Source organism: Gobio gobio, assembly GCF_949357685.1.
Source record: "Gobio gobio genome assembly, chromosome: 6".
In the NCBI taxonomy this organism is placed as follows: Eukaryota; Metazoa; Chordata; class Actinopteri; order Cypriniformes; family Gobionidae; genus Gobio; species Gobio gobio.
Window position 1 is genome coordinate 36,065,486 of NC_137102.1, and position 144,179 is coordinate 36,209,664.

Sequence of the window (144,179 nt, forward strand, 5' to 3'; positions counted from 1 at the left end):
GCTGCCAGAATGATGTTGCCACTCGGGATCGATCACCTGTGTGTCGCCTGGTTGCCAGTTTCTCCGTAGCTTGCTATACGCGCCATTTGAGTGATGTGAACACAAATTAAAAGAAGTTAAAATAAATATCTGGTCATCCTTCATAACGCAGTTGCTATTTAAATCACGTATCTGTAAACTCTTGTGTTACCAAGACAACAACTGACTCGTTTGTATTACATTGCAAAGAGCTCCGTTATTGCAGCACCACAGTAGAAAATGAAACCATATCCATACCAGCCGGCTCGGATCAGCACGGAATGAAACGGTTAATAAACAAAGAGAACAGTTTGGCCCGATGGAAATGCGGCTCCACCAGTCTTGTATGTTCTGTATCGCCTTAGGAAACTTGAAGGCTCATACGTTTTCGAACTGAAAACGAGCGCTGTTCTCTTAAGCCCAAATACAGCTCAAAGCAACATTGGGAGTCAGTGAGTATCTGAGATCTGTTAAACTGCTCGCAGTAATCTGCTCGTGCCAGATTTCTGTTAGATATGTGCACTTCATTGCTGTTCATAGTGGTTAAATGTTACAGGACACTAATAAAAGAAATGGGGTATGATGACGTATGACATGTAGTGGTGTAGAAGTGGTGTCCCAGGGGAATATTTTCACCCCTATGTCTTGCGACTGGGCAAAGGGGAAGGGGTAGGCATAGGTCTAGTGGTAGGCGAAGGGGTATAAAATAGAATTGGAATTGGGCCATAGTCTCCCTCATTGAATATTCCATGGTGGACTTCACAAAAGTTGTGTAATACACAACATGCTGAAATTATTTGGCTGACCAGAGAAATGTGTGCGTCATGTTGCCTAAGGAGCCATCTCCATCAACCTTTGAGGCGCCCAAAGGCTCTCTCAACTGTCCTCCTTGCCTGACTCAGGCGGTGGTTGAAGTTGATCTCAGTCCAATATGGCAACAGTCTGCAACTCTGGCCCCGATCAAAAAGAGATGAAAGGGAAACACAAGCATCATGGACTCTTCCTGGCTGTCCAATATTTATGTCACAAAACTTAATTTTGTTGTCTAACACAGCCTGAAGGATGAATGAATATTGCCCCCTCCGATTAAAGTAGTCCGCTGGTGTGTTGAGTGGAGCCTTCATAGGTATATGGAAGCCATCAATGACTCTAGCAACTTGGGGGAATCCCCACTTATCCCTAAAATCAGCATCAGAGGGTGTTTTGATGTACAGTGGTTTCAGGATTGTATTTATGGCTGTGACTACTTCTTGGATGATGAGGCAGCCAGTGGACCTACCAACACCAAAGAAGTGGGACATTGACCTGCATTCTAGGTTAGTTGCTAGCCTCCACAGAAATTGCTAAACAAATCTCTACAGAGAGTGGTCTTCTGTATCTGGTGTGTTGGCGGGTCGAACAGGGCCGGAGAATACCAAAGAGATGAATGAATGTGCCTATTATCAATCTGCAATTCAGCAACCACTCTCTGTCAGTCCAGTTATTATTGATAAATTGCCAACAATCCTGAGGGCGTGGATTGACCAAGATTCTCCTTTAGGGAAGAAAGAAAAAAAGTAATGTAGAAGAAATTTGAAATAGATTGAGTTAACTGGCTTGTAGGCTAGAGACAGTTTCAGATAGAGGGGAACATGCTCAAACAACAACAAGCCTATCTATTAACCATAGGTAGTCTGGATCTTCAATTCTCAAGAGTGTAGATTGTGTCTTTAATTACATTGATAACTTAGCCTGACGTAGTCATACTCAATTCTAGTCAGAATATGAGTCTGATACTGCTCTGTTGGGCTGTGATTATGGGGCGTGTTTCAACCGAACCAGGAATGACCTCAATTGGATAGACCTACAACCAATCAGAGCAACGGAGCGACGCATAACGTTAGTTGTCAAATGTCAACAGAACTCAACTGCACTGTGTTGCCAAGTCCGCGGGTTGTTTTCCATGTCCGCGGGTTTGAAGCGACCCCAATTATGTGATAAACAGATCCAGGAATGCGAATTGTAGCAGGCAGCCCTGCCAAAATAACACATATTTTACCCCCCAAATGCCTTTTTTTTTTTTTTCAGAGAACGAGCACACGTGTGGTTTGGTTTACAAATTTTTGTTTACTTGCAAAAAGGACAGTGTGTAAGCAAACCGCAAAAAACGCCATTGCATTTGGTCCAGACCAAAGCAAGTGAACTAGCGGACTTTCCAGGAGTAAATACACCCTAAGATGCTGTATGCGCTCCTGCACGCACTATAGCCCAAATAAACAAAGCACCTTTGTTTGCTGACCAAAAGTTAGTGATCCTACAAATGTTAATTGAGCGACTTATTCATTGTAGTAAATATTTTTATGTGCATAAAAAGCCTGCTCGTAAAATAAAAATACAAAAAAACAGCAGACAAGAAAATCCAGCACAAATTAGTGCATAAAAAGTCATATACCTCATTATTAAATACACAATTTTTCGTTGAAAAATTTCCACTTTTTGAAAAAAATAAAAAAATTAAATGCTGGCTACGGGCCTGCTGTAGTGATTCAGGAACAAAAACACAGTTTGGAAGATGGGTTCATGATATACTTACTCATTACATTTTGAACAAAAAAGTTACTAGGCTACTTTAAGCAAAAATAACTTTTTATTTTATTTTTTTACAAAAATAAACTTATAGTACAGCCCTATTATCTCTGCAGACACATAATATTTTTTGTTAGTTCAATCAATGTTTCTTTTTTTATTTATACATTTAGCATCAAAAACAAGATCATTATTTTTCCCAGTAGGCGGCAGCAGGCACTTGGTAATGCGAACCGCAACACTAAAGAAGAAATAGGACAACAACAACAGCACGCTTCAAATTGGTTTACAGCGTATCACATGAACGTACTTAAAAGTTGCGCTAGCTCGGTATAGGCACTTTTAATACTTTACTACGTTCATTGGGTATAATAATGTGGTGAAGATGCGTTTAAAAACAGTGACTCCATGAAGCAACGCAGATCTGTGTAGCACATACTGTAACTTAACGTGTGCAATTCAGACATACTGTTATAACGATGGAGTTTATTAAAGAGGAAAGTGAAGACATGAGTTATCCAGAACCATGCAGAGTGAAAGAAGAAGATACTGAGGAACAAAGAGGTTGGTGTCATTCTTGATTCATTCATTCATGAATAACTGCTGGGAAACAAAGTTGGCTGTACACATACAGTACAATAGTACACTTTTTAAGTTATCGTATGGTTTACGGTTCCACTTTATATTAACATTTAAATGGATGATTTGATACAATGCACTTATTCTGTTCATGTTTTTTTTTTTTTTTTTTGCATTTCATTGCATTTGTATAAAAAATACCTGCATGTAATTACAGCTGGAAATAATTTCTGTAATTAAATACACTGTTGTCCCTCCCCTTATCCTTAATGCTGCCTTCACATGATTTCGGAACTTTCCTCCCTTACGGAAATTAACCACCCAGATAGCAAATAGTCATTGAAACTATGTTAAATCAACATTATGTTGTCAACATTAAGTCATTGAATCAACATCGAAATCTGATGTTGATTCAACATCATTTTGCACCCTTTTTTAATATTGAAACAATGTTGAAATCCTGTCCATAGATCAACGGAATTTCAATGGTATTTCAATTATCAGGAATATTGAAACAATGTTGAAATTTCAACTGAACTAAGGATCAACGTGATTTCAATGAAATTTCAATCATTATTAAGCCATATAAAATGATTGCTAGGCATACGAAAATGTAATGCCATAAATTAAATAGCCTATAATGAATATCCTGATTTATCTACAGCCAGGATGTTGAAAAGTGATGGCACATTTGAAAGCGTGTATGCCTAAGCCTAGCCTAAAACACTGACCACACCACACTATTTAAGGTAAAAACAAATTAATTTATTATTTCATTATTTGTCCTCTATAGCCTATTTACAGTTCATGGTCCTCTGACGTCTGAATGATTTGTCGTCCAGTCCCTCCTGCCGGTCTGGCGCATAGCGCAGCCACTTTTGCAAAGCCTGGGCAAAAGTAAATTGCGTGACGGCAACTGTCCTCATCTGCTGTGTAAGAGCATCTAAAACAGAAAATACAAGCACAATGCAAAAAATTAGCCTTTAAGTTAAATAGAACATATTTGCACACTTGGAAACAAATACAGTAGTCTAGGCCTAGGATTTTTCAATGATCTGATAAGGCAATTTGTCCAGTGTTGTAGGCTAGCCTATCATGTTCTCCCATACATTCAAAGCACTACATTTCAAATTGCCAAAAATAGCCCTAAATAAAAATATAAATATCTTTTGGAAAACTACTACTTTGTTGAAGTATTAACACAGACATACCTCAAAAATGTTGATGAACTTGGAGGGCTGCTCTTTAAAGGGTTAGTTCACCAAAAAATGAAAATTGTCATTTACTCACCCTCATGTCATTCCAAAACCATAAGAGTTTTGTTAATCTTTGGAACACAAATTAAGATATTTTTAAAATTCTCAATTTTTGTCCATCCATTGTAAGTCTGAACAGGGCTGCATTTCCCGAAACCTTCTTAACACTACGTCGTTCTTAAGTTATACCTTAAGGTGTACCTTAACGTTAATACGTGTTTCCCGAAACTATCTTAGTTAAGAATACCTTCTGTAAGTATTACTTTCGTAAGGTTGGTCTGGACCACTCTTAGCTATACCTTATCACTATTGACAGTTCATTCCACTAGTGGCCACCACTGTGCAAAAAGCGTCTTTACATGTCCGTCTATACGAATATAATTCTGAAGTTGTAATATACACCCAATGTTCAATCAGGCTAATTTTTTTTAATGCAAGGATTACAATTGTCATTACACTAATGGTTGTTAGCTTTTTAAATTAAATTATCCAAAGGTACATCAGCTGGCAACCCATTAGACAGGAAAAGCTTAGGAGCCTATTTAAAGGGGATGATTGTGGAGGGGAGTTTGGTCAAACTATGGCAGCGAGACAGAGAATAGTTGTGCTAAATCAAAGACGGCGCCGTCCGCGGAGCCATTTAGTGTATGTGCACTATTTCATTCGTGAAAACTTTAGTCCCCTGGCTACCATGTCAGAAGCCGCTATTCAAAAGAAATTTCGCCTGCCACGACAGCAAATTGAGCAGCTTTTAGACCTTGTTGGTCCAACTTTGTCGAGACAAACTGGACGGAGCTACCCTCTCAGCCCTGAAATCCAGCTGCTGGCGGCTCTCCGTTTTTATGCCGTGGGGAGTTTTCTGGAGGTGGTTGGGGATGGATATGGGCTGAGTAACACCTCGGTGTGGCGGTGCGTTCATTCAGTAACGAACATCCTGCTTCGTCATGCCACAGTATATAGTATATCCGCATGCCTTCCGCCAGGCACGAAGTGATGGAGGTGCACCAAGGCTTCCATGCCATTGCTGGTATCCCGCAAATAATAGGCCTTGTCGACGGGACACTTATACCCATCACCAACCCTTCTGCACTAGACCAGGCCTTCATTTGCCGTAAGGGCTTTGCGGCCATCAATGTCCAGGTGGTGGTGGACCACAGGGGGAGGTTCGTGGACGTGGTGGCAAAGTGGCCTGGGAGCACACACGATAGCTTTGTGTGGGCCAATTCAGCGGTGGGTGAAGATGCAGCAATAGGGGTTTTCGGCCAGAGCATTTTTTTAGGAGACAGTGGCTACCCTCTCAGAACCTATCTTTTAAATCCAGTCACCAACCCCACCACACAAGCCGAGCACAATTACAACATCGCACACATCCGTACCCGCAACTTGGTGGAGCGCTCAATCGGGCGCTGGAAGATGCGCTTTCGGTGCCTGCCTAAATCAGCTGGAGGGTTGCGTCTGAAGCCAGAAAGATGCTGTGCAGTAGCAGTAGTTACAGCCATGCTACACAACATTGCAGTCAGTGGAGGTGCAGCCTTGCCAGAAGAGGAGGAAGAAGAGGAGGAGGAGGAGGAGGAGGAAGAAGTCCACAACCCACCTCAACTAAGAGATGCCCTACACGCTGCTGGTGTACAAACAAGGCAGCAAATCATTCACACAGTTTTTGGTTAATGTATTTTTCACCCTATATTTCTTTTTATGCAACCACACAACATTCATTGTTTTTTGTGGACATACACACTTTCTCCCTGCCATTTTTTGTTCGCAATTGTGCACAACCGAGTTTATTCACTATTATGTGCCATTGATCATTGAGCAATGAATTCATTACAATAAAAATGCTCACTGACCCAACATTGATGACATGAAGTGTTTATTTAACAAGTGTTTAATGAAACAAAAAGAAAGAAAATCCACACTATTGATCATATATGCATGGAAAGCGTGCTTGCGTCTGCAGTCACTGGGTTGTTGATTGTTCATCTGTAATGTAATGAAATAGTTTTAATAAAATATATAATACACAACACTGAACTGTACTGAGCATCGTAAATCACGCTTACCTTGACCTGAGATTATGATTGGAACAGAAATGGAAGGTCTTTGAAATTTTGCTTCAGACAAAGCATACTGCTTCTCTAGAATCTGAAGCTTCGCCTTTTTCACCTCCAGGGTAGCCCGGGCAAGGTTATTGGCCTCTTGTAACCCCTGCTCGATCCCCCGCAACACTTCCAGCTTCTCCTTTTCGAGCTGCACCAGCTCTTCACTGCAGTCACATCGGATTAAACGCCTTCTGGAGCCACTCCCGGATTGCTGGCGCTGGGCGACCTCAGTGGAGACCGATGAAGGTGCAGACTGCAGGCGTGATGGTGACGCTGGTGCCGGTGAAGCCCTCCCACTGCTGGCGGAGGAAGAGGGCATGACTGTGCGAGGGGGCAAGGATGGACTGTTCTGAGAGCCTGGAGTGGTATCTACACCTGCTCTCAGATCTATACCCCCCGAGATACCCTGTGAGGCAGCTTCTCCAATGATTGCCAGGGCCTTTTCCTCGTCGAGACTGAGTGCAGGCACTGAGCTGGGCCCACCACCTGTTCTTGCCCGGTCTCTCCGGACTGCAGCACCTCTTGCTTTGGCTGCACTGGCAAAATCGTGCCACTTTTTGCGTATAACTTCCCACTCTCTCTGAGGGCTAGAACTGGATGCTGCCATTTTAATTGCAATGTTTTCCCAGATATCCTTTTTTGTTTTATTGGACACTGTTGTCCGAAAACTTGAAAAAAGTATATCTTTGTTCTGTGTAACCTCATCTAAAAGGATGGCCATTTCGGTTTGAGTAAAGCAGGGGGCTCTCTTCTTTCGTTCCTTTTTCTCCGCCATAGTAGCAGCTGATTATATGTTTCGCGTGTTGCGTTTTTATTGAGAACGCCATCCAATAACAGAAATTAGTTATTTACACAATAATGTGATGCAGCTGCTGGGCAATCATCCCTGGTTGTGGAGTAAATGAACACACTATGGGAAATATATTGTAATAATATAAATGACTCTTTCAAATGCCAGTGAAGGCATACTGCCAGTTAGTGTAGCGGGTTGACGCATGATGCGGTTGAGCATGAGATTGCTGGTTCGCGTACTCATGTCAGAATTATATAAAATTTAGTTTGCAAGTTCAACTATTTCTGAAGTGCTTCTTTTATAAATAATTTTTTTTCCCCGCATAAAGCAGTGACTGTTTCACTGCTTTATGCCCTGCGTAGAGTAAATAATCGATTCTTGAGCCATCGATATAAGCCACTTCAGCACCGCCGCCACGGACAGCACCTGCTAACGTCGCACTTAAGAAGGTTTACCTTAAGTAACCTCCTAAGGTATAGTTCGAGGAACACACCTAGAAATGGTATACCTTTAGTTAAGTTATACCTTTAGAGTCTTCGTAGCACGCTAAGAGACAACGTTATCGGGAAATGCAGCCCTGATCATTTTAAATTGACATAATGACATTTAGGATATCATTCATATATAAATATTGGTATGGATTACTTCTACAATCACTTTGTATTTTTTAAGCTTGAAAATGTTGATTATCTGTTATCTTGTTCCGAACATGGACAAATCTTTGGGTTTGGAAAGACATGAGGGTGAGTAAATATCAACAATTTTATTTGTGTGAACTACCCCTTTAAGAAAGGAAGACCAAGAAAGATGACCACTTCTCCATAGTTGGTTTGAGTTCTGCAATGATTTAAATAAAATGTGAACAAGAAGTCATACTGTTGTTGCATAAAAATTTGAAGTAAACAGGGATGAGACAACAGAAACATTTATTTTCTAAAAACTAAACTCCAAAACTCAAAAGAATGAAGCACTCAAAGGTCTCTGACTTGGTAACGTTACATCTACAAAAAAGCAAACATGGTTTCAAAACAACTGATAACGACGTGACATTTTTAAACTTTAGGCTACTTACCATAAACCTTATCTCCCTCTGATCGCGTGCGCGAGTGCGCGCCTCCTCGCACATCAGAACTCTCAGCGCAGGCAAAATGAACACACGAAGCTCATCAAGTCTGAAATATGACATACAAAACATTCATTTTAACAATTATCGCTTCAACAGCACCAACATAATGCAACCTTTATTACATATTGCCGTTTCATTTCCTTAAGTGAAAGTATTCTTTACATTCAGGTTGATCGCGAAGATAAATAATTAATTAAAATGTGAATCTGTTGATAGCCCTCTGTTAACAGACTTCAAAAAACGTATACATAAGACATAAAAACCCACTAGGCCTATATTAAAAGTGTCTCTTCAGTTAAATAAAAGAGGCCGGACTTGAGGCGAAAACTGCCAATCCATTTAAAGCTCTTTTCTGACTTTTTCCGACTTCAAATTATTCTCAAAATACTCTTATACAAAAACAATAGTTAATGACATAATTTTTTGGTCTTTACTCTTACCTTTAACCGTCTTTCACTCGTTTCCATCCGAGGACGCTGAGAAAATGCCGGCATCTCGCACTGGTGTCGTCCGTGTTCTCAACCCAACACCGATGCATTTTCAATTGAGAATGAGGAGATACGTCATGGTCGTGGGCGGAGTCTGGCCCGTACACCATTCCGGGATCCGACGCTATCGGTTGCCAGGGGTAACATTGTAAGAGCGAAACAGAGATCAGAGCAGGAAAGACGGCTCGAGGAATTATCATCGCGGCGTTTAAGCGGAGAAATTACGAGAAAACTTGAAATGGAGAAGAAGAGGTCTCCTACAGGGAGAAACTTACTACCAGCGCCAAGCTGAGGTATTTAGAGAAGCTGATATCAAAAACGTTGACCCATACGAGCTGCCACGGCAGAACTCTTTACCACCTTGCACTGAAATGTTTCTATAAATATATTTCCTGTGCATTCTGAATAATAAATATATCTCCCCACTATCCTGCAGCAGTCCAGTGCTCGTCATCCTTAGCAGTGTTTTTCTCTTACTGATCATATTTTGTACCTGTTGAGTTTATATTTTTAAATTAATTTGACTAAAAATTTAAATGATCGTTTGTGTGCGCTGGTGCTTTTATTCCAGCCTTCTTGAGTAGAATGAATGCTCGGTACGTGCTTTAAATGGATGTAATGTTAACCATGTTAAATATTGAATTAATCTTAAACAGTGATGCACAGTAGAGGAAAATGACAGTCAACTAGGCCTACCTTGAATATTAATTAAGCGTTTTGGGCATAAACATGTTTATAGCATACAGTAAAATGACCGACAATGAAAAATGACAGAATAGTGATCAACATGTTTAATACAAATAAATAAAGGTTCGTATTGATCAAGTGTCTCACACTTCAGCATCGCGCTTACTAGTTAAGACCATGACTGACACCCTGTGGTGAAATAATGGCGTACGTTTACCAGCCGCTGCTTTCTCAGATCGGCTTGGGTGGATTAAAACTTAATGTTCAGTTGAGTTTGGAAAACTATGTACATAGTAATCATCAGAATATCTCTACCTGGCGGGCAGACCCCCAAAATGGCGGAAGGGGGGCGGGGCGCTGTGTCGTGACGACATCTCCTCATTCTCAATAGGGGTGTAACGATTCGTTTTAACAATGATACGATTCATATCACGATTTGAGGTTGTCGATACGATTCAAGGACGATATTGGTTCATTTAGAACGATACGATCCGAAACGATTCAGTGACTTGAAATCGATTCAGTAACTTTTTAGCCAAAAATTGTGTGACTGAAATAAATATCTGGATAGCCTACTGGTCAGTGCAGGTGAAGTTTCCTAGATTCCTGTTGTTTCTTGTAAGGGAATCCGGTATATCAATTAATTATGGATATAAACAAACAAGTAAACAACAATTAATGGCAAATGCATTCAAATTTTATTTGAATAAAGTGCAACCAACAGTTTAGGTTGAATTAACAGGAAGTAAACCTTTTCTGCTCTCATTTTCAATATTCAATACATTTTCAATAAAAGCACAGTAAGTGCAACCAACATTTCAACAGTAGGTTAACCTGCTACTTCTGCTTTTGTTATCCAACATAATAATATTACAATATTAATATCAAAAAATAAAGTGCAACTAACTTCTCTTCAGGTTTAATTAATAGTAGGTTTACCTGCTACTTTTGCTGTTGTTTTTCAACATTAAAATAATACAAATACAATATTAATATCAAAAATAAAGTGCAACTAACTTCTCTTCAGATTTAATTAATAGTAGGTTTACCTGCTACTTTTGCTGTTGTTTTTCAACATTAAAATTATACAAATACAATATTAATATCAAAAATAAAGTGCAACCAACATTTCTTCAGGTTGAATAAACTGGCTGAACTTGCTACTACTCTCAGTTTAATAAACAAACAATATTTAACAAAAGATAAAATGTACCAACTACTCTTCAATGACTCTACAGATTTCTTTTTCAACAATATCAACATGATCTGACCGCAGAACACTTCTCTGTGCGTTCACTATGTCGCCAGCAGTACTAAAAGTTCACTCGGAAGATGGCGCCGTACTAGTGGCAGCCTGCTGTAGCAGCTCTGTGCCTTGTTGTGTCTGTGCAGTGCTTTAAGTGTTTTAAGTCAATTTTTAGTCTATCTTTTAACTTTTTATATAACCTGGATAACATCACAACCAGTATGATGGACGTCCAAGGCAGGGGTCGCGAGTGGATTGTTTACACACGTGAGCAGCTGATAGCGCTAGCTTGTCCAACTGTATTCACCGGGGAGAGACCATCGATACCGGATGAGTTGAAGAAAAGGAGTCGCGGCTGTAGAGCCGGTACATTACGGAGGGCAAAGAGACGAAGATTTAAGCCATATCTTCCATCGGTAATAATGGGGAATTTGAGGTCACTTGCAAATAAGACTGATGAATTGGCAGTGCTTGTGAGGAGTCAGAGGGAATACCGGGAATGCAGTATCATGTGTTTTACTGAGACGTGGCTACATGAACATATTCCAGACGCTAATGTGACAATCAGTGGCTTTCACATAGTGAGAGCTGACAGAGACACTTCCGCGAGCGGTAAGAGTAAAGGAGGTGGACTCGCGGTTCTAATCAACAACAGATGGTGTAATCCGGGGCATGTTCATGTTAAGGAACGTTTCTGTAGTCCGGACATTGAGCTGATGGCCATCGGTATTCGTCCCTTTTATCTTCCGCGAGAGTTTACTAGCACGATCTGTGTTGCTGTTTACATTCCACCGACTGCTAATGCGGAGGCTGCGTGTGACGTCATACACGCTGTTACGGCCAAACTTCAAACACATCAGCCTAATGCCCTCATAATAATTTCTGGCGATTTTAATCATGTTTCTCTCTCATTAATACTGCCAACCTACCATCAATTTGTGAATTGTTCAACACGAGGAAATAGAACACTAGATCTATTATATTCAAATGTTAAAGATGCTTATATTTCCACTGCCCTCCCCCCACTTGGCAGATCTGACCACAGCCTTGTCCTGCTTACACCACATTACAGACCTATTGTTCAACGTCAGCCTGTGACCACAAGGATAGTGAGGAGATGGACTCATGAAGGGGTGGAGGATCTGCGCGGTGCACTGGATATCACAGACTGGGATGTACTGTGTGAGCCACATGGGGATGACATTGACAGTATGGTAGTTTGTGTCACTGATTACATCAATTTCTGTGTTGATAACATCATTCCCACTAGCAAAGTACGCTGTTTCCCAAACAACAAACCCTGGATCACCAGTGGCCTAAAGGCTCTACTAAATGAAAAGAAGAGGGCCTTTAGGAAGGGCGACAAGGATGAGGTAAAACGTGTTCAAAAGGAGCTCAAACGGAGGCTGAGAGAAGGCAAGGATGCCTACAGGAAGAAACTGGAGGATAAACTCCAACAGAATAGGGTGAGAGATGTTTGGAGCGGTATGAGAGAAATTACTGGCTTTAAACAGCCAGGGACTGCAATGGAGGGGAACCTAGAGATGGCTAACGAGTTGAATCAGTTCTTCAACCGGTTTGATATAGGGCCCCATGCTGCTCTCCAATGCCCATCCCCCCATAGTTACTCCATTGTACCGATAGAGAACACCGACGACAATCATTCTCACCTTCAACTCCCTCAGGAGCTTCCCTCTCAGACACTCTTCACTGCTGACAGCTGTCAGGCCACATTGACCATCACAGAGGACCAGGTTAGGAAGGAGCTTGGGAGACTTCACCCGGGTAAGGCAGCAGGACCTGATGGCATTTATCCAAGAGTCCTAAGAGCCTGTGCCGATCAGCTGAGTGGAGTGCTCCAGCGTCTGTTCAACTTAAGCCTTAGCCTGGTAAGAGTTCCGGTGCTTTGGAAAACCTCTTGCCTTGTCCCAGTACCAAAGAAGGGGCGCCCCACCATTCTAAATGACTATAGGCCAGTAGCACTGACTTCCCATATTATGAAGACCATGGAGAGGTTGGTCCTGGCTCAAATGAGACCTCTAGTTGATTCAGTGCGAGACCCCTTACAATTTGCCTACCAACCACGGGTGGGTGTGGACGATGCTATCATCTACATGCTGCAGAGGGTCTATTCACATCTGGACAGGGCTGGTAGCACTGTGAGAATAATGTTTTTTGACTTCTCCAGTGCCTTCAACACCATCCAACCAGCATTACTGGGAAGGAAAATGGATATTATGCAGGTGGACTCCTCCATAATCTCATGGGTCATGGACTACCTCACAGGCAGACCACAGTTTGTGAGACTGCAGAACTGTGTGTCTGAGCGGGTGGTGAGCAACATGGGTGCTCCTCAGGGAACGGTCCTGTCTCCATTTCTATTTACTCTATATACCTCAGACTTCAATTACAACTCAAAGTTATGTCACCTCCAGAAATTTTCAGATGACTCCGCTGTGGTTGGTTGCATTGAGGGTGGGCAAGAGACGGAATATAGAGCACTGATCAACAACTTTGTGAAGTGGTGTGGAGTGAACCATCTACAAATAAATGTAACTAAAACAAAAGAACTGGTAATCGATTTCAGAAGGAAGAAAGATCATCCCTCACCTATTTCCATTCACGGCAGCGACGTAGAGATAGTGGACTCCTATCGGTATTTAGGGATCCATATAGATGACAGACTTGACTGGACAAAAAACACAGAAGCGATCTACAAGAAGGGCCAGAGCAGACTCTATTTCTTGAGAAGACTCAGGTCCTTCAATGTGTGTAGCAAGATGCTTCACATGTTCTATCAGTCTGTCATTGCTGGTGCCCTGTTTTACGCTGTAGTGTGCTGGGGCACGGGGATTAAAGCTGGAGATGCCAAAAGGCTGAATAAGCTTATTAAGAAGGCAGGCTGTGTCATTGAATTAGATCTGGAATTGTTTGGGGTTGTTACAGAGAGGAGAATAATGGCCAAGCTGTTGACCATTACAAACAATACCTCACACCCCCTCCACGACATGCTTGCTGGAATGAGAAGTACATTCAGCAACCGACTGATCCAGCCACGGTGCAACAGAGAACGCTACAGGAGGTCATTTATGCCTACTGCTGTGAGACTTTACAATTCATCCCTGTGCAGAAGTACCATTAACTCTTTATTTTAGAAATTAGGTTACTATATCTGTCTATTTATTATATGTGTATAGTAAGTTTTTATGTGTATTGTGAGTACTTTTTACTGTCTTCATGTATTGCTGCTAACGCACTTTAATTTCCCAACTGGGATCAATAAAGTACTACTACTACTACTACTACTACTACTACTACTAAAAGCTCGCTCTGCTGGCACACTGGTGTCAGGAATGCACTATGCACAGGTAACAAGCAAGGGTTGAAAGTACAGGTAGCTCTTTCTCTTGGTGGCTTGATAATTTCTCGCTCGTTGGCTTCTCCTCTGCCATGCGCCATGCTATGTTTTGTTTTCTCAAGCCCCGTTCACACCGCCAGCGACACGCAGCGACAAAGCGACACAATCCCATTCATTTCAATGAGCGCTGCTGCTGGTGCGTTGCGATGATGTCACAGATAGGCAGACTGAATCGAGTAACGTTTAACGCCTTTATCATTAAAAGTGCTAATAAAAAACATCCATATAAAGTCTGACGTGCTTAAATCCAATGCGTTATTTTCTATGATCGATACAATCGATTGATTACCTTTTAAAACGATGTTAGATCGATATATGTTGTCCGGAAGGCCAACTTGCCGAGCACAGATCGATGTAGTTAGATCATAAGAAAATAAATCGATACATCGATGTAGTAGATGAATCGTTACACCCCTAATTTTCAATAATATTTCCCGGTCAACTATATGTCGATGATTTTTCAACAACAGGTCGTTGCCCAGTCAACTATAAATCAATGACTTTTCAACACATTGGCAATCGCCCGGTAAACCAAATATCAATGCTTAATCAATCATAAAGATAACTATAGATCAATGTTGTTCCAATGTTGTTGCCATCAACATTAATAACGTCAGGTTTCATCGATATGGCAATGGTGATTCAACATTTATTTTGCATTGAAATTTCGATATCAACCATAATGATGATTCAGATGGAAAATCAATATTTATTCAATGTTGGCTTGCTGTCTGGGCATGGTTTTATTATTGTAAAAGTGTAGTAACCATGTTTTTTTGTCTAATTGATTACCATTTATATAACCACAGTTTCACCACAAATACCATGGTTAAACTATGGTTAGAGTAGCAAAGCCATGGTTAATTTGTGGTTACCATGGTTTAACTATAATAACCATGTTTTTTTGGTTTTACTTGTAGTAAAACTATGGTTCATTTTCGTAAGGGCTACTTCCCACTTCTGAAGTTGTGAAGTCGAGTTTGACGCATTAAAGTGCTTTATTGTCAGAAAGAACAGGAATCATAGAGGACACAAGGTTTATTCTTGCCTAATTATTGAGAAAATCTTATTGTATCCATTTAGTATACAGTTCATTGACAAACACATTCACCATGCTATCTATATAGTCAGCTTGACAATTCTGGTGTTTGTCTAATACAGGCTATTTTGGCTGTGTATAAAACATATAATACACTTCAAATTAGTATTTATGCCTGTAAATAAGCACTACTTTAACAACAAAACAGGGTGATGTTGCTGTTGTGGAAAATAAAAAATACCAAACATAGCAGTAATCGTTTTCCACTCTGCCCTCAGGAACTTGGGTATCAAAATTATTTTAGTTTCCCAGTAGTAAATACGACTTGTTCATGTCCTATTTAACTAGGAAACTCTGATAGCATGCCAGGGTTTTTCCTGGGTCAAAAATGGTCTTCGGTGGTGGCTGACAGACATGGTCATCCACACACACACATGCACAGTAAAAAGTACCCTACCCACGTGATCTGCAAGCGCAAGACTGACAATAAATTTAAAATAAATTCAACTAAACAGTTTGTAATTTTTGTTTATCTTATTTTGATACCTTCATGTTTGTTTTTGTGCCTCATTTTTTTTTTACACTATTTACAGATAATTGTTTTGGTATATAATCATGTCAATATTAGAAAGCAGTATTTAAAAAAATTAACAAAAGGCCAAATTTTCTGCCATATACAATTTCATAAAATTATCAGCTAGCTAACAACAACAACAACTTTGTTCTGGTTTCACCTCACTCCAGTCTAAACTAAATGATTTTAGGCTATTTATGTTGTCAACAGAAATAAGCTGAAAGACTGTGGATAATTAAAACAAATTCTTACTATCCACTCTTGCTAAATTGGGTAAGCACACTTGTGTTCTCATTTCAGATGTGTTCTGAGTAAATTATTTAACTGAGTTCAGTGTTGGACAGATCAGTTGTTCTTACCAGTCGTTAATATGATTCGGTTCAAAGGAGTCATAAGGTCGCGATTCAAACATTAGCAGACGCGTTATGTGCGAATCCCGTCTGTTAGAACATCGCGAAAGATTTGTCAACACACCGAAAACACTTCATAACTGGATAGGATTTGTTTCCCATTTATTGAAAGTATGGTTTATGTCAGCTGGTCAGATAAGAGTCAACGTTTTTTGAGTGCAATTCACACCTAGCGGTAATTCAAGGAAAAAAATGTCCGAATGCGCCACGTGCAACATGGATTCGGTCTTCTGACCTTTTGATTTTGATTAACGTAATATGTGAAATTAGTAATGGGCGATATAAACGATACAAAATTGGTCTACGATAGAGATTTTAAGTCTATTGCACTATCGCGATAATGCACGTTGATGACAGAATCTACCCGTGAAATTTAGAGCCACGAGCTGCAACTGGCTGCAATGCATCATCGTATTGGTCATCTTGAATATCCACATCGCTGAAAGCGAAACGGAGGAGCTGGTAAAAAAGACCGGTGCAACATCCATTGTTTGGACTTGGTTCGGATTTAAGCCGTCCGACGCACAGATGAGCGGGCGCGTGCGCACACACACACACACACACACACGCTCACTGTCTTTGTAGTCTCTGCAGTGTTTCCCAACCGGAACCATTTTTTTTTTTTCTTTAAAATTTTTCAAATAATTATCTCTTTGTAAACTTTGTTCAATACATGCGAGTGCTGCCGTATGTTCGAATATGACCAGTCATTTTCACCGTCATCACCCGGGTGTAGTGCCAGAAGACGCGAATGAGAAGTCGCGCTCGCTGTGAGAAAATTTGTCTCTGTGCACTCATCCGAAAGCGCGCACACGTCTCACAGCGCGCAAATATTGAGTTCTCTTTCAAGTCTTGCTCTTGAACGGACAAACTCACACAAAAAGTATGTCAACATGTCCATCTTGATGAGTATTTTAGCAGACATAGTCTGTATATGCCTTAAGTAAACTTTATACAGTCGAGAAAGACGTCGCATATCCGTGCATTAGGTTTTAAAGGGGCAGTAGCCTTTACTGCTGTCTGTTTAATGTCAAACAACAAAAGACAAGGACATCACTCACTGCTCTTGATTGAAATGCTTTTGTAAGTTTAATAGGATTAATCTTTAATTTATACAGTCAAATATGCAATGTTATTTTACATTTGATCATTTTCTGTACCTGAAAACTAATGTTAAACGTAGGCTACCTGAAAAACCTGAAAAGCATAGTTTATTTTATTAGTATCTTTTCTCAGAAGTATTTATTTGTGCTGCTGCTTGTATTTAAATTATTTGTTCTTATTATTTTCTTTATTTTTATTTGACAGTCCTTTTTTCCCTGAACATAGCAAATACTGAACCGTACCGAAACTGTGAACCTAAAACCGTGATACAAACCGAACCGTGAGCAATCTGTACCGTTACACCCCTAGGGTAACGTATGCGAGGGGGTGCCACAAAATGGAGAACATTTTCAAAGGGTGCCATGACTGAAAAAAGGTTGCGAAACACTGCTATAGAGGACACGAATGCTTAAACCATCACTTCATGAGAATTTACCATTTCATTTGAGAAAACTGTCATATCATAAAATGAACAGACACTCAAAGGTGTTCACGGCAACCCGTCAAAATAAAAGTTTGGTTTAACGTGAGAAATTTTTCTGAATATATTAGGCTACTGTTGTAGCCTACAGTATATTTAACTTTGTCGCTATGTAATAATAATTTGTCTCAACTAATAATAATAAAAATTATGCCTAGATGGTTGCTTATTTTTCACTTGATCATTTTTATAAACAATGTTTACTTTTAAACAGCATACAGCCTTTAAATGTTTATGTATTATTTACTTATAATGATTATCATTATAAATAATAAACTTATTGAATTGCATTTAATTTTTTTAAATACTTAAATAAATAAAAATTGTGCTACCGAAATTGGTACAGATCTGGCACGCATCTCCATGTATCATTGCGTGATACTTTTGTATAATTTTTGTAAAGTTTTAGCCTGGTCGCTATTCACTGCCATTATATGGATAAGCGCATACAGGACGTTTTTAAAATGTTCTGCTTTTTTTTTATTAAAGTCTCTGCAGCTAGTGTACTTGAATTTTATTTATCTGCAACAATATGTTATAATTACAGTTTTGCACAATAAATGTTCTCAAAACTACATACAACGTTTCTTTCTTTAAAAAAATAAATAAATACATTTAGCAGTTTGGCTTTCCTTAGGGTCTAACCCGTTCTGAAATGGTTCTATTATAATTTTTATATCGCAATATATATCGTTATCGCAAGAGGCTGCAATGTATATCGCAATATGGATTTTAGGCCATATCGCCCATCCCTATGTGAAATATTAGAAAGCTAAGACAGTGCTTACTTTGAAGATAGAGAGTGCGTGCGGGGGAGGAGCTCTCTTGATCGCTCTGTCACTCTAACATGCACCCTATCACAAGCGCAGAAGTCATCTACATCCCTCATAAATCACAATAACTCATAAAATAAGTCTTTGGCGGGACAAAAAAATGTTTGGGCGGCTGGCAAAACATTTTCAATGTAGGAAAAACCCTGCATGTGAAGGCAGCATTAGTCCTCCTGGGAAGTTTGTATTTACGAGTTGGGAAGTCGTGTTTATGACATTTCTCCACTGGCGTTACTAGTCACGGGCAAAGTCAAGAAAATAAATGCTTTGTGCACATTAGTGAACACAGACTGCAGGTTTTTCCTCCTCAAGCTGAAGGAAGCACTTTTGTTTTTCTCTTTTTTTGTTAAAGTCCTTGAATTGATTTCTTGAGGGAAGTCATCTTGCAAATTCGTGTGGTATTTCTCCTGAAGACAAATAGTATAATAACATAGTTCTTTATAGACCCTTTTCACATTTCCGGGTTTCTCAGAGCGGAAGTCGTCATAGTTGGGTTAAATATTATAGCTGTGAATGAGAGAATACATTAAATATTTTTTTTGTGTGCCCATTTGCTCACATAGCAAAAGAAAAACGCCACAGTAGTGATTTCACAACTTTCAAAAAGAGGGAAAAAATTGAGTGAGATTGATAACGGCAGTGAAAAGAGATAAATATGCTAATTTTTACCATCACTCCCATAGACGCTATTACTAAACACCCTCACAGCAGCGGTAACTTTTTTTATTGTAATTTGATGCAAAAGTAATAAAATACAAAGTATTAGTGTTATAAATGTACATATATATTTTTTTAAATGAAAATACAAAAAACGTTGCAGGATTTACGATATTGATGACCGTTAAAACGTGTCATCACAGTCTGTGAAAAGGGTCTATTGTCGGCATGATGCTCAGAAATCCGAAGGTTTGCTCAAGGTCCATATATAATATGTTGCCACAAACGATCCACCACCTGCAGCATCCACACACACAATATAGTCTACTAGCCGGAATCCTATATGTATATAGACGTGACGTAATGACGCAAAGACGAATGTCCCGCGGAAAGCTACCAGTACCACTCAAATTAAAACACAATATTACAAGTTTAACATTTTGAATCGGGCTAAGGTAAGGAATAATGAGATTGTTTGAACACTGGCTGGTTATGTACTTGCTCAAATTTGGATAATTTTTACCCCCAAAAAGTTACGGACTGCAGCTTTACACAAACTTGAAACTTTTGTTTTCCTGACATGTGAACTGTGTATTGGCAAGAATCTGGCGATAAGATACATACCGCTATACAGGGGTTGCGATGCTGTAAGCAGAATGATAGGCTATATTACGATGTTTCTTTTTTTTTTTATGAATAAGATCTGATTTTAGGAAAGCTGTCATCAAGAACACACAATTTTTTTTAAAATAAAATAAATAAATAATAGTCAACCACACAAGAGAAAAACAGGCATAACAAAAATGATATGGATCCCAAAGTTCAAAAAGGGAAAAAAATTTAATCCTTTTTAATCCATTCTACTATACAAATATACTATTTTAATAAAATTACAAAAATTCTGCAAACAGTAATTCTTAAACACAAACAATATTAATCCAACAAATTCAAAAAACAAACTTGCTTAACATTTCACTCATTGAACTACTGAGCCTGGAAAAATAGTTCAACTCGAGCTGCAAAATAAATAATAAGAAATACTCCCTACACCAAAATCCTCCTCAAAAAACACACTACTTATACACTATAGCTTGACCGGTAATAGCTTGACTGGTAATAACCCGCATGTCGACAACAAAGACTAGAGAGAGAGAGCGACAAACGCAATCACACTACCTCAAATAACGTCCTACCTTGTTTCCTATATATATATATATATATATATGTATATGTATAATATGTTCAACAGTGCCACCCTCAAGTACAAAGTAGAAAAGGAAGGAGTTAATCATTTTTATATGGTCAAATTTAAATATTCAGGTTCAATATTTGAGTTTTATTAAAATTAACCATTGGTCTTTCATAGTAGCATATATTTAGATCATGATGACCAAAGTTAAAACCACGCATATATCACCTTTTGGCCAACACAGGACAAAAATGTTGTCGTCGAAGAGAGTTCCCATATCACAGCAGCACTACAACTATGAGGGGGCATATGGAGCTTCATCATCCAGATGAATACAAAGACCTAGACCCGGTAGAGGTAGGCTAGTCCTTCAGTGATTTTTAAATTTTATTTTCAACCTCTTTTCATTGGTTACAATCGCCTACGTAGGTGAAATTTGTTTGACATTTCTAATCATGTTGAAGCCTCAAGTCTGCAGTTTTAAATTGATATTATGGCAGTCGACTCTGCTTATTGTTTTTCGAGAATTTTGCACTCCTGTTTGTCAATGTGCATGAAACTTCACGCCAATAAATCATCAGATATATTACTGACTTGTAGGGCTGCACGATATCAATTAAAATAATCACGATTATTTTTGCACAATTTTAATCACGATTAATAGGCTAATCTCTTTTATTTAACTTTAGTATTTTTATTGCTTTTTTCAGCCACATTAATACTGTAAGTTACTGTATTGAAACTTCTGACAAATGTTTAAGTCGAGTATAAATTAAAGTGGGCCTCTTTTACAAGCCAATTGGAAATAAAATTTAATTAGAATAAAACTCCAATGAGAAACTAATTATTACGTTTTTTTTTTCCTATCCTACGATAGGCCTACATGTATGTATTTGAGCATACATGTTACAGATTTTTGGCTAGGAACACAAGCCTGTCAACATGATCGGACTTTAGGGAGGACCGCAAGCAAGTAACAACATGCCCCACGGCACTGAAAGCTCTCTCTGAAGGAGAACTTATGGCTGGTATGCACAAGTATTTCTTTGCCACTTTTGAAAGCCTTGGGTAGACCTTTTCATTTTTCTTCCACCATTTTAGTGGGTTCCCCTCACTATTCAGGTTGCATGACTGTGTAAGACCGCATGAATTCGCTCCAAGGATCGGTAGCGAACCGCGGTGAAGGCCGCACGCGTTCAGTGTTTCAGCTGGAAGAATGGATTTAATTATAATATTCTTTATCTGACTCCATTTATCATAGTTGTCGCATTTAGAAGAGAATGCCAACCGGTTGTTTGATCATTTATATTTGATGGTTAATCATACATTTAATCGTTCCGTTTTAACCCTTTGTTGCAATTATACCGTTCCACATTGGAGATAGTTAATAATTACAGATTAATTCAGAAAGGATCAAAAATGTAACAATTTATTAACAACCAAGTAAATGTAAAATGTCAATTACATCATAGACATACATCTCTTCTAAAAGGAAACACAAATTCTGGTTATGGTTACACTTAAAATAGTTTCAAATAAATGTAAAACATAAACCCTTAATTATGCTCTGTAGGCCTCTGCCTAGAATGTTACCTGTGAGATAGAGAGAGAGAGAGAAAGAGAAAGAGAAAGAGAGAGAGCTAAAGAACAGCTCTCTCCAGAGAAAGCAGAGAATCAAAAAAGAGCGAGCTACAGATGAAATCCTCTTTTATCCCCTTCCCTGATGTCCCCAAATTCAAATCTGACTCTTGTAAAACTGACCAATCAGACCAAACCGTGAGACATTTGAAAGTAACCAATCAGACAAAACTTCCCCCATTGTATCAAAGGTGTTAACCATTTGGCCAGCCAGCCAGCCATTCTTTTGTTCTATCTCCAAATGGCCCCTCTGATGGCGTTAAGGGGGAAGGGGTTGAGTCAATTTCAATATCTTGATCACGACGATGGCTACAAACAGCAAAGCAGATGATTTTGTTCCATTTCAAATATCTTTGATTATTTTCCACCTTACAACTGTAAGTAAGTCTGCAGCTCACAAGCTACACTCGGTTCCTGGTTGTTGGATGGCAAGGCTTGTTCAACAGTTTTAAAGTAGCTTCCTAACATCATCTTTTTCTTTGGAGCACAACCAGCTTCAGCATCCTCCTCAGAGTTTTCTTCTGGTGGTTCTGGGGGAGGACATGCATGTCACTGCCACAATCTTCATCTCGGATTTCAGTATGGCTTGTATTGATGTTTTGTTCTCTTCAGCTGTGTAACTCATCTTAAAACGTGGATCTACAGTAGATGCCATGTCCAGCAGAGCCTGGATTTGTGGGTCACTATTTTTCATTTAGGTACTCCAAGATTCTAGACTTTATTGCTCTTGACAGGTCAGTATCATCGTCCTTAACTTTCAAGACTGACGAGTTGAAAAGATGAAGAACTGGCTTTACAAATGACATTTTTACATTTAAAAAAAATAGCAGAGTGATTTTCTCTGTCTTTTGTTCTTTGATTAACATGACAGACAGCAGCAGGTTTATTAGACTGACTGTGTTTAACTGAATACCCGCCAATACAAGCATTTTGACAAGGGATCGACCGATACGGATTTTTTAGTGCCGATATTTGGAGCCGATACTGCTTTTGCTCCCTCAATTTACATCATAAAAATGACACAATGATCATGATGATAACAATGTTGCAAGTCTCAATTTAAAAAAAGGAACATTTATTGAACTAAATTATAATATATATAATATATGTATATATATATATATATATATATATATATATATATATATATATATATATATATATATATATATATATATATATATATATATATATATATATATATATTTAACAAATGGTAAAAACAGGTGAGGTAGAACAAGTAAAAAAAAAGAGTTCTGTGCTGAAAATAAAAATAAGCATAATTAAAATTCTGAAAATAAATATTTAAGCAAAAATAAAATAATCACACTATTGCACACAGTAGCAACAAGCAAACAGCATAATAAACTGCACACTGACTGTACTATATTTATTTTAAGTAACCACCTATTTACAACCTAGTCATTTAATGCTTAGGTGCACTTAACATAATCTCTTGTAGAGCAACACCAGCGGTAATTCAGGAAAAAATCTCCCAATGCTCCACTTGAAACTTCGGTCTTCCGACCTTTTAGAGGCAACAGGGGACACATAACAGTGTAAACGCTCATGAGTGCTCAGAGTGTGGTGAAGCCTTCATTAGAGCTCGAGAATTGAAAATGCACCAAAGAAGTCACAAAGAAGAACAACCCTACAAATGCTCAGGATCCCTGGAAACACATGAGCGAGAGAAACCGTACCACTGCCCTTCATGTGGGAAGAGGTTCAGCTCATCTAGAAATCTACAGACTCATGGCAAAATACTCTGCTCACTAGGCAAAGAAATGGAAACTGTGGAAATGGTATGACATTCAAAAAAACAAAGACTCGAAAATGAGGGGCAGTAATAAAGCAAGAAGATTATTGGTATGATGTTGCAAAATGCTACTTTTTCTACACTCAAAAAATATCTAGGACTAAATTTAAGATTAAGTATGTATTTGAATTGCATATAAAATGTCCATCCATTTGGATTAAACATGATTAAACATTTGGATTGGCCTGAATAAGACATTTTACATAAAAGATGTTTACATATAGTTCACAAGACAAAAAATTGCAGAATTTATTTAAAAAAATGACCCCATTCAAAAGTTTATGTACCCCTGATTCTTAAATACTGTGTGTCATTCCCTGGAGGATCCATGGCTTTCTTTTTTTATAATGGTTGTTCATGAGTCTCTTGCATGTTCTGAGCAGTTAAACTGTCCAACATTCTTCAGAAAAATCCTCCAGCTCCTGCAAATTCTTCAGTTATCTTTTTACACTGAGGACAATTGAGGGACTCAAACACAACTATAAAAAAAGGTTCAAACATTGCTTCCTCTTTGTTATAATACCACTAACAGTTGACCGTGGAATATTTAGTAGTGAATACATTTCAGGAATGGACTTATTGCACAGGTGGCAACCTATCATGGTACCACACTTGAATTCACTGAACTCCTGAGAGCGAACCATTCTTTTATTATTATTATTATTATTATTATTATTATTTTATTTTTTTGTAGAAGCAGTCTGCATGCCTTGTGCTTGATTTTAAACACCTGTGGCCATGGAAGTGATTGAACACCTGAATTCAATGATTTGCAGGGATATCTCAATATGTTTGGCAATATAGTGTATATAAATAACAGGTATGGAAGCTTGCTTCCACCATGGAATAAAACTATGTAAAAGATATTTGCGACTTTATATCTCGCAAATTCGCAATTCTGACTTTTTCCCCTTCAGAATTGCAATTGCGAGTTATGAAGTCAGAATTGTTAGATAAAAAGTCGCAATTACTTTTTTATTCTGTGGTGGAAACAAGCTTCCATAAACTGGTAAGATTTCTGAACTCAAATAACAAAAAAGGCATATAACTATTTGCATGTATTCAAATCTCTTAGAACTAGCATACGTTTGTGTATTGTGAAAACAATCAAATGTATTCAGTGAAAGCTACGAACATGCCTAAAATACGACTAGTTGAGGAACAAACAATATTCAATTAGTTAAAGGCCCGGTTTCATAGAAATGGCTTAGATTAAGCCAGGATTAGGCCTTAGATCAATTAGTGCATTTAAGTAGTTTTTATAAACGTGCCTTAGAAAAAACATGGTGCGCATCTTGAGACAAAACAATGGCACTGACATATTTTAAGATATCATTTCATTTAACAGCTTAAACATGCATTTTAGTCTGGGACTATCTTAAAGGTAGGGTAGGTAAGAATGATCTAAAACTCTTTTGTCCAAATTTGTTTAAACTTTCTTTATATGTCAATACATAATTAAAATTTAAGTACTCTGAAAAAGAGAGTATACAAATCGAGTGACTCTAGACTTTTTAATCTGCAATAAACACCGCTCATTATTTTCGTTCGGGCCGAAACAAGTGATTGGCTTGGGCGACTGTCAATCTCTCTCGCTACCATAGCTACCGCCGCTTTTGCTCCAGGATCTGCCCACATGCGCGCGCTCCAGTGTTGCCAAGTCGGGCTACTTCAAACACTGTTGCCGCGGGCTGTTTTTCATGTCCGCGGTTGAAGCGACCCCAATTATGTGATATTTTCCGCCGGGATTTGCGAATTTTAGCAGGCAGCCCTACCAAAAAGACACATATTTTACCCCCCAAACGTGATTTTTACCGGAGAAACACGATTGGGCTTGTTTTGGGCTAGTTTTGAGTAGCAATTGGGCGGATTTTGTTGTGCAACCCTGGCGCACCCGTTTGATTTGAGTTCAAGAGGCTGTATTTCTGCTGGACAGCTAATCTTTCATTTTTATTATACATTTTTTTGGTTTATGTTTTCATGAAGCATGTCTCACTAGCACACGTAGCTGCCTAATATAGCTAACATAACATTACTTAGCATAAAGTTACAATGTTATACACTTAGCGAGCCATTAGTAGAGATGATAAATACTCAATATGCTTAGCTCAAGTTGATCGCTGTTGTGTTGAATTTCTCAAAATGTAACTTTAGATAACAAAATGCATGTGTAAAAGCTAGTACACCGCATCCAGGAACTTTTTTTAGAACTAAGTTAGCTTTAGCTACTACCCTCTGTCTAAACTCTTTTACCATGTTCACCGGCAACTTTACCTGCACGTTTATTTCGGCCCTTGGTTTGTTTTTAAATACTCTACCAATGTTTATGTTGATGTTTTTATCTTGTATCTGTGTGTGTCGTAGACACTGTGTTGTGTGTGTATTTTAAACTTTACCAGTATCGTTATTCTAGCTTGATAGTGAGTACTAAAAGACATCTTATTTGTTTATATTCATAATGATAAAGTTAGATTTTTTATTACATGTGATTCTGACATGATGTCACTACATGCACTTCTTCTCCGCTCGCCTCAGGTAAATAATGTGTCTTTCAGCTGAGCTGATCGTGGTCGGCGTAGCGCGTTCATGTGTTTTGGGGGCGTGGCTTTGGAAAGAGCCCAGAAGGGAGAAGGTGGAGTGAATGGAAATAATGAGCTGTCGTGAGAGGTCTACAGACACTCAATTTTTATACTTTCTTTTTCTGAGTACTTACATTTTAATTATGTATTGATATATACCTACCTACCCTACCTTTAAGCCTTGTCTGTGAAAGCGGGGGTAAATGTTTGAGATTGATAGAATTGGATTTATTGATGGTGAATATATAAAATTGGTTACTGTGTATTTCACTGTGAAATAGTACCTGTTTCGTTTATGTATGACTGACAAATATGCATCACATTAAGTTTGTTAAAACTGTGTTGTCTAAATGGATGGACTATTTCATTTGCATATAAAAACATTCAAATTTGGCCTAAATGGGATTTTACATAAATATTTGGGAGGAGCAATAGTACCAAAATAATGATCAATGACATTGATATCTGTTTGTTGTTATTTGCAATCTATACCATTTTGTTAGTCTTAGCTGTTGACAAGGGATGTATTGAGAATTAAAGTTTTGATGTAACAAAGCCTTGTTTACTGAAATGTATCTGACTTTGGCAGACTGGGTCAGATCATCTCCAAAACTCCAGCTCTTGTGGGGTATTCCCGGTCTGCAGTGGTCAGTATCTATCAAAAGTGGTCCAAGGAAGGAACAGTGGTGAATCGGCGACAGGGTCATGGGTGGCCAAGGCTCATTGATGCACGTGGGGAGCTCAAGAAGTTAATGCTGATTCTGATAAAAAGGTCTCAGAATACACAGTGCATCGCAGTTTGTTGCGTATTGGGCTGCATAGCCCCAGACTAGTCAGGGTGCCCATGTTGACCCCTGTCCACCACCGAAAGCGCCAACAGTGGGCATGTGAGCATCAGAACTGGACCACGGAGAAATGGAAGAAGGTGGCCTGGTCTGATGAATCATGTTTTCTTTTACATCACGTGGATGACCGGGTGCTTGTGCGTCTCTTCCTTGGGGAAAAAATGGCACCAGGATACACTTTGGAAAGAAGGCAAGCCGCCGGAGGCAGTGCTACTTTGAGCATTGTTCTACTGGGAAACCTTGGGTCCTGGCATCCATGTGGATGTTACTTTGACACGTACTACCTACCTAAGTATTGTTGCAGACTATGGAAACAGTATTCCCTGGTGGCTGTGGCCTCTTTCAGCAGGATAATGCGCCCTGCCATAAAGCAAAAATGGTTCAGGAATGGTTTCAGGAGCACGAGTTTGAGGCGTTGACTTGGCCTCCAAATTCCCCAGATCTCAATCCAATCCAGCATCTGTGGGATGTGCTGAACTAACAAGTCCGATCCATGGAGGCCCCACCTCACAACTTACAGGACTTGAAGGATCTGCTGCTCACATCTTGGTGCCAGATATCCAGTCCCAACGGGTCAGGGCTGTTTTGGCAGCAAAAGGGGGAAAAACACAATATTAAGAATTGGTCATAATGTAATGCCTGATCGTTGTATACCAGTGCAAGTTGCTTTCAGATGAAAAAGCTCAAACATGCATTTTAGACTGGGACTAGTTTAAGCATTGTCTGTGAAACCGGGGATAAGGGATAACACTTTTTTTCTGTTTGCATATGAATTGACAGTTCAACTAGTCATTTGGAATTATAGAAGAACCCAGACACTAGTTTGGTGGCCACAACTAAAAAACATTTTAATTAAAGTAGTACTAACAGGGGTATGTGCCGTCACAAACTGACACTTACCAATCTTACCAATCGGGCATTTCTATGATTGTAAACTAGCATGAGAGAAAATACCACAAACCATTAAAGTGACACATACCATTTCGGAAATGAATTATGAAATGTGTGCTGGACCTTGACACTGACTCTTCACAAAGCAGATTAATGTAGGTCTGGAGATAATATTAAACTGGATCTATAATAATGTGCCTACCGCAAGTCATATACTTTATCAAAACATTCAGGCATCTTCAGAAGGAATACATGTTTGCCGTTAAAAAAATTGTTGTATTTATTCCTTGAAATGATTTGCAAAATATAAATCCATAGATGAGAACCACTAACCACATATTAAATTACATCTATATTTATTTAGATCAATGTCAAACTCTGATTACTTTTTGTTTTTGCTAGTGTCTTAACAGTATTTGTAGTGACCCCGTGATAGATGTATTCTGTTTCCTAGAATGGGCAGTTTGTGTGATAAACAACATACAGTAGCACTGGTGTTACACAATCCGTGACTTTCAGCAATATCTTATCAACAGCCCCTTTAATAATTCATTCAAATTTAAAGAATATCATCTTCCATTAAGTAACAATTTTTGTAAGTTAAATACAACAAATAGGCTATACCATATATGTTTGGTTTACTGATCATATGTAAACACGTATGGGGGAAGTTTCACTATGTTGAGGATTGTATTTATTATATTAGGATATTTAACATATTTCCACAGTCACCGTCTCATCCCAAGCTACCTGGTAAAAGGAAAGGAGTTTTTTTATTCACTATTCATCAGTCATCAGTAACTCTGACTTCACATTTACTCGCCTACTTTGTCTTTTCAATAAATACCTGTTTGGGTTTGACAATAATCCTGTCTCTGAGTCTGGTGATCCATTACAAGTTAGGCCTACTTATTTCATTTTCAGAAATCAAGGGAAAAAATCCATCCGTCGCAGTTAACAGTGATAGCCTTTCGTTTCATAGTTGAGTAAAAAAGATGAGATTAAAACAAATATTTAAAGTATAGACCATCTTTGTTTAATTTGGATAATTAATGTAAAATAAGTAGGCTAGATTGTACTTCCAATTTATAAAATATATTAACACAAGTGCATATATAGCCTAAATATAGGCTATGGTTATTAATTTAATCAATAAAAAATTTCATATTTAAAAGTACTAAAGTGTTAATTAAATGTCTAGGTTAAAATGAAAATAAAGATAAAGTGCACATACAATATAACCAAACAATGTTTTGTACTGTGATAAATGAAGCGTAATATAGGCACAAATAATATCTTTCTTTATTTTCCTCTCTTAATAAAAGTATCACGCAGACCTCTTTGTGAGTTCTCTGTCAATGTAAAACATGTGAAACAATATTATAGATTTTAAAGCATGCATTTTCTGTGAAACATGCGTATTGGGTAAACGATTTACAAGTAATAATCTATATCGGATTGATATATATATATATATATATATATATATATATATATATATATATATATATATTATAATGTTGTTTAAATACAGTAAATGATTGTGTGGCACACATATGGCACGACTTTCAAAGTGAATGTGACACAAACCAAACACGAAGGAGCTATACAGCATCATTAACCTGTAAAATATAAGATGAATGAATGAAATGCGGTAATAAGTCAACGACAGAGACATAAAATAACTATTCTACTAGCCTGTATCCTGAGATATTCGAAATAACGCGAGAGATGATTTGCATCACGTGAGATTGATCACATGACTCAGTCACTGCAAACGCGGACACTGGGAGGAGTTTACGCCAAAACAACATTAATCTAACGAAAGGCCATAAAAAGGTTTTCTTGCGGATCCTTAGTTTTTTATGTAATAAACATTCTTTTTAATTACGTTGGACCAAGTTATCACGTAAAAACTGACGCCCCAGTTACAACTATCGTAAGTAGCTGACGTGCCCGCGCGAGCTGTTACTGCTGACTTCCCATATAACCAGAGCTTTGGCATTATTTTGAATAAACGCATGATTTCGCTGATGGAAATGTCAGCAGCAAGTAAATATGGCCAGTAACAATATAGTCATATCGGCCGAGCTCCAATGGGCTCAGACTTAAATTTGATATCAATAAACTCTCAATATTAACAGATAAAGTGCACTGTAACTCTCAAACAAACCAATAAAAAGAGCAAGTCACTGAAGAAGACGCAGATATGAGTTAAAACAGTAAGTGTGGTTAACAGTATAAACAAATAAGACGTGGCTCACACAAAATGACATTGTGATGAGATGAGATGTTATGAATTTTAAATGTGAAACGTAATTTAAGAAATGTTGCATGGGAAAATGTATTTTTTGTTTCTGTACTTACATTTACTTGCATACTTTTACTTTAATATTTTTGTTTTGTATAAATATTTTGTTGTATCTGTCTTATTTCATTTTGTAAAGTATGTTATTAACTGTGAAGGCAAAAATATAAATGTAAATGCATAAAGAGTAATATTAAAATAAAAACAGCTAATGTAAATAACGATGTGCTTGCCTTGTGTAAATTCAATAACTTTTTTCTGTGTGTGTTTTCCTTAGGTCTGGCACCTTTAGTGCAATTCAGCAGTAAATGTGGAATATTTTAACCATCCTTCAAAAAATGAAGTGTGTCCAGTCAACCAGGAACAACTAGGTGTAACAACCGAGATCTTCATAGTGTAATATTGTAAAGTTGGTGTTTAATAAAGAGGAGACTGAAGATATGAGCGATCCAGAGCCATCACAAATAGAAAAAGATGACGACGATGAGGAACAAAAGGGTTTGTGTCCATGCCTTGATTCATTTGTTGCATTGGAACGCTATCGAAGCTTGTTTCTGCCACAGAATAAAACATTTTAAAAGATAATAATGACTTTCTATCTCACAACTGCGAGTTTACACATATAAGCAACTTTTTAAAAAAAAGAGTTTATATCACAATTCTGACTTTATATCATAAAAATCTGAGAAAAAAAGTCACAATTACCTTTTTAAATTGTATATTCTGTGGAGGAAACAAGCTTTACTTTCACTTCAGAGGTGTCCCTCTTTTATTGAATTTTGACTATCCATTTGTTCATTTTAGACACAGTGGAAGTAACAGAGGAAGGTCAAGAACCGGACGAAGAGGCGTGTAACCACGAATTGGACCATCAGTATCAGAAACCTCAGCATGACACAGCTGGAGAAAAATCATTCAGTTCATCACAGAACATCGACAAAGACAGGACTAAGAGAAGCGAAGCCAGGCCGTTCACATGCCTTCAGTGCGGGAAGACTTTCAAACGGGCCACTGATGTCAAAGGTCACCTGCGCTATCACTCTGGGGAAAGGCCGTTTACCTGTGATCAGTGCGGTAAGAAGTTCATTTTGGCGTCGCACTTAAAAACGCACCTGTCGATTCACTCGAACGAGAAGCCGTTCTTGTGTTCCATCTGCGGCAAGAGCTTTTCGCGCCTCTGCACTTTCAAAGATCACGAGAACATACACACCGGGGTGAGAGATCACGTGTGCTCCGAGTGCGGCAGCACCTTCATTACAGCAAACGCCCTGAAAATGCACCAGCGAGTTCATACCGGAGAGAAACCGTACAAATGCTCACACTGCGGGAGGAGATTCAGTCACTCGGGAGCCCTGAAGAGACACGAGCGAGTGCACACCGGAGAGAGGCCGTATCACTGCCCGCTCTGCGGGAGGAAATTCACACAGTCCAGCAATCTACTGACTCACGTCAAAAGACATTGTCCAAAGTCACGCTGATCAGTGCAAATAAGTCCAACTGTAAATAGAGGGAAATTCAGAAATACAAGAATCACAGACAGAAAAACTCCATCTAGGCCATTAGTCAATGTCAGTTTTTATATTTCTGATTACATGTTCTCGATTATTGCTGATTAAACTTGTGAAGGAATCATTACGAGTTTGCCTGATTAATTAAACCTCATTTTGATAAATGTTATTGATAGTCATCAGAAACATTGATGGGTCTCTCTGCATGATCAATGGCACTTTTAACAAATCAGTGTCGCACCGCAGGACACTAGTCAAGTCACCTTTATTAATATAGCGCTTTATACAATACAGATTGTTTCAAAGCCGCTTTACAGTGATAAATAGGAAAATAATGATTCGATAGCTATGTTTCCATCCATCTATTTTTATACGCATTTTGGGATATCACGTATAAAAATCTGTATTGAAACGCCAATATGCAAATCAATTGTAAAAATATGCATAAACTACAATGGAAACACATTTAATGAATAAATCCCTCATGTGCAACAAAAAACCTGTGACTTTGCCTCAATACAGGCTGTGATTGGATAACTGGACTATCCGATGGAAGCAAATCCTGGGGCCAATTTGTTACGGTTAAAATACTCATTGTTTAAATAGTACAACCACAAGACATAAATGTAACACTTTATTTTACAGTGGCATTGTTACATGTAGTTACTATAGTATTATAAATCATAAATTATGCATAATTATGCAAACTAAACCAAATCCTAACCCTATAGTAAGTCCATGTTGTTAATTAATATTACTCAGTAATTAATTGTATAATTAAACTGTAACAGTTAGTTCACTTCAAAATTAAAATGAACTGATATTTTACTTACCCCCAGGATTCCAGGATTTAGGCAGTTTAACACTATTTAATAAAAAAAAAATATATTTTAAGTGTTTTTATATAATAATAAGTATTACGTTTCTTGCTTTCAAAATCTCCATAGGTTCCATTCACTTCTATTGTAAATGCCTTATCTTAACTTTGATTTTTAACCTGTGGACCCTTTTAAATTAGGTGGCCTTAACTACTATGTACTAACATTTCAATTAATAATTTGATACAGTGCACTTATTGTGTACATACATGTTTCTACATTGTACTTACATTTTAAAAATGACCTGCATGTAATTATATCTGTAATTAATTTCTGTAGTTACATTTATAATTGCAACTTCCCTTACACCTTACCCTACCCTTAAACTTATCCATACCAGCACACCTGTCCTTAACTTCGTATCCCACCTCAATATCAGCACAAGAGCTTTGCAATACAATATGAACACAATAAGTACATTGTACTTATTTTTTGATGTATGTACAGTTAAGGACAACTAATATAAAGTGGGACCGAAGCTGGATAAAAGATCACATCAGAAACATTGCCAAAACAAAAATTACCATAAGCACATCAATGATCATACGCAATTTAAATATATCATTTTAATAGGTTTCACTTTTGTTATTTTGTCACCCTTGGTACAAATATTGATAAACTTGATAAATGTGAACAGAACATCAGTTGAGTTGTTTTACAGAACATTCAGTACCTTTTTCCATCTTACTCTTTTGGAAAGTGGGTTCTGGTGGAGCAAATGGGAACGAAATATATATATATATATATATATATTTATTAAGAATTATACAGTTAAGCATTAAACAATGAGAAATGTCAATGTATGCAGTTTTTACTTTTATCTAAATGGGTGAAAACCACCATAAATAAATAAAAAACCTGTTAGTTTATGCAAAAAAAACTACAAAACAATTAACCGGAACACATGATTCATATAAAAATAAAAGGTAATCACAAGCATCCAAGAGAGTCCAGCAGAGAAGAGCAGTTTCAGAGGCTTCGCTTTGTGTCTTTACAGCTTCACAGACAGACAGTCATTATTACCCATCCTCTCATCTGCTTCAGATCGCTGATGTACTGGCGCCTGAATGTCGAGCAGCAGGCCACGGCCTCAGGATTCACTCTTCCGGCAGGTCAAACACCCGTCTGAACTCTCGGATTCTGCACAAGTATGAGCCCTTCCCATCATCCTCCTGCTGCTCCTGGCTCTTCCCGCTGACCTGCAGCTTCCTGTCCACCTGCCAGCTCTTCTGGGGAAAAGTCTCGTGTGTCCAGTGTCAAAGCAAAGCCGCTTCCCTCGTTCTCCATTGTGCAGGTGATCTCCTTCTGCTGGACCTCCTCAAAGATCTCGTGCTGGAGTTTTCTCGCCTCCAGAAGGACATCTGTGACGTCCCGCCGCTCAATCCCTATGAATGGACTGAGGGAAGGCAGGAATCCATGCAGGCTCAACATTTTCAGTGGCTTTCGTATTTCCTCTTAGATGGCGCTGTCGTTGTGAGGCTTTTAGATTTGACTGGAGCACTGCAAGTCCCTCAGCTTTATACTGTGTGTTCATCAGCGCCAGCCAGTTCATGAACTTTCCAGGTAGTTCCAGATTCATCCACTGGTAGCCAGTGTAGAGTCAGCTGATGATGATGTCCATCCTCATTCAGGAACATGCACTGCCTCATCAGGCATTTTACATTTAGGGGCCAGTTGTTCAAAAGTAATCTGATCAGATTTCGGCTATCGGATTGGATCAAATCTTGAAAATGAGTTGTTCAAAGTAAAAAAGCGTTCTGAAATCTGATTAGATCACAAAATCCAATCTTGGTTTTGATCTGGATTAAATCAGCAGTTTGTGTTGTTCAAAACTTTTTAGAAACATTGGGATACCTTTGATTAAAACAATACAAGTCTGGTTTATTCTGATCCTAGCAGAAGGGTGGATTTCAGAAACAAAAAATGAATACAACTTTAAAACGGGTCAAAAAATATGTTTGTATCATGTAACACACACACACACACACACACACACACACACACACACACACACACACACACACACACACACACACACACACACACACACACACACACACACACACACACACACACACACACACACACACACACACACACACACACACACACACACACACACACGTTTTGCTAAGTGTCCATTCCATAGACGTAATGGTTTTTATACTGTACATTCGATCCCCCTACACTAACCCTACCCCTAAACCCATCACAGGAAACATTCTGCATTTTTACATTTTCAATAAAACATTGTTTAGTATGTTTTTAAAGCTATTTTAAATGAGGACATGTGAAATATTCCATATTTATGTCGTAATACCAGTGTAATACCCGTGTCATTATACAAATTCGTGTCCTCATAAATCACAAACACACACAGCACTTGATTAGTTTAACTGTTAAAGTAATAAATTAGAAGTAGACATTAGGCTACCTATTAAGCCTTTTGGTAGCCTTCAGTAAAGTAAAAAAAGATTTTGCCGCCATAAAATAATCCTCAAACAGCTGTAAATATCAAACAAAAATATTATATTTCATTTAAAGTGGGTTTTTTTTTTCACAATAAGAGGTGACGCAGTCAAAAGTTATTTGTGAGTGAACGTTATTTCTCAGTTTCTCTCTTACATGAACCTTTTCTGAGAGAACGCAAAAGCACTGAAATGTGTTCCCCCGTGAGAGATGAGAGATGGAGCATGAGAGATGGAGGACCGTTACTAAGGAACATGACTGGACTAAACGCTTTTCCAAACTGATTTATAGAAGCTACATCCCGGATCAGAACAGAATATTTTAAAGGGGTTATGGTGTGCATTTTTAAAAATGATTATACTTTTTGGGTTTAATTTATAATTCATAACAGTTTTTAAAACTCAGTATGGCAACCATAGAAAGCATATTTAGTCAAAATGTTCTGTTTTGTTCCAAACTTGTGTTGAACTAGTGAAACTCTACTGTTGTGACTGTTGGACTCAATGAAATGCTATTCAGTTCCATTTCCTGTGACTCCAAATCAGATTCCATGTTAACATTCCATAAATCAATTCAAATTTACAATTATGAATTAGTGAAATGTATAGAATACACAGAAAACATATATAGTCATAGTTAGAATTATTGGCACCCCTGGTAAATATATTAAAAAAAATAAATCTGCATTTATTTGTCCTTTTGATTTTTCATTCAACCCCTTTTAATCAAACCTTTCATTTAAGTAAAACCAATGATTGTGAGGGGAAAATCACATTCTGAATGAAACGTTTTCTCTAATACATGTTGGCCACAAATATTGACCCCCCATAAACTTTTAAACATCTTTGAGGTATATTCCCTTCATATGTAATTTTTTTAGCACACCAGGGTGACTAATAACATGAAATTGCCCAGCTATGTCTTCCTGTTCCACAGGAGTATAAATATGAGGAAACACAAAGGCCAAATTCCCTTAATCATTCATCACAATGAGTAAAACCAGAATATAGTTCTGATGTGCAACGAGGAGGAGTTTGAGTGGACAAAGACTCTCCAAGATCACGGGTGGAGAATTACAAAAAATAGTTGATATATAATAATTCCTAATCTAAAGTGTGACCATATATAACACTGAATTAAGGCACTTCATACACTTTATATATACCCTATTCTGAACTCTAGCTATATTGATAAACTGAAGAAGGGCACTTTTCCTATGTAGAACTATAAAGACCATAGACAGAAAGTGATTTCATAATAGGAAAAAAGAATATTTTTAATAAAACATTAGATATACAATTTTCAAAAACATACAGATGGGTGACAAATCTGGAGAAAAAAAAAAGAAGAAAATCCCAAATCTGGTGACTGTAATGCTGCGGAGGGCATTTTGCTGGCATGGTTTGGGTCACAGCAAACCAATACAAAGCTGATCAGCTTTATCCTGTGATGAAGCATTTCTATCCAGATGCAAGTTCTTCTTTATATAGCAGCCTACACTGTGAAATCCAACCCCATTTCGAGCACTAGTAATCCGGATTTGATCATCTGAATCAGGCTGATCCAAAACTATTTTGCTTTGAAAAACCGGCACATAAGTAAAATGGATGACCTAATCTAGCAAAACATGGGATCCAGATCAAACTTTTTGAGGGGCCCTGGATAATGATTTATTGTAATTTGAGTGCTTAAAGTCCCGCTGAAGTGCCTTGAAACACACAACATTATTCAATGTGTTGATGTAATTTCCACTGAAACAGGACGGGACATATCGACTAGCTCCTCCCCCTTTTTTTAAACAGCCAATGGCATTTTGTTAATATCACAGCCGTTGAGCTCAGTAAATCCACAGTTTCCTCCTAATCTCCTCCATATCACTTTAAAATACAGCATTCTGTGCAGAATTCAAATGGGTCCGATACATTTTCTGGCCAGCGCGACTCGATCACATGTTCCTCTCTGTGCTATCGTGTCTCTGGACCGGCTCGATCACATGTTCCTCTCTGTGCTATCGTGTCTCTGGACCGGCCAGATCACATGATCCTCTCTGTGCTATCGTGTCTCTGGACCGGCTCGATCACATGTTCCTCTCTGTGCTATCGTGTCTCTGGACCGGCTCGATCACATGATCCTCTCTGTGCTATCGTGTCTCTGGACCGGCTCGATCACATGATCCTCTCTGTGCTATCGTGTCTCTGGACCGGCTCGATCACATGATCCTCTCTGTGCTATCGTGTCTCTGGACCGGCTCGATCACATGATCCTCTCTGTGCTATCGTGTCTCTGGACCGGCTCGATCACATGATCCTCTCTGTGCTATCGTGTCTCTGGACCGGCTCGATCACATGTTCCTCTCTGTGCTATCGTGTCTCTGGACCGGCTCGATCACATGTTCCTCTCTGTGCTATCGTGTCTCTGGACCGGCTCGATCACATGTTCCTCTCTGTGCTATCGTGTCTCTGGACCGGCTCGATCACATGATCCTCTCTGTGCTATCGTGTCTCTGGACCGGCTCGATCACATGTTCCTCTCTGTGCTATCGTGTCTCTGGACCGGCTCGATCACATGATCCTCTCTGTGCTATCGTGTCTCTGGACCGGCTCGATCACATGTTCCTCTCTGTGCTATCGTGTCTCTGGACCGGCTCGATCACATGATCCTCTCTGTGCTATCGTGTCTCTGGACCGGCTCGATCACATGATCCTCTCTGTGCTATCGTGTCTCTGGACCGGCTCGATCACATGATCCGCTCTGTGCTATCGTGTCTCTGGACTGGAGCTGCAGCAGTTCACTGACAATAACGTGAAACCAGACTTCATTCACCCGAATGGAAAGCATATTTACACCGTCTGATCGTTCCCTATCCCCTATATAGTGCACCATGTGCCATTCACCATGTAGAAAATAGTAAATGTGTGAACAAGTGACTGATTTCAGCCACATATTCAGCGTCTGTTTATAATGTAGGGGCGGGGCTTCAGATTTTAGAGAACATTTGATTGGACAGAAAGTCTGATGAGGAGCTTAAGTGCAGAGTGATGTCATCAAAATCATTGTATGCTTATATCATCTAAATTTAAATGTTGTTATTGTATTGGAGAACACTAGCCTATAGATAACAGTAAGACTAAGAGCGGCATATTTAATATAAATGTGTATCAAATGGAATATAGAGTTGAAAATAGGGCTGGAACTAACAACCCCCCCCCCCCCCCCCCCCCAATTGATTAATCCATCGGCATCATTGGGGAACATAAACAGCGCAACGAATCAACGTATTCCACGCAAATCGACTAATTTACATTATCAACGTAAACGTTTACGTCGACGTGTCATTCTAGCCCTAGTTAAAAATAATTGTATTTACTTCATTAATTCGTTCACATCAGTTAATGTGCATCAACATGGTCTAGAGTGTGCACATATTTACGGCAAGTTTATTTTTTATAGAGCTTGATATGTGCGTGGAAAATTGTGTATGCGTATTTCAATGCCCATTTTGTACGTATGCAACATCAGGCCCCAGATCTCAGGTCGAACGGACACAGTGCTCCACCACCACCAAAACACCAAGAAAAGTGTTTCCTCTGAAGGTCTTCGGGCGAAATGTGCTGACCCAACACTATACTACTTCTATGCTGGTTTTTCCTTTCATTTGTCAACCGTCTGTATACCAGCATTTCATTTTAAACCAATCCCTAAATAGAAAAATCATTATACAATCATAACATATGATCCTTGAAAAAAACGCTGATCCAACTGATTAATGTCAGTTGCCGTAAACGGTTGGTCGGAGTCTATTATGGACTCAAATGACACGGCAGAAAGACGTGATATGATGTGTTTACAGCATTATCAAGAATTGTAATCATTATGCTGTGCCATCCAACACACAGCCAATCCAGTAAAAAAATGAATACACGGTGTAACAGTGATGGAAGCTATTCTGTTAAAAAATATTGCACAGCCTTGTAATGGTTACAACCTTTGGATGAAGGTTGGGAGGGTTGTACAGACACCCCACTGAACAATGTGATTATGAAGCATACGCTGGCATTTCAGGGGACCGCAGCAGCATCTTGAGACTTCCCCAGCAGCTTCAGGAGGACGCTGGATTTGATGCAGCCCTCCAGCGCACGGCACAGATTACCCACGGTAATGCCCAGCAGACCCTCCTTCATCTTCCATCGCTCCAGCGTCTGGTGCACCTTCTCTGCCAAGCCATCGCGGTCATAGTCGTGCTCGATGGTGTCCACGTCTATGTCTGTCAGCCCCAGTTTACGAGCTACTTGCTTCCAGTTGCTACCGACGTTCTGACGCACAAGCTCCAGGTGATCTTCAGTGACGGTGAGGTCCTCTGTTCATTACAACACAGCAAATGGAGATATTTATCAGATGTGGCACAGTAGGGCCCCTTGAAATCTCTTTTATTTGTTTCCCAAAATCTGTGTTTTCCTATTTAATTGTTCTGGATTGTGTTTTTGATGGTTTAATTCAATTGTAATAATCAGTAAGGATGTCCAGTTAATTGAATTCATGAAACTTTAATGGGTCACACTTTAGATTAAGGTCCAGTTCTCACTATTATCTAACTAATAACTATGACTTTTCCCTCAATAAACTCCTAATTACTGCTTATTAATATGTGCTTTATAAGTGCTAATATCCTAGTAATAGTTAAGCAACTAGTTCATAGTGAGAATTGGACCCTAAACTAAAGTGTTACCCTTAAATTAAATAATTTATTAAAATTGTAACAAAAGTCATATAAAGCAATAGGATTTATGAATGTAAATTAGACAAAAGTCATATAAAGCAATAGGATTTATGAATGTAAATTACACAAAAAGACAAACCTGCAAAAAAACATATATTTTAAATTAATAAAGAAATTGCACTATTGCAATAATACATTGTTGTACTGCAAATTATAAGTATTTAATAATAATAATAATATTATTATAATACAATATGTTTTAATACAAATATTATTATTTTTTTAATTATTACTGATTTTATTATTTATTACAACAATATTAATAATTAGTCATATTATTGCTTATTTTTATTCTATTTTACAGAACAACAGCAAAATTACAATACTAAAAGGGTTGTCCTAATTTCTTTGCTTTAAAACGTTAAACCATTGAGCTTTTACTTTGGTGTAAAACCGAAGGGAGACCTTAACGCTTCTCTTTGTTGACATGATGAATTTCGTAAGACTGCTGGCGCGTGTTGTGTTTCCAAAAGCGAATTAAGCTCAAACACATAGCGATTGCGGAGTAGAAGTGAATCGAAACTGAAAATGAACAGTGCTGTGCTTTACTGATTATATATATTTGTATAATTACTTAACAACTTTTGCGATTTAATGATCGCAATAAGCCATATCACATCCTCACAATCATGCATTGAAAAGATTCATTAAAAAAAAGTTACCGGGCCGATTCAAAACCAATTTTTACTCACATTCAGCGCTTTGAACCCTGGCTAACATGCTACGGGGTGTCCCTCAGTTGACGGCGCAAATAAATGCATTAGAAAATGTAACATTTTGCAAGTTTATTTAGTAATTGTTTAAGGTCTTTTCGCGATTTCAATCATCATACACAGTAGTGCTCAGATAACTGAAGCACATAATTCTGCGTCTGTGATTGTGCATGAGCATTTTTGCACAAATCTCAAAATAAGTCTTTCTTGAGAGGACTTTGATAGTTTTGTACAATAAATGGTAATAGTTATTTTGCCTGCTTATTTGTTGAATTCCAGGACTCCCTCAACACTGACTGTAGCCGCGTTTCCACCGCAGGAACTTTCCCCAGGAACTAGGGTCTTTGGGGTGGTACTCTGTGTGTTTTGACCGCAGGGACCAGGGTAAAAATTTCCCGCTCAGAAGGTCCCTGCTCACGACGTACTACTTTTTCAAAGTTCAGGAACTTTTGAGGGTGGCACTTGGGCGCTGAACAGCAGCATTTTTATTGGTTGACTCCACGTAGCATTTTATTTCAAGCACCATTTTTAAAAGTATATTGCGGTGAGTGCAGTTAGAGTTATTTGCTATTCTAATCAACAATGGAGTTTAAAAAAAAAATACACAGATGGACCGATGACAAGGTTCAGGCTTTGAAATCCAACGGGAACTGGAAAGTCGTGTGCGGTTCTGCCACCGGACTAATCTTCAGGGTACTTTAGACCGCGATGGAAACACGGACAGCTAAATTTTGCCGGGTAATTTCAGTGAAAACACGGCTTATGACAATTAGCTCTTTGCGCAAAACTAATAGTAAGACATTTGACCAAGAACCATAAAACAGAATAAACCTACTTGAGAAGCAACAATAGACAATTTTCTTAAATTGTTTATACTTATTAAACAAAAAAAATCTACCAGTTTTGGAGAAGTATTTCACAGTATTTAGATTATGTTACTCAAGTAATCTAGTGAAATATGTTACAGATTACATTGTAAAGCAAGTATTCTGCAATCTGTAGTGGAATACGTTTTAAATGTAACCCTCCCAACCCTGAACTTGACGCAGGTATGAAGCAGAGTGAGAACGTCTTACCGTACTTCGATAGAAGCTCATTATATCTTGTTCTGTTGGCAGATCCAGTGGATAATGAGCTGAAGGGGTTGCTATCAGGTATTCGCAAATTCATCGTGTTCCAACTCCCGATTTGAATTGCACTGGCATTCGAGATGTTCACAGGCCATGCTAAAGGAAAAGCAAACAAAGCAGGAGAAAAGTTAGAGTACGGTTCCAGTAAGCAAGGTAAAACAGCCTAATAAATGATTAAGTATGTTATATATAACTGGTCTGAACAAAAATGGCAGATGTGTTGAATTAAATTTGCTAATTTACTCTGACGGCAAAAGCATAAATATAGCTGTTACCCCTGTAAAAAGGTAGTACTGTGCTTATAAACACTACTTTATTAGGCATCAAATGGATGTAAGATGAAAAGAAAATGTCGAAACTTTTCCTTTTATTTAAAATTACTAAAACATTAACTAAAATTAAAGTGAAAATACAAAATAAAACCCAATTCTAAGTATAAGCAAAAACTAAATAATAGGTTAAACTTTATTTTAAGGTGTCATTTTTACAGTGTAATTATACATTTAAGTACTGAGTGATATTAATTAACTACATGTACTTACTATGGGGTAAGGGTTAGGATTAAGTTTGGTCTAAGGTTAGTTACATGTAATTATGTGATAATTTATAGTTACTACTAAAGTAACTACATGTAACGTGTAACAAGGACACTGAAAAATTAAGTGTTATCAATTAATATTACATCAATGATACTAAAATAACACTACCTTGGATTTGCACAAATCACATGAATGGCCTAATTCAATGTCAGAACAGCAAATTTTACCACAAGCTGACGAGTTTGCAGGTATGAGTTGTTAATTGTACCTGAGTCAGATGGAGGACATATGACAGGTGAGTTAAAACGCAGGCCAGGGTTTGAATCCAGCCTGAGAGACTCTGCTGCAGATCCACTATCTGGGCAGGACTTGAAACGGTCGTACAGTGGATGATGAGGATGATGAAGTCTGTCATACTCCGAATGCGGCACTGAGAGCTGACTCGCAAATTCTTGCCTGTGAAAACCGTCAACTGAATTTGAAGCAGCAGCAGGTCTCGGATAGAGATTGTCCGGTGGGATTGGGTAAGTGGTGGGTTTCACAGAAGACATCTGAGAAGAAACATCTCCGGCCCACCTGCTACTGGACGGTTGCTGTGGGAGCGGATTATAGACGCCGTATGACGCCATGTCTGGTTGATCGACTATACGACTACCATATTTGTGATAGTTGTACTCTTGTGCCAGTTTCAGCTCCAGATGGGGAGAGCTGGGAGGTGCTGCGTCAATCTCCAGGACAGACTCTTCAGACGGCCTGAAGCTGAGGTCTTCAATGCTGGCCTCCACCGGCCCGATATCTGAGCTCCTCAAGGGCGCTGGAGAGTCTCTGGAAGATGGCGAAGGGTCTGCAGACACAAGATTCATTGCATTCAGGGCTTGACATTCACTTTTTTTCTCACCAGTTACTAGCCACTCACATTTTCACTGGCCAGTGTAAGTAAAACAACAAATCAACAACATGAATGTCATTTAATGAATATATTTGCTTACCTTCAGGAGTGAGTGAGTCTGTTGTGAGAGATTTCATCTTTTCTACAAGCTCCTCAGGGCCCTCATACAATTTCTGTGCAAAAAAAGGCAATGTAATGAAATAATACTAACACAACTGTCCTATGTTTCAGGCCTCCTGTTTACCACAAAACATGAGTTTTGCAAATGCAAAAAATATAGTAACGACTAATTTATGACTGAATCATACGAAGTCTGTTCTTTTCAATATCTGCGTTTACATGGACCCTAACAATCCGATTATAATCGGACAGGTAGCACAGTCGGAATGAAAACATCACGTGTAACCTCGTCAATTGGAATGAATTTGCCAAATCCGATTAATTTAATTTGGATTGTAAGGGGTGGTTTAAACCTTTTCTAATATGATCAAGAGGACATGTAAACGCTTGATTGGATTGAGAACCAAAGCGGGAAAGTACTGCACATGTGCAATGACGTATAAAGTTATAAATGACTGTCAAGTATTGCAAACGTAGTGACTTTTCAGACCCCTTTACCGACTTTTTTCCAAATAAATTGCCTAGCAACAAATCTAGTGACTTCTTAGACAAACCTTATTATATATTGTTTCCGAGACTCGCAGGTGCTGCCGCTTGAGCAGGTCTTGGTTTTATTCTTTTTTTGCCGCATACACGTATGACGTCATCTAACAACTTCTAGCAATTTTTCGAGCAGGCTTAAGCTACGTTCCATTGAAAGAAAGTGGAGCAGGAATATCGTCCAATCATTCCTTGCTTCGGACAGACGCCTAGTTTTGGGCGCGGAAAGGGCCTTTTTTTTTGTTTGATAAATATAAGCAGCACGGCACAAAGCTTCATGTGCTTATCATTCCCTAAATTAGGACCCAAAATAGATAAATATTAAGCCTGCTCTTTAAAAAAAAGAATAGAAGCAATATAGGAGAAAGGTTAGTAGGTGCAAACAGCTGGAAACTCTGTATATTTGTGCAGTGTGCGCAATTCAAAAAATCATGTCCGATTTGAAGCTTGTGACATAAAAAAGCACATCAACCCACATCAATTAATCAACAAAATGTGTCCATGTAAACGTAGCTAATGAATCAGTTTGCGAATTAGAATGACTCGACTGGAAGGGCACTCGGTTACTCACTTACTTAACGAATGAATCTTTTGGTCATATCCAACTCTAAAAGAGCAAAGAACTGGTGACAAATTTAATCATGCTCATGTACCTCTATTGTAAGTTACTATAATGCAGAGAGAAGCAACCACATACAGAAAACAATATCATATAACAGTTTTGTCAGAGTACAAAACATTTAAGTTTAAAATTTTTTTACTTATTAACATGTCTTACATCAGAGAGTATTGTATTTGTAAAAAACAAACAAATAATGTCTAGGTTAAATAATGGCTTCTATGAAAAGACGAGTTGCTTAAAATTAGCCAAAAACTTGAAAACTGATGGATATGAATTGGATCAATGATTTCATTTGAATAAAGGCTTACATTTTGATCATCATACAAAGTGATCACAACATGTCAGAAGAAATCATGCATGTTTGGAGGGTGAGTAAATAATGACAGACTTTTCATTTGAGGGTTAACTAGTCTTTTGACACAAAGACCATATATATCTGCTTTTTTAAATTTGCTTCAGTTAAAAACTTATAATACAAGCAGCATGTAGAACTGTGACTATTATGAGATTTTAGCAGGTAATTAATTGCTTTGTTTTGTTCATGTACTGTACATGTCATGTACAGTTTAATACACATACTTAAAAAATTATATATTCAAATTGAACTTAAAATTATGCAATAAAATGTATGATTTCTAAAGAGCCTCTAAAAGGAGGTGATGAAAAAATATAACAGATGGGAGGGAAATTATATGTTAATGCTTTTGAGTTGAGTTGAGGGAGGCAGGGAGCAAACGCAAAGTTTCCCTGGGGAACACAAAAGTTTTGCGAGAAAATGCTAAAGCACTGAAATCATTTTTTTCCTTCCACCACCGTAGATTTCCAATAAATGTAATTTTATAATAGTTATATTTCAATGAGTAGGAAAAATTCTATATGAAATTGTGACAGCTTCATGTGAAATGTAAGCAAATAAGAGCAGCAATAAATAAAAATAGCCTGTAATGAGCGATGAGGTATATTAATCAATTTTTGGACATCCCAACACTGACAGATTCACCTGACACGAGCTGAGAGAAAACAAACCAACAACAACAAAAAAACCCTCACCATCAGTTGTTCCAAATCCACTTTTACATTTGGTTCCAGCTTCTGTTGGTAAAAAGGTAAAAACTTCTCATAGCTATCTGTAAAAAAGAAAAGAAAAGGAAACAAACAAACAAATTAATCAGTTAAGTAGCTTACATAGTTTCTGGATACAAAATGATTCCAATGTGATCCAGGCCCAAAATGAACAGTCAACAGGTGCCAAATGCAATTAAAAAGTGGCTTTGGCAAGCAAATAAAATAGAATTTAGGCCGTTTACACCATGACGATAATTATATTGAGAACTATATTAGCATCCATACCAATGAACGATCTGTCAACATCAGTGCAGCATAGGAGAAAGGTGCACAAGAGTTACTGTACATAATGATATGTGCTGATTGTCACTACCAAAACTGTCAATCAATTCAAAATTAATTATATGCTAAGCCAATTAATTCATTGCAATTAATCCCATGTATCAGCATTTGCTAGCCTGGAATTCAGGCTATGGGGAACGCCTCCGGTGTGTAAAAAAAGCCAATAATCATTGGCAGATGGCAGTCTATAATGTCACATGTGGAGCACCCGTAAGTATAAAAGTTACACATCATTAACTCTTATGTCTGAGGGAGACAAAAGAGGGAACCGGGTTCTCAGGGAACAGGGATGCATGTGCAACCCAAGACATTCCCTTTCGTGGTGGAACTTCAATGCTGCATCTGGTATTGATCCTATGGAGAACCAATACCCACAATGTCATGCACAGGGAATGCCTGCTGTACAAGGCTGTGAATATGCACAAACATAATGGGCATAGCATAAATTGAATCTATGGAATACATAGCCGGAGTCAGAAGCATGTCAAACCCATGGGCGCATCCCATGTGACTCATATAGTGGTATTACTACCACTTAAGTGAATATGCTAGGAAAGAACTTCTGTGCTCTACAGCATGGGAAATCTCGGCTGTTACACCTTGTGGGACAGGGTTCAGCCCTATATGGCTCCAAGAGCAGAGCTCTAAGGGGAAAATACCCAACATAGCCGTAGCTATGTCAGGTATATCTCACAAGTAATTGACAAGACTCTTAGGGAGCAGCCTTACATAGGGGAGCTTTTACTCCATTTTAACAACCCTAGAGTGAATATGGGAGAATAGCTCACATCCTGACTCCAGGACTCACTACAGTTAATGGCTAAACTATAGAACGCTACAATGATAAAGAGGGGCGCTATCGACTATCCATCTCTAATCATCAATTTGTAACACTGATCATACCTACTGTATAGAAGCACCCCACTAAATGGGAGCATATATCCCTTCTTCCAGACCCAACAACAGAGGGAGGTAAACAAAACAGAGGAACTTTCCCATCATAGTTCCATTCACCCTGCTCTACCCTAAGGTGTACTTGAGCAGCCTACCAAGGGGAGCAAGTAAGGTGCTAAAATCCTCAGTAATTACCACCTCCCTTCGGTATTGCCACTCATACAAGAGGGAGCATACATCTTTACCCTTTTGGCAGGAAAGGGAGGCAAACGGCACACATAATGCCGTTTACCCAACAACTCTAATCATCCATGCTCTAAACCCCAAGGAAACCAAAGGGGAGCCTAGCCTACATAAAGACCCCAATGTAACTTGGGGAGGGCAGCCCATACCTTTCTACCTATGATCTGCTTTAGCTAGCGCTTCATTTTTTTCTTTAGCACTAAACAATAGTAAGCAACCCTGCATCAACCTTCAGCTAGGAAGCTGCTCTTCAACTGGGACATCCTAGCATATTTTTGCTCACACAGTCTCTTCACATGCGAATAATTTGAATGCATGGGAGAGACTATACGAGCTATTTCTCCATAAATTCCTCCATTATGTTGACGCCTCAATGTGGAGATATAGAAGGAATAAAAGGCTCGCACACTTATATGCGGGACAGCAGAGGAGGCAGATCATTAATAACACCTGACTCAACTCTCTCTGCATCTAATTCTTCAGAATTAGACACGTAACATTAATCAGTCAGGTCTGAAGCAACCACAAAGCTGTTTCCTGAACTGACGTTAAACCAGCAAGGCAGGAGAAGCCCAGAAACTCCCTTCAGGCTCCTCCCTATGCTCCGCCTACAATCCCCGTGATTGATCCTGCCCTGCTGCCTTGGCGGCCATGAGAACCGAGCCATGCGGTACAGACGCTCAAATCTCATCCCTCAAGAGTAAAGCATGGGTCGAGCTTTCCACAGTGAACTCATCACAATGAATGCATTCAGTTCCCTCGAGAGCCGAGCGCCCTCACTGAAAGCGCTAGAGGCTCCTGAAGACAAAAAAGCTTATGACGTGTAACTCAGATGCCCTTTTATACTCACAGGCACTCTGCGTGTGACGTCATGGGCTGCCGTCTGCCAATGATTATTGGCTTTTACACGTGCCTCAGACACCAATCACTCTGATGGTGTTCCCCATAGCATCAATACCTGATGCAGTGTCGCAGTTCTACTTCGAAAGGGAACCTATTCTAGTAGAGCCCTGAAACAAAATCAAGACTTAGGAAAAGGGCATTATTAATCCTCTTTAAAAATAAAAGGTTCTAAAAAGGTTTTTCTTTTTCTTTTTACAATGGTGCAATAGAATAACCATTGTTGGCTCCCCAGTGAACTGTTCTCAAAAGAACCATTGTTTTAGTGTAAAGAATATTTGAATAATCTATAACTATAGAAAAACATTTACGCAATGGAAAGGTTTCATGGATGTTAAAGGTTCATGGAACCATCAATGCCAATAAAGAATCTTTATTTTAAGAGTGTAAATGGGCGTGCTAAATTGACAAATACAGCAAAACATGTCTGCTGAAAAAAAAAAGTTTGGTAAATATTCTCAATTCGCTTCACTCAGGATAATACTTCAGCGCTTCTACCTTTAAATGTGGGACGGTCATGACACTCCTTATGCCAGCATGTCTTCATGAGTTCTAGGATCTCTTGAGGTGTGTCACTTGGGATTACTGCTTCACTGGGCCGTTCCCCTCGACACACACAGTGGCAGATTTGATCCTCACTTCTGGCATCTGAAGTAACAGAAGAAAAAAAAAACACCTTCAGGTTAAATACTGGTCTTGAGTTTGTTATATTACAAATGGGGCAAATATTATCTCTTTCCCCACCAGCGTTTTTGGTCATTTTCACAAAAAATGTCATGACCCCAGAATATTTTGTTGCATGAATATCTGAACATGCAATATATCAAAAGAAAGAAAAGACCCTCTGCTTTTAAACAAACAAAGAAAATATATTCCATCTCCATGCATAATTTTTTTTATCAACACTTGATGTGGGTAAGTTAAAAAAAAGCAACATTTTGAGCAAAAAGCTGAGAAAATCACATTTGTGTGACTACATCTGGATCAGATTCAGAATGATGATCAAAACCCAGATGGAGTAGATTGAGTCCATCAACACCCCCAAAGCTTCACAGTCCTAAACACTTCCTGGGTCGACATTTCACTCTGTAACATTAGGCATTTGATTTATATGCTGTTTATTGTTGATGATGGTGATTATTTTCATATGCATTTGCTTACATATGAGATCTCTCGTTTCTGCTTTTCTTTGCATTTTGATCTGGAGATACTAGGGGTGTAACGTTACCCTCGTGGCACGATTCGATATATATCACAAAACTGAACTCACGATACAATATTATTGCGATACTCAAACACGTATGGTAAAAGGTTAACAAAAAATGTACTGTTGATTAAAATGCTAAATTTGGGATTACATTGGTAGTGGAAATGAATAGGCTTGGACGTGGTGCTGGTAAGCCAATGCACAGGACAATGGTGACACCAGAATAAAAATATTCATGATTGAAGCTGAAAATACAGAATTATTTTAGCCGAATATGCTTGTCACTGACTAGATTTTTTACTAGAAACAGAAGACATTTGGCATTATCATGACCCATGAATATTCCCCATTGCATTATTATACATTATATTCAACATTGTATATAGTAGTTATGTACTACTGATTTTTTCCTCACACAGTAATTTTCATTTTGGGTGAACTATACACAATATATATTGTCACTATCCATGATACATATTGATGCATTTTTTTATGTGACATATAGTGTTACACCCCAAGGAAATATGTGTAATAGCGCCCCCTACCTTATAACAGCGTTAACACGTAAAGCCATAAAATCTCATCAATGGCAGGCAATCATTTTCTCATAAAAGACGAGATAACTTGTCAATGCGGGGAAAGAGTTAAAGAGGATTTGCATGGATTTACATAGCCTTAAAAGCACTATGGCAAAAAAGGGCTGTTTAATTGTAGGGAATGGTCATGTTAAACTATATCATGGCTGTTTTGGTGCAAATAAAATTACGTGAGGTTAATAGAATTTTTTTTTTTAAAGATAGGACCCCTTTAATATTAAAATGTGTAATATCAGGGCCCCTTAAGCAAGTGTTTTTTCATTGAGAAAGAGGAACAGTACTGTAAGGCTCAGTGGGTAGCACTATCGCCTCACAGCGAGAAGGTCCCAGCTTTGAGTCCCGGCAGAGCCAGGAGGCCTTTCTGTGTCTGCGTGGGTTTCCACCGGGTCCTCCAGTTTCCCCCACAATCCAAAAACATATTCCTCCGGTTTCACAGAAAGAATGGGCCATTCCCATAGAATGGGCCATTGAATCACCAATCAGTCGGATACGACTGCAATGTTAATAAATTAATGAATAAAGTGTAAAAATAAAAAAACTGTATACGAAAAACATAGCGTGTGTTCCTCACAAGCACATGGGTCTTCTGGACTATTTTTATAGTAATTATACACTCACCTAAAGGATTATTAGGAACACCATACTAATACTGTGTTTGACCCACTTTTGCCTTCAGAACTGCCTTAATTCTACGTGGCATTGATTCAACAAGGTGCTGAAAGCATTCTTTAGAAATGTTGGCCCATATTGATAGGACAGCATCTTGCAGTTGATGGAGATTTGTGGGATATACATCCAGGGCACGAAGCTCCCGTTCCACCACATCCCAAAGATGCTCTATTGGGTTGAGATCTGGTGACTGTGGGGCCATTTTAGTACAGTGAACTCATTGTCATGTTCAAGAAACCAATTTGAAATGATTCGAGCTTTGTGACATGGTGTATTATCCTGCTGGAAGTAGCCATCAGAGGATGGGTACATGGTGGTCATAAAGGGATGAACATGGTCAGAAACAATGGTCAGGTAGGCCGTGGCATTTAAACGATGCCCAATTGGCACTAAGGGGCCTAAAGTGTGCCAAGAAAACATCCCCCACACCATTACACCACCAGCCTGCACAGTGGTAACAAGGCATGATGGATCCATGTTCTCATTCTGTTTACGACAAATTCTGACTCTACCGTCTGAATGTCTCAACAGAAATCGAGACTCATCAGACCAGGCAACATTTTTCCAGTCTTCAACTGTCCAATTTTGGTGAGCTTGTGCAAATTGTAGCCTCTTTTTCCTATTTGTAGTGGAGATGAGTGGTACCCGGTGGGGTCTTCTGCTGTTGTAGCCCATCCGCCTCAAGGTTGTGCGTGTTGTGGCTTCACAAATGCTTTGCTGCATACCTCGGTTGTAACGAGTGGTCATTTCTGTCAAAGTTGCTCTTCTATCAGCTTGAATCAGTCGGCCCATTCTCCTCTGACCTCTAGCATCAACAAGGCCTTTTCGCCCACAGGACTGCCGCATACTGGATGTTTTTCCCTTTTCACACCATTCTTTGTAAACCCTCGAAATGGTTGTGCGTGAAAATCCCAGTAACTGAGCAGATTGTGAAATACTCAGACCGGCCTGTCCGGCACCAACAACCATGCCACGCTCAAAATTGCTTAAATCACCTTTCTTTCACATTCTGACATTCAGTTTGGAGTTCAGGAGATTGTTTTGACCAGGACCACACCCCTAAATGCATTGAAGCAACTGCCATGTGATTGGTTGATTAGATAATTGCATTAATGAAAAAAAATTAAGTGGTTCTGAAACTCGACTCACTTTCATATGGCTCGCGGCCCGTTAGGATGACCCAAACTACAATGGCAAAACTGTAGACGTCAGATTTTTCAGTGGAACGGGTGTGGATGCTCTCGAGGTGCTCAGGGGCCATATAGCACAGCGTGCCGGCACCGCGCACACACGACTTCTTGCCCAGGTGACTTTGTCTGCGAGATTCCTCTTTCGTCAGCTTGCTCCACGTCTCAGATGTGGCCAGACCGAGATCTGCTATCTGATGCAAAACAAACAAAGTCAGTGCATGAAATTTTTTCTGTCTTTAGGCACAGGTCACGTCAAATCTATTTAGCGCTATTCACAATTCACAGTAGCTATGTTTCCATCCAAAGCTTTGTGAAGAATTGGAATATGGCATAAAATATTTGTGAATAAAAGCAGTGTTTTTATCCTATGTGTTCAAGAGAACAAATAAGTCACTTCTGTAATAAATATGGATCTTGCTGCACTCTGCCACTGTTGTTCTTTTTCCCTCCATCATAAATGAATTGCCTCAGAGCACACAGATGAAACGCAATAAACACTGTCATGTTATCTTACGTTTGGATGCTGGTGTTTGGGAACGCAATTGTGTAAGACATTCTGAGCAGTCATTATACCAATCCACTTTGATGACAGACTTTGGCTCAGTCATTTCAGAATGATTAAAGAAACATTTAAGATGCTGTGCAATGTGATTGGTCTGCTGGTTTGTCCAGTTATCCAATCTAATCTGTTGAGGCAAATTCACGCGAGTCAAGGGATTTATTCGGTTAATGTCTTCTTATTAATGTCTATAATATATATATATATATATATATATATATATACACACCTGATATGCTCAGTTCTATAGGATGCATAAAGAACTTTAGAATAAAATGATCAAATGTAATCTTTATTATTAAAGCAGGGGCGTCCAATCCTGCTCCAGGAAGGCCACTGTCCTGCAAAGTTTAGCTCCAACCCCAATTAAAGGCACCTGAACCAGTTATTCAAGGTTTTACTAGGCATACTTTGGACACCCCTAACACCCCATACTCTGGACACCCAACCGACTTTGGACACCCCTGCTTTAAAGAGTATCGTTTAAGAATTATGGCTCTTTCTGAAAGTGGTAAAGGCAAACAAATTACAAAAATTGTATTACACTTTGCATTATGCCAAGAAGTGAGGTGTTTAGATATTTTTTAGTGATTTGATTTAAATGCACAATTTCATATCAAAGATTTGCGGCCTCCCAACTGTAAAATTATATAGATAAAGAGTATTTAATGTGTGCCAATGAATGTTGGAATAATGTGAAATGAAAAACGAAATATGAAATGTTATTTGTCTCAGCACTAGCAGTGCCTTCAACAAGTCTACATAATGGTCAGTTGCAATGTAATAAACAGAAGTTCATTCTTCGAACTGTGACTAATTCCTTACAATTGCTACCGGTACTTTATTTCTTATATTTGCAATTTCTTTCTTTTTAGATATTACAATTACCAGATATTGCAGGAAGATACTACAGATTTTATCAGCTGCTTGACGAGCCACATTGGCAAAATATGAAGTTCAAAATTACAAAAAGCTAAAGTTGTAGTTCATAGTTACGAGATATACACTAGCAATTATGATTATGGTCACAATTTTGTCTCGTTTTTATGTGGTTGGTGTCTAAACTATTAATAATTATCTTTATTTAAGGCAAGACATCCCCAGGTCAATAGTTAATAGCTATCACCATACTTCCCCAGGTGATTGATTGCATTAAGAATTGCAATCAAGTTTTCTGAAATGTTATGTTTAAATGTGCAAATGGAACATTGTCTAATTAAATATGCACTAATTTGCATTCATTTCCAGAACAGAAATCCGAATATTGAATAAAGCCAGGTTCAAAATTCTTGTTTCATTTTGTTGACATAGTAGAGTCAAAGGTTTTTAGAGAACTGTCAACAGCCAGAAAAAAAGCTGCTGAAGTGAAGATTTCTGCTTGAAGAAAAACTCATTTAGAAAAAACAACCCTCAAATTGAACTGTAATAGAATATACAGATGCAAATAAAGTGCAAGAAAAATAAACACTTAAAAGTGTCTTTTGAATGTTTTTTTTCCACTAGTCTGAAACAACACAAAAATGTATCAGTACATGAAAAATATATATTTTGCCTGTAATATCTTGCCTTAATATGAAACAGGTCTAAATATTTAACTATTGTACAACTTTTACAAAGGGTCTTTCTTTGGGGAATTAAGAGATAAGTTGTATACTTTTATATGGAAATGCTTGTCCACCAAGATGTTCTCGGGTTTTAGATCTTTGTGTATAACTTGGTTCTCCATGAGATAAACCATTCCTTCCAAGATTTCCAGAATTATCCTTCCTTTCACAGATACTGGAACGGTCACCTGGAAAAAAAAAAATATGAGGACATTTTGAGAGGAGTTAGTTATATACATGCACTTTATTGTCCTAGCCCCCAGTTAACTAAAGGAATTATGCCAATCAGGTAATGAAGCAAATAATATTTGACTTGACTACAATACAGGGACAGGAAATCAAAATGGACAATAAAAAAAAAATTATGGAATATTACAGTATTTATTAAATGATTTATCTGTGCACATCATTGTTTTGTTTATCCAGGTTGTTTAAAAAAAAAAATGTAATCATGAAAATAAAATCACGAACCACAGTGGGTATTTTGTACAGCTGTTGAAGTAACATTTATGAACTATAATGAAACAATATTGAAACATTTTGAAAAAACATTTTAATCAATTTTTACATTTTAATTCAAGTAGAGCGAGATTTTTTCTCATTTGGAAGCACTCATATACAAACATCTACATCTCTACCTCTCGTTGGTTTCATATGGATTAGAGACGGCAGAAAGCGCATCCTGTTTGTTTCTTATCCTTTTATTTTACAAAAGCATAACGATTTGTTGTTATTATGAGTGTATACAAATAACAGAAGACCCTTTCGAATGATGTCTTACTCATATGTATGGCCAAAAACGGAAATCACATGGCACCCTGGATATACATCACAGTTAGAGTTGCAAAGGGGCGGAAATTTCCGGAAACTTTCCATGGGAAGTTAAGCTGGGCAATTTTGGATATATTCCAAGTAAGAAACTTGGAATTTCTGGGAATTAATTGGAAATCTGGGATCATTTATACAAACATAAAATATAAACATTTTGTTTGGTAATAACCAGACATGCATAGAAACTAACAATTTTTTTGACTGTTTTTGTGAGTAGAACTTTAACCTGAATTCTTTGAAGAACAAAAAAGAATTAATGCTGAAGATAAACATATTCTCAATGATATATAGTACCGGTCAAAAGTTTGGAAACAGGGCGTCTTACTCTTCTCTGTATGACCAAAAATGAGGGAGAATTTTAAGTTTTTTCCGCTGTTATGAGAAAAAAATCCCAGTGCGAACGCTATAGTCGAACGCTAATTCAACATGTTAGAATTAAAACTCGATTTTAGAACAATGCAGGCTATAGTGACACTCGGCCAATTTATAAGCTTCAATATTTTGTACAAAATAATCACAAAACGCAAATGCACAACGTACTGTCAATATAAAAATAGAGTATATGCCTCACATCGCTCAGTAAGCATGCAAATTCAGCTCCATCCTCCTAACACAGCGGCTCCTGTGATTCCATTCTCAGTTGTAATATTTCTAGGATTTTGTTGTGAGGGTCCTGTGAAATACGATGACATGCTTCTCTGAATCATTTTCATTTTTTCTTTATTTTTGGCTAGCTGTTGGTTTTCATGTTGAAATAGACTATTATGTGACAATTGGCCTCTGTGACATTTTGAAAAACAGTGCATGGATCAAGACCATTGGAACCAGAAACTTGAACGCGCAGTGTCATCTCTCATCACACGAGCGGGAGCGTAGACAGTGAAAGTCCATTTCTGATTTTATTGTTGTTTAAACATGCAGGTTTAAGCATTTTAATTAGTGATTTTTTTTATTTATTTTTTATTTTCATTATATTTTTGATATTTTATATGGTCTATTGATGAAGTAGCATTGATCACTGTTGGGGGGGATCAATTTTATCAGCCCCTCACTGCAGAACACGAGATCCAGGGGGCAGAGATGAGTAGGTTTAGGGATATCTAAAGTGGGAGGAGTTGGATCTGGATCCAACCTCGCCCCCTGGATCTCGTGTTCTGCAGTGGAAATCCCCCAATCCCCCTAGCACATGGCATTCTGGATATACGTCACAGCTAGGGTGAAAATTTCCGGAAACTTTCCATGGGAATTTAAGATGGGGAATTTTGGAAATATTCCAAGTTGGAAACTTAACAGGAATAAACATGTTGTTTGGTCATAATCAGGCATGCATGCAAATTATTACAAATTTAAAAAATGACATTTTTGACTTTGATTAGCTTGTAACATACATCAACTTGATGCAACCTGGACACATCATCAGTGATGTTACCTGGGGTCACGGAGTGTTTCGGGTCTTTCAAGCATCATACACTCTCACCCAGGCGACCCAGCTGGGGTTGATCAGGCCCCAGCTTGTGTCCAGGTAGCCCTACCCAACCCATGGTTCTCCTCTCCTTATCCACAGCCACCTTGAGGCAACTTCTGCTGCCTCCGTGGCCTCCTTAATGGCCCTTCGCTTACTGGCCCCTATGATGCCCAGGATGTTGTAGGCCCTGCAGAGAGACTGGCCAGCAAACCCTCTGCATCCCACCTCAATGGGCTCACACCGTGCTCGCCACCCATTGTTACGGCACTCCTCCACTAGCTCAGCGTATTTTGCCCTCTTCCTCTCATTGGCCTCTTCGATACGGTCCTCCCAGGGTACAGTGAGTTCCAGGAGAACGATCTGCTTGGAGGTCTCTGAGATGAGTAGCATGTCAGGTCGCAGTGTTGAGGTGGCGACAGCTTCTGGGAATTTCAGTTGCTTCCCCAGGTCAACTTTCAACTCCCAGTCTTGTGCTGTTGCTAGCAGGCCAGATGAGGTGGCCCTAGCAGCTAATGTTGGCTTCTCCCCAGCCCGGACGAAAGCAATGGTGTTCTTCACTGGGCGGAGGCGCTTACAGTGGCCAATTCCACAGCTGATGGTATTTGCTATGGCCTTCAGAACTTGGTCATGGCGCCAACGGTAGCGCCCCTCGCCCAGTGCTTTCGGACAGCAGCTGAGGATGTGCTCCAGGGTCCCCCTCTTTAGGCAGAGGCTGCAGGCTGGTGACTCCACCAATCCCCAGCTGAACAGGTTGGATGGGCTCGGTAGTACGTCGTAGACAGCCTGGATCAGGAACCGTATGCGGTTGACTTTGACTTTGATTAGAAGTTAATTGATTCTTTCAGTGAACAACAAAAAAGCATGAATGTTGAAGATAAATTCTCTCTGATATACTTTACCGGACAAAAGTTTGGAAGCATTAAGGTTTTTTTAATGTTTTTTTAATGTTTTTTTATTTATTTATTACAATTTAAAATAACTGTTTTCTGTTGTAATATATTGTAAAATATAAGTTATTTCTGTGCTGCAAAGCTGAATTTTCAGCATCTTTACTTCAGTCTTCAGTGTCACATTATCCTTCAGAAATCATTCTGATATGATGATTTGATGCTCAATAAACATTTCTCATTATTATAAATGTTAAACACAGTTGTGCTTCAAATTTTTGTGGAAACTGTGATTTAGTTTTTTTCAGGGTTCTTTGATGAATAGAAATATCAAAAGAACAGCATTTAGAACTTTTTTGTAATATTTATTGATTTCATACATGTATTTTCTGTCTTTTTTGATCAATTTAATGTGCCTTTGCTAAATAAAAGTATTTTTAAAATTATTATTATTATTATAATATATATTTTTAAATCTTACTTACCCCAAACTTTTGAAGTGAAGTGAAGTGAAGTGATGTGATGTGTGGCCAAGTATGGTGACCCATACTTAGAATTTGTGCTCTGCATTTAACCCATCCAAGTGCACACACACAGTAGTGAACATACACACACCGTGAACACACACCCGGAGCAGTGGGCAGCCATATTGCTGCGGCTGCCCGGGGAGCAATTGGGGGTTTGGTGCCTTGCTCAAGGGTCACCTCAGTCGTGGTATTGAGGGTGGAGGAGAGCGCTGGTATTCACTCCCCCCACCGACAATTCCTGCCGTACCTGAGACTCGAACCCGCAGTCCGACTCTCTAACCATTAGGCCACAAATGCCCCAAATGTCAGTGTATCATGATTTCCCCAACTAAATTAAGCTTAAACTTTTCAACATTTATAATAATAAGAAATTATCTTAGAATGATTTCTGAAAGATCATGTGACACTGAAGACTGGAGTAATGATAAAATATATCAAGCCAAGGCATCCGGGTTTACGAAAAATATAAAAATCCTTTATTTCATCATGGCTTAGGCATTAAAAACAAGCAGAAAAACCACAAACAGACATGTTGTGGCCAATAAGAGCCTTCACCAGGGTGTGGATAACAAACACACCCAGAATCCTTTTAAACAACACTTCATTAGTCAAATCACTGTCAACTGATTTTAGAGTAGTCACATGAGAGAAAGTTTAGATGATCTTACCATACTATATTTAAATCAACCCATCCGTTCACAAACAATATAATTACAAATACACTACCATATGTAAATGAAATAAAGTAAATAAATCAGAATAAACAAATCCACAATACTTTCTCTATTCCAAAACTTAGATTTTGGGAAGAAGTAAAAACAATTATAAAAGCAGCTTAAAAGGTAGGGTAGGTAGGATTTGGTTAAAAAACTTTTTTTCCAAATTTGTTTAAACTTTCTTTATATATCAATACATAATTAAAATGTAAGTACTCTGAAAAAGAAAGTATGAAAATTGAGTGCCTGTAGACATCTCACGACTGTTTTAAAGACAGCTCATTATTTCCATTCACTCCACATTCTCCCTTCTGGGCTCTTTCCAAAGCCACGCCCCCAAAACACATGAACGCGCCACGCCGACCGCTCAGCTCAGCTGGAGGAAGACGCATTATATTTACCTGAGACGAGCGGAGAAGAAGGAGCGGAGTGCATGTAATGACATCATGTCAGAATCACATGTAATAAAAAAATCTAACTTTATCATTATGAATATAAACAAATAAGATGTCTTTTAGTACTCACTCTCAAGCTAGAATAACGATACTGGTAAAGTTTAAAATACACACACAACACAGTGTCTGACACACACAGATACAAGATGTAAACATTGGTAGAGTATATAAAAACAAACCAAGGGCCGAAATAAACGTGCAGGTAAAGTTCCCGGTGAACATGGTAGAAGAGTTTAGACAGAGGGTAGTAGCTAAAGCTAACTTAGTTCTAAAAAAAAGTTCCTGGATGCGGTGTACTAGCTTTTACACATGCATTTTGTTATCTAAAGTTACATTTTGCGAAATTCAACACGACAGCGATCAACTTGAGCTAAGCATATTGAGTATTTATCATCTCTACTAATGGCTCGCTAAGTGTATAACATTGTAACTTAAGTTAAGTTAGTCAGTTTATTTATCCCCGTAGGGAAAGTACATATGCAGCATACTCACACAGAGATTTAGGATTTCATAATTGGCATATACAATCATAATTTAAAACCAATAAATCTACTTTAGAGTTTAAGATAAGATAGCCAGACCAGCTGACCATCAATCATCATTAGAGGATGAATTTAAAAATCTGATTGCTTGGGGAACAAAAGATAGTTTGGTCCTGTTTTTCATGCATCTGGGAACACAATACCGCCGTCCAGATGGCAGTAGTTCAAAAGCATAATATAAGGGATGCCTCTTATCCTGCACTATAATGTTGGCTTCATTTATTACTCTCTCTTTGTAAATGCTCTCTAAACTTTTTAATGAAATTCCCAGCAGTTTGCTTGTCATTGTCACAACCCTCCGTAATGATTTCTTCTGAGCCTCCGAAGCATTACCGTACCAGCAGCTCACACAAAATGTCATAATACTTTCAATGAAAGCCCCATAAAACAACAAAATCAGTCTGCTATGTACATCAAAAGACAACAATTTCTTTAAGAAATACAACCTCTGTTGTAACTTTTTACCTACATAATCAGTCCACTCATTCCATTTCAGCTTATGATCCAAAACTATACCAAGGTATTTATAATGAGTAACTACTTGTATTTGTTCACCATGTATTAATGTAGGATGGGTTATATCCTGTTCTCTCACTCTAAAATCAATAATCATCTCCTTAGTTTTGGAGGCATTTAAGATGAGACTTGATTTCTCACACCAGTTTAAAAAGAAATCTAAGATTTTAGACTTTATGCTAAGTAATGTTATGTTAGCTATATTAGGCAGCTACGTGTGCTAGTGAGACATGCTTCATGAAAACATAAACCAAAAAAATGTATAATCAAAATGAAAGATTACCTGTCCAGCAGAAATACAGCCTCTTGAACTCAAATCAAACGGGTGCGCCAGGGTTGCCAGGTTTTCACAACAAAATCCGCCCAATTGCTACTCAAAACTAGCCCAAAACAAGCCCGATCGTGTTTCTCCGCATTTGGGGGGTAAAATATGTGTCATTTTGGTAGGGCTGCCTGCTAAAATTCGCAAATCCCGGGGAAAAACATCACATAATTGGGGTCGCTTCAACCTGCGGACATGAAAAACAGCCCGCGGCAACAGTGTTTGAAGTAGCCCGACTTGGCAACACTGGAGCGCGCGCATGTGGGCAGATCCTGGAGCAAAAGCGGCGGTAGCCATGGTAGCGAGAGAGAGTGACAGTCGCCCAAGCCAATCACTTGATTCGGCCCGAACGAAAATAATGAGCGGTGTTTATTGCAGATTAAAAAGTCTAGAGTCACTCGATTTTTATACTCTCTTTTTCAGAGTACTTACATTTTAATTATGTATTGACATATAAAGACAGTTTAAACAAATTTGGACAAAAGTGTTTTAGATCAGACTTACCTACCCCACCTTTAGGCTGTTTTCAACATTGATAAAAATAAGAAATGATCTAAGAATGATTTCTGAAGGATCATGTGACACAGAAGACTGGAGTAATGATTCTGAAAATACAGCTTTGATCACAGGAACAAATTACATTTTAAAATGCATTACAACAGAAACCTATACTTCACAGAATTACAGTTTTTACTGTATTTTTGATCAAATAAAAAATGACTTGGTGAGATTAGGAGACTACTTTCAAAAGCATTAAAAAACCTTAATGTTTCCAAACTTTTATATTCCCGTAAATTCCCATGGAATGTGTCCAACTAGGGCTGAAACGGTATGGAAATTTCACATCACGATTATAGTGACCCAAATTATCATGATTATCAATATTATCACGGTTTTCTTCAAATGAGATGAAAGTGTTCAAAAAGAACAGATGCACACACTTAAAACATTTCAACAAGTTTTATATTTGAAAATCAACAAACAACAAATAAATCAGGCAGCTCTATGCACTGTTTTTAAGCTAGATTCTATTCTGTGGGATTTTCTTCCTTATAATGGCCGTCATCAATAGCAACGCATAATGCATACAATAAAATTTGGTGTAAATATAATCTCTAATATTATCTCTGTAAATATATTCTCAAGCAATATTCTCATCAGTGTTCATTCAGCTATGATGCATTTAAATCTAGCATATTTTGTGTATGAGCCCAAACAGTATCCTAGTGAAATAATGCATATCCATATTTTCATATGATTTGACAGTTTATTTTATTATCAAAAATCCAAAAGGTGTGCATCATAACTGACACCTAGATGAACACTTTACAGCTGGTTTTATGACTGCAAGTCATTCTCTTCAAATGCTATTGAAGTTAGAATCGTGTGTACCAATCTTGTATGTAACTTTAGAGACAGTCCCTAAATTCGCGGATCTCGAATGTAAAGCCAACTGTATGGCAGTCATATCAGATGCGCTGTGGTTCTGCTGTGTTTGTTTGAAACTATTTTTGCTGCTGAAATAGAACAAAAACAGTCAATCACTGTGTGATGAATGAATCTCCTGCGTACATCGCAAGTTTTGAGTGCAGATTTCAGTGAGAGCGCGCTCTGAACAAAACTCCGGCTAATCTGAACGCCTCTGATTATCGTGTGGTTGGTTATAATGCGCAACACGATTATAACAGATGATTTTTGAGAAGACTATAATAAGTTCAACCGCCAAAGTGGCTAGTGTGAGTGGTAGTAATACCAGACGTAGTTTTGGTATTTAGGTCAAAGTCCACTTGCCTTGCGTTCACAGATTTGACACGTTTCCCCCTATTATTACAGCGACTTTCTTCTGGCATGTTCTGCAGGCAGGGTGACCATTCGATCAAGTTTCCCTCAGGACTTTTGTAAAAGCCAAAGTATGGCTCCACACCTCAGATTTGGTCCTTTTAAAAGTCTGAACAATCCCCCGAGTGCTGTCACTGCCTTCTGACATTTCTTCTTATTCAAAAAACAACGTTGTGCGCTCGCTGACTGGACAGGATTTACCACAAGTTTTCAAAATTGTGATAATCACGCACAGTATAATGATAATTAATTTTTAAACGCTATTACTAACTGTCAGTACATTTTATCGTTTTTTATCGTGAAACCGGTAATCGTTCCATCCCTATGTCCAACTTTGAAAATTCACAGAATTTTGCAACCCTAGTCACAATAGGGAAGAAAAGACTAGCGCAACTTCTGTTTCATGCCAACTTAAAAGGATTAGTTCACTCTAAAATGAACACAATCTGAGTTATATTAATAAATATCCTGACGCTTCCAAGCTTTAAAATGGCAGTGACGGGGTCCATTGAGTTTGAAGCTCAAAAAAGCACATCCATCCATTATAAAAGTACTCCACATGGCTCCGGGGGGTTAATAAAGGCCTTATGAAGCGAAGCGATGGGTTTGTGTAAAAAAAAAAAATCCATATTTAAATTATATAAAGTAAAATATCTAGCGTCCACCAGACCGCCTTGCATATTTAACTTACAAAGAAAGTGTAACTGACGACACACATGACGTTGGACGCAGCGTAAGCATTTTGAACTGCACTAGGCGTTACACTTTCTGCATAAGTTGACTACGGAAGGCGGTCTGCCGGAAGCTAGATATCTTACTTTATAAAGTTTTAAATATGGATATTTTTCTTACAAAACTTTTTGGGGGCCTTTATTAACCCCTCGGAGCCGTGTGGAGTATGTTTATGATGGATGGATGGATGGATGGATGGATGGATGCACTTTTTTGAGCTTCAAACTCAATGGACCCCGTCCCTGCCATTATGAAGCTTGGAAGCGTCAGGATATTTATTAATATAACTCAGATTGTGTTCATCAAAAAGAAGGAAGTAATATACACCTAGGATGGCTTGAGGGTGAGTAAATCACAGTAATTTTCATTTTAAAGTGAACTACTCCTTTAATGTTTCCAAACTTTGAAAATTCACAGAATTTTGCAACCCTAGTCACACAATAGGGAAGAAAAGACTGGCACAACTTCTGTTTCATGCCGACTTAAAAGGATTCAACTCAGATAGTGATAATAATGTTCCTTTTGCACATTAAAGGCAACATTGTCTAATGCTGCATTTATGTTATAACAAGGTACCAATAACTTTACAGATATTGAATGTCCTTGGAAAATTACAAGCACATTCATGTGTATAAACAACTTGTACATTCAGATTGTCTTTGGACACCAGGCATGTACTGGCCATAGGGAGCACCGGGTTTTGACTCTGAATTTTGTGTTATACAGTCATGTGGTTAATCTATATGTAGCTGAAAACAACATGATGAGGTAAATTGTCAACACAGCACATTTATTATAATTGACCTTGCAGCTACGGACACTGTAGAAATATGGTGTTTTGGCAAAAATGTAGCTTTTTATTAAAAATGTTGCTGTTATTATATTAAATATTAGGGAATATAAATCTCTTTTATAGAGATTGTTTTTGTAGTTTGCTTTTACACTTTTTGTTTTATTACAAATTCTATAGTTTATTATAATGTATTTATTTTAGAAACCATATCCATGGTAACGAGGAGCATAGTTTTACCTGTGACCACCATGATCTTACTAATAGTTGACAATTTTAATCATTCTAATGAATTTTAATTGACAAAAATGTGAATTAAATTAGAGCTTGAGGACATCAGTGTATTACATCAATTAGGTGTTAACTCTTTGCCAATGTTACTGTTGGTAAAGGGATAGATGTGAAACACAAAAGAAAATATTTTGAAGGATGTTGGTAACCCAACCATTTGGGTTAACCTTGTCTTCATTCAAAGACATTTATCAAATGATCTTCTTTTATGATCCACAGAAAAAAGTCATATAGGTTTGGAATGACATTAGGGTGAGCAGTAAGTTTAGCTACTTTCAAATCAGTGCTTTACTGCCAAGTGCATGTGACAAAAATGTAATATTAATGAAATGTATTTGCAGTAAATGCAATATGGATTTGTCCAGGGCCAAACTTTACCCCTAATCCAGCCTTGACTCAATGACACGCTGGTCACATTGAGTGTTTGACCAACAGAAATGCAAAACCTTTGAGTAAAAGTGCTACAACAAAGTCTGCTCTTACCGTCTCCAGCATGGTGAGCAGGTTTCCTTTAGGAATGAGCTCCATTACTAGAGAATAGTCTCTATCTTCCAGAATCACACCCAGCAGCTTGACCACTCGCTGATGGTTCAGTCTGCTCATCAGGCTGCCTTCATCCAGAAGAGACTGCTTCTGCCGGCTGACAGTCAGGCATATTAGACAGCATTAATTAAAGTCAACACAGTATCAAGAATCAAAGGAATGCCTCTTACTGACCCATTGCGTGGCGGTCCTGTGTAGACGGTCTTGAGCACCACCTGGCCTAGTGTTTTGTGGTAACACAGGTAAACTTCCCCAAACCCTCCACAATCCAAAGGCTCTTTCTTGATCAGATCTGTCGACTTCATGAGACTCAGGCTCGATGCTGTAGCCATAGTTCCTCTATTCTTAAAGAGCACTTCCCTTAGACCAACACAAACATACAACTTTATAACTTTCTGCGCTCTGTATGGAGCATTACGGAAGTGGAGAACATCCAACAAATCGCTCAAAAGTGAGAATTTAAATGAAAAGCCACAGAAAAAAAGTAGTTCATCGAAATACACAAGATACAAAATAATACTGCGCAATTTTACATTTGGTCGCGCTGTACATTTCTCCTTTGGCAAAACTTTTCCATCGGTTAGTTAAGTTACAGATACGACGGGACTTTTGCTCTGTTCCTTTGGTGACTTCAAACATTAAACTTCCCCTACTACCGAGAAAACATGTTTAAAACTGACCAGAAACACAGTGGTAAATCAGTATAACATACCGTGTGTCATTACGCTTACTCTCGTCTCCTGTTTCCGGGATATTGGTTTACAAAGCGAAAGTAAACTTCAGGTAGACAAACATAATCAACAGCAGAAAACCAGATCAAGCGACCACACTATCTGATGTCAGTTTATTAACTGTACACGTGTAACTGATGTTTACCAATTCAACAATTATTGTTATTACATAAGTAAATAAACAGCCTGTAAACTTTTAAAATCGTAAAATCAAAGGTGTGTATGGTGATGGAGTAAATTGAAGATGATAGATAGATAGATAGATAGATAGATAGATAGATAGATAGATAGATAGATAGATAGATAGATAGATAGATAGATAGATAGATAGATAGATAGATAGATAGATAGATAGATAGATAGATAGATAGATAGATAGATAGATAGATAGATAGATAGATATCATTAAACTTTCCAGAAAACGGTTATAAATGTAAAATGTCCTCTTTATTATCTCCAAGATCAATGTATTTAAATAAATAAATAAATGGGAATTATTTTAATGGCTTACTTGTAGAGACAGTGGAGTGACAGTGACAACACTGAGTTAATGGACCCGTCAAGCTTTCCAGAAAACGGTTAATGAAAAATTGATGTACAACCTTTTTTTGACATGTACAACGACCACATTTAAAAGACAACTAGGTGTGTGTTTTAAAACTTACTATTTATTGATTTTAGCCTGAAATACATTTTTTTCTTTTCTTTTTAGTGCACAATTACCATCGCTCACCTGTAGGTAAGATGTGCGTAGTACAAAGGATTACCAAATCCAAAAATCTCAACGAATAAAGGGAAATCCCGCACACTATCAGTACTTGCAAAAAATATGAAAACTTTGTATTAGCAACAGTCTACTGACCTTGCCTGATGAAGTCAGTAGACGAAACGTTGCTAATAAAAAGTTTTCATATTTTTTGCAAGTACTGATAGTGTGCGGGATTTCCCTTTATTCGTGGAGATTATCTTTTCTTTTTAAAACAGCCCGGAATGCATACAGAGTTACATGCACAGAATTCATGTCTGTTATTTGTGTACTGTGCCTTTAAGAGAAGCTCGTCCAGGAACTCGACACATTTGAGTGTGTGCATGACAAGTTGGATGTTAGGCAGGCTTGTGAGCGCTTATAGCGATTAAAAACTGTAGATTCAAGCCTCGTTCAAGCGGACTCCTGAAATACTAGCCACTGCAAACAAACACAGTGGCATGGGAAACGGAATAAACAAGGTATATGGACATATGCTTCCCTCTTCTCCTTCTTCTTCAGGGCTTTACGTCTGTGAGTTTGAAAGGGATTATCGATGTGACAAGAATCGATGCTCCTCCAACACAACAAAACACGACGCTGCCTTTCAGGTGTTGTGTTTGTGTTTATTAGTGGTGTTGGCTGAGGAAAGCGTCACTGCTGCTCATACTTGGGCTAGTGATTTGAACAAACGACTAAGTATGAAACTTTGTGCCAGTTGTGCCCCTTGAATTATTCCTCAAACTGTGTTTTGTTGACATATGTGCGGTTACTACGACAAAACGAATGGGGGAAAACACAGATAATATCTCTTGAAGCTTTTTACTTGGGCCAGTAAGCAACAACAAATAAACCACCAACAACACGAGCAACCGCTAGGAATACCTTAGCAACTGCATAGCAACGTGCTGACAACCACCCAGAGCACCATAGCAACCACTTAGCAGCGTGCTAACAACTAGAACACATTAACAACCACATAGCAATGCTCTGACAACAGCCCACAACAACACCCAGATGGCATGCTAACAACCACTCTAAACATCTGCACAACATTGTGTGCCAACAATCGCTCACAGCTCCACAGCAATCTGATAGCAACCACACATGAACACCTTAGCAACGCACAACATTTTTAAGCCATTGATTTGCTCATTGGTCATTTATGACACATGCTATTTGAGCACTGCACAGCTTCTATGAAAAATGTGCTATTCACCAAAACAGGAGATCATTTTAAATAGCATAGTTTGTGCAATGTGATTTTCTCAAATGGAAAAGCAATCAGGGTCAGATTTATTTCTGGTCAAATTTAATCGCAAAATCAGAATAGATGTGTCCATGTTTTCTTCCCTGCTGTGGCAAAATATCTGAGTGAAATGGCTTATCATCGAGGGGAAAAAATGTAAGGCGGGATTTGATTTTATCCAATGGGATTAGAAAATGTTACTGTTTTGCTAATTGTTGTCATGGTTTCATGTGAGTGACGGGTTGGGGGGTGGGGCATGTTAATGTTTAGGATTTCGTGGTGACTTTAAAGGTGCAGTGTTTAGTATTTAATAAATGGATGCAATATAATATACATAACTATGTTTTCAGTGGTGTACAAAGACCTTACATAATGTAATGTTATGTTTTTATTACCTTAGAATGAGCCATTTCTACCGGGGGTCCCGTTACAGTGAAATCGCCATTTTGCGGCGTAATATTTTTACAGTAGCCCTAAATGGACAAACTTCTCTAGAGTGCTAGTCACTCTCTGCTCTCTCCGACGATGACACTTTTGTCTTCTGTCAGTCCCCGTAGCTTCTCTATGTGCTTCGAAAGGAAGGGGTGAGTGGTGGGTGATTGCAAATCACAACCTCACCGCTAGAGGTCGCTAAAATATACACACTGCACCTTTAAAGTCAACATGAAATGGAAGTTGAGGTCTTTTTTCCCCACTATTGTGACTTACATCCAAGTGAAGCGTCTTCTGGAACAAGGGAAAAAAATATAGGGTGGGTGGGGCTTGATTTTTGTCTGTGGGGAATTGATTGGATGGTTGCGGTTTACTATTGGTGGATCTCATGCGATTGACAGGTTGCCCCGCCCTCACCATGTCACTGATGTAACTGCAAGAGGGAGGGGAAGTTATTCTGATTCAAGAGGCACATGAGTTTAAAAAGAAAATGATGTGCATGGATAATAAATTCTGGAATATTCCAAGTCCATTTTGATTTCATGGTGACGTTAAACACATCAGTTGTCTATTTTTGGAGTGCTGTAAGATGTGTTTTTTTTGTATTGTTCTGGTTTGGCTGTGACTGATCTAACCTGTTTGTGTTGTCCCAGGTTCTGTCAGACCTGTACTTGGGTAACTTCAAAGGTAAGAATGGACAACGCTGGAATCGACAGCACTATTTTTAATAAGGTGCACGTTTAGGAAAGATGATAAATGTGTTTATTTATTTTTTTACAGATGCCAGAGACAGGGAGCAATTAGCGAGGAACAACATCACGCACATCCTCTCCATCCATGACACCGCCGCGCCCATTTTACAGGTAGTTGGACTCATTACTTCATGTCTTTAAAATATAAAGACGCTTCTCTGTTCCGATGCACTCATACGATCACAGTGTCATGTCAGCTGAATGACGATCAGCTCATTCCAGGTTTTTTGGAGTCGACTCCGACTCCCACTGTAGGAGTCGATGGAATCGACCCCTCGACTCCATTTATTTTACATCAAAACAGGGTCAGAAATAAGACAAGATGATAATTGCCCTCATTAAAACAACACACTTTTAGCATGACTATCCATATTAGTCCAATTTAGCGATGACTTGATGAAATATCAACGTTGCTATAGTTATTGCAGATACCTAATTTTACAGAGAGAAAAGTCACAAAAACAGCCATGGTCGAATATTATGTCAGAATGAGAAATGAGAAAGAAGGTATTTTTTAATGAACATATCTAATTATAATCGGGTGATGCCGCTAAAACTCACATGATCCTTGTCTTGAAAGGTGCTTGGACAGGAGAGTTAAAGATACTAAAGATGAATACAATCCATGCAAAAATGTACAATAATGTACACTTTTGATGTGTTTACTCTTGATGTTAGTTTTTTTTTTACGATTTATGGTTAGTTTAATAATTATGAACACAAGGTTAATCATGGAAAACGAAATCTAGTATATCATTAAACTAAAGCATTTCACCTGTTCTAGCTTAACTTCACTGGTTGCCGGCCGAATACCGTTACTTTTAAGGTTTTATTGTATGTGTATAATGCTGCGTTCACACCAAACGCGAATTGAGCGTCAGGCGCGAGTGATTTCAATGTTAAGTCAATGGAAAGGCGCGTTGACGCGCGTCTGGAGGTCCCGCGGCGCGGAAGGCGCGTTACGCGCGGCGCGAAGGACGCGAATCCGCTTCATTCGCGCGTCCAGTTCGCGCGAATGGCGCGAATTGGACGCGAATTGAGCGTCTTGTGCGATACGCGCGTTACACGCGAATGGTGCTTTTGTGCATTCACGCGTTTGAAGCGAATTCGCGTCTGACGCCCGAGTTGAAAAATTTGAACTTTGGCGTCAATTCGCGCCGCGTTAACCAATCAGGAGCCTGCTCGCTGCTGTCACGTGGTAAAGTGACGTGTATGCAGAGGTGGGTAGAGTAGCCAAAATCTGTACTCAAGTAAAAGTACAAGTACTTACTGAAATATTTACTCAAGTAAAAGTAAAAGTAACAATCGTGATATTTAAGAGTAAGAGTAAAAAAGTATTCGATGAGAAAACTACTCAAGTAGTTAGTTACTAGTTACTTTCGATCTGATTGATAAGCGAAAACCCTGAATTTCAGGCTACTTGGAGAGCTTTCACACACCTCTCTGTAACACTTTACAATAAGGTTGTATTAGTTAACATTAGTTAATGTATTAGTTAACATGAAGTAACCATGAACAACACCTCTGTTCAGCATTAGTTAATCTTTGTCAACGTTAGTTCATAAAAATCCAGCTGTTCATGGTTTATTCATGTTAGTTCACAGTGCATTGACTAATGTTAACAATATTTTAATAATGCATTAGTAAATGTTTAAATTAACATAAAGATAAATAAGTGCTTTATAAGTATATATATATATATATATGTGTGTGTGTGTGTGTGTGTGAGTGTGCGTGTGAGTGTGCGTGTGCGTGTGCGTGTGCGTGTGCGTGTGCGTGTGTGTGTGTGTGTGTGTGTGATTAATGGTTAAACAGTGTAAATTAATGGTGTGCTGGGCTAACTAGAGCTCTTCTTAAAACATACTTTGTTCTTATATTTGTATAAGTATATAGGCTATTCTTTAGGTAGGAATAAAATACAATACCGTTTTTATTTGTATGTATTTTCTACACTTCAGACAGGTGTCTGTCCGGATTTGTGTATAAATGCAAGACGTCACATTAGGCTATTCAATTTGTTTCGTTTTGTGAAGAAAAGGATATGTAAATGTGAAGATGAGAACGTTTGTTCGTGGACGTGTATTGTTTGGAGGATTCAAACGATTCATTGCTTGCACAAGAGCGCATATGAGGAAAACACTCGGACAGTGTGTGAAATAGTATTATAATAAGGGAAAATTTCCCATAGTTCCCAAATGACCGTTAATAGTGTTCAAATAGGCATCATTGTGACACTTGCCGCTACATGTTCTTTTCAGGGTGGAATTCTTGTATGCTGAGAGATGTCAGTTCGTTTTGGTGCACACAACATGCATCGCATTATGAAACTATTCTTTTTGACATCTTGGAGTGAAAACATAGACTGAACTTGAGGCCACGGGCAATCTGCCTCCCGTAGCTCACACACATCTTCCGACTAAACGCGCGCTAATTATAAGCGGGTGATGCGTAGCAACCTCTCGCGAAGCAGCCTCTCCAACGTTTCGCGAGACTTGCGAAAGTCATATTCACTTATTTTAATATATATAATATAATTATTACCATTTGACAGTAACGGAGGAACGCCACCGAATGTAACTAAGTAAAAGTACAGTTTTTTCACAAGAAATTTACTTGAGTAAGAGTAAAAGTACCCATCTTTAAATCTACTCTAAAAGTACAAGTTACCCAAAAATGTACTCAAGTAAATGTAACGAAGTAAATGTAATTCGTTACTACCCACCTCTGCGTGTATGAGAAACCCTGCATAAATTAAAAACAGTACTATTGTGTCACAAAATGTAGTTTTAAGACGTTTTCAGGTGGGAATGTAGTTGTTTAAAGCTCAAATCTGTGGTTTATTTATAAAGAGAGCGCCTATTTTAAAAAAATAATCTTGTGTTTTTGGAGTTGTGAGATCCAGGCGATCACCGGGCAATCACTGCTCATAACCCCGGCGAAGGCAGCCTTTCCTCGGCCAGTCCTTCTGGCGTCTGCCGCTGGCTCTGATGTCCTGTAGTGGTTCGTTTTGTGTAGATCTAACGGCCGAGCTTTGCTCTCATGAATCTATAATTTGTTGTCTGCCAAATCGTTTTGACTGAGGGCAAAGAGAAGTTTAATAACTTTATATTTTAAGGATATTTAAATATACATGTACTGAACATGATGTAGGAGTTGCCTGGACCACATTTGTGTGGCTATTAATGCTTAATATATATGTTTAATGAAAATGAAAAGAGGCAGAGTGGTGTTTTATGACATATTTCTCCTGGAGTGCCTTGAACGCGCGTCAATTTCGCTTCAAACGCTCGATTTCTACGCGCGTCCAATTCTCTGCTGACGCGCGAATGCATTCAAAATGTACGCGCGTGAAACTAGACGCGGTAGACGCGATTTTGACGCTCAATTCGCGTTTGGTGTGAACGCAGCATAAGGGGTTAAATGGCCAGGCTCCACAATACATCACAGACTTCTCCACCGGAAATGTTCTAGGCCCTTAAATGGTTACTTCAGTGATTTAGCATTAAGCTTTGTATCAGTAGAAACCCGGTAGTATATTCGAATTATGGTACTTTCCCCTCTTATGTCCCCCTGAGACGAGAGATTTTATTTCTGGAAACAATCCTCCGATGACGCAAAATGACGATATTTGCGTCATCGGAGGATTGTTTCCAGAAATAAAATCTCTCGTCTCAAGATTTTTTGGCCAGAGGCTAAAGACTACAGCCAGTAGAGGGAGCTGTTCCGCATGTTTTCAACCTGCCCACAGCGGAGGGATCTCACTCATAGAATGTAAATGCGCACGGCCGCTCAGATCAGGGATTAATAACGGAGCGGTGTGGAGCAAAGTGAGTGTTTAAACTTTTCAATGAATTCCTATGAAAGTTAAGCTTCCATAGGCATGATCTGAAAATGCGCCAGACTGGACACGCGCCGAGAATGACTGCCGCGCTAACCTCAGCTCAGCTCAGCTCTTCGCTCTCGTGATGAATTAAATCTGACTCCTGCTGCGTTTGAGACATGACTCCCGTTCGGCTCACTCACACATTATATGTTCAGTTTTTAATTGTAGTGTTTATTCTCTAACTGAACGAAATTATTGTATTACTATGAAAAACGAAACGACGGTGGGGGTGGTGTAATGGTGGGCAAGTGACAACTAGTAGTCGTGGCTTGGGAGTGGCCTCGTTGGGCAGCGAAGCAAGTGCATTCTGGGAGTTGTTGTCTTTCATCCACATGAGACAAAAATACATTTTCTGTCTTTTCTCAGTCTAGAAGGCACCAAATTCAAAAATAATTTCACATTTCTACTACATAAATGACACAGTTTAAATACACATTCATCTTCCCAGCGCTGAAGTGCCCCTTTAAGGTCTTTAAACAGGTTGATGCTGACCGTGCCATGGTCTCGTTTGAAGTTAAAAGGAGATTGTGCCTTTTCTGTTGCTGCTCCACGTCTGTGGAATGAACCACATTAGGCTGTCTTCGAATGTTGAAAGTTTCAAATCTGCACAAAAGACTCTATCTTTCGAATCAATGTAATTTTTATTATTTGTGTTTTCCTGTCAGTTTATGTATTTTATTATATTCTTTTTTTATATGAAAGATGAAGTTTATGTATTTCATTGCCCAAAATGGTAGATTATACAGCACTTTGGTCAGCAGTAGCTGTTGTAAATGTGATTTAGAAATAAAAGTGCCAAAGTTCCAAAGCTGGCAGGTATGTATAATTACAAACTAAAGTCACTATGACTATTATCTATTTCTAAAGTAAGCTACATGTAGGATAAATGTATGTGTCTAAGTTTCTACGTAATTCCTCGTTCTCTCCTTGCTTAAATAGTGCACTCAACTGCCATTAGATCGATCACTGGATTACTGATTCTTCTATAATTATACATACCCTATTTATAATTATATAATGTATAATAATGTAATTATAATAACCCTGTTTTTAGCTCTGATAAAGGCCTGTGCGCTGAAACGTGTTGGCGAAATAAAATAGCATTATTTTTTCAGTGCTATCTTTGTATGTTCTGACCCCTTGACGTTAAAAAATGTTGCTGGTATTGTCAGAAAAAAAATTACTTTGTTTTTTCTTTCCACGCACCTTATTGATCTTTTGAAGTTACACCACATCAATTGTAGGAAACAGCAACAGAGTCGACACGAGAGTCGATTGCTGTGCTGGAGTCGACCCCGACTCTGGGGCTATTCAGAGTCGAGGAATCAACTCTTTTGGCGTCGACTGCCCATCACTATACATATGTTGCAGGCTGTATATATCTGTAGATGTCTCTCCGTCTGCCATTTTTCCCTTTCTCGTATCCACTAGTAAGACATATGACCAGGGCTTGACATTAACACCTGCTTTCCCGCCAAATGTGGGTGTATTTCAGCTGTGGTGTGGTGCAGTCTCTCCTACTAGCCACTTTGGCAGGGTTGAATTTGATATAGTACATTTTTCAATTGCAGTCTTTTAAAGGTTCCATGACGTGGATTTTTAAAATAATTTTTATAATATTTCCTGAGGTGTACTTATATTGTTAGTATGATTTTTACATCATAAAATGTCATCATTTAAAAAAAAATAGATTTTAGCCCTCTGGTTTGAATGCTCTGTTTGAAGGGGCGTGTCTGCTGTGAGACTTCAGTGTAAACGCCCACTGTTATGATTGGCTGACATCTTTGCATTTGAAATGCGTATTACATGTGGAGCCCCTCTCGAATACTTTTACTGCGTTTTTTTACTATTACAGCTGTAGAGATTAAGGAATCGTGAAAGTGTTGATTATAGCAATATTTTTTAGATCTTTCCCCATCACATGAAAGGCTGCAGTGATGAGCATTGAGTAGACAGTCTGTTGATCGCGTGAATGCAGTGATCTCGTCATTGCAGCGCTATTTCTCTAACAAAATGCTTTCACCACAACTAACAGCAAACACGACATCGATATGAATACAGTAAGAGCTTCATTGTGCAGTTTGGGCAAGTGTACACATATATACTCGCAACGTGTGGTTGACAGCTTCAGCCATTATAAAGAGAGTGTTCTTTGATCGCTCTCTGTAGTTTAATCACAATTTAAATAACAGATTTGTTTCATGCTACTAAGAGAAACAATGTGAAGCTGATCGTTTAGTCACTGGCTTGATTCACTGATGCATAAACGGTTTTAAGCGATTTAGAAAGAAAGTCTGTGTTAACTTGAATAATTAGCTACACATCAGAAATCGCTGATCACAGTTCAGGCATTAATGAACACTGTTACTCACTGTTTGTGGTGGTGCTGTCGAATTCATATCCTAAAAGTCTGTTTGTAAAGCCTGTGCTGACATCGCGACTGATAAATGGAATCCATTTTCTCCAAATTCTCTGGGCGGGCAAAGCAGAGAAAGGGTAGGTAACCTTTCCCCGTATGACGACATATGGAGAAGATTCCAGATTGGCCCATCTGAGCTTTCATTTTCTCAAAGGCAGAGCAGGACACCCAGGGCTAGGTTTACACCTATCGCCATTTCTAGCCACTGGGGGACCATAGGCAGGCTAGGGAAACTCATATTAATGTTAAAAAACCTCATAAAGTGAAATTTGTTAATGTCATGGGACCTTTAAAAAAGCATCTTAAATAATAAACAATTTAGTGTTGTCAAAAATGTAGATTTTTCGCTACATTTCAAACACTTCCAATACTCATTTTCCACAGAATAGACACACGCATCTGTCCGACAGCGAGTTACACACAAACCCGCCTCCCCTCACTCACTTGTTGAATTTGCTCCGGATGAATATTGTTGGTGTTACAGGGCTTGAATTTCGCCGTGGGATTGCATGTATTGCGCATAATCTGCGGGAATGAGTAAAATGTGCGTGAATACCCAAAGTGCGTGCACATAAAGCTCCTCTCAGTGCTAAATTAGTATATTTATTTGCTTATTGCGCTTAAACAGTCCAATACACAAATGTCAAAATTGGCGAGTATTCACTTAAAAACAGTCAGTTATGTTTTAAGTGAATGTAAACAGTTGTGAAAGAAAAAGCATGTGTAACAGTATAATAAACCTGCTGCCAAATTATGAGATGATATAAAAAATATCTATTTGCCAGTTTTTCCTGATGGTTTTGGTGTCAAAATTGTGACCACTGAAAATGCTAAGTGGCTAGTAACTTTGCAAACCCACAAGCCACAGTGGCTGGTGAGCAAAAAATGTAATGTCAAGCCCTGGGGTCCGTTCTTCGTACCTCGCTAACTCAGTTAGCTGGATTTGATTGTTGACGATTTGGCATGATCTGGAATTGTTTGGTTATTCGACGCTCATCCTGGAGTTGCTGTCATAGCAACAGGTCCGTAAGCTTAAACCTGCTCGGGAGCAAGCTTATTTCATGTAAACAGGATTAGATTGCATCTTGAGGTGATACTTAAAATATGTCCCAGCCACCGCTACTTTATTACAAGAGTTCATTACTGAACCAGGGGCAATACTAATTTTAAATAATAATAATAATAATAATGATCTAAAAAAAATATTTAAAAAAAATATTATAATGTTGCGTAAAAGGTGTATAATACTATAGACAGAGCCACTTGATTTAGAGATTTTTTTGTGATGGAATAATTACTTTATAATTTTCTTGGAGTCTTGCACGCATTGTATTACACACGTTACATTTTGTGTAATTTGTCAAGTTTTTTGCCAGGTGGCTTTTTAAATTATATGATGTCATTACGTTGTCCTGACGCCAGCCAATCGCTGCTTTACTGATCGTGGTTTCGAGTCTCGATGCATCTGCCCTCTTCAGGGAACACAGGAACGCGCAATAATCTTAGATCATTTAATCCAGATATTTTAATCCAATCCGCAAATTCGTTTGAAGAACCAAATTAGCCAGAGATCAGTTATCATGATTAAAAGATCTGGGATCTGTCAAATCATCTCATCTCACAATCAGATGTATTAAGCGAGGTACAAAGAACGGACCCCTGGAAATGATGTCATGTAATACTCACCGATGCAACACATATCGCCCTGCTGAAATAAGAGTTAACTTTCCTCCACCTCGTCTATAAGCAACACTCTAAAAAAAAAAAAGGTTCTATATTGCACCAAAAATGGTTCTTGGCTCGTAATCATAGGGGAACCTTTTTTAGTGCTAAATAGCACCAATTTTGGTGCTTCAGTGGTTCTTCAGCGGTTCTTCAGAGGTTCTTCAGCGGTTCTTCAGAGGTTCTTCACCGGTTCTTTGACTAAGGTGCTATATAGCACCTCTGAAGAACCGCTGAAGAACCACTGAAGCACCAAAATTGGTGCTATATAGCACTAAAAAAGGTTCCCCTATGATTACGAGCCTTTTTTTTTAGAGTGAAGGACTAGAGTAAAGCAATAAAATATGAATTAATATTGATTCTGGAATTACTTTTTTTAACTTATTCATTATGATGTTTTTGAATGTAAAAACCACGCGAATGTCACAAGTATAGACCTCAGACAACAGTATAAAAAAATAAAAAAGCCAGTTCATGACACCCTTAAAATAATTAAACACAGCATTATCAAAGTTATTATTGTGGCTTAATATATATGGTCAGACACTTGCATGTGTCATTAGATTATTAACATTTTTCCAAAATCAAGCTCAAATGGAGTTACAAGGTTGACCAGCGAATTTCAGACATAAGTGTTTTGTCCGTCATTAGAACGGCTGCATCCGAGCAGTAAGTGCATCGCATTAAGTTTTCATCAACTTGCAGGTTATAAAGTTTATTGGTTTGTGGGCATTCGATTTTTTTCTGTCATTTGGACAAAATCTTTTGTCATAAAAGATGAAGTGCTTCGCACTGAATATTTAAGACAGTATTGGCTGTGACTCAATAACAAATGCAAATCTAAGACACTCTTCTTCGCTCCTCAAATACATAAAACATTAGCTTTTATATATAAAGTGTTTATTGAGTAATAAAACACTGAATATATTCAAAGAACCAGTTTGACCGACAGTTTGAGGAGTCAATCGAGTTAGGTTGTATTAGTTAACATTAGTTAATGCATTAGTTAACATGAACTAACCATGAACAACACCTCTGTTCAGCATTAGTTCATCTTTGTTAACTTTAGTTAATAAAAAATACAGCAGTTCATGGTTTGTTCATGTTAGTTCACAGTGCATTAACTAATGTTAACAAGATTTTAATAATACATTAGTAAATGTTGAAATTAACATTAACAAAGATAAGTAAATGCTTTAAAAGTGCAGTTCATTATTAGTTCATGTTAACTAATGTTAACTAATGAACCTTATTGTAAAGTGTTACCACAGATTGTTTCAAAGCAGCTTTACAGTGATAATATGAATTTAATGCAACAAAGATGGCAGTACAACAGATCTTGAGGAAAGTTATTGTCCAGCTTAAGTAAGTTTTTGTTGTAAAGATCACTAGTTATTAGTGGCCGTTTACGCAACACCATTTTCAACTGAAAACAGAAAACTTTTAATGCGCTCTGGTCCTTCATTTACACAACAACAACGTTTTAATGGCCTGAGAATGCAAACTCTGAAATAATTTTTTTGAAAAACGAGTTTTGAAAACAATTCTGTTATCATCTCTGTGTAAACTTCAGAACGTGAATCTGTGAAAGCGGTGACGGCATGCACATGAGTATTATGTGTTTAGTCTATGGCATGTGCGTTTGAATGCGTATGTGCTCGTAGTCTTTTTTTACAAAGTGATATTGCCAATTACTTGTCTGGCATGCATAATAATCCGTGTGATCAGGAATAATTACAGAGGAGAAAACTTTTGTCATGAAAATAACAAAACTTTTGTTGTGTCGATGAGGCCTTTACGGGGGAGAGTCTTGACATGGTCTCTGCTGACACTTCAGGGCTGTGTTGTCGTCGTGTCTAGGCGCAGGTCCACCATCTGATCTGGATATGGCCTGGATCTGGCAGTACTACTGTAAACCTCTGGATAAACAGAGAGACTAATTTTAGCGTAGATGCCATTCTTCTTATGATGTAACGAGTACATCAGGTGTTATGGGAAGTGTTCCCGGTTCCGGCTGATGAACGGTCAGATTAGTATGATTTGAACCATGCCAATAAAATTCCACTAATGCCAACATAATTTTCGAGTCTATTCAAAAGAATGTTGTCATCGGTAGTATCACATTGCAGCGCTAAGATCCAGTAATACTAATGAGAGCAGTTTCAGTACTATGATACGGTCTAAATCCTGACTGGAAATCTTCACAGATACCATTCCTTTTTTAAAAAGGGTCATAGTTGTGAGGATACTGCCTTTTCTAGTATTTCAACTTCTGTATTTTTGACAGAAAGGGTAGATTTGAGATCGTCCTGTAATTTACTAATTCTTTAGGATCAAGTTGTGTTTTTTTAAGAAGCGGTTTAATAATAGCCAGCTTAAAATGACGGTTTCATGGTTATAATTTTCTCTCTAATATTATCAATCTTGCATGTAAAGAAGTTCATAAAGTGTTACTGCTGTGCTGTTTGGAAACGTCTGGGGGGTAATACTTTTCATTGGTTAAATATTTTCAAAACACATTTAAAGACGTGGGGCCCTATTGTAACGACCTGAGCACATGGTTTGAAACGCTGTTGGTTTGAAAACACGGTGCGCCATGCAGGTGCACTTAGGGCGTGTCCGAATCCACTTTTGCTAGTTTAATGTCTAAAAAAACGGTCAGCACACATGGCACATGGTCCAAAAGGGTTGTACCTAGTCTCTTAATGAGTAATGGGTGAGTTTTGCCTGTAACAAGCAATAAACCAATCAGAGTCTAATTTTCAATTCCTTTTAAAAGCCAGTTGTGCTTGCGCCATGGCGGATTCACTATTTACATGGCTGAATTTGCGAGCGGAGACTGAACGCTTCTCCAGAGAGGAATCCTTTTATTTTAGATTTTAGTTTGTGTGCTGCTGCGCATCCCTGTGTGTGTAATAAGAAGAGTGTACACGCGCTGTGTACCTGCCTATAGGCGCATATTACTAACGCGCCCTTTAAATAACACAAAAAATACTGCAAGTCGCAGTCGTTTTCAGTTCCTTAATATAGCAACACGCCAACAACGCACCTGAACACTCCTCGTTTTCTATTTAAACAACGTGGCACTGGACGTGAAAATGATAACTGCGTCAGGCTGAAACTAGCAAAAAACACGGTAACACTTTACTTAAAGGGGTGTGCATAAGAATGACATGATACCTTCATAATTATGACATGACACACAACATGAATATGAAGGAGTTTTTATGCATGTTTATGACAACTGTCATTAAGTGTCATTCGCTCAGTTATGTCATTTTTAATGCAAAGATGACATTATTTGAGATGTCTTTGTCATGACAACTTGACATTACCTAGACAACATAACCGGTCATAAACATAGCAGATTAATTATCAAACTTAAGAAACGACTTAGCTTTATGAGTTAACATTACATTAAACTGTCATGTGGTTGGTTTTGACATTTTCTGTCATGAGGCCATTTTAATGTCATTAATTTTTTTTTCAGTGGTACAAGTTGAATTTGTCATTAAAAGGTCATTAAGTGTCAATACTCTGTCAAATTATTTTATAACAGTGTTATAAATATATTTTTCTTGATCTAAACTACATTGGTACATGTTGAATTTGACATTAAAAGGTCATTAAGTGTCAATACTCTGTCAAATAATTTTATAACAGTGTCATAAATATTCTTCTTGTCCTAAACTATGACGTCTAGAGGAAATCGTGTCATTGAAAACTCACCTCAAAATGATTGAGTGGCACCACTAGTTAGGTGTACGCCATTACGATCGTGTCTTAGCTAGACTTATCCATGATGTTAAAAAGCATTTCAAGAAAATATAAATGTGTGGGATGCCGTAATTAACTGTTTTTGCAGTGATATGGACCAAACGCTGCATGGCTTAACCCACCATTGTACTGTTTTCATTTAATTTGGGGTGAATCAGTCTCCAAATGCTATAAAATATAATTCTATCCATTTTAATTATTATTATTGGATGATTGATTTTATTTCTCGAACACCTATTCATATTTTTAAGACATTTGAAATAGTCTATTTTCTGACCTTCTGTTGGAGCTGGTGGAGGAAACTTAAAAAAAACAAAAAAACATTATGAACTGAAAAATATTCATGACGCTGTTATAAAATAATTTGACAGAGTATTAACACTTAATGGCCTTTTAATGAAAAAATCTACAAAAAAATCCATGACATTATAGTGGCCTCAGTCGACATCAAAACCAACCACATGACAGTTTAATGTTAACCCTATAAAGCTAAGTAGTTTCTTAAATTTGATAATTAATCTGCTATGTCACAGGTTATGTTGTCTTGGTTTATTTCAAGTTGTCATAACAAAGACATCTCAAATAATGTAATCTTTGCATTAAAAATGACACAATTGAGCGAATGACACTTAATGACAGTTGTCATAAACATGCATACAAACTCATGTCATGATTATGAAGGTGTCATGTCAATCTTATGCACACCCCTTCAAGTAAAGTGCTACCAAAAACACTTGCGTCCAATTGCGCCGGGTGTATGACAGGGCCCTGAAGGCTGACCAATAGTAATGATTTATGGGGGAAAAAAATGTAATGACAAAATATGGCGATAAAAGGTTTCTGCCCGATCATGATGACATGCAGCTTTTATGCATCTATGAGAGTGCTGTGTTTTGAATTTATTATTGAAAATGTACACATTGTGGGCATGTGCAACAAAAAAGGTCTGGATTTGACAGGGTTTACTCTCTGTCTTTCATACTTGCATTTTGCTCTATCACATGTGATTTTGAGACATTAAAGCACATATCTGTCTTTCCTCCGTTTCTTTAGGAGATGACTTATCTTTGTATCCCAGCAGCAGATTCGCCCACGCAAAACCTGTGAGTAGGCTTCATGCATTTCTGATGGGCATGTTTGCTAATAGCTAGCCGGCCGCCAGTGGGCAGCGTGAGTAACTGTGGCAACCTGAAGATGTAAATGTTTTTCATAAGCAAACCTTTTTATAAGTTCTGCATTTATACATGCTGTTCCCTTCATTACACTTAAGTCTGTGATGTTGGTTTTTCATGCCATATCAAACTATTTACACACTTGAGCGCGCATGCATTTACACACACAGACACACACACAGACACACACACACACACACACACAGACACACACACACACACACACACACACACACACACACACACACACACACACACACACACACACACACACACACACACACGAGCACATAGAGACCCGCACATACGCACACTTCCTCTTGTGGCCCTCTTGGTGCAGGAAGGAAGTTATGAGCTGGGTTTTCAGTGATGCCTTGGTCTCACTACGCCTTTATTTTTATCCCCCCTTTACCATCAGCCCTCTTGTCACCCTTACGAGCCTGCGAAACCCGGCCATGCGTAATGTGAAACTGACCCTCTTTAACCAAACTGGACAAACCCAGCCCTTTCTCATCCTGGTCCTGTCAAAAGGATGGATGTTCTGGAGGAAACGCTACCGTACCTTACCGTGTTGTTAATGCTTAAAAGAAACCACAGTCAGATTTCTGGATTTCTTGACAGCCGCTATCTGGACAGATTTGAGCAAAAAATATTTTGTTGCTAGTAGGATATTCAAATAGTAAGATACTGCAAAAAGATTTTAGCTCTTGGAACAATATGTTCAGTGTATGTATGTATTCTTAAACACTTGTTAGGTTTTAGAAAGAAGATATCCAACATGTCCTCCAAACCCCTCATACACTGAAAAACAATAAGTACAATTTACTTAATTTTTCTTTTGCAAGTTTTTTCACAACGATTTTTAAGTAAATTTTACTTATGGAATTAAGTAAAATCTACTTAACTAAGTAAAATTAACAAAGAAAATAAGTAACTTTAACTTGGCCCGTAAAAGGTTGAGTAATTTCTACTTAATACTTTTTACTCAAACAATATAACACTGAATTAAACCACGCTTTTAAAGTGTATGCTTTACTTAGAACATCTAAATAAATAATACAGTAGATATTGTGTAGACACCAATCTCAATACTTGGTACATAATACACAAAAATGGTAACATTCGATGGATAATTTTTGAGTATGATTGTGTCATTTTGAGTGGAAAATTAACCCCAGATGTCACAAAACAGCAAGTTACTAAACCTGACAAAAAAGCAATGATAAAACAGTGTAAATACAGCTGGAAAACTGTGAAAAATGCAACCTTATTAATTATCCAGGCCCCAGTGCATGATGGAAACACTAGTATCAGAAAGTTGAGTAGGTTTTACTTAATTTTATAATCAAATAAGTCATGAAAATACCTGTCTTGAATCAAATTTTCTAGTTTTGCTCTGCTCTGAAATTTCTATGCGAGTGCTTGTGTAGAGCAGAACTTGCCCATTAGTCTGTCCATTGGGCTAATTTAGTGCATTAAAAAGCATAAAACATTTAAATTTATCAAATCAAAAGATTGGTACCCTAAATATAAATTGAACCCATATTTTTTTTTTTTTAAAGTGTTGGAATTTCATTGGTTTCATTGGTAGTTGAAGGGTTAGTTCACCCAAAAATGGAAATTCTGTCATCAGCCTACTTGTTCTTGTAGTCCATGTGAATTGAGCAGTTTACTCCAAGTCTGAAGAGACACGATTGCTTGATATGATGAACAGATTTCATTTAGGAAAATAAGATTCCACAAAACAAGAGCAGAGAAGCATTAATGTTCAGAAAGTTGCTCCAATCATTCTAAGGCCCTTGTCCACAGCAGAACTTTTTTCATAGGTCCATCGGATATACATGTACTGTAGACGTTTTTGATGACAAACATGCTGTTTTTTGTTTGTTTGTTTGTTTTTTAAGGCTCTCACTTGTTGTTAATAATTAGAAGTGTGCATATAAGAGTCTAGAATAAAACAATATACTTTGGTTTACAGTGAGTTTAGTGGAGTACCTAAAACCCCCTTAGCTGTAAACAATGGCTTCACGGGGCTTTGTGCTTTTATAAAACAGTTAGTCCATAAATATATTTATTTTATTTGGGTGAATGACGGATAAGGATTTAAAACTTGAAGAAGAAAAAAAATTAGATGTTGTGTATGTAATACAATGACATGTACTCATTTTTAGAATGTAATTAAAGCTACACTATGTAACTTTTCCGTCCACTAGAGGTCGCCTGTTCAAAACAAAGGCGTAGTTTGATGACGCCACGTTTGAGTGCAGAATCTTGGGACGTGGTCTTCACCTCACAGCCGGTGGAAAAGAGTCAGGATAGGACTCGGGCAGAAATCATGTTCATGGATGCGATTATTAACATTACTGTAGTATATACTATAGTGATTGAAGAGCGGGACTGTTATTATGGCATAGTCGCCGGCGGGACTTTTATTATGACACGGTTACCGGCGCCAGTGCCTCTTTTCCAGTCATGAGTATGAGGTAACGCAACTCTGTTTATCGTATTAGATATATCTGAGTGTGTTGAAAAGGAAGTTATGATGTTCGCTCGGCGGCTGCTATGACACTTGTTCACACTGCAGTGAGAGTACAGCGTTTCTGCTAAATAAAACCGGAAACCGAGGGTAACGCAGATAAGACGCAATCGACAGACGACTCCCTCAAACGCATAGCTCACACGTCCGGTTCATTGGTTAAAATAGCAATTTCTCACGATTTACAAATAGTTGGAAACATTTGGGATATTCTAAGTACTCAACTGAACAAAATATATAACACTGGCCTAGTGGTTTTTGGATATTTTACTGCAAAAATCTTACATAGTTCACCTTTAACTAATTTCTTTTTCAGAATTTTGAAATTAATTACATTTGTACCATTGTTGGCATATACAAATATACAAAAAAATATAAAAAGCTCAACAAACAATTAGTGCTCGGAAAACTAAATTTTAATCACAATATAATACATTTGGGATTTCATATAGACATGGGCTAATTTTTGACTGCTGAGAACTCAAAATTCAGAACCAAATTGAGGAGAAAAAAAAGCTGTAAAAAATGTAAAAATGTTTTCCAATAAAGTAAATAAGACTTGTTTTACTCTTAACTCGACAAAAAACAGAATTGTGTAATCTAACACACAAATATGGGTTAAATTAATTGCCTGTATCATTGTCAGATGGAAGGACATTCTGCAATATTTTTCAGGATTACCATAAAAACCATCCTCATATATACACTTGTCAAAATATGTTAAATTCGTTTAATCAACTGGTCGGCTAGTCTCGCACATCCCTAATTATAACTGTGCCTAAAAGTTTACAAATATTTATTAAAAACTAGATTGTTATACATATGCAGTTCTGGATAACGGACAGCATGCTCTGGTTGTCCAGGAATAACAAAACAAATATTTTTTTACTTTATAATCAGGCACTAACTTAATCACCTGTGGAAAACTACAACTTAGCTATCATCACTTAAGGTAATCTTTTAGATCAAATAGATATTGCACAAAGTGCACCAGTGACCTAAAAAGGTAAAAATGTCATCATTTTAAGAGACGCTTACTGGCCTTTGCACATGTTTTGGTGCTCCTTCAGTGTCTTTTTTATACAATATTAGGTAACACTTTATTTTAGTGTCCTTTTTACATGTTACATGTATTTGCCATAGTATTAACAGTAAATTATGCATAATTACATGCAACTAACCCTCAACCAAATTCTAATCCTACCCTAACCCTATAGTGATTTCATGTTGTTAATTAATGTTACTCAGTACTTAAATACATAATTACACTGTAACAATTACGCCTTAAAATAAAGTGTAACCCAATATTATGTACCAAAATGCATTATGGTCCAAACTGGTCATTGATGTCTGTTATCCAGGAATGACATTAGAGAAATCACAATTTGGAGACAAAAGTCTTTCTGTCATAAACATTAAAATAAGCTTAGTATTATCACTATATTTGTAGGTGTAACCAGAATTGACACGCCCCGTCATTGACCCATTTGACACCCAGAGGTGTAAGGAGTACCTGAAAACCATACTTAAGTAAATGTACAGATACCTTACAGCAAAAATGATTTCATTACAAGTTATAAGTCTCCAATTCCAATACCACTTGAGTAGTCTTAGGTTGTCTGGTTTCACAGACAAGGCTTAGATTAAGCCAAAATTAAGCATTAGTTCAATTAGGGCATTAGCTTTTATAAGTGTGCCTTAGAAAAAAAAGAAAAAAGAAAAATAAACATTACTGGTGTACATCTTGAGACAAAACAATGGCACTGACTAGTGCTGGGCGGTATGACCAAAAATTGATACACCGGTAAACCAAAATCTTCAAAAAGGTGTCTTCAATATAATGCATATATAATGTTAAGTAAAATCAAATAGTCAAAGTCTGCTTGCACTGGACATGCTGGTTTCAGTCTCATCACCAGCTGCATGTCCTCGTCTCATACATGAAACACCTTCAGCCACTACACTGCACTCACATTCACATAAAGTAGCATTGTTGTCAAGTTTAAAGGCAAAATGCACAATATATAGTACCTTCAATGCCCTGTAGATGGCAATATCACTTTTTTTGTAGCAGAAATAAACTGATGCAGAAAAAGGTGCCACGCAAAATGTAACGAGTTACTCATCACAAATGTACTGGAGTAAAGAGTACATATACTTGTAATACTTAGGTAATGTAGTCCTGTTGAGAGTAAAATTTGCTAATATCTTTGATACTCAGTAAAACTACAAAGTAGCCAACAAGTTACCCTAGTTCAGTAACTAATTACATTTACTCATATACTTTGATATACTTTGTACGTCTGAATATTTCTTTAGTGTATGTTTGTAGAGTCATTTACAATGGCTTTGAATGCAACTCAACCAAGCAGAATCAAGGACTATCTGGAACTAAACGTAACTATCCGTTTTATAATTGCTAATTAACAAGTTTTATATGTAGTCTCATATGTTTTAACGCTGTTTCACACACAATACTGACTCAGCTTGATGTTTTGAGCATTTCAATACACACTCATTTGAGTATCAGTATCTATCAAGCCTACATAAACTTTTGACAGGAACTGTGAAGGCAGTAAATATTAAAGTTGTAAAAAAAATATGTATTGTAGACTGGCCAACCACTGTGAGCAATCTGTGTCTGGAAAACATCATGTATACAGGATGTCTCGTAATTCTGTGTTTACTGTTATGTTACGACCTTCCCGTCACTGGAGGAACAGCTCTGTCAGCGTCATAATCTGAACGCAGACCTCCACCACATGTAGAAGAATGTAACGGGATAGTTCACCCAAAAATGAGTATTCTGTCCATCATTTACACTTCCTCATGTAGTTCCAAACCTGTATGGTTTCTTCTTCTTCTGTGGAACACAAAAGAAGATATTTGGAAAAATGCATCAGTGTTTTTTTTTTCCCTTCATACAGCAAAAGTTGTTCTGGGGAAATCCTTTTGAGCCACACTTACTCTATGAATGTCAATGCATTAAATAACAAAAAATGTTGAAACAAATCTATGACATTCATACATAGGGACCCTATCATACACCCGGTGCAATCCGACGCCAGATGCGGCGAAAGTTTATTTTGCTAGTTTCATCCCGACGCAATTATCATTTTCACATCCAGCGCCACGTTGTTTAAATAGCAAATTCACTGGCACCCATCTGTTCACCCATGTCAATGCATTAAATAACAAAATGCATTAAATAACTGGTCTGAAAACGAGGTGTGTTGTTGGCGCGTTGCTATTTTGAGGCAACTGAAAATTAACTGAAAACGCAGTATTTTTTGTGTTATTTAAAGGGTTACTTCAGCGATTAGCATTAAGCTTTGGATCAGTAGAAACCCGGTAGTATATTCAAATTATCGTACTGTCCCCCCTCATATCCCCCTGAGAAGATAGAATTATGCATAGAAACCCGGTAGTATATTCAAATTATCGTACTTTCCCCCCTCATATACCCCTGAGAAGATAGAATTATGCATTTTATTTCTGGAAAAAATCCTCCGATGACGCAAATATAGTAATTTTGCGTCATCTGAGGATTTTTTGGCCAGAGGCTAGAGACTACAGCCAGTAGAAGGAGCTAGTTCCGCAAGTTTTCAACCTGCCCACAGCGGAGGGATCTCGCTCACAGAATGTAAAGGCGCACGGCCGCTCAGCTCGGGCATTCATAATGGAGCGGTGCGGAGCAAAGTGAGTGTTTCAACTTTTCAATTAATTCCTATGAAAGTTAAGCTTCCATAGGCATGATCTGAAAACGCGCCAGACTGGACACACGCCGTGAATGACTGCCGCGCTTACCTCAGCTCTGCTCAGCTCTTCGCTCTCGTGATGAATGAAATCTAACTCCTGCTGCGTATGTGCCGCGGCGTTCGTTTGGCTCACTCACACTTTATTGAAAAGACACGTTCAATTTTTAATTGTAGTGTCTATTCTCTAACTGAACTAAATTATTTTATTACTATGAAAATCAAAACAACGGTGGGGGCGGTGTCATGGTGGGCAAGTGATGACCAGTGGCCGTAGCTTGGGAGTGGCCTCGTTGAGCAGCGAAGCAAGTGCTTTCTGGGAGTTGTTGTCTTTCAGCCACATGAGACAAAAATACATTTTCTGTCTTTTCTCAGTCTAGAAGGCACCAAATTCAAAAATAATTTCACATTTCTACTTCATAAATGTCCCAGTTTAAATACACATTTATCTTCCCAGCACTGAAGTGCCCCTTTAAAGGGCGCATTAGTAATATGCCCTTATAGGCGGGTGCACAACACACATGCGTACACTCTGCTTGTTACACACACAGGGACGCGCAGCAGCACACAAGCATTTTTAAATATTAAAAATAAAAGGATTCCTCTCTGGAGAAGCGTTCAGTCTTTCCACTCGCAAATTCTGCCATGTAAATAGCGAATCCGACAATGGGAGGTGAATGGGAGTGGGAATGGGAGATGAGACTCTGGTTTATTGCATATTATGCCCAAAACACACAGACTCATTAAGAGACTAGGTACAACCCTTTTGGACCATGCGCCTGGTGCGCCAAAGGTTTTTTTTTTTTTTTCATTGTTAAACTAGCAAAAGTGGATTCGGACCCGCCCTAAGTGCACATTCAGACCGTGCGCTCAGATCATTAAAATAGGGCCCGAAGTGTGTCATACATCACTGCATTAAAATAGGCTATATTTCATTCACGTATCCTTCACTAATGTTTACTAATGTGCACATTATTGTCACTTCTGTATAGACCTACACGTGGTTGAAAAAATTGTCTCTTTTCCCTCCACAGCATACAGCATTTTAAGAAGAGCATTATGTTCATGCACGAGTCCCGACTGAAAGGCGAGGGCTGTCTAGTTCACTGGTAAGTGAGGGGTTTGTATGCGGGGCTTGATATTAACACCCGCCAACACCCACTGTGTATTTTAGCAGTTGCGTGTAACATAGTCACTCCTACTTTGGTGGCGGTGTTGGGTAAATTACTCTAAAAAAGTAATTAATTACTAGTTACTAATTATATCTTCAATAGTGTAATTGGATTACTGTACAAATTACTCTCTCCAAAAAGTATTTAATTACTTATTACTTTCTAAATCCTATATCGACATCGACTAGTTAAGTTAAGTGAGAAACATGAAACGGCTCTTTTAATTCATTCAATAAATGTAAAACTACATTCGTTATTCTTGTTAACTGACCAAAGTGTTACAAATGTGACAAAGATACATAAAAACATGCATTTTAAAGTTAGACTTTAAATTGTGATGTTAATTCCACTATTGTATTATATATATATATAATTTGTCTACAATATATAGTCAGTATTCTGTTAAATTACATACATATAACTAATTAAATTACAGAAAAAATAAGAGTAATCTCTTACTTTTTCTAGGGGAAAGTAATTAAATTACAGTAACTAATTACTTAGTAACTAGTTAACACCCAACACTGTTTGGCGGTTTTAATTGTTTATATAATATATACATTTTTCAATTGTAGTCATTTAAAAAAGCATCTGAAATAATAAACTAAATGCAATGTAGTGTTGTTAAAAGATAAAATTGTTCAATCATATCGAAACAGCTGCTCTTTCTCTCTCATCTCTCTGACAGCGAGTTACACACAAAACCGCCTCCCCTCACTCGTTTCATTTGCTCCAGGGGAATATTGTTGCTGTTACAGGGCTTGAATTTTGTTGTGGGATTGAGCATATTGAGGATAATTTGACTCATTCCTGCAGATTTTGGGCTCATACCCAAAGTATGCACACATAAAGCCGACTCTCAGTATTAAATTGATTTATTTTCCGCTGCTTATTGCGCTTAAACAGTCAACTACACACAAAATAATGTAAAAAAACAGTCAGTTATGTTTTAAGTGAATGTAAACAGTTGAGAAAGAAAATGTATGTGTAACAGTATAATGGATATATGTGTCAGGTCTTAAAGTGACAGCAGCCTAATATACCTCCTGCAAATTCTGAGATAATATTAAAAATATCTATATGGCAGTTTTTCCCCATGGTATCGATGTCAAAATTGTGGCCAGAAAAAAAAACTTTTGGAATACAACTAGCCACAGTGGCTGTTGAGCAAAAAAGTTAATGTCAAGCCCTGTTTGTATGTCCTCCAGCTATTGAAATCTACACTGTAAATGAACTGATGTTAGTAGACCCATATGGTTGCATGCACCAATATACAAGACCCTACCTTAAGAGGAAGCATAATGTGCACACAAGCAAGATACCAGCCCTAATCGAGCCCAGTGTGACAATGTGAACAGCTGATAACTAGGTGTCAAGGGGGGGTGGGCTATTTTTGAACTTCCCAAAAACAACATTAAACACAAGCCTCACGATTTGATATGAGAATATAATGCAACAAATGGGTACAGTGCTTCATTCTGGAAAACATAATGAGGTTTGTAGGATTTCTTTGAAATGTGAACAATCCTCCCTTTTGCAACAACAACAAAGTTGAAAGCTTAGTGTTTGGGGCTCGTTCTCATCCCTAACCTAAACACTAGTAATCATTATGTCCTGTAGTTATTTGAATGTCAACATTTTGTAAAAAATATTAGGGGTGTGACGAGATCTCGGTGAAGAGCTGTCTCACGCAATATTGCCATGAAGGAGTGTGAGGGTGAAGTTAGGATAGAATATGCCATAATATGAATATAAACTTGAGTGCGCATTTAAACACGATTTCAATACCCCTCCCTGATGCATGCGAATATCTCCCAATAAGAAAGTTATCTTAGGCTGGGCTGTGTAGTTGTAACCATTTCTTGGTTCTGTATCATGATTTAAAGGTCCTGTTTTTCCTGTGTTTTTGAAGCTTTGATTGTGTTTACAGTGTGCAATATAACGTGTTCATGTTTCGCGTGTAAAAAACCCCCAGTATTTTTCGCACAATTTACTTATCTGTATACCGTTGTTTTCACTGTCCTAAAAACGGCTTGATGATTTCCTTATTCTATGAAGTCCCTCCTTCAGAAATATGTAACAAGTTCTGATTGTGCCAGCGGTTCCCGTTTTGTGATCTGACAGCAGCTTAGCGCACGTTGCCCGGAAAGCTCACGCCTCTTACCATAACGGGGAGATGCATGCGCTCAAAGTACAGCGTCCCTGAAGGCCAAACAAAGGTGATTTGACTCCGGTATGAAAATAACAGCGTCTGGGACATGGCGACAAACACACTCTACAAACGCAACACTTCCTCTTCTCCACGTGAGAGAGCAACAAGACCACACCTCATTTTTTGCATATTCTTGTGGGCGGAGGTTGGTCAACAAACTGTTCTACTGACGTCATTAAAGCAGGGAGTACAGGGATGTAGCCCAAATGGGATGTAGTAGGCTTTGAAAGGGAACTTCTGTTAAATAAAAGATCTTGCTTGGCATTGAACTTTGAGCTTTATAATTTTACAGGTATTATTTATGCTCTAACAGCAACATTACACACTAACTAAAGTTTGAAAAATGGGATCACGAAGAACAGGACCTTTAAGAAAAATGCGGTCTCTATTTGCACTTTAAATTATTTTTACTTTATAGTATTTTGATTAGGGTTGCACTTATTGTTTGCACTTAATAAGACTGAGAGAAAACTGTTATTCATGTTTATTTATACTGTTTTTATTTCTATGATCAATTTGTGGAAAGGAGTTCAGTTAGGAGGTCAAAAATTGTAGAAACTCATAAATCATTTGCAGTTCTAAGGTCTGAAGATACCTTTTACAGTGCTTTTATATTGTTGTCTTTAACTGTATATGATTATTCATTCAGAAAGTAGAACTGAAATGACATTCATTACAAGATTTCCAATGCACCTGCAGACTATTTTTCTAGTCATGTGTTTCGTCACTGAGGATTTCTTAAAATGTAAAAATTCTTGTGAACCCAATCTCGTGTCTCATCTCGTCTTGTGAGCTAACTGTCTCGTCACACCCCTAGAAAATATAGAATTGAATTAGTAAAAGAAACTTATTGAATGGTTGAATTTTGATTTCATGTAATCCAGTCTTGCTGGCGTGTCGCGCAGCGTGACGCTGGTGGTGGCGTACGTTATGACCGTGACTACTCTGGGATGGCAGGAGGCTCTGGCTGCGGTGAAGGTGGCGAGACCTTGTGCTTCACCCAATGTGGGCTTCCAGACCCAGCTGCAAGAATTTGAGAGCACTCAACTACAGCAGGTGATTCCTCCCCATTCGATGACTGAAATGACATTGTCAGTGGTTAGCACCAAATCACAATTACATGATGATGACAAAGATGTCAGTTCAACTTAAGCCAACAGTGCCATTTGAACCTCATGAATTCATGTTTGAAGGTGGATGAACCTAATCAAATGGGTTTGTTGTTGTGCTTTTATTGTGGCAGTATCTTTACAAACCTGACGACTGTACCAGTTGACCTGGAATTATGTGAATGACCATGTTTACATGCACATTATAGGGCTTTTCACATTGCACTTAACACCGGGTTATTGTCGTTATAAACCCTGCTTTTACCCCAGGTAAAGGAACATTTTGGTAGCACTTTATTTTACATGCAGCACTGTGTAAATGACATTAATAGGACATAGTGGTCAACTGAATATACCGCAGCATATTTTAAAATCAAGGATTAAAGTTTGTCGCGTCTCCAGTGAAGCTGACCTCTCCTGTCCGCATTCATTTCGTCACGCACAGACACACATTAATGCAGGCTACAAATGCGCACTTCAGAAAAATTGTCCTTATATATATATATAAGGACTCAAATTTCCTTATATTTTACTCACCCTCATCTCATCCAAGATGTTGATGTCTTTCTTTCTTCAGTCGAAAAGAAATTAAGTTTTTTGAGGAAAACGTTCCAGGAATTTTCTTCACAATGGTTTTCAATTGCAACCAAAATGTTGAAGGTCCAAATCAATGCAATTTCAAAGCGCTTTGAAGGGCTTCAGGGGCTCTGCGCGATCTCAGGCGAGGAATAGGAGGTCTTATCTAGTGAAACGATCTGCCATTTTCCACATTTTAAAAAAACAAATATACTTTTTAACCTAAATTGCTCATCTTGCGCTGCTCTGCGTAAAACAGGTTAAACAACTATGTTGGACGATTTTGAAGATGGAGTGTTTTTTGGTAAAGGGCATCTGTGTTAGTCCTCGCACGTTTGGTTGGGGCGGTACTTTCGCCTACATCTAGTGTGATGTCTCAACGTAATTGCGCAATCACTGATGGCCATAGAGCAGTGCAAGATGAGCACCTACGGAAAAATATAGTTAATTTAAGGCAGTTTCTATGGCGTTATAGTAATGACAAATGTAGAGAGGGCATTATTGTAACACGAGAGCACATCAAATGTGCGAACAGGAATTTCTCCACTCTCAGGTGGAGTCCTCCACATGTGCACTCGTGGATCTAAAATTGTCTTCTCCCCAGGATTTAATGTTGCCAAAAGCGCAACATTAAAGTGTTGGCTCCCACCGGCAGAAACAATCGGCTATGTCAAGTTTGTCAACGAATGTAAAGCAATATTTACATAGCATAATAGTAGGAAATGTATCCGTTTCGCATGTGTCCCACATTGTCCCGCAAAATCACATCTACAGATCAATAGCCAGGTGGTCACCCTAGGAACAAATCGCCTACCCTGCCTTTAACCCTTGTAGTTACCTTATATTACCCAGTACATACTTAGGTAAGTATACTGTAAGTACATGTACAGACCACACTTTACAGTTTATAAGGTGTCTTTAACTACTATGTACTTACATCAAAAAATAAGTACAGTGTCCTTATTGTGAAGACGCTTTGCTGCTATTGAGGTGGGATATGGGTATGTTTAGGACGGGTTTGGTGGTATTGGGTAGGTTTAAGGGGAAAGGGAAGGGTCAACCGTGTAGATTATATATGTAATTACAGCTGTAATTACATGCAGGTATTTTTTTTTTATTTAAATAAAATGTAAAACATGCATTTACACAATAAGTGCATTGTATCAAATTATTAATTTAAGTAGTAGTTAAAGACACCTAATAAAGTGGGACAGAATGTTGACTAGATGCTTAGCAACCAACAACCAATAGCGTGCCTCATATTAATGTGCATGGGACAGTCCTGGAAACACTGAAACACCACACGCTGTATTAACAGTAGTTTCAGCGTTTGAGGGGAAAAATGTCAAATGGTGACAGAAGATGCGACAATTGGAGTGAAGAAGAGAGTTTTATGCTTGCCTTTATATTCTGAAAAGTCCATTCAGGATAAACTTGACACTACATACGGCAATATGTGACCCTGGACCACAAAACCAGTCATAAGGGTCAATTTTTTGAAACTGAGATTTATACAACATTTGAAAGCTGAATAAATAAGCTTTCCATTGATGTACTGTTGTTGTGAAAATCTGGAATCTGAGGTTGCAAAAAAGTCTAAATATTGAGAAAATCGCCTTTAAAGTTGTCCAAATGAAATCCTTAGCAATGCATATTACTACTAATAATACATTTTATATATTTACGGTAGAACATTTACAAAATATCTTCACGGAACATGATCTTTACTTAATATCCTAATGATTTTTGGCATAAAAGAAAAATCGATAATTGTTGGCTTTTGCCACAAATATACCCATGCGACTTATGACTGTTTTTGTGGTCCAGGGTCACATATATTATATGAAGATGGCAATGCTTGAGCCTTCATGTAAACATAACGCATGCGGCATCCGTCCAGTAAGATTTTTACCCAGGGTTTTTAGGAATGTACAGTGTGAAACATCTCATGGATACCCAGGCTTAATTGCTAACCCCGGGTGTGAAACAAGATAACCCAGGATTCCCTTTACCCAGGGTTTACTCTGACCCAGGGTTAACTAGTTCAAGTGTGATTAACCCTGTAAAGACATATGACATAGTAGTCAGGAAAATCTATTCTTTTTAATGGAAGTTTATCAAACTTTTAGGCCAAATAAAAAAAATCTTTAATACATCAGGCTTTTATGGCTCATATATGATATAGAATATGAAATATGAAAAAAATGCTCAATTGTGCAAATGCTGATATTTATATGGGGAAAAAGTAAGATGAAATTCTGATTGTAATGTAAATCATTGAGATCTTTATGACAGTATTGCAACTACTTACATAAAATCATATAAATCAGTCATCATCACTCTATATCTGCCAATAGTATGTCTTAGTAAGATGATATTTAAATGCTTAGTTTTATGATCAAAGAGTTTAACAAATAAACCTTTCTCAAAAACCTGATGATCCTTTTCGATTCTCACATTTGAACATGATTTTTTCTAAAATATATATATGGATAATCAAGTAAACCTAAGTTGCTTCAGTCCAGCAAGTTCATCTTTAAATATTACTAAAATGATAAAAATGATTGTTAACTTTGTAAAAACTGATGTGCGATTTGTAAAATTTTACTGAGAGGCCTTTCACTCACTAAAAAAGTCTAAACTATCAATCAGACAACAGAACTGTTGTCGATTATGTGATTGTTTTCATCATGTTGATCATTTAGAGGCCTTAGAAATTTGCATATTAAATAGGATACAGTAGCTTTATAGGGGAAATTTGCATATTAAATAGGATACAGTAGCTTTATAGGGTTAATATGTTTATTTCATGTAAATGCGTGATTCAGATTACCAAGTACTGATTTCTAGAAATCTCAATACAGCTGGCCTATGGTTGCATTAATCAGATTCAGAGTCATACTCACTAAACTTTCTTTGCGTGTCCTGAATGAAGCGCTGGATTATAATTACATTTACATTTAGTCATTTAGCAGACGCTTTTTATCCAAAGCGACTTACAAATGAGAGCAAAAGAAGCAACTAGAACAGTCAAGGGCAACAGTATGCAAGTGCTGTAACAAGTCTCTATATATATATATATATATATAATTTTTTTTTTAATAAATTAGACAGACAGAAATTATTATAATTGTTCATATATGTTCAGTTCAGAGAGTGGCTGAAGGAGGAGTACAAGGAAAACCCCTTGAATGATGAGGAGGAAATCCGCAACCTGCTCGCACAGATGACAGACGACACCTCAAATCCGGAAGAGAGCGATCTTCAGGACTTCTGATGCCATTCCTCCAATGACGATGCCATTGCCATTGATGATGCCGGATGCCATTCTCTCCGATTAGAAACATGGGTTGGCATCTTACATGCTGATGGTGTTTGTTATGGCATAGCACTGTTAACCTAAGGACTCTTTGTGTAAATATGCAAGGTTTTAATGTTTACTACTGATGCGATGTTAAAAGCACATTTTGTTGTTCAGAGTCACAGTTATTATAAAAGTTGATTTATACTCTGGTCTCTAACTGCGCGTTTGTATTTTCCTTCTACACTTGCTGGGAATGTGAGAAGCTGGATTACCAAAGCTTACCGAGGGGCTGTTTTAATGTCAAAGTCACATGAAGAAAGAGTAGAAATCTTTCGTTTGAAAAAGAATAAATGCACACGTTGTTAAATATGGGTATTTTTTAGTGGTAACGGGGTAAGGTGACCAACCCTTAATTTTTTCTCTTGACCAGATGACATTAATCTCCTCTCAGCACTTTTGATGAATGGCTATGCTATTTTAATTGTGTCATTTCATCGGAATATCAGCATTTGTGAAATTCAGTCAGTCAAAACAGTTTTGAGGTTAACTGATCTAATTTTGTGTTTCTGGAAAATGCTGATCTATGGCATTGTATTATGGTGAATATTCAAGTTTTTTGTGTCTATTTGTTGATGAGGGATTTGTGGACATGTCAATGTTTTTGGATTTGTGGAGTAAAAGTTAGTTTTTATTTATAAGGCCAATAATTGTAATAATGATTGTAATTCATCGGGTTATTATTTAATATTTCCATGAATTAGATGTACATTTCAGACATGTGCTTTTATTAAAACATATAGGTTAATTGAGTGAAATAATTAATAATACATTCTTATAAACAGATATATTTGTGAACAAAGGTCTCAGCTAATGAACCATGTAAGGGAACAGTTTTTTTTCTGAAAATGTACATTTATTCACTTTGTAACGTAATTTGTGTCAACTCTGTCAGACGCATTAAAAAGAATGCTATTTTAATTTGATCCATCCTAAGAAAAGGAGCTAAGTGAACAAAAGTACGTTCTCTACATTTTTTATGAACAATCCAATTCCTTAATTGTCTACTCTCATTTTTAATATTAAACATATGTGACCCAGTCACACTTGTATATTTGTGGCAATGGGTCAAAATTATATTATGCCAAAATCATTAGGATATTAAGTAAAGATCATGTTCCATGGAGATATTCTGTAAATTTTCTACCATAAATATGTCACAAAAAATATTAGTAGTTGTAATATGCAATGCTAAGGACTTCATTTGAACAACTTTAAAGATTTTTTTTGCACTCTCAGATTCCAGATTTTCAAATAGTTTTATCTCGTCCAAATATTGTCCTATCCTAACAAACTTACAAAAGCTTATTTATTCAGCTTTCAGATGATGGTTTGTGGTCCAGGGTCACATATAATCAGTGTTCTTAGATATATCAGACATAGCATCATGTAGTTCGGTTGATGTTTAAATATATTAACACGTACTGTTAAAAAAAGAATAAATTTTTTTTTTTCAAAATGAACAGAAACCTTCATCTGACGGTGTAATGCATTATTATGTGCCGCAACAGAAATCTTCCCAAAGTGAATCTAAAGGATCTTTAGCCGGTTTTTAAAGGTGTAGTGTGTACATTTTAGCGGCATCTTGCGGTGAGGTTGTAAATTGAATCACCCACCACTCACCCCTCCCTTTCGAAGCACATAGAGAAGCTACGGGGGCCGATACAGGACAAAAATTACGTCGTCGGAAAGAGCAGAGAGTGACTAGGGCTCTGTAGAGCAGTTTGTCTGTTTAGGGCTACTGTAGAAAAATGAGGGCGAAAAATGCAGATTTCACTGTAAAGGGACCGCGCGGTGTGTGTAGATAGAAATGGCTCATTCTAAGGTAATAAAAACATAACAGATCCTCATAAATACTACACACTGCACCTTTAAACCGCATCAATGTACTTTATTGTATTTGTGCCGACCTGCATGACTTAAGCAGTGGGAAACTGGCATGTTCGCTCTCTATGAAATCCATTACATCAGGGTTTGCTTTTGGTGTGATCTCATGTTAGTGACAGGTTGTAAAACAAAAAAAGATTGATTAGACAAATTAATTATTAGTAATAAGAACGGCAATATACCATAAAAAATTCATTATTTTTGATATCATGGTGACAGTCTAGATGTAACTTGCTAAGGCATGTAAATCAGGCCAAATATACAGTATATGTAAATAAAATCGTGAAACAGAATAATTTCCCATATGCAAAAAGAAATAATAATTTGTGAGCACTTGTTAACTCCGTCAGACATAAAGCCTGATGGAGTTGATGAAACGAAATATTTTTCCACCATAACCATGTTGTACAGTGGAGCAATTTTGTTTCTTTCCTCAGTTGTAGCTCCTTTAATAAAAATATAAAAATGCCAAGATTTATCAATTACACTATTACACCGGGATGACAGAGTTGACATTTTAAAGTTGTGACTGCAAAGGCTTCAACGTTGTTTGTATAAAATATATTAAAAATAAAAACTTTCAGGACTATGGTTACACAATGAGCAAGAAATAGGAACGGGTCCTCAGAGTTAAAGATGACCATGACACTGCCTGATTTATTCATAATTATAAAGGAGTTGACGCAAAGTGAGGACACAACTTTGATAGGCATTTTTTTTATATATATATAACATATAATTCAACACTTACGTTTTGTATTGTTTGAAATATTGAGATCTCTGCCTTAAATGTTTATATTTTTTTATTTGTTGCATTTTTAAACACTTTGTTGGCAGTTTTACATTGTGACCTCATGCTGAGGACAGGCTAAATTACATGTATTTTCCAAGCATAGAGCATGTATTTAAAATAATACTAACAAATTATTTAAAAAATAAAGCAATGAATGTCCAGATGAGTATCCAGATTTCCTTTAGATGTAACTTTTTAATTATTTTTATTTTGATGATTTTCTTAACTTAAACAGGGCTTTTGTGTGTTTTGTCCCCTATCTCAAGAATCAGTGATATATATATATATATATATATATATATATATATATATATATATATATATATATATATATATATATATATATATATATATATATATATATATATATACACTATATTGCCAAAAGTTTTGGGACGCCTGCCTTTATTTGTCCATGAACTTTAATGGCATCCAATTCTTAATCCGTAGGATTTAACATGGAGTTGCTGCCCACCCATTACAACTATAATAGCTTCAACTCTTCTGGGAAGGCTTTCCAAAGGGTTTAGGAGTGTGTTTGTGGGAATTTTTGACCAGAGGCAGTGTGATGCTTTGGGCAATGTTCTGTTGGGAAACCTTGGGCCCTGCCATCCATGTGGATGTTAATATTGACACATACCACCTAAGCACTGTTGTTGCAGACCATGTACACCCAAACAGTATTCCCTGGTGGCTGTGGCCTCTTTCAACAGGACAATGCGCCCTGCCACAAAGCAAAAAAGGTTCAGGAATGGTTTGAGAAGCACAACAGCGAGTTTGAGGTGTTGACTTAGCTTCCAAATTTCCCAGATCTCAATCCAATCGAGCATCTGTGGGATGTGCTGAACAAACAAACACGTGGTAACAGTTCTATTTAGAACCGTATTATCTTGAAGAACCCTTTAAATGCTGAAATGTTTTTTTGTGTGAGAGTTTAGGGTTCTTTGTTCCCGCCTTTTTGTTTTTCAAATCTGTAACTGTCAAAGACACCTCGTTACTGATTTTCTGAAGCTCAGCAACTAAACAGACTGTCAGCACACTCTCAACAGGTAACTGATTTCTTTCTTAAAATGTCTATACATTTTAACTTTAAAAACTTTAAAAGTTTCCTACCAATCATGTCTTTTTCTCTTTTTAGTTTAACAGAACATGTAAGTGTGAGCAGCTCTGTTCAGTTAAGGATACTCATCTTCTCTTCTCAACTTAGTAAGTAGCCTAACAGAGATATTGCATTTTTTTTATTATTACTTTATATGCCTAAACATACCCAGTAACAAAAAACATTAAAGCTATACATCACTTTTTTCCTTTAACAAGTTAAAGGGCTCACATACTGTTCATTTTGTGCAAATTCTGGCCTTCACAAACATAACTGTTTTCACAAAATCAAGTGGAAGAGACTAAACTGAATTGTGTATTTAAGATGCTGTCATGTACCATAACCTCACACTCTAAAAAATACTGGGTCAAAAACTACCCAAGTTGGGTTGAAAATGGACTAACCCAGCAATTGAGTTGTTTTAACCCAGCAAATGGGTTGTTTTAAGCAAACATTTAACCCAACCGCTGGGTTAAAACGACCCATTCACTGGGTTAGTCCATTTTCAACCCAACTTGGGTTGTTTTTAACCCAGCATTTTTTAGAGTGCATCATCTGCAGAGAGAAACTGCCACTCAGAATACACACATAGCCTAATGAAGGACGTAAAGACATCATGGAGGATTGTGAAGATATTTCACTGGAACTTGGTCTTCATCTATATCATTTTTTATGTCAATTGTTATTTATTAATGTATTCAGCTAACAGCTGTTGTTAGAGCAATGTCATTTTTTTGCTACAATTTACCATGTCAATAAAAAAATTAAAGTACCTAATTGAAACAACATGCTGTTTTTATTTTATTTTATTTTGTAAAACCCAAATAGAGGCAACAAGACCAGGCAGATAGTCTAAAAACACTAAAGATATGAATAAATAATATATAATTTTTATAAATAATAATAATAATATGAAGATGTTAAAATATGAATGAAAATAAACTATTATTAAAAAGGTTATTTATAACACCATTACGGTGCTATGTAACACCTTTTTAAAGCATGGTTCTGTATGGAACATTATAAAAAGGGTCTATTTAGCACCAAAAAGGGTTCTGCTATTGTTACAATCCAAGAACCCTAATTTAGTATTGTTTAGAACCATTTTTCTTAAGAGTTTATGCATATTGTATATATGATTATATAAAAATTCATAAACAAAAATTTATCCAGTAGGGACCTCGTTAAATATTTGACATGTTGTGCTATAACAACTAAATGAGCAAATGTTTCTATTTATTTCCTATAGTAACACATTGGCTGATGCATCATCATCCTGCAGTGCACGTGCTAAACTTATGTCTAAATATGTTACTGTTTAAAAGTAAATCCACCGAGGCTATTATTTCGCGGGCAGACAGCAGATGGCAGCATTTTCAACACTCGGAACACGTTGAAAGCAGATTGGAAATTACTTGATATGAAACGCTTGACGAGTTTCATATTTTATTATACGATTGGCTTCTATTATTTGGGGGGCTTAAACTGACCCAGAGCAGTGTACGACTCTGCGACATTTCAAAACACTTACAGAAAGACACAACTGCTTTGACACAAGCCTCTTTTGACGGGACACTCTCACTCTCAGATAAATAAGTCTTGTTCCGTGACAGCGACGGCTGTGAATTTCCTCAAAGCAAACCTACATAAACAAACATCAAACACCAGGATAACTCTGATGACGAGTGCTGGGAGATTTTCTGGCATATTTTATCGACAGATTTTTGTTCCATCGTGTGTGTATGTGTGTCTCGGAGGGATTTCCCGTATGCTGGATGTTTATTCTTGCGGTTCTGTCGTGTTTCTCTGAAGTCTTCGGCTCTTAATGCTGCTGGAGGGAGAAAGGCGCTTCCACGTAACGCTCCACCCATCTCTCCACCTAGCACACTTATATTATTTAAGAATAGAAGCACCTTCCTCTGATATGACTTGAGAAGTGTCGGCTGTGAAAGTCAAGCTGTCTGCATTCACTAAGGTAAGACATCATCCGACAACCAGCCTTAATGAGCTCAATGTGCCTTTATTTAAAAGAAAATAAACATGCAAATGCTGTGTAGCCTGTGTATTCACAATGCTTATGCTTCATAAGCTATTATTTTCACACACAGCGCATATATATATATATATATATATATATATATATATATATATATATATATATATATATATATATGCATGCATGCATGTATAATTAGCTTATTGACTTGCATGTAAACTTTCAAAGTTGAAGCTTCATTCTTTTTATACTCCTAGATGCTCTTTGTAGCCTACTAGAGTGTTGGTTATATTTTGTTTGTTATTGAGGAATCAATATGCATGCATGAACTCATTTGAAACACTCTTCTGCTCACTGCATGTGCACCTGCTCTCGCGTGCCTCCCCGACAGACATGAACTTAGATGGGGACTGCAGCATGTCAGTCAGTTGTGGGAATGGCAAACTTAGACAGTGGCTCATCGATCAGATTGACAGCGGGGAGTATCCCGGCTTGGTTTGGGAAAATGACGAGAAAACCATTTTCAGGATTCCCTGGAAGCACGCGGGGAAACAGGACTACAACCGCGACGAGGACGCGGCGCTCTTCAAGGTGATTGATTGTGAGGAGGAGGAGGAGGAGGAGGAGGGTGGACCGCGATGACATGATAGAGGATGTACTTTATTCAGTTTTACACCTTATTAAAAATTGTATAGTTGCCCCCCATCACAAAAGAATGAGAAAATGTGTAAACGTCGTATTATCAAACCAAGTGTTTTATTATTATTTTTTTTCAAGCAAGACATTTGACCGACAGAAGTTGTTTAGCTTTGAAATGACACAAAACAATAGATCTAGTGTTAAAAAAAAGAGGAGAAGTGGTTGCAAAACATTAGTTCATGTGATGGGACACCAGTGTGAACATGAAGAGAACTGACCTTATAAATCCACAAAAAAATAAAAAATAAAATTATGGGAAAAAATTATGAAGAAAAGTGCAGTTTTTTTTTTTTTTCCGAGAAAAACGCATTTGTTTGCAGCCACGTGGTTTGATATTTTGTTATCTGATGTCTAAGTGGCTTCAGTGTCCACATCCCGTTTTGGGGCGACTGTATAATGTATAGGCATTATTATAATAGTAAAAATACATTAAGGCACATTTTTGACAAGTTTCATTTTATGAAATATACTTTATTGTCCCATGAAGAGAAATTTGAGATGGACTTTATAGCCAGCATTGAACAGAATTGAATTTTAGGCTGTGAAAACGTTTGAAATCATATTGACTAACACTTTATTTTAAGTGATGTGGTTACTACATGTACATAGTAATACCAGTAAATGATGCGTAATTACAAGTAACTAAACCAAACCCTAACCGTAACTTTATAGTAAGTACATGGTTAATTAATATTACTCAGTACTTTTTTGAGTAAGTACAATGTAACTATGTATCCTTAAAATGAAGTGTATCCCCATATTCTGTAGGATGAATTATTTTCAGTCAGGGAAGATGTGCTAGGGTTGCGCTGAGCTGAAAAAGACCATTGAATGGCTGGATTGGCACTGTTTTTTCTTTCTTTCTATATATCAAATTCTGTTGTTGTAGAAAAAACAGCATTGACAGTTCAATCAATCAATAAACAGACAAAACCATTTGATTAATTACCATATTATATTATTATCATTAACGAGAATCATAATGACTCCATTCTGACATTCATTGTCTCTTATACACATTATATACAGAGTTCCTATCTGTTCATAATTGGTAGATGTGAGCATTAAAGTTCTTCTCCTTCATGCATGGCTTGTTCTCATCTCATCTTCATGGTTGTTGTAGGCATGGGCTCTGTTCAAAGGCAAATACAGGGAAGGCTTGGACAAACCAGACCCTCCAACGTGGAAGACGAGACTCCGCTGCGCCCTGAACAAAAGCAATGACTTTGATGAACTGGTGGAGCGAAGCCAGTTGGACATATCGGATCCTTACAAGGTCTACAGGATAATACCAGAAGGAGCAAAGAGAGGTAATTCCCATTCTTGGTTGCTTGGTTTTCTCTTGTTTCAAGAATAGCAATATTTAAATATATCACAGGTCTATTATTAGCAGCGTATTGGTTGCCTTCTAATGCACAAATATACTTTTTGGTAATAGGAAGTCACTTATTTTGCAGTTTTTGGTCTTGTTTGATGCATTGGAGCTTACCAGCTCTTTCTGAAAAGTAAGCACACTTTTGAGCAGAACTAATTTGCCACACAAAGGTGAAGGCATGCTATGCATTCACATTTAATATTGCTACTTGCCCTCAGTATATGTGTAGCAGGAAGCTAAGAGGAAGCCACTACATGTGCTAAAATCCCTCAAGCTTTTTATAGAGATCTTCGGTTACCAAGTGCACAGCACTAAGCAACAAAATCACCCCTCAGACCTTGCATAATACGAGCTTGTGCTTTTGAGATGTTGGGTCAGGACCGTGAAGACCTCTGGTAGTGTCCAAGTATTTTGTGCAAGAGCAAGAATTTCATAGAAGGTGGCATAAAAAATAGATTCACACCTTAATGTAGCTGCTATTTTTTTAGAGCTTGTGAACTACCTGTGAAGTGGAGGCAAGATTTTAACTGTAAGTGACCGACCAAAAATATGAATCCCTCATCTGGGACTCAAGAATGAAAATGTCAAGTAGCAAATCATGACTGTGGCGTAAACTAAAGGCTGTCCAGACAAGCTTCTGTTTAAAGGAAGAAATTCTGCACTTGTGGTAACTGGTAACTATTTTACATCTTGGCGAATTGGTGGCAAATTCACATGAATTGCACAATCTCATACCCTCCTGTATAAAAACCACAAAAATCAAATTGTTCAAATTCAAACTTTGCTGTCATACCATGGGTGCAGCAGGCGCAAGGATATTACGCAGCGCCTGAAAATAGGCTAACTTCCGTCAACATAACCAACGTGTCAACCTGCTTGCACAGGGAACGTGCTGGGGATACTATTTTCAGGCACTGCATAATATCATTGCGCCTGCTGCACCCATGGTACATGTCTTTGGTCATTTTTAAGCAAGATTCTAACGGTCTTATCAGAATCAATTATCTATTCTAAGCTATGCTAAAAGTTCTACCGCCAGATCCGGAGATCGGCTGAATGGATTCGAAAATGGTAAAACTCCACTGTTTAACTCTAGGGGAGTTGAAAAATGAGCCTTTTTTCAAAACAAGTGGAGTGTTCCTTTTAAGTGTTTTCTTCTCTATTGTGATGTATATCCGAGTGAAACGGCTTCTCGAACAAGAACAAATGTAGGGCGGGGCTTGATTTTGTCCTTGGGGAATTGATTGGATGGTTGTGGTTTGCTATTGGCTGATCTCATGTGAGTGACAGGTTGCCCCGCCCTCGTCATCAGAGAAGAGATGTTGCTGCAAGAGGAAGAGGAAGTTATTCTGATTCAAGATTGATAAATTCAAAAAAGAAAATAATGTGCAGGTTTTGCAGCTAGACATTCATAAACGTTGCTGTGCAGTTATACTCTGCGAAGGCCATGAAGAGTTGTTATTTTTTGCATTTTAGGCTCTAAGGCCAGTAGTATGGAGGACAGCACGGCACATGTGACTCCTATTAGTTATCCCATGCATTCTCCTTATCCACCTCTACAGCCTCAGGTAAGATGCCACGATGTCACAGTTTCCTCAAAATATTAATATCCATGAATGGCGTCTCATGTGAAGAGCTATTTCCTGTCATATTCAGTGTCCTATTAGCATTGATTGCATCTACATCTACTACATTTACTGCCTTTTTCCTAGCAGACGCTTTCCAAGAGAAACAGTTATTTTTAGTATCATTGATAGTTTGTATTAATATTTATAATGAGCTTTTAATTATAAATATTTTTTAATTAGAAAAAAACGAAAAAAAAAAATGTTTTGTATTTCAAGCAGTGAAAGTTTTATTTTTTTTTATTTTATGGCTTTAGTTTTGGTTCCAGTTTTGGTTTACTATAATAACTGTGAAGTGAAAGTGCGCAATCAACCCTCCAATTGAAAAGACCAGCTGGTCCAGGGCTGCGTTTTCCAAAAGCTTTTGGGAAATGCAGCCCTGACTGGTTATTGCTGGTGATGAACCAGCATAGCCATATGAAACATGACTAGTCAAGCTGTAGATCTTATTGGTTAAGCTCAGGGAAGTCAAGTGATAAGACTTTAGAAATCTCCCTATTGTCCCCTGCAGATTCCGGGATATATGCTCCCCCAGGAGAGACGTGACTGGAGAGAATATAGTGCAGACCAGCCTCATGGCCAGACGCCTCACGCCGAGTTACCGTACGGCCAGTGTCCGTATCCACCGACGCGCTCCTTACCCTGGCATGCATCGCCCTGTGACAACGGTAATGGCTCCCAGCTTCTCCAATAGTACAAAATGAGTTGACAACATGCCATTTCGTCCCCTTGGAATTATAAGGTTCTATCTGACGTTTTTGTCAAAAATGAGTTATTCACATATTCTTATTCTGTGACAACTTATTTACATTATGGGATGTTATTTTTTAAAGTTGTGTACATTTTGGGACTTTTTATTGAAAAACAAAAAGGTTCTATCTACAAAGTCGAACTCTGACTTGGCTCTATAAGGTTCTATCTGCGTGAGCCAATCAGCACTTCGAATGCACAGAAGAGGACCAATCAGGATCACCTTTATAGGTCGTGTCGCCGGCTTTTTACTCGACAGGAAAGATCGCAGGCACACAATATCTGTGAGAATTATGGCACACAATGCAAAGTTTTTAAGAAACCTCAAGATCGACAATTTTATTGACGATCTTGTCAAGGACAGCAGCCCGAATTCCAGGCATCATATAGTCAGTGAATCATTTTTCAATGATTATTAAACTTTATGAATTAATTTGCTGAAGCATGTCTGTTTTCTTGCAGTTTTAAAAGTCTTAAAAAGGTCTTAATTTTTTACAATATTAAGCCATAAAAGGTCAAATAGTCAACAGTTTAATTGATGGGGTCTTAATTACAACAATAAATGTTAGCATGTTATTTCAGCCATACTGATGTCTAGAGAGAAAGCCATTTTACCTGGCCCACTTTAGGTGGAATAAAATCCTGCTCAGATGTATTACAGTAGCTGCTTTCTGTCTAAACAAAAGAAAGATGAACAATTTCTGTTAATTAATTTTTAAAATTAATTTTTTTAATTACCCACCATATTGGTACTAAAAATTAACATCTGCACTGGACAAAATATTTAGACTTACCTTGCTTAATTTGAAATGTCCTAAATACATGGAAGTACTAAAAATATTAAATAAATGTCATAGAAAGGATAACATTTTACTTTCCAACACATGTTGAGACATTGTTACAACATTATTTTTATATTTAATGTTCAAATAATGTTTTGGCAGATAGAACCTTATAATTCTAAGCGAAAAGTGTTTTTTTAGAATTAGAAGGTTCTATCTGCATTTGACCCATTCCAAAAATCCCCATTTACAATTTTGAGAGGATTTTGATATTGTATATTTAGAATACATTTAGGGTCCCTGTTATTTTCATGTTTGAAAGAAACTTGTTCCCCATATAAATTTTCCTATATGTAATGCAAAAACTTTGAAGCTCAATATCTCAAAACTGCTCATAACGCAGATAGAACCTTATAATTCCAAGGGGACGATTTGCTCATTGGCAAAAAAAAGCAACATTTTGTGCAAAAAGCTGAGAAAATCATTATTTTGATCAGATTCAGACCAGATCAGATTCAGAATGATGATCAAAACACATATGGAGTAGATCGAGTCCATCAACACCCCCTAAACTTCACAGTCCTGTAGCCTGTCCTGGGTCAACATTTAATTCAGTAACATTAGGCAGCTTTGATTTATATGCTGTTTAATGTTGATGATCGCGTTTTACATACTCTTTACTTATGCTATCGCTTGGTTCTGCTTCTTCTTCGCCTGTGTTTTGATAAGGAGATTCTGTAATCTTTCAGAAGTTGCGTAATAGTGCCCCCTACCTCATTCCGTCATTGGTGAGGAAAGAGTTATGTAACCCAAAATAATTAACCTTTTATTTTACTATTAATGTTATGTGACTAGCAACATGTTAAATGTGTTAGCATCATGCTAGCAGCTGGCTAATTGTGTTAGAAAATTGATTAAAATATGCTAATCATGCTAGCATATTTTGACTCGAGGCAGTGTAGTTCTCCAGAAAATGTATGTAAAGGCCCAAATGGATATCTTTGCAACACACTGTAATAGAGACAAGGGGGTGGGCTCATTTTACTCGGACAACCAATCAGTCTCCCAGGATCTCCATGAAGCTCTCAAGCCATGCCCTAGCAAGCATTTAGAGCACCCTTGCAACAAATTACATAGATTTTCATTCAAAGGGATGTCTTCTTTCTAGATGCTATTCTTGGTGCTAGGTGCTCTCACTTGTTCGCTTGTTCCCTTAATGATTGAGAAGAGCGTTTATCAAAGGCGAACAACTTTAAATAGAAAGAGGAAATCCATATTTATGATACACTCTGTCTGTTAAAGGTTGTTTATTAATGTCTCTTCTCACTCTGTAAAGTGGCAAACTCAAGGTGTACCAATGAATTTGCATCACAGACCGTACTTTGTGCTTAGCTGACATTTTGCTAAAAAGCCCCTTTATCAGAAATAAGAAAATAATAAACGCTTAGAGCAGATAAATACGGACTTTTGACTCTCTGCAACTTTTTTATTGGAGTCTTGTGCTGAATCCGAAATTGCCCATTAACCCTCATTCACTATTTCCTACATTAGTCCACTAATATAGTTCACTTGAAGAAGTGAATGAAAACATGTGCATGAAGTCGGACAGCCGTTGTGTGAACATGTACACTCGTTATTGCGGTGCAATGTGGGATTGAATGAATGCACTCATAACATCCAGTATGGTTTCGGACACCACTACAAATGGCTGTCCTCAAATAATAACCTATTTGAGGTTAAGGGGGTGATTTCAGATGCAGCCTTGGTCTTGGGGACTCCTAAGATGACGCAAACAGTGCCTTAGTCAAATCTCAAAATGTAGAGTCTTTGTCCAGATTTGGATTTTTTCATTGTTAATTTCAGGGATAATTGTTTACCTCAGAATTATTGCAGAATTTACAAGAACGGCATAGTCATGAAAGTCTCTGATTTTAAAATGAAGGTAGCAGAAATAAGGGTGTTAAAATGGAAAGCCTGGTTCTTGGACTGACAAGTCTTGATCTGGGTTTCTGGTTTAGGTCTTGGTCTAGTTTTTATCTGGGTCTTAGCAGGTCCAGTCGTGGTCTGGGTCTGATCTCCACTCTGACTCTGATTGTGGAAGGCTTGCAATGAGAGAAAGTGGAAAACCAAACGTTCTCAGAACTTTAGCTAATGTTCTGGCAAGGTTCTCTCAAAGTTATGATTATCTCTATTATCTTCCAGTAGAACATTTGGTTAGAGTTATTTGATCTTTTATAATCTTCTCAAAATCTTTGCACAAAAACGTTATTTATAAATGTTTTTATCCTAAACGTTTTAGTTGGGCTGTCATCTACCGTTCTTTAAAATGTTTCAGATTGTTCAGAGAACATTCAACACTAATGTTTCCATAATGTTTGCAGAATGATGAAATAGAATGCTGACCTAATGTTTGCATAAACAAAACATTTAAAAAAAATGAACTGTTCAGAGTTCATTACTTAATGGGAACTTTAGGGAAAAAAAGTCTTATATTTATTAGCTGGGTTATTATTTTATACATTAAGAATGCTGGGTTATTTCTATCTATGTTTAGGTCAAATATGGACAAACCCAACAAATATGGACAAATTTGGGTTGGGTTTGTCCATATTTGACCCAAACATTGGTTGAAGCAACCCAGCATTTTTTAGAGTGTATAATTAACTTTTTAGGCACCTTTGTCATCACATTCTATAATTATTTTTGATGGCACTTAGAAAATGTTTGTGTCAGCTGTGGTAAAATCAGCTATTTTAATTCTTGTACACTTTCCAGGATACCAGATATCTGGCTCCTTCTACACCTACTCACCTACAGATACCCATCCAGTGGCAATGGACCCCAATATGAGATCCGCTGAAGCCATGGCCATTTCAGGTAAATGAACACGACTCACACACACAGAGCATTATATGATGTTATATGGTTATATGCAATTTATATCATAAAAGACTTTTGAGGATTTCGAAAGTCTATATTTGGTGGACTCTTTTGTATTGGGCCAATAAGCAACCGCCTTGAAACCGCCTAAATTGTGGCAGCGAGTTTTGCTTAAAAAATGTAAAACCAGTCACTATGACTAAACTCTAAACCGCTCTATGTTCTGTCCTCTGTAGACTGTCGCCTGCACGTCTCCCTGTACTATCGTGAATCACTTGTTAAGGAAGTGACCACCAACAGCCATGAAGGCTGTCGAATCTCCTCCTCTTCGTCCCCGGGATCCCCTTCATCCCCTTCTTCTCCTTGCCCAGAGGAAAGGCTCTATGGTGGAGCAGAGCCCGTACTCTTTCCCTTCCCATACCCTCAGTCCCAGCGGCGCGGGGCAGAGAAGCTGCCCAACATTCTGGAGCGTGGCGTTCTGCTGTGGTTGGCACCGGACGGGCTGTACGCCAAGCGGCTGTGCCAAGGCAGGGTGTATTGGGAAGGTCCGCTGGCACCGTATTCAGACAAGCCAAACAAGCTGGAGAAAGAGCAGACCTGCAAGCTGATGGACACGCAGCAGTTCCTCTCAGGTTAGAGGAGATTTCAGTCTTCACTGCAACATTACTAGACAAGTAATATATATATGGTATATTTCAGGCCAGTGGTGTTTTGTCTATAGTCCAAGAACCAAGTCCCTTTAATTAAGATGCAGGTGATTAGACCTTTTGAACACAATTATGGGCTGTTAGATAAATACAGTGTGATTATTTAGGTTGGCAATGTGGCGCACATGCTTCCACGCATATCTAATTTAAGAAACATGTGCAGAATGAATTTCTCAGTAGTTTGTTCGTATAACTTCTTATGTAAACTGTTAATGCAACCATTTAAGGAATAACTACTGTATGAATGGTTCACAATGTAAAAACTGAGCAGTCTTTTTGAATAGTCCATGTAGATTCACTTCTCACACTCTTTGAAGAAAAGGTTCTATATAGAATCTTAAAGAGTTGTTTCAGGCGCTTCATAGAACCTTTTAGGGGTTCCCAATAATGGGATAATTTTCTGGAATTTGTTTGAATTCATTTATTAATTTTAATTAAACTTTATGAATTAAACAGCTTGTAAAAATACTTGATCACTAGAAAAAATACTGAAATAACCCATTAAATATGTAAGTATTGTGCAATCATTGAATGATTGTTTCCTAACGGTTCTTTATTGGCATTTATGGTGCCATGAAGAACCTTTAATATCCACAGAACCTTTCCATTCCACAAGTTCCACATTCCCAAGTTTTTTTATGGTGAAAATGGTTCTTCAGATTATTAAAAAGTTGACACACTAGGGGAAAAAAATATTTTAAGAACTGTTCACTGAAAGGTTCTTTGGGGAACAGAAAATGGTTCTTCTATGGCAGGGGTCGACCATTGATGTAATAGGACGCAGAAGCACCGCCTCAAGCCCGCCCACCGACTCATTGAGCTAAACAGGTCGCTAGCGAGCAATAAACATGCCGGTTCCAGCTCATGTGTGTAAGACATTGCGTTTGTTAGCTTAATTTCTCCGCGTAATCGATTGTAAACAAGATAGAGGTTGAGACTGGATTTGCAGACATATTGAGATTAAAACACAATGCTGTGCCTTCTATATTGGATCCGACAGGAATGGTGCAACACACTTATGTGAGTAAAACATGTTTTTTTTATATGTGTTAGTATTGCATTGTTACAGATCGTTTGTTATCTATTGATTACATACCTTAGCACGCTGTCACAGGCTGGTTTCCCCAGACGCTTTCAAAACAATCCCCACATGTACTGAGGGAGCTGAAGCTCATTAAATATGCAAATCTTATCCAATCCTAGCCGTGGGTGTTTACTTCCAAGTCTTCAGTGCAGCACGCCCATCAAAACCTCAAAACCATGGCAGAAAATAGCCTATTACTTATTCATTATGATGTTTTTGAATGTAAAAACCACGCAAACGTCATAAGTTGACCTCAGACAACAGTTAAAAAAAATTAAAAAGCCAGTTCATGACACCTTTAAAAGGCCCTGTTTACACTAGTGCGTTTTCGTTTTAAAGCGCATAGCATTTGTTACGGTTACACGTGGCGCCCACACTACTCCAAAGTTTTTGACCCTCGAAATTGGAGACTTTTGGAAACGCTGCAGACCCCACTTTAGTTTTGAAAACTCCGGGGTTGTGTTTCAGTGTAGACAGACCAAAACAGAGACTTTTGAAAACGAAGGCATGGCTGCCCACATTCGCTCCCTGGTTGGGTCTTCTGGATCATTGCGTATCCTTCCCTGATAGAGAGCCGTCTCTCTCAACGGCAATAGAAGAACCATTTTTGGAAAGGTTCTACATGGAACCATCAATAAAGAACCTTTATTTTTAAGAGTGTAGACTTTAGAGAAAATGGAAAGCAGTGTAACATAAATGATCTTTATTGGCACCCCCTTCAAATATGTTTTCTTATCGGTAGATCTACTGAATAAGTGTTTTGATGTGTTTTTAGCTTGATCAAGTGGCCCTCTTTTAGCCGATATTCAGATCTTTTGTCGAATCAGGGGGAAAGCCTGTCATTTAACTTGTGGCAGTGAAACGGCGTGTACATGAAACCATGTTCATTAACCTATGTGTGGTGTGCCACATGTCATGTTTAGGTCTGTCTCTAATGTCACACATTTCACTCAGTGTTTGATGCTGTGGGATTTTCCAGCGAGTGTTCCTAACCATCAGACACATGTATTCAGACTAAAGTTGCTAAAGATCATTTACATCTTAGCTTTCTACTAGTCATCAGTTTGTGTGATCATGTTCAGAGGGGGTCTTGTGTTCACATTATTGCTCATCAGGAGTTTTTTTCTTATCTTTGATGGGAAGAGTAATGACTGTAAAGAATTAAAACTACCCATCAGTAATTTTAAACACTTTTTTTTTTTTTTTTTTTACTAATTTTGTAAGGCATATTAAATTTAATTGTTTCTTAAATTACATTTGAATCTATTTAAAATCTATTCAATCTGTCACTACTATTATCGAAATCATATTTGATACATTCCACCCCCTCACAATTGTTATTGCTGCATAAATACAATGCAAAATTATTTAAATTAAGCATTTATACATCATGGTTGTTGTACTTCCTTTTATTTATACCGATTTAAATGCAAAAATGTGCAGTGAAAAAAAATGATGACAATTTTCACTCAGAAATTGCTAGTAAATTTCACACTTAATTACAAGGATTCAGTTGTGAAATCTGAAATAGGATTTTCTTGTATAGTGTACTCCAATAATATGTTTTATATACAAATTTATACAAATATTTTTTTACAGTGTATTATAGTAATATAATATAATGAGAATTACCATCAAAAAATAATTACGATAGGTAAAACAAGCATTTCGGTAATGAGAATTTTGGGGGGAAATGTGCTTATTTGTCATGAAAAAATTGCAAAATGAGATAAATATCTTAATGATCCAAAATGGCTTCATGTTCTTCAATTTTTGTGTTATTATCTGCTTAATGATCATCTGTTGTTCTTCTCAATACAGAATTGCAGGGTTTCATTCACCACGGCCGCCCCATGCCGCGTTCTCAGGTGGTGCTGTGCTTTGGAGACGAGTTCCCGGACCCTCAGCGACAGAGCAAAATGATCACAGCTCAGGTAAAGCCACCACCTTAGTAATCCTAGCCTGTCTGCAGCTTAGATGTATTAGTGTGAACTCAGTAGATGCATATTTCTACAAACACTGTATTCAGATACGTATCACTATGTTTAGCACTGTAAACCCAAGTTGGAAAAACTCCAAAAAATGTAAGTTAATCAGGTACATTCAGAGAAATTCAAAATTGAAGTAAACAGATTGGGCATTTCACTTTTATTTTGTATTCATACATTTGTATTCAGATACGTATCACTATGTTTAGCACTGTAAACCCAAGTTGGAAAAACTCCAAAAAATGTAAGTTAATCAGGTACATTCAGAGAAATTCAAAATTGAAGTAAACAGATTGGGCATTTCACTTTTATTTTGTATTCATACATTTGAATTACTCTTAGCGTGACATATTTGACTTAGATAATTTATACATTTAACTTAAAATGATCATGTAATCTCAATTTAAATAATTTTAGTAGTAGAAACTTGGCTATCTTTAACTAGCTAATTCAATAAATTGTTTATTCTACCTCGCTGATTGGTAACACAATGCTTTGGTAGCATTAGCATAGCGATTGCTGAATGAGTGCAGTATAGAACATTTAAGATAAACCTCATATAAATCCCCTTTCTCATAGGAATCCCAGCACTGTAAAAAAAAAAAAATCATGATTTGTTATCACAACTTTTTATCTTTTGTCAAATCAACTTAAATAATCAATGTGGTTCAAACAACATCATATTTTGAGTTTCTACTTATTAAACCAATCAATTACAATGAACTCAAAATTTTAAGGGAACCAGGTAACTTACTTGTTTTAAGTTAAACCAACAATATATATTTTTTTTGCAATGAGTTTGAGTTAAATTTGTTTGTCCAAATTAAAATAAACCAAGATTTTAAAACTCAAAACAATTAAACAATTCTAATTACTTGTCCGTTTTGTGAACTCAAAAGAAAAATAAAGTTATAAATACTAATAAAAGGTAATTTGATTCGTTTTAATTTAAGTTTACCCTACTCAAAACAATTAGTTGAGGGCTAATTGGGCACAGATTGGAGGGCACAGACTGATCGGTCCTTTACATGAAATCTGCAAGCAATCACATCATTACCACATGGCACAAGCTGATTGGCCTCTGCTTATCCTGCAACCAATGAGATTGCTTGCACACCAAAAGCCATAACTATAAAGATAACTATATTAGTGTCCACAATAACAAACGATAACGCTCCGTTTATTCAAAGTGTGCTGCAGTCTTGTCGTTTTCTCCTTTAAATGCTCAAGCTCTTTAAGGCACGATGGATTCTGATTGTCTGTCAGTGTTTTTATTGTTCATCAGCTAGAAAAAAAAAAATTCTGAAAGCTCTTCCAATGATATTGTTTCTCTGTGCCGTTATGGTTAGATTGTGGTGTGGACTCTGCTATTCTTTTCATCTGGTGTAGTCCAAACCGATGTGTCCAGTGAGATCTGTTGACCATGTCTTGTCTTGTTTCACAGGTGGAGCCCATGTTTGCCAGGCAGCTCCTGTATTTTGCAGGCCAGTCCAACGGTCTCTACTTGCGCGGATACGAGCTTCAGAGTCAAGGTGCTTTACCTATAGAAGAGTATCAGAGGAGCATCCAACACTTGCAAGATTAACCGTCACTTGAAATGGATCATGTCTCCAGAGCCAGCGGAGACTAATGAAACCAAATGGAGGTTCATTAACATGGTAATGAAGACTTGAAATCGTATTGCAATTGCCTGACCAAGTGCCCACTTTCACATCCCAAAAGCTACAATGCACATCTCTTCAGACACAACGATCATACAGTAATTTTCTATGAAGTCGTTCATGGTGATCAAAGTTTCTGGTGAATTATGTCTCAATATACTGTGAGGGTCCAAAAGACTGAAAATCCCAGTTTTGGGATTTTGAAAAATGTCAAACAAAGACAGGTCATATATGGTACTAGATAATAGTACATATGTGACATAAGTGTTATACAGATGGTAAGATTGCTTATGTTCAGAAGATGTTCATCAGGTTTTGTTCATGTCCTCAGTCATGAAAGTGAAACAACCAAATGCTAAGACAAGTTTGACTTTTCACCCAAATTGTCATGCTAATAATATCATTTGTAGTGAAACATGCTGTATTAAATTAGAAAAGAAGCAGGTTTTACTTTTGGACCCCGCTGTACTTCTAAATGTTTAATATGGACATTTTCAGAAAGAAGCTAACCAAAAGTAACAACTACATACTATTTTTCTCACAAAATATAGTAATAATTTTTTTGTTAGTGGGTCAAATATTTTTTTAATAAATTGCTGTATATTTGCATATATTTTCTTTTTTCCAGTCTGTATTCCTCTGCTTTTCTAACACAATTTTTCTCATAGTTTTTTACTCGGCGACGTGAGTATTTATATTGCATGCATGTAGGTGTCTAAATGCAAAGCCAAATGTACTGTATAGGTGTATAGATATCTTGAATGTAATCAAAGTAATTATTTCTCTGAATGGCATCTGACAAGAAGTTATATAATGCTAAATACTAAGAAGCAGTTTGTGGTGTGTGTGTGTGTGTGTGTGTGTGTGTGTGTGTGTGTGTGTGTGTGTGTGTGTGTGTGTGTGTGTGTGTGTGTGTGTGTGTGTGTGTGTGTGTGTGTGTGTGTGTGTGTGTGTGTGTGTGTGTGTGTGTGTGTGTGTGTGTGTGTGTGTGTGTGTGTGTGAGATTGATATCTGCATACGAGTAAAGATCTAAGTTGCAAATGTTATCATAAAATCTGCTTCTCCCCTGTGTGTGTGTGTGTGTGTGTGTGTGTGTGTGTGTGTGTGTGTGTGTGTGTGTGTGTGTGTGTGTGTGTGTGTGTGCACGAGAGCAGGTAACTGCCCACAAAACTGTGATGTCAGATGTGTGAATGAAAGGCATGAAGAGAAAGACTTTTAAAATTTTCTTGTTTCCAGCTTTAACAGTTTTTATTGTCTTTCTGTTGTTGTTGTTATTGTTTTGTCTATTTTATTTCAAATCTGGATGTTTTTTTTTAAGGTCAAATAAAGATATTTTTCTTATTATCCCAGTTTTGTATATTGTTTGCTTCGTCTTAGCTTCAAGAATTTTGCAATGCCCCCCCCCTTCACATTCACGGTTATCTATGAGCTCGCTAATTCAGGAATATGACTAAATCAACGTTTGAATTCTGCACAGAATAATTTATTTTAAAGTGGTATCGAGGAGATTAGGAGGAGAAACGGTTAGAGATTAGGAGGAAACTACGGCTTTACACAGCTCAACGGCTCTGGAAGAGCTGTGATATAAACGAAACGCTGTTTCTGTTGGCTGTTTTAAAAAAAGGGAGCTGTTCGATACATCTAGTTTCAGGGGAAATTACGTCAACACATTGAATCATGCTGCGCGTTTCAAGGCACTTCAGTGGGCCTTTAAAGGAATTAGTTAATGAAAGTGTTAAAGAGGTCCTATTATGCTTTTCCACCTTTTCAACTTTAGTTAGTGTGAAATTTTGCTGTTGAGCATAAAAATTATACAAAGCTCAAAGTCCACTCCAAAGGGAGTTATTTTATTGAACAGAATCCACTTTCCAAGAACTACAACAAACAGCTCATTTGGACTACAACATGCTTTTTCCGGATCTTGTGAAGTCATAGTGTTTCACATTTAAATAATCCACGCCCACAGAATATGCAAAAAAGGTGCGAGGTCAAAGAGATGCTGATTTTTCCACATTTCCAGAACTCATTTGTTTGACCTTCCTAAGACTGACAAACTTAGAGAGGTTAAAACTTATTTTAAACACTGTTCCTGAACATTACTACCCAAACGTTTATCTGTGTGCTGCACATTTTATGGAGAACAGCTTGTTTACTGTAGCGTTTGTAAGCTCACACTTTTGTAAGAAGGTTCAGCTCTCCTTAGGAAAATTACCATGGTTTTGTGATCGATTACTGTTTGTATTACCTTAGTTATACCATTATATAGTTAGTTATACCAACAAATATCAAAATTAAATGGTGGATAACATCGTATCTATAATGTATAAGAAAAACTTACAACTCTGAAACGTCCTGTGAAATCTGTGCTTGCAAAGTCCTCTTGTTTGTTAACATTCTTAAAGGGGCACTTCAGAGCTGGGAAGATGAATGTGTATTTAAACTGTGTCATTTATGAAGTGGAAATGTGAAATTATTTCTTCTAGACTGAGAAAATACAGAAAATGTATTTTTGTCTCATGTTGATGAAAGACAACAACTCCCAGAACCCACTAGTGTTAGACCGATATATCGGCCGGCCGATATATCGGGCCGATATTTGCGATTTGTACATGTATCGGCATCGGCTGATACAAGGCTGCTGTGTTCGCCGATATTTTTTTCAAGAGATTAAGTTAAGTGCACCTAAGCATAAAATTACTAGGTTGTAAATAGTTTTAAGATAAAAGTTTTAAGTATAGCACAGTCAGTGTGCACTTTATTATTATGCTTGCTTGTTGATACTGTGTGCAATAGTGTAATTATTTTATTTATGCTTAAATATTTATTTTCAGAATTTAGTTTCACCACTGAAATCTTTTTTTCTTGTTCTACCTCACCTGTTTTTACTATTTGTTAAATATTGTTTTTTTTTAGTTCAATAAATGTTCCTTTTTTAATTTTTAAATTATCATCATGATTATTGTGTCATTTTTATGATGTAAATTGAGGGAGCAAAAGCAGTATCGGCTCCAAATATCGGCTCAAGAAAATCGGCAGCCCGTATCGGCCATCGGCTAAGGCTGATGAAAAAAAATCGGTATCGGCATCGGCACTAAAAAATCCATATCGGTCGATCCCTAGAACCCACTTGCTTCGCTGCCCTACGAGGCCACTCCCTACACTGCCCCCAGCGTCGTTTTGATCTTCATAATAATACAATAATTTAATTCAGTTAAAGAATAAACACTACAATTAAAAACTGAACGTGTCTTTTCAATAAAGTGTGAGTGAGCCGAACGAAAGTCAAAGGACAAACACAGCAGGAGTCAGATTTCATTCAGCACGAGAGGGAAGTAAGAGCTGAGCAGAGCTGAGGTGAGGTAAGCGCGGCTGTTATTCTCAGCGCGTGTCCAGTCTGGCACGTTTTCTGATCGCATATGGAAGCTAAACTTTCATATTGAAAAGTTGAAACACTCACTTTGCTCTGCAACGCTCCGTTATGAATGCCCAAGGCCAAGCCGAGCGCATTTACATTCTGTGTGTGAGATCCCTCCCCTGTGGGCGAGTTGAAAACATGCGGAACAGCTCCTTCTACTGGCTGTAGTTTTTAGCCTCTGGCCAAATCATCGGAGGATTTTTTTCAGAAATAAAATGCATAGTTCTCTCGTCTCAGGGGGATATGAGGGGGGAAGGTACCATAATTCAAATGTACTACGGGGTTTCTACTGATACAAAGCTTAATGCTAAATCACTGAAGTTACCCTTTAAGTCTGAATCGGGCTTGAATTGGTTTGAAATTGATGCCATCCTTAATATTTATATCTGAGTAGAGCTCACAGTTGTGGAGGGGGCGGGACATTTCCTGAACACACGGTAAGTGGTGCCAATCACAATACACTGGGCCAGCTAACCAATCACAGCACATTTCACATTTCGGAAGGAGGGGCTTCATCAAAATCGGAGTGTTCGAGCCAGAGTAGGGAGAAAGGGGCTTTAATAATGTAAAATATGTGAAAAATAATGCGTTTTTTAAACAATCAAGAATGAAAACATATTCTAGTACACTGCAAAAACAAAATCAAGACTTCATAAAAAAGGGCATAATAGGACCCATTTAAAAGCGATTTAAGGGAATAAAGAAAAATAAAGCTCTCATTGTATTTGTGAAGAAAAGTCTTATTGTATTCGTGAAGTAATCAATTTATAGTATTTGCAAATAATATTTTTATTTTAAAGTATGCACACATTCACTCTTAGGGTATGTTTACACGACAAAGATGTACTAAACACGGAAAAGTGTTTCCTTTGCGTTTTCGCGTACAGACAGTTTGTTCGGAGCATTTGACGACAGATTGTTTTGTAAATGAGGCACAGTGTAATGGATAGTTCATATGAAAGATGAAATGTATTGGATCTGACACTGCATCAAAAACCACATTGTTTTCATAATGCTTTGTCTGTAAATAACGGTTTTATACACTTACTCACATGCATTAGCAAGTGGCGTTAATACTATTTCCTATGCAATGAAGTTAGCCAATCAAAACTTTGGCTGTTTACTGACAAGCCTTAAAGGTGCAATATGTGATATGGGTAATGCTAACTTTAGCCTGCTAACATTGAAAGCATACCCACCCTCCCTGCAAATTGCCGTCCAAAGCCACGCCTCCTCCAAAACACGTTTGTGCACAGACCAGGGGCCCGTTTCAACCATAGACAGTAAAAGAAATGGACACAGCGACCCCATAGGCTTCGACGGGGAAAAGTGAAGTCAATTAGAATCACTCACTTCCTGATGGCTGAGCGCACTGCGCAGCCTAAGACTGAGCTTGACGACGTAGATGTGACGTGAGCAACCAGTCTGACAGTGGCAGTCTTCTAGTAGTTGTGCAAAGTGAAATCTGAATCACGTTGTTGAAATATTTTGTCCCGTTGCTTTTGGCTCTCTATGGGCTTCTCCCCATGCCTCTCCCTTGACTTTATCGGATTTTATGCCTCCACGTCCCCCCGATTGCCTCATAGACAGTAAAAGATTGCCTGCGAGCTTCTCCTCTTGTCTATACGGTAATTTCTCTACTATGCGACAGGGAGTCGAATGGTTATGACGCAATCGTTAACCTATTTTTAACAAAAACGGCTTCTACTGGGCGATAGTGTAAGATACAAGGTAATGGAGCCTTTTATACATTGTCTTGTTTCTTTAGAAATAAATAATGGACAAATTGAGTCTTTAAACGTCTCAGATGTAAAGTTATTCGCTGTCAAAGTGACGCCAACATGAATGGGAGTCAATGGGATGCTAACAGCAGGTGATGGTTTGGTTAGAAATGGCTGCCCCTATGGAAGGTACGCTTTCCGGATGCTGGATTACCCTCTTGGTTTCAACAAGGAGGTTCAACCAACTGTGAGTTAAAACTTGCTCTCTCAGGCCCTTTCCATACAAACACGGGTATTTTTATAAAGAGTTTTTCCCTCCTCCGTTTAAAAAAAAATTGCATCCGCGTGAAAACCCAACACACGCTATGAAACGCTGTCAAAAGCATGCCAAACCAACAGGTGGCAATATAACCCTAACCGTAAAGCCATGTTGGCCAATCAGAAGCCTGGAAAAAAGGTTATTGCCGGTTCCGGTTTTGACGCAACAAGCCAAAATCTCCAGTTTCGCTGTCCATACGACACCACTGAAACCGACGTTTCTAAAAATGTTCACCCCTGGCAGGAGTTTTCAAAAAAGTTTGGTTCCAATGTCCGGATACTGCGTTTGCATGTGGACGAACGGCCAAACTGCATAGAAAAAGATACGGTTTTGAAAATACCATTTTTGTGTGGACAGGGCCTCAGTTGACTTACCCTGAGATGGGAAGCTCTGAGTTTCCGGTTTCAGAACAGCTGAATTGAGTTCAATTAACTCTGAGTAGGTTGACTCCTACTCAGCTACGACTATGGAAAGCCATGATGCCATCAATGGAGCTCCGAAATTCAATATTCAATAGTCAATATGTAAGTTTAATTCTTAATCACCGTTATAACATCAGAGGTGAAAACTGGCAGAATTGTAAGTTATTGAACTAATATACATTTTCAAGGTATCCTGGGGGGATTACAAATAAATAATTTGTTTTTATTTAACAGCTGTGGTGGTGGTAACAGCATATATCTCGTATTACTCTTCCATTCCATACAGTAATCGGTTACATTTTCGGAAGGTGTGATGATGGGAATATGCGTGTCATCAATGCATCCAACCACATTGGAAATCCTAAAGGAAATTCGAATTATTTGTTTACTTCCAGAGGTTGCAGCAAGATGTTATCAAGTGAACGTCATTTATCAGATTAGCCTCATTTTACTTATTTCTACACCACTGACCTGCAATCCTTTGAAACTCCTCTTTGATGGCTCTCACGGTTTTGCGCCCAGGAAACAACACAAAAATTCTCAGAAAGAGCGTGAGAGCAGGGCACACTTTCCTTACCGTTTTTGCATACAGCGGTCTTTCTGCTCTGCATCCCCGATGGTATATAGAAAACTACCATTTATCCATTTTACCACATTAAAAATCTACCATTTTTAAACTACCATTTAAAAATGCTACTGTTCTAATAAAAATGCATGTGGATATGGCAAAAATAAAAAGGGTATGCCATTTTTGTCACTTTGACTGTCTACATGATGAAAATATGAGCAATGAATGAATGTACCTGCACTGCAAAAAAATGCTTTTCTTACTTTGTGTTTTTGTCTTGTTTCAAGTCAAAATATCTAAACACTGAAATCCGTTCGGTGGAAGTAGGATGCAGATGATTCATGGTATCATCTACTACTAGCTAAAGCCGCGTTTCCACCGCAGGAACTTTCCCCAGGAACTAGGAACTTTGGGGTGGTACTCGGTGTGTTTCGTCCGCAGGAACCAGGGTCTAAATGAAGTTCCGGGTAAATATTTCCCCCTCCAAACGGCCCTGCTACCGAGGTAGTACTTTTTCAAAGTTCAGGAACTTTCGGGGTTTGGGACTTGGACGCTGAACATGCTGATTGGTTGACCTCACGCAGCATTTTATTTCAACCGCATTTTTAAAAGTCTTTTGCGAGGTTCGTTCTGCGTTCAGTAAATATCAGTCTTGCTCTTTCTGTCCGATGGCGCGTGTTCGTCTCAGCAATCACACAGTCAATGTCCGTAATAGCTGATCATTACATTTACGTTGTCTTATTTTATATCTAGCTTTACGAGCTTTCAGAATACGCTTTACTATCAGTGCTCATCTCTTTTCCGCACTTTTGTTAATTACCTATTTAGTAAACCAATACATAACTAGCAAAATCAGCGCTGCTCCTCCATACTTGTTATTGTTGCAGACAGTGTCGCGCAAAAATTATTACTGTCCGTCACTGATAGGGAGGAGCAGCCACGCGCAGTCCCACGTCTTTGGACTAATTTGCCTAATCTTCACTGTACTTTAGACCGCAGTGGAAATGCAGACAGTAGCAGGTCTGGGGTAAAAAAAAGTTCCTGGTACAAATTGTTCCGGGTAATTTCGGTGGAAACGCGGCTTTAGAGACCTGGGAGTCAGGAACCATTAAAACTGCATCGGAGGCAGCTGAGAGAAGTAGCCAGTGTCTCTGGATAAAGAGGCAAGACTCTGACTGGGTCCAAAATAGCAAAGGAGTCAGATGTTGTGGGCTCATCAACGAAACATGAAACATGAGTGAAAGAGGGTGCCCACCTGATGACCGCTATGACGTACCTACCCTCCCATATTTGATGATATACCTGTCTCTCATAACTCCAATCCTAGCCTGCAACATCAAAGTACCTGCAAATGTCAAGATCAAAGATTTAATTGGTACGTGCGTGCACATAAATGATGTTTACATCTCGTCCCGTGTTTAAAAACTAAAGATTCTTAAATCAAGATGCATTTTCTACATAAGAAAATTACATAAGGTATTTAGTCTTGTTTCCTGGGGAAAGAAACTCTGGGTTTACCAAAGAAGATATGATCTAGACCAGGTTAGGTTCACAGAGTACATGACCATGGTAACTGACTCTGAGTATAAGGTACTTTTCTGTCAGAAAGAGGCTTGACTTACCTTGCTTTCTTGGGTCCCCATCCCCCATTCTGAAAAGGGGAAACCCAGAGTTTTCCTCATTTCAGGGTTAACATACTCAGAGTTTTCACTTAACCTCCTTTCTGAAATGTGCCTCTGAAGCGAGACGACCAGAGACACCGTTATTGGATTATATCATGTCATTCAGCGGTGAGAAAACGTTACAGTACAGTGAGGGAAGAAACAGAAGCGCTTGTTTGAATACATAAGTATGTGATTGTAAAATTATTTCAGAAGTTTACCTGTTGGCATAAAGGAAAGAATGCACTGGATTTCAGCTTTATTCATATGCGATTTCAGGACATACCGGCTACAGTCGAATATCACCGAATTATCTGCATAGGGCAAAATCAGCGGTACATAGAACTGTACAGACAAACCTGAAATGTAGATACTTGCCATTTCTTGTCGGTTCAGGTGGAAAGTTAGGTTGTTGCTGTTTGCCTGCCATTCTCGCTCTGTCTGCACAGCGTACGTGTAACGTGGGGTGGCGTACGTGTAACGTGCTGATGAAGTATGATGTCTGCGTGAACAGGCTGCGCAGTAGTATGCAAACACACATTGAGTGACTTCCAGACAATATACATTTATAAAAATACATTTAGACCGCTTAACATAGTGATCGCTATCAGGATATGAGGAGACTTTCAACCAGCATAACAAATATCTCTGTAGAGAATCACCTATTGCACCTTTAAAGGAGCCGCCCCTTAAAAAAACGGATCATTTCAGACAGAGAGTCAGAATGAGGGCTGAAAATATTTGTTTTTCTACATATATCTTTTTTGTGCAAAAACATTGTTAACATTATAAGTGAACCTCAAGGAACACAAGGTACAGGGGAAAAATCCACGTCATGACCCCTTTAAAGGTGAATGTGTCATTTCTTATGGAAGCTTGTTTCTGGCATGGAATAAAAAAAGATAATTGTTAAAAGTTTATATCTCACAATTCTGACTTTGTAACTCGATATTGTGACCGTTTTTCTCAGAATTGTGAGATATAAACTTGCAATTGCTAGTTATATAGTTTGAATTGTGAATACCTTTTTTTATTTTTCATTCGGTGGCGAAAGCAAGCTTCCATAATTTCTGGTCCATCAGTGGCGCCAAAAATAATCGCAAAAATAACAGCTGTTTTCAAACCAGTTTCCCAAACACAGTCATTGGTCAGCTCAGCAGATGGTCCTGCCCCCAAACTCAAACTATGGCCGAGTCAGTGTTGTTGAGGTTGCTCAAACACACAGGGCAATTTGATAGCGCCATACAAGTGTCACCTGCTTAATTTTATGGACGAAATTCAGTTCTTGACTCAAAATGCTGTATTTCAAAATGTGGTTACTTGAATACATTTTGTATGCACAAAGACAAAAGCCAGTTGCATAATGTTTACAAAGTCTTTGTGCACGAAATTGTAAACCATAAACTGATTTTGTGCACGTAATGTGGACATAATGGTGAATGTACAGCTGCACAAAATATTAATTCTGGGAATGTGATATTTATGCTATCCACAAACGGGATCACGAAATGCATTTTTACGTAAACGTTATAATTTCAGTGGACAAAATGTGACTGGCTTTCGCATTTCTGTGTACAAAACGCATTGAAGCGTAGCAGAGTTTTGTCATGGAATACAGCATTTCGTGTCTCAAAATGAATTTTTGTCCACAAAATTAGGCAGGTCACACTTGGTGCCCCATGCAAAACCATATCTGTGTGGTTGTGTGTTGATATAAACTGTAGCGCTGCTGTCTGTGTGCTCACAGTATTAGTTGGTTTTTAGTTACGCTTGAATGATAGCAGTCGCGAGCAGAGTGGTTTTAGGGGACAGTGTGAGCGCAGAGAGAAAGACACAGGAAGCTTGATTCACAGGTGCACAGGAAGACGGGCCCACAAGAAAAACAATGAGACGAAGAGAAGCGGGTGGGGGGCTGCAGGGTGGAGGGAGGGCAACAGTTCAACCTGAAGGGGACCATTTCACATTTTCAGATATCTGGATTACTACATGAACCAATTCCTATTCACATTCCTGTTGTGTCCATTCACATAATTTTCTAATGTTGGGCCGTGTATTGTAAAAAATGTCAAAGCATTCAATTGTAATACTGTTTTTTTAGGGTTAACATGAAACTCAAGTTGGCCCTATTTACTTTATACTCCTACAATCACAGCCTTGTGAATGATCAACACAGTCTCACCTCAATTCGTAGCTATTTTCTTTTGTGTCATATTGGTATGAATTCGAACAACCTCATTTGAATGTTTTTCGTTTTAGGGATAGAACGCCATACTACAAATCGTACACTTTTTTAAAGTATGAAATTGCACATTCATTAAAAATGCTGTTTGATTTGGGTGAATCGGTGCACATTTTATACAATTTGTTCGTTTCCGAGACGATTTTCCTTTTCAGCTGAGATCATCAATCCCACTTAGACTTTTTTTTAAATATCCAATGAATTCTTCATAGAGTATAAATCATGAGTAAAATTTATAGATCTTATATAGTATATAGATAGTATATAGTGTATGTGTTTAAAGTGTTTGATCTTACACGTCTGGGAAGTTTAAATGCCATTGACTGAGAAAATGTCAACGCGAGGGGGAATCCTCATTTTATCTGCCTCTTTCTCTCCGTTAAGGTTGAGTAAACTGAATGGTTACAGTACACCGAGAGACAGCACTTGTGTTCGCTCTTCAAGTGTGCAGCATCAACCCCCAGCTCAGTAGAAATACTGTATTCATCTGTAAACAAAGCATTTCAAAGAGCACTAAAAAATATAGATTTTTTTTCTCAAAGAAAAATACTCTTGGGTCTTTCTCAGAAGAAATGCGAAACGAGATACAAATATCTGAAAATGCACTACCAAATGAGATCAAAAATGGCATATTGTTGCATATGAGGGATTAACCCTATGGTAGCTGTTGCCGCTTCTTTTTTTCATGTCATTTTTTTTCCATGTCAAATCTCTAATTAAATAATCCTCCTGGGACACCCCCAAATATTGTAAAAACACATGAAGGCGTTATTGATTGTAAGTGTTTCTACTCTCCCAGCGTTTAACCTTTTACACGCGTGTCAATCCCAAGAGTCGAACATGCAAACGAGAGGTGACACTGGTTTTTCAAATTAAAGTTCTATCAAGGTTACAACAGGACTTATTTTACACTACAAATCCCAATCCTAATATGTCTTAAATTCTTCACGTTCAAATGTTACACATTCAATCTTTTATTTTGAAGGAAAGCGCCTCGGTTACGTATGTAACGAGGGAACGGAGAAGTAGGAATGATGTATTTTTGTAGGCCAACCCGGAAGTTAGCCTCACCCTGGTTCCCTCAACAAAAACCAAATAGAAGTTTTCCATTGTCTTTTGGATTATTACAGAAAATGAGGTCTGCGACCAACAAAAGTTCATGATTATTCATGACAACACAGTCACATGACTTCAACTTCACCATCACTAACCTTCCAACTACTCTTTCAGTCTTTTTTCCCTGAAAGTTTAAATTATAATAATTTGCAAAAGCACAATTATAAACTGTTTTATTTTGACAATAAATCAATATTCGTATTGATAAAATATATATATACATACATTCTGCAGAGGGTTGTCAGGGTTATGTTTAAGTCTGGTTAGTTTCATTATGTTTTAGGCCCCGTCCACACGAAGCCAGAGCTTTCCCTATTCAATCTTTTTTTTTCTTTGTTTCAAGAAATATCTGCGTACACACGAGAGCAATGAAAACGATTCAAAACGATGTAGTATACATGCCAGGCCATTATGTGGTGCTGTAAATCTGCCACAGAAATAAACTAAAAACAGAGAAGAAGAGTTGTGGCTAGAAGGGGTACAGCAATAGTAGGAAGTGAGGCAAAATCTCACAATAAATAACAATAAATAAATGTGCTACTTACCAGGGGCCTGTACCATGATGGTAGTTTAACAAACTCAGGGTTACAGGATTAGTTCCCTTTCAGTCAGTCACGTTCGACGTACGTCGGAACTGACCGACGAATTGGGATCTGTCTTCAGAGACCAGTCTACTTCGAGTGTATTAGAAACGAGCCAATTGTATTGGCATGCGGTCCACACACCGCCCCGCACCGCGGGTATAAACACGGAAGTGGAGTACCGCATATTGCTTTTAACTTCGGAGCCGAACGGTTTGCTGTATCAAGCTGTTTCTGCGAAGAGTGTTTAAACGAGTCTCGAGGAGGATCGCTCTCTTACCTGGGTGCTGGTGTGACGGCGCGAGTCAGCGAGCGGCCGCTGCAACATACACTTGTTCCTGTGTTGGTTGGCTGGGCGTTTCCGTTCTTGAGTGCTCACATGCAGGCTTGCAATCAGACTGCTGTGAGCCGCGGTCATCTCCCTGAGCGCTTCAGCACTTCTAAAAGAGCATTTCCTTCTAAAAAGAGCAACACGGTTTGACCCTGCGTCTTTTTCAAGATGTCATTCAAACCGTGTGTTTCTGGATGCGGTTGTTTCCTGTCCTCATTTGACGGCCACGATCTCTCTCGCATATAAACATGTGAGATTGCGTTCGTGGGTGATCCGCGTTCTCCCAGGAGAACGTGGTCACGTCGGCGCGTTGTTCGGGCTCGAGCGTTCAGCGCGCCGTGTGCCGTCTGGCGCCGGCTGACAGCGGGGGTTGCCACGGCAACCCAGCGCGTCACTCGGTCCTCTGGTGCGCGGTCGAGACTGTGATACCTCAAACGGGGTTGAGTCCCATTGCTTATTCCCCGATCGAGTTCCTTTTCTGGTGCACCGGAAAAGGTCTACTTTGGCTGATAAGTCTTGGTGGCCTGAGGATTATAGTGGGGCTTCCCCGCCGGGTACATTCCCCGTGGGCCCCCACTCCTCTATCGCATCACAAGCATGCTGAGACTTTGTTCGTGGGTGGTTCATGTTCCCTTATGAGAACATGACCACGTCGGCGCTTTGTTCACCGTGCCTCTTCTTGGAGGCTTGAGTGTTCAGCGCGCCGTGTGCCGTCAAGTCGGACGGCCACGCTCATTGTCTCACATGCCTGCTGGTAGCTTACGGATGGGATTGCTGGTCCTTTTTTGAAAAAAGGGGGGACCTAGCGTTTCCTTTGGGGCTCTGGCGGAGGACAGATGTCAATTGCTGCATCGGAGAGAGGGCTGTTATGTGCTGGAAATGATGATGCTGAGTTTCCCACTATAATAGTGTGCTCATGCTGAATCAGATTCAGAGTTGACAGCCATGCTTTCTGGGGTGGCTGCCCGGATGTGCATTGGAAAAACTTAGCAGTGTGGAACTATTTGGTGCCAAAATATGGAACGCCAAAAGGGCCATAATGTTTAAGTTTTTTCCCTCTCTCACTGCCCTCTGTCCTGCATGCACGAGGGTGGTCCCGACCCAGGAGTTATGCAGGAACTGCGTGTTGTGATGGACCTCGCCCTCCGGGTGACGGAAGTCACTGCACGCTCCCTGGGTCAGGCGATGTCCACACTAGTGGTCCAGAAAGCTGGGGCTAACCTGGCAGATATGCGTGAGCCCGACAAAGTTCGGTTCCTCAACGCCCCTGTCTGTCAGGCTGGCCTCTTCGGCGACGTCATCGAGAACTGTGCCCAGCAGTTCTTGGTGGCCCAGAAGCAGGTGGGGGTAAAAAATAATAATTAAAATAAAAAAAAATAAAAAAATAAAAACTTCCTGCCACGACGACCAGCTGCTGCCTCCACCCAGTCGTTGTCCACAGCACCTCCATCTGCTTGTCGCAGAGGGTGTCTCCCTGCGTCCGCCTCCGCCTCCGCCCCTGCTAAGCCAAGCAGCAGCCTCCACCCAGGCAGCAGGTGGCCGGGCGCAAGGGAGGCGCCCAGCCCGTCCAGGGTCCCGCAAAGTCCGCTGGCAAGCACAAGGGCAAGCGGCCCTGAAATATATATTTTGATTTGATGAATATATTTTTCGGTTTCGGTCCTGCCGCTGGCTCTCCAGAGTCCAGCGGTACTCACGTTCTCAGAGCAGTTTCCTTTGTCCCTGGGCCCAGAGAGGCTCAAGCCGGCTGTGTGCGACGCCCCCGGGCCTTGCCACTCCTGGCTTCACCTCTCTTCTTCGCCAGGGGGTGGTGTGAGGCTAGAGGACGCCCCCGGGCCTTCTCTCCCACACACTGCCCCACCCTGGAACGATCAGACCCACTCCGGGTCGCCTCCGGGCCGTCCGGGTTGGGTCTGAGCGTTCCACCTCGCTGCCCCACCCCGGGTACGTCTGTGGTGCCATTGGTCCCGCTTGCACGGCTTCTGGGGGCCTGGCTAAGAGAGCCCCCAGACCGTCTCGCTGGCTCATCCGTACTATCAGACTCGGCTACGCGACTCAGTTCGCGTACCGGCCTCCCAAGCACAAGGGCATCCTCTTCACCTCCGTGCGGAGCAGTGATGCCCATGTCTTGCATTCAGAGATCGATGTCCTACTGGCGAAGGACGCGGTCGAGCCGGTTCCTCCAGCCGATATGAAGTCGAGGTTCTACAGCCCCTACTTCATTGTACCCAAGAAAGGCGGTGGGTTACGGCCAATCTTGGACCTGCGTGTTCTGAAACGGGCCCTGCACAAGCTTCCGTTCAGAATGCTAACGCAGAAATGCATTTTCGAATGCATCCGTCCCCAAGATTGGTTTGCAGCGATCGACCTGAAGGACGCGTACTTTCATGTCTCTATTCTCCCTCGACACAGACCGTTCTTATGCTTTGCGTTCGAGGGGAAGGCATATCAGTACAAAGTCTTACCCTTCAGGCTGTCCCTGTCGCCCCGCGTCTTTACGAAAGTCGTGGAGGCAGCCATTGTTCCACTCCGAGAACGCGGCGTTCGCATTCTCAACTATCTCGACGACTGGCTTATACTCGCCCAGTCTCGGGAGCAGTTGTGCGAACACAGGGACCTGGTGCTCCGTCACCTCAGCCTGTTGGGCCTTCGGGTCAACCGAGAGAAGAGCAAACTCTGTCCCACGCAGAGGATGTCTTATCTCGGCATGGAGCTGGATTCGGTCAATCGGACTGCGCGCCTCACAGAGGAACGAGTCCAGTCAGTGTTGAACTGCTTGAATACATTCAAGAGCAGGACGGCGGTCCCACTGAAATTCTTTCAGAGGCTCCTGGGGCATATGGCATCTGCAGCCGTGGTAACGTCGCTCGGATTGCTTCATATTGACCGCTTCATCGCTGGCTACACGACCGAGTCCCGAGGTGGGCGTGGCAGAGCGGCCAGTATCGGGTCCCAGTTACCCCGTACTGTCGCCAAACCTTCAACCCTTGGTCCGACCCCTCGTTCTTACGGGCCGGAGTGCCCTTAAGACAGGTGTCCAGGCATGTTGTGGTATTCACAGATGCCTCAGCCTCGGGTTGGGGGGCCACGTACAACGGGCATGCAGTCTCGGGTCTATGGACGGGGCCCCAGCTGCATTGGCATATCAATTGCCTGGAGTTAATGGCAGTACGTCTTGCGCTAAGTCGCTTCAAGAAGCTGCTTCAGCACAAACACGTACTGGTCCACACGGACAGCACTCCGGCCGTTGCGTACATCAACCGTCAGGGTGGTCTGTGCTCCCGTCACATGCTCCAACTCGCCGGCCACCTCCTCCTGTGGAGTCAGAAGCATCTGAGGTCGCTTCGTGCCATTCACATCCCAGGTGTGCTGAACCAGACAGCCGACAAGCTCTCTCGTCAGTGTCCACTTCCGGGAGAGTGGCGACTCCACCCCCGGAGCGTCCAGCTGATATGGGACCTTTTCGGAGCCGCACAGGTAGACCTGTTTGCCACTCCGGACTCGTCCCATTGCCAGTGGTACTATTCCCTGAACGGGGGTACCCTCGGCACAGATGCACTGGCGCACAGCTGGCCCCGGGACCTACGCAAATATGCGTTTCCCCCAGTGAGCCTTCTAGCACAGACTCTGTGCAAGGTCAGGGAGGACGAGGAGCAGGTCTTGCTAGTTGCGCCCTACTGGCCCAACCGGACCTGGTTCCCCGAACTTACACTCCTCGCGACAGCCCCACCCTGGCCGATTCCCCTGAGGAAGGACCTTCTTTCTCAGGGAGGGGGCACTCTATGGCACCTGCGTCCAGACCTCTGGAAACTCCATGTCTGGTCCCTGGACGGGACGCAGAGGTTCTAGGTGGCCTGCCACAGGCAGTGGTAGACACCATCACTTCAGCTAGAGCCCCCTCTACGAGGCGCCTCTATGCTCTGAAGTGGAACCTGTTTGTTGAGTGGGGTTCTTCTCGCCAGAAGACCCCCGGAAGTGTTCGATTAATGTTGTGCTTTCTTTCCTACAAGATGGGTTTCCTCCACCCTGAAAGTGTACGTCGCAGCAATAGCGGCGTATCATGATGTAGTTGAAGGTAAAACCTTAGGGAAGCACGACTTAATCGTCAGGTTCCTCAGAGGTGCGAGGAGACTAAATCCTCCTCGTTCTATCTCGCTTCCCTCTTGGGACTTAGCCCTGGTGCTCAGAGCACTTCAGGGCCCTCCTTTTGAGCCTTTGCAGTCCGTTGAATTAAAAATCCTGTCTATGAAGACGGTACTCCTGACTGCATTGGCCTCAATCAAGAGGGTGGGGGACCTGCATGCGCTTCGGTCTACGAATCGTGCCTAGAATTCGGGCCCGGTAACTCTCACGTCATCCTGAGACCCCAGCCCGGATACGTGCCCAAGGTTCCTACCACTCCCTTTCGGGACCAGGTGGTGAACCTGCAAGCGCTGCCCTCGGAGGAGGCAGACCCAGCCCTGGCTTTGTTATGTCCCGTCCGCGCTCTTCGCGCTTACGTTGACCGGACACAAAGCTTTAGGACCTCAGAGCAGCTCTTCGTCTGTTATGGAGGCAGCAGACGGGAAAGGCTGTCTCCAAGCAGAGGTTAGCCCACTGGATAGTGGATGCTATCGTCTTTAGCGTACCAATCGCAAGACGTGCCTTGCCCGTTCAGGTTGCGAGCGCACTCCACAAGGAGTGTTGCCTCCTCCTGGGCGCTGGCTCAAGGCGCCTCGCTGACAGACATCTGTAGAGCTGCGGGCTGGGCGACACCTAACACGTTCGCTAGATTCTATAGCCTCTGTGTGGAGCCGGTTTCTTCCCGTGTACTCGCCTCCAACGGCCGGTAGACGTGAAGTGCCCGTTCCTGTGTCGGCTTGCTACGCCACTCCCGCCTATGGCCGGATTCGTGCGTTTATCTTCTCCAGTTGTGTTCCCCAGAAATGGTGAACCCTGTCGAGCTCCTCCGTCACCCCTTCGGTTTCAGACGTTGCGGCCGTCTGACGCCAGGCCTGCACCCGTATGCTTGTGGAACGTGTGTGTAGGCTGGGTTCCATATGTGTTGGTCCCCTCACGGCGACCCCATATGTGTATTTCCACGGTACCTGCTACCCTACTCGGCTAGCCCCGTGTCTTTCCCTTGACAGAGCCCCGCTCTGTCGTCTCTGGGTGTGTTCTTTCCCCCCTGGGACCAGGTTGGATCCACCCCAGAGACTGCCATATGTTGCACTACCCTGATAGGTTAGTCCTTATGAGTATTCCACCTCTCCTCCCTTGGAGGACGTGGCTCCGCAGCGTTCCATCTCCCTGAGACTGGCACGCTTCCCAGCGTTATCCAGTAGTCACGCAGAGTGGGCCTTGCAGGAACAGCAGTGACTGACCTTCCCTGCCGGGAGCCCTGACTCCCACTCCAACATAGGAGTGGTCCAGTGAGCTCAGGCAGGGCGCTGGAAGGGCCAGCATCTCTGGCGTGTTGGTAGGGATCCCAATTCGTCGGTCAGTTCCGACGTACGTCGAACGTGACCGACTGAAAGGGAACGTCTCGGTTACGTATGTAACCCTCGTTCCCTGAAGGAGGGAACGGAGACGTACGTCCCGTCGCCAGGTGCTGTGCTTCCGCTGAAGGGCCGAGTCACTTATTCGGCTCCTCAGTTGGAAAAGCAATATGCGGTACTCCACTTCCGTGTTTATACCCGCGGGGCGGTGCGTGGACCGCATGCCAATACAATTGGCTCGTTTCTAATACACTCGAAGTAGACTGGTCTCTGAAGACAGATCCCAATTCGTCGGTCAGTTCCGACGTACGTCTCCGTTCCCTCCTTCAGGGAACGAGGGTTACATACGTAACCGAGACGTTTCGAGTTGACAAAACCAAACCAATCTATTCAGGCTTTGTTGGTCCCATGATGCTGATCATCAACTTTCTCTGTCAACTCAGGCTTTGATCCTGAGTTTAGGAGTTTAGCTGTGACATCAGTAGTGAACAGCCAATCACACGCTGTGGATCAGTAAAACTGAGATTAACTTCTCACGAGAGAAGCAGTGTGATTCACTTCACTCTTCTGCAAAATATAAATGATTGAAAAATATTAAGAATTTAAACAAATTTACACAGAAGAAAAGAGCTGTCGAGGACAACTTTAAGAAAAAAAAGTATTATACGTCAATGCAAGTAAAAGTTATGAAGTTAGTTTAGTTTGATATATAGAGAGAATTGAACATTTATGCTCACATGTAATTTTTTATAGATTTAGTTATTGAATTTAAAGCTTATTTGTATGACCTTTATATAGGCTATTTATTTTAATATTAACAAAATGCATATTAATGATTGATTTACTAAAATTATACATGTGTAATTGATTAAGGGTATAATAATTACATAAATTATTTTTAAACAATTCAAAATTATTATTATTATAAATAACCATTGTTAAAAGCCAGAGGCTTAAGTCTTTAATAGCCATTTGCTATGTAGTGACCTTTAATTTGGAGTAGAAACAGGGGGAGTGACTTCATTGCATCAGAGGTGTGTCACTTTGCTCACAGCTGATTGGTCCAATTTCAGTTTGAGAGCTCTTATCCAGAACATAACCTGCCCTGGAGCAGGTTAGCTGTGGAGCTTAAGTTACTATGGAGATGAACACAGCTAAAAGCCAAACCACTTTAATGGTACCTTAAACCCAGGATTGGCACAAACTAAGCTTAAACATATTTGGCTAGCCAGCTAGGCTTCATGGTATAGGCCCCAGATGTGTTTTATTAACGCCTACACCTACCCCAACCCTAAACCTCCCCTTACAATAATGCAAATACAGTAATTAAATGACGCAGTATTGATGTGCGCATGCCCGGTGCCCGTAGTTGTATTCCTTTCTAGTCTTTCCCGCGCGGGACGTGGTCGGATGACATCACCGTTTCACAAAATATATGGATTGGCTGTACACACGAAAACATGTTAATCCACTCTGGGACCCAGTTTCAAAAAATATCAGTTTCATGCTCCAAAAACGCCGGATCTGTGTGGACGAAATGCTGATACAGTACAAAATTTTAACATATAAAGCTAAACGCGTCTCCGTGTGGACAGGGCCTTAGTTTAGTTTTCTCTGTTACCGTTTTGCCTGTGTTCCTGATCATTATTAGTCTCCCTGGTTCTTAATATGTTAACACCTGTTCTGTTTCAGTCAGTCATCCTCTGTGTATTTAGGCCCTCTGTTTCCTGTGTTTCATTGTCTTGTATCATCTTAGTTTAATGTGGTTGTGTTTATTTCTCCTGAGTTTCTTTTTGTGGATTAAATTGTTTATTTTGTATACTCCTTTCGTCGTGTGCATCTCTACACTCACGTGTGACAAGGCTATAGTCAAAGTTTATTTATTAAATATACTGTAGATTCAAAAACATGGATTCCTATATAACACAAAGCTCTTTAAAGAGAATGTTGGGAAATAATTTAAAGATTATTCATCTAAAGATGGGCTCAGACTGCAGTTTTTAAATCCTTACCAATTATCAAATCTGGCTGCATCATGCACATAAGAAGTATCTTTACAGATTGCCTTTTCTCAAATCTCAAACATGCACAAACTCCAAGTTTTGAAAATTGTGGTGCCGCACATACAATATATTATTAAGATTATCATGGCAGAGGGAGCACCTCACGTGATCTAGTGCGGAAGCGAATGTAAACTAAATGTTTTTTGTCTATTCTTAAGCGAGAACTGGAGGTGAGATTTAACTGCTAATTTTAATATCTGTTAACAGTCTGCTAGCTAACATTAGCCTCAAGAGATAAAATGTTTACCATTGCTTGGCAACAATATCAGCATGTTAATCTTATAGCTTTCTACGCTCACCCAGTAGTTTTCTTAGTTTCCATCAGCTGCTTCAAGCTGTTCAATGCTGTACCAGATGAGCTACTGAGCAATTTTACCATGCCAGAAATACCAAATACAGAGTTGGCCCACCCTTTGCAGCTATAACAGCTTCAACTCTTCTGGGAAGGCTTTCCACAAGGTTTAGGAGTGTGTTTATTGGAATTTTTGACCATTCTTCTAGAAGCACATTTGTGAGGTCAGGCACCGATGTTGGACGAGAAAGCCTGGCTCACAGTCTCCGCTCTAATTCATCCCAAAGGTGTTCTATCGGGTTGAGTTCAGGACTCTGTGCAGGCCAGTCAAGTTCCTCCACACCAAACTCACTCATCCATGTCTTTATGGACCTTGCTTTTTGCACTGGTGTGCAGTCATGTTGGAACAGGAAAGGGTCATCCCCAAACTTTTCCCACAAAGTTGGGAGCATGAAATTGTCCAAAATGTCTTCAGCATTAAGAGTTTCTTTCACTGGAACTAAGGGGCCAAGCCCAACCCCTGAAAAACACCCCCCACACCATAATCCCCCCTCCACCAAACTTTACACTTGGCACAATGGAGTCAGGCAAGTACCGTTCTCCAGGAAACCGGCAAACCCAGACTCATCCATCGGATTGCCAGACAGAGAAGCGTGATTTGTCACTCAAGCGTGATTTGTCTTTGAGCAGTCTCCACTGCTCAGTGGCGGCGTGCTTTACACCACAGCATCCAAAGCTTTGCATTGCACTTGGTGATGTAAGGCTTGGATGCAGCTGCTCGGCCATGGAAACCCATTCCATGAAGCTCTCTACGCACCGTTCGTGAGATAATCTGAAGGACACATAAAGTTTGGAGGTCTGTAGCTATTGACTCTACAGAAAGTTGCCGACTTCTGCGCACTGTGTGCCCCAGCATGCGCTGACCCGCTCTGTGATTTTACGTGGCCTACCACTTCGTGGCTGTTGTTCCCAATTGCTTCCACTTTGTTATAATACCACTAACACTTGACCGTGGAATATTTAGTAGTGAAGAAATTTCAGAAATGAAGAGCTCTTTCCAAAACGCGATAAACGCCATTTAAAAAAAAAATGAGTTTATCATGTCATTTTGCTGTGTACTGAACCTATTCACTGCTCCATCGACATTTCATGCCAAATCGCTATATTTCCTTGTTTAAAATGTACTGCAAGATGCTGTTTCTTTCCAAAGCGCGATAAACGCCAAACCTATTTTTAGCCAAAACACGATATATCCTCTCGACGAATCAGAATTCGATGAGCGTACAACATAATCCAACAGGGCGGCACTCTGAACAGCTGTTTGTTTACGTTCATTCATTAAAATGAGTGCTTTAAACGCGATAACACTTTTGATGGCCTTGATGGGGGTAGAAAACGCCGACTGGACAAAGAAAGTCACAAAAAACAACAAAAAAAGAAGTTTCGTCACTCAGGTAGCGCGTTGATAACAACAATGGGATATCAACACAAAGCTGCTGCCAAAGTTTTCTGTCAGGCCGAGAGGCTGTCGCCGGACGATCTGAGGATACATTTCAATTGTTTTTATGAAAAACCAAACAAGGTTGACCAGGATCACGCCATACTTCATCTCATGGACTTCACGCAAGTGACAAGGAAGCGTCCGAAAGTCCAGGACCATAAGCACGCTAGCATTCGCATTTCGCACGCATACACACACACACACACACACACACACACACACACACACACACACACACACACACACACACACACACACACACACACACACACACACACACACACACACACACACACACACACACACACACACACACACACACACACACACACACACACATTCACTCACACACGCATACACACACACACTCGCATTCACTCACACACACACACACACACACACACGCATACACTCACTCACTCACTCACTCTCACACACACTCGGATTCACTCACGCTCACTCTCACACACACACTATGTGATTTAAAAAAATGTATAGCAGACAATGGTCCTACTGTTTTACAGGTTAGACACTTACTGTATGCACTATTAAATGCATTGTTGAATATTGAATATAATAATTCGTTTTTTTTTCATGCATATGTAGGCTAGTGGACAAGTTGGTCCTATTTGTTACAGGTTTTACACTTTACTAAAAATGACTGTATTTTTAGGCTATTATATGTTTTATATTTATATTGAATATGTATTACTAAATAACTTATTGAATATTGTTATCATTATCATCAATAATTTATATTAATTTATGAGTCCCTGATTATATGTTGCATGTTCTCTTGTTGTTGTTTAAAAAAAAAAGACAAACCATAAATAAATAAAAAAAATTGATGGATTTATAGCGTTTTGAAAAAAAATGTATTAACTTTGAATTTATCATCAACAATATTGTTGTTTGATTTAATAATCATTGTTCAACATGTTCAGACTGAGCCAAAAAAACATTTTAACAGGATAAATTGAATATTCACAAAATGTGTAGGTCTAGGTAAAAAAAACTATTTTCCTGAAAACTATTTAAATGGATTTATAGCGTTTTGGAAAAGAGCTCCTCAAATGGACTTCATGAGTTGCACAGGTGGCAACCTATCACAGTACCACGCTTAAATTAATTGAATTCCCATTCTTTCACAAATGTTTGTAGAAGCGGTCTGCATTCCTAGGTGCTTGATTTTATACACCTGTGGCCATGGAAGTGATTGGAACACCTGAATTCAATGATTTGGAGGGTGTCCCAAATACTTTTAGCAATATAATGTATTTGGAACTGCTTTTATGATATAAACCTCAAAATGAATACGTTATGGTGTTTTGAGGTAATAACATATATATTTGTGCAATAAACTTATTTTCAAAAACTGATTTGAATGTGAAACTTATTTGCAATGAAGTTATTTTTAATCAATATTTTGCCACTGTAATCATAATTTGTGTGAAAAGGAGTAAAAGTTGTTGGTGTTTTACTGCCACTAGTAGTTATTTCAGCAAACATGTTGGTAGAGGCATGTTTTTACAATGAATCAGGATGTAAATAGAGCTGGTTATGTGATGCAAACGTCAAAATGTGTTACACATAATGCACTATGGTAAAAGTGTTTTGAGGTCATAACAGAACTGTGCAAAGAACTGTGTGAAAGTCTTTACTAATCGATAATCTGCCCCATGTAATCATAATTTGTTTGATAAAGGAATAAAAGTTGTGAGTAAAAGTGTAAACTAGTGTTTACTTCAGTTGGAAACTGTAGTGATTTTTACGTTTTTGTCAATGTTTTTCCAATGAGCCTATGTTGCCCAAACATGGCTTCTTCATATTAGGATGTAGTAATATAGCTAACCAAAATATTGGTTTCCAAATGACAGGTATGACTTTAAAATATCAAATCTCATGTCATAACAGATTATGACAGCTATATGTCGACTGAATAATTCTCATTTTAAGGAACACGAGACACCATCTGTATAGCAGGAGGATTTTGTGTGATCTGTATACTCGCTAACGGTAAAGCTTGTAAATGTGAAACTACAAATCCGTGTTCGTACTGGTGAACCTGATTTACCAGGTGTTTCACATCCACTTTCCCACAACCTCTTTCTGCGTCTCCATAGAGACTCAATACACCACAAACCTTCTTCCATTGGATGTCCTGTTGACTCTTGTCATGTTATGTGCAGCTTGTAAAAGGTTGAGGTGAGTCTCTGAACAACAGAACAATACCTGTGTAGTGAGAGACACTATCAGATCAACATCAACAAGGTTCAGTGCTACTGTATGCATATCACTTGAAGACATTTTCCACACAGTCAGGAAAACATTTCTAGACAACAAGACATTTCTTAAACATACATTCTAAACCTGGTCAATTCGTAGATATTTCTCATCTTTGTATTGTATCTCTGCGATTAAGTTGTGGATGTCTAACAATTTTCTCTGTCTAAATAGCTCTAAAACTGAAGTTATGCTCCTTGGCTCTCCCCATCAACTGCGTGATACTGTGTCTATACATCTGTCGGCTGAACTGTTTTAGTTTACAAAGACGGTGCTATTTATGCCACAGTCAGTTAAACAGATTTTAACTTAACATGTTAATTTCAAGTAATGCTGAGATTCTGAAGAAAATAAAACATACTCCCAGTTAACAAACTGTCATAAGAACGTTTTGCTGATGTTTCCATTAAGTTCCAGAAAAACATTATTTCTGAATGTTCAAAAAAAAAAAATGTTCTTGGTTATTTGAACGTTAAGGGCATGTGTTTAAGGGAACATTCCATTTTATTATTTTGCAAACATTATGTAAATGTTACTTTTAAATGTTCTCTAAAACTTTCTGAAACAAAGCATTTAAAACATTTGTATACAAACGTCCAACTAAAAAAAGTTCCATGAAAAATGTACAAATAATGTTTTTGTGCTAATGTATTGAGAACATTATTAAAGACCAGATTTTAAATGAACATTCTATTAATGTTACTGGAGGAATGTTTCTTCATGATTAACCTCGCCAGAACTTTAGCTAAAGTTCTCAGAACATTCCGTTAGATGAGATACTTCATATTAACATAAAAATAAATAACTTCTACGTAAACATGCAATAACTTATCTTATGCAACAAAGAAGGAATAACCAGTGCCAATGAATACTTTCCGAATGAAGTCAGGAATCAAAGTCAGATATTTTCTGCCTAGACACACTGACAGAAGATATCAGGTAAAGTTTTACTGTGACCTGAACTCTACATCCCAGTTTCATTCTTTACGATTTAAAGAAGTTCCCAACTTTAGTTTTTTTTTTGTACATCTGTGTCCACAGCATTGTTTAAACCACAAAACTTTCACTCTGACCTCCAACAAAACCAAATGGTCTGTGTGTGAGTGTGTTTCTACAAGCTCATAGCTCAACACTTACTCTACAGCCTGACTAAGAAACATGGTCCTGATTTACTGTTAGAGTAAAGACTTTGAGTCATCACCTCATATGAGTGTGTATGTTCATGTGTTTCCGTTCATGTGAGGCAGTGATAAATGAGAGATATTGACACACAGAGAGGAGAAGAGAATGTAGTGTATATATATGTTGACTGGGCTTTATTGACATTTGAGAAGACATGTGCCTCCCCCACCCACACGCCTGATAACCCGGTTAGCTGCCTAGCTGTCTGACTAATGAGCTGTCTCTCAAATGCACACATTCACATTTACTGAAAATGATTCATAGCTCACCAATTAGTACCTTTACTTTTCTGTAACAACAGCTACTTATCAACAACAAGAGACCACAGAATATCTTACTCTATAATCACATCACTAAATGTGTGCCTTATCCTTGTGTTGACTTCCTGCACTCATTAGAATAGAATAGAATATGAAAGGCTATTTTGCAGGTAACCTATATGTATTTCATGTGGTAACATCTAAATTCTAAAACTCACAAAAAATGTACATGACTAAATCAGCCAGATTACATTAAACGGTAAATTCACCCAAAAATACATTTTCTGTCATTCATTTCTCACCCTCATGTCATTCCAAACTCGTAAGACTTTTGTTCATCTTCGGAACACAAATGAAGATCTTTTTGGTGAAATGTGAGCGATATCTGTCCCTCCATTGACAGCTACGCAACTATCACATTCAAGGCCCATAAAGAAACCATTAAACTCCAGTGGTTTAACCACATTTTTATGAAGCAACGCGAGTTCTTAGTGCAAAAAACAAACAAACATAATTTTCCACTTTATTTACAAAATATTAATCTCCAACGCACATTCACGCAACAATGTTTGCTCTCGCGTCAATACAACACGTATGTGTCGTGGTGTTCTCGTGAATGCGATTATTTTGTAAATGAAGTATTTTTAATCTTTACACTATAATCCTGAAGACAAATTCACCATTCACATTTATGCTCTTGATAGAGTCTTATCCAAAGTGACTTTCTGTTATTCACAGTTGTTTAAAACGTTCGTCTAGATCAGAAATGATCCAATTCATCTTTCATTTGAGCTGGTTTTTCAACGTAATATAGGACTGAATCACCTGAATCCAGATACAAACTTTTACAGATGACCAAATCTGGATTAACATTGCTCTAAATGGGACTAATGCTAAATCACATGATTGTACAGGTTATGTTTTTTTTTTTTTTAACAACCCTTTTCGGTGGTTTGATCTGATCATTTGAGCCAATCAAATTGCTTTTGGACAACTGGACCCAGGAGATCAAATCCATGAGCTTTGATGTTCTTCAGTTTGATCTACAGGTCAGGCACAAATCAGATAATTATTCCACTGTAAAAACACTTTTTAGTTAACGTTACTTAATGTCTTAACTTAATTGTAGCAATCTAGTAATCTGTACTATTCACATACTATTCCTTGTTTCCTCAGAAAACCCAAGTTAAGATTAATTGATTGGTTTGAGTGCCATTTTGTCAAGAAAAAATAACAAAAAATCTTTCACCATTATGGTGATTAGGGTTCCCTTTGGTTGGGCACTTGGAACATTCAAATTATTGTAATTTCAAAATCAACCTATGTAATACTTCCTTCATGTCATATAATGATCATTTAAAATTGAGTTACTAACATTTAGGTCAAAAACACTTTGTGAAACTTTTAATTGGGTTGATATAATCCCTCTAAATTTGTAACAATAACTTGCAGTTGATCATGCTTGAGTCACACACAGACTTCAACATTCAGCATGCAACACACTGGTAACAATAATGTAGCTATACTAAGTCAAGAGTAAATCTAAGGTAAATTATTAAGTACTCTTTACTGTTCTTTTGTAGTTACTATAACTCGTGTACAACAATACTAACAAAGCATTTGTCTGCACAACATGCTATTCCTATATCACTTTACATGTTTTTTAAGGCAATTGGTTTGCATGCGTTTTTAAGTAAGTCTAACTTATTCGATTTTAAAGTGTATAACATATATTTTTGTATGTTCGACTATTTGCCATAAACTTTATATGTACACTTACCGCTCAAAAGTTTGGGGTTGATACGATTTTTTGAATGCAAAGTCTCTTAAGGCCTGTACACACCGGGACGAATACCGCGCGCGCTTATCGCCAGCGTTTTTCGGCGTGTCTTGAGTGTTCACACACAAGCGATTTTCAATGCGCCAAGTGAACGTGCACACTCAGTAGATAGCGCTCCCGGTACACAAGGTGGTGCTGCGGCACTTTACGCTTCTGACACTCGCTTGTCACACAGAAGAAGAAGAGAGACCGTATTTACGTGCTTGCCAAAACCATAGACATATTATGTCTATGGCCCAAACCATTCACACACTTTTTGTTAACTGGCAAGCAGCATTATCAGCTCATTTTCTTCTTTGTCTACTTACTACTTCTTCGTCGTATCAATGTGTGCTCGGCAAGACCGTTTTGTGCTTGAAAGCCACCAAGTCGTGTTTTACTGTCACTTCAGCAGCTCCAGGCACGTGAACAAAAGCGCTGATCTCATTGGTCGGCCATGTTTTAACGCGCCACGTCAAAATAAAAAAACGAACCCGAGGCGTTTTTTTAAAAATGACGCTTTACGCCTGCCGTTTTACGCATCGGTGTGCACACTCACATTGGCGCCCTTTGTTTAGTCACGAGGCGTTAAACGCCGGCGATAAACGCGTGCGAAAATCGTCCCGGTGTGAACAGGCCTTTAGGCTGCATTTATTTGATAAAAAATAAAGTCATATTGTGAAATGTTCTTACAAATCATACAATATATTGTAAAAGTAATTTATCCCTGCGATCAAAGCAGAATTTCCAGCATCATTACACCAGTCATTCTAATATGCTGATTTGTGACATAAGATCTTATTATTATCGACGTTGAATAGAATAAAAAAAAAAAACAGCATTTATTTGAGATAGAAAATGATGTAACATTGGACCTCTCATTCATGAAACGAAACGCAGAACGAATTTTTGTGTAAATCGTTCATAATGGTGCTCTGATGTAAATTTTCGGATTCACAACAATGTCCGCATTTTGAAAATGTTAGTTTGTACTAATTTTTTTTACATCTGTTCCTACCACGTGTAAATGGTGCATAAAACATTTGAACGTTCAGTGTACTAATTTAGGCAAACTGATGACATTGCATTTTGATGTACCATAATAATATTTCATGAGTTGATTTGCCTTGTCTTTTTTTTTTTTTTTCAACAGTTCAACGTTGGGTAATAGGGAGCACTCGTCAATGTCACTTTTTACCCAGCCATCCAATCACAGTGGAGGAGGGGGAGGGCAAATACTACACTGACCAATCATCCCACTTGTACAACGTCTGAATAACAATGAAGGAGTTTTTATCTTTATATTCAGTAATATTCTTCAAAATGAGATACTAATAAGACATTACTGCCATGGATATTCTGTATCATAGCAACCAAAGTATATCTCTAACTCGATTATGCTAATTTTGAATGAGTGTGAACCTATTTATGAACGTTTGGAATTCATTAATTCATGG

General features: G+C 38.6%; 5 protein-coding genes across 11 annotated transcripts; 4 read left to right on the top strand and 1 right to left on the bottom strand.

Moving 5' to 3' along the window:
- Positions 1–2,808: 2,808 nt before the first annotated feature.
- Positions 2,809–32,634, top strand: LOC307127648 (uncharacterized protein). Of its 4 annotated transcripts, XM_079819040.1 has the most exons (4): positions 2,809–3,147; positions 20,804–20,916; positions 30,914–31,134; positions 31,441–32,634. In XM_079819040.1, exons 3-4 carry the CDS (start codon positions 31,077–31,079, stop codon positions 32,112–32,114), a joined length of 732 nt encoding a protein of 243 aa, XP_079675166.1. In that variant the 5' UTR covers positions 2,809–3,147; positions 20,804–20,916; positions 30,914–31,076; the 3' UTR covers positions 32,115–32,634. The 4 variants fall into 4 exon arrangements, with proteins under 4 accessions (XP_079675166.1, XP_079675165.1, XP_079675163.1 ...); XM_079819039.1 differs by lacking the exon at positions 20,804–20,916 and having other exon boundaries at positions 2,812–3,147; XM_079819037.1 differs by lacking the exons at positions 2,809–3,147; positions 20,804–20,916 and adding an exon at positions 30,090–30,550.
- Positions 5,388–6,086, top strand: LOC307128540 (putative nuclease HARBI1; the record flags this gene model as incomplete). The annotated part of the gene is made up of 1 exon (XM_079820453.1): positions 5,388–6,086. One exon carries the CDS (start codon positions 5,388–5,390, stop codon positions 6,084–6,086), a length of 699 nt encoding a protein of 232 aa, XP_079676579.1.
- A 4,103-nt stretch (positions 32,635–36,737) lies between the features above and the next one.
- ripk1l (receptor (TNFRSF)-interacting serine-threonine kinase 1, like) lies at positions 36,738–65,316 on the bottom strand. Of its 3 annotated transcripts, XR_013816802.1 has the most exons (12): positions 65,259–65,316; positions 64,721–64,906; positions 64,487–64,643; positions 54,141–54,278; positions 51,887–52,118; positions 48,764–48,913; positions 45,872–45,948; positions 43,640–43,712; positions 42,919–43,494; positions 42,058–42,207; positions 37,589–39,848; positions 36,738–37,543 (listed from the first exon to the last, which is right to left on the bottom strand). XR_013816802.1 is itself a non-coding variant. In XM_079820551.1 (11 exons), the coding sequence occupies exons 2-11, from the start codon at positions 64,876–64,878 to the stop codon at positions 39,550–39,552; spliced, it is 2,010 nt and encodes a 669-aa protein (XP_079676677.1). In that variant the 5' UTR covers positions 64,879–64,906; positions 65,259–65,316; the 3' UTR covers positions 36,738–39,549. The 3 variants fall into 3 exon arrangements, 2 of the variants coding, with proteins under 2 accessions (XP_079676677.1, XP_079676678.1); XM_079820551.1 differs by having other exon boundaries at positions 36,738–39,848; XM_079820552.1 differs by lacking the exon at positions 36,738–37,543 and having other exon boundaries at positions 39,699–39,848; positions 42,063–42,207; positions 65,259–65,288.
- A 1,022-nt stretch (positions 65,317–66,338) lies between these two features.
- dusp22b (dual specificity phosphatase 22b) lies at positions 66,339–98,990 on the top strand. The gene is made up of 7 exons (XM_079819908.1): positions 66,339–66,504; positions 68,357–68,390; positions 68,484–68,566; positions 81,310–81,359; positions 88,754–88,828; positions 91,988–92,159; positions 95,937–98,990. Exons 1-7 carry the CDS (start codon positions 66,484–66,486, stop codon positions 96,063–96,065), a joined length of 564 nt encoding a protein of 187 aa, XP_079676034.1. The 5' UTR covers positions 66,339–66,483; the 3' UTR covers positions 96,066–98,990.
- Positions 98,991–101,812: 2,822 nt separating this feature from the next.
- irf4a (interferon regulatory factor 4a) lies at positions 101,813–116,818 on the top strand. 2 transcript variants are annotated; one of them, XM_079819312.1, is made up of 9 exons: positions 101,813–101,903; positions 102,316–102,515; positions 103,747–103,933; positions 105,475–105,566; positions 106,135–106,291; positions 109,931–110,032; positions 110,272–110,667; positions 113,648–113,760; positions 115,259–116,818. In XM_079819312.1, the coding sequence occupies exons 2-9, from the start codon at positions 102,318–102,320 to the stop codon at positions 115,397–115,399; spliced, it is 1,386 nt and encodes a 461-aa protein (XP_079675438.1). In that variant the 5' UTR covers positions 101,813–101,903; positions 102,316–102,317; the 3' UTR covers positions 115,400–116,818. The 2 variants fall into 2 exon arrangements, with proteins under 2 accessions (XP_079675438.1, XP_079675439.1); XM_079819313.1 differs by lacking the exons at positions 105,475–105,566; positions 106,135–106,291 and having other exon boundaries at positions 101,869–101,903; positions 115,259–116,817.
- The last annotated feature ends 27,361 nt before the right edge of the window (positions 116,819–144,179 follow it).

Bases quoted from the DNA above. Each gene is read 5' to 3' on its own strand.
- LOC307127648 (XM_079819040.1), top strand. From the start codon at position 31,077: ATGAGCGATCCAGAGCCATCACAAATAGAAAAAGATGACGACGATGAG. The intron at 31,135-31,440 runs GTTTGTGTCCAT...TGTTCATTTTAG, and splicing joins CGACGATGAGGAACAAAAGG to ACACAGTGGAAGTAACAGAG.
- ripk1l (XM_079820551.1), bottom strand. From the start codon at position 64,878: ATGGCTACAGCATCGAGCCTGAGTCTCATGAAGTCGACAGATCTGATC. The intron at 52,119-54,140 runs GTATACAACTTA...GTTTTGCATCAG, and splicing joins ACAAGCATTTCCATATAAAA to ATAGCAGATCTCGGTCTGGC. The intron at 43,495-43,639 runs GTAAGCAAATAT...TTGTGTCTGCAG, and splicing joins AGACTCACTCACTCCTGAAG to ACCCTTCGCCATCTTCCAGA.
- dusp22b (XM_079819908.1), top strand. From the start codon at position 66,484: ATGGGAAACGGAATAAACAAG. The intron at 66,505-68,356 runs GTATATGGACAT...GTGTTGTCCCAG, and splicing joins TGGGAAACGGAATAAACAAG to GTTCTGTCAGACCTGTACTT. The intron at 68,567-81,309 runs GTAGTTGGACTC...CCGTTTCTTTAG, and splicing joins CCGCCGCGCCCATTTTACAG to GAGATGACTTATCTTTGTAT.
- irf4a (XM_079819312.1), top strand. From the start codon at position 102,318: ATGAACTTAGATGGGGACTGCAGCATGTCAGTCAGTTGTGGGAATGGC. The intron at 105,567-106,134 runs GTAAGATGCCAC...TGTCCCCTGCAG, and splicing joins ATCCACCTCTACAGCCTCAG to ATTCCGGGATATATGCTCCC. The intron at 110,033-110,271 runs GTAAATGAACAC...TGTCCTCTGTAG, and splicing joins TGAAGCCATGGCCATTTCAG to ACTGTCGCCTGCACGTCTCC.